Source organism: Balaenoptera acutorostrata, chromosome 9, assembly GCF_949987535.1.
Source record: "Balaenoptera acutorostrata chromosome 9, mBalAcu1.1, whole genome shotgun sequence".
Taxonomy (NCBI): Eukaryota; Metazoa; Chordata; class Mammalia; order Artiodactyla; family Balaenopteridae; genus Balaenoptera; species Balaenoptera acutorostrata.
In genome coordinates this window covers 103,331,972-103,476,150 of record NC_080072.1, presented here as the reverse complement: position 1 = coordinate 103,476,150, position 144,179 = coordinate 103,331,972, and the positions used below count along the sequence as shown (strand labels likewise).

Sequence of the window (144,179 nt, the reverse complement as noted above, 5' to 3'; positions counted from 1 at the left end):
GACTAAGGAGAGTGGCTGATAGGGAATGTTCACCCTTGTGGAGAGAGGCAGTGAGCCTGGGGGCACGGTGTCATGCCAGGACAGCCTGAGGTCAGAGAGAAGCAATATCTGATGCTAAATGGCCGCCTATGAATACTGGAGACTCTTAAGAAGTCTTTAAAATTTCATTTGGACTTGGACTTCCTAACTCAGAAGCATGTCCTCTTTCAGAAAGAATCCTCGCTTTTGTTGAGTTGAGCAGCATTTAAGCTGTTCTGCATATGCTTCCAGTCTCTTCTGCTAAAGCATCCCCCTCCCGAATGGCTTGGGGCAGTTCAAAGGGTACCACTGGGCTTTGGATCAGGGTCTCATAGCTGAAAAAGAGGGAAGTGCTTCTGTGACTTTTCCATTTTTCCTTCATCAACCTCCCCTGGTTTCTCTTTTCCCTAGGATTCCTCTCTCTCCTACAGCACAAGCAGTCCGTTGATAGCTCTGCCAGCCTGACCACTATGCCTAAATCTGCCAGAGAAAGTCAGGTTATGGAGCAATCTGGGGCTTCTATCAAAGTTATTTCATTACCAGCAAGCACTGCAATGCCTCACAGTATTGTCCGTGTGCACTCCGCACAAACAAAAGAAGATGCTCCAGAAAGACCACAAGTCCAAGCACGTCATGTAACCTGGGCTCTATGATCTGACAATTTATCTTTCAGTATATGTTCATCTTAATGGAAACAGTTTGTGCATATGTGGTGTGTCTATGTCCAACCGTATTGTCTGGTTTGGCATTATGTGAATGACTGTGACTGGTTTGGGGTCTATAAGAAGATCCAGAAGGCTTAAAAAAAACGTTTTTTACCCTGACCAGCTTCTATTTGTTCTCACCATTTAATAACATCTGTTATTAATATAATAAATATTATCTTATAGCTGATACTTGCTTTATTAACTCTATACATCACAAAGATTTAGAATAATGTATATTACCTTTTGTCTCATATATTTCATTGTAAAATATTTTAACAATTCAGAAAGAATACAAAACAATATGATAAGCGCCTGTGTACACATCACCCAGCTTTAAAATTAAATTACAGACATAACTGATGTTCCCCTAAATTTTTTTTCTAATCTCATTTCCCTCGTTTCTCACCACAAAACACCTTTAATGATTCACTGCTGATCATTTTACAGTCATGTCATTTTTACTACAACTTCGTTTATAAAAATTATATAGATTATCTTTCCAAGTGTTCAAAAATCATTAAATGTCATAATGTACAGACCATTTTTTGAAACTCACTTTGTTCACTCAACCCTATAGTTTTGTGATTTATTGATAAGTTTTGTTCTACAATTCATTCAAACTACTGTTACGCTTTCCACTGTAGAGATATAATAAGAAAGACTCATTTTCCAGTTGATGGAAATCTAGTTGTTTTCTTTTATTCTGTTACAAATAGTGCTGCTATGAATATTCTTACACACAGCTCCCTCTGTCCGTGAGCTAGAATTTCTCTTGGGTGTTTACCTAGGAATAGAATAGCTGCAGAGACTATATTCATATTGAAGTTAACTAAATATTGACAAATGAACTAAAAAAATTGTTGTGCTGGGGAGACCTTCAAGATGGTGGAAGAGTTAGACATGGAGATCGTCCTCCCCACAAATATATCAGAAATACATCTACATGTGGAACAACTCCTACAGAACACCTACTGAACGCTGGCAGAAGACCTCAGACTTCCCAAAAGCCGTGTGGCTGACAGGGTCTTGGTGCTCCAGCTGCATGTCAGGCCTATGCCTCTGAGGTGGGAAAGCTGAGTTCAGGACATTGGCCCACCACAGACCTCCCGGCTCCACATAATATCAAATGGTGAAAGCTCTCCCAGAGATCTCCATCTCAGCGCTAGAGACCCAGCTCCACTCAATGACCAGCAAGCTCCAGTGCTGGACACCCTATGCCAAACAACTAGCAAGACAGGAACACAACTCCACCCATTAGCAGAGAGGCTGCCTAAAATCATAAGGTCACAAACATCCCAAAACACACCACCAGACGTGGTCCTGTCCACCAGAAAGACAAGATGCAGCCTCATCCACCAGAACAAAGACACCAGTCCCCTCCACCAGAGAGCCTACACAACACACTGAACCAACCTTAGCCACTGGGGGCAGACACCAAAAACAACATGAACTACAAACCTGCAGCCTGCGAAAAGGAGACCCCAAACACAGTAAGTTAAGCAAAATGAAAAGACAGAGAAACACACAGCAGATGAAGGAGCAGGCACAAACCCACAAGACCAAAACAAATGAAGAGGAAATAGGCAGTCTACCTGAAAAAGAATTCAGAGTAATGATAGTAGACATGATCCAAAATCTTGGAAATAGAATGGAGAAAATACAAGAAAATACAAGAAACGTTTAACAAGGACCTAGAAGAACTAAAGAGGAAACAAACAATGCTGAACAACCCAATAAATGAAATTTAAAATTCTCCAGAAGGAATCAATAGCAGAATAAATGAGGCAGAAGGAAGGATAAGTGACCTAGAAGATAAAATAGTGGAAATAACTACCACAGAGCAGAATAAAGAAAAAAGAATGAAAGGAATTGAGGACAGTCTCAGAGACCTCTGGGACAACATTAAACACACCAACATTCAAATTATAGGGGCCCCAGAAGAAGAGGAGAAAAAGAAGGGGACTGAGAAAATATTTGAAGAGATTATAGTTCAAAACTTCCCTAAGATGGGAAAGGAAATAGTCAATCAAGTCCAGGAAGCACAGAGAGTCCCATACAGGATAAACCCAAGGAGAAACACTGAGACACACAGTAATCAAACTGGCAAAAATTAAAGACAAAGAAAAATTATTGAAAGCAGCAAAGGAAAAATGACAAATAACATACAAGGGAACCCCCAAAAGGTTAACAGCTGATTTCTCAGCAGAAACTTTACAAGCCAGAAGGGAGTGACATGATATACTTAAAGTGATGAAAGGGAAGAACCTACAACCAAGATTACTCTACCCGGCAAGGATCTCATTGAGATTCGATGGAGAAATCAAAAGCTTTACAGACAAGCAAAAGGTAAGAAAATTCAGCACCACCAAACCAGCTCTACAACAAACGGTAAAGGAACGTCTCTAAGTGGGAAACACAAAAGGAGAAAAGGACCTCCAAAAACAAACCCAAAACAATTAAGAAAATGGTAATAGGAACATACATATTGATAATTACCTCAAACGTGAATGCATTAAATGCTCCAACCAAAAGACAGAGCCTTGCTGAACGGATACAAAAACAAGACCCATATATATGCTGTCTACAAGAGACCCACTTCAGACCTAGGGACACATACAGACTGAAAGTGAGGGGATGGAAAACGATATTCCATGCAAATGGAAATCAAAAGAAACCTGGAGTAGCAATTCTCATATCAGACAAAATAGACTTTAAAATAAAGACAATCACAACACACAAAGAAGGACACTACATAATGACCAAGGGATCAATCTAAGAAGAAGATATAACAACTGTAAATATTTATGCACCAAACATAGGAGCATCTCAATACATAAGGCAAACGCGAACAGCCATAAAAAGGGAAATCGACAGTAACACAATCATAGTAAGGGACTTTAACACCCCACTTTCACCAAGGGAAAGATCATCCAAAATGAAAACAAATAAGGAAACACAAGCTTTAAATGATACATTAATCAAGATGGACTTAATTGATATTTATAGGACATTCCATCCAAAAACAACAGAATACACTTTCTTCTCAAGTGCTCATGGAACATTCTCCAGAATAGATCATATCTTCGGTCACAAATCAAGCCTTGGTAAAAATAAGAAAATTGAAATCATATCAAGTATCTTTTCTGACCACAACACTATGAGACTAGATATCAATTACAGCAAAAAATCTGTAAAAAATACAAACACGTGGATGCTAAATAATACACTACTTAATAACCAAGAGACCACTGAAGAAATCAAAGAAGATATCAAGAAATACTTAGAAACAAATGACAATAAAAACACGACAACCCAAAACCTATGGGATGCAGCAAAAGCAGTTCTAAGAGGGAAGTTTATAGCAATATAATCCTACCTCATGAAACAAGAAACATCTCAAATAAACAACCTAACCTTACAGCTAAAGCAATTAGAGAAAGAAGAACAAAAAAACCCCAAAGTTAGCAGAAGGAAAGAAATCATAAAGAGCAGATCAGAAATAAATGAAAAAGAAATGAAGGAAACAGGAGCAAAGATCAATAAAACTAAAACCTGGTTTTTGAGAAGATAAACAAAATTGATAAACCATTAGCCAGACTCATCAAGAAAAAAAGGGAAAAGACTCAAATCAATAGACTTAGAAATGAAAAAGGAGAAGTAACAACTGACACTGCAGAAATACAAAGGATCATGAGCGATTACTACAAGCAACTATATGCCAATAAAATGGACAACCTGGAAGACATGGACACATTCTTAGAAAAGCACAACCTTCTGAGACTGAACCAGGAACAAACAGAAAATATAAACAGACCAGTCACAAGCACTGAAATTGAGACTGTGATTAAAAATCTTCCAACAAACAAAAGCCCAGGACCAGATGGTTTCACAGGTTAATTCTATCAAACATTTAGAGAAGAGCTAACACCTATCCTTCTCAAACTCTTCCAAAATATAGCAGAGGAACACTCCCAAACTGATTCTACGAGACCACCATCACCCTGATACCAAAACCAGACAAAGATGTCACAAAGAAAGAAAACTACAGGCCAATATCACTGATGAACATAGATGCAAATATCCTCAACAAAATACTAGCAAACAGAATCCAACAGCACATTGAAAGGATCATACACCATGATCAAGTGCTGTTTATCCCAGGAATGCAAGGATTCTTCAATATACATAAATCAATCAATGTGATACACCATATTAACAAATTGAAGGAGAAAAGCCATATGATCATCTCAATAGATGCAGAAAAAGCTTTCAACAAAATTCAACACCCATTTATGATAAAAATTCTCCAGAAAGTGGGCATAGAGGGAACTTTCCTCAACATAATAAAGGCCATATATGACAAACCCACAGCCAACATCGTTCTCAATGGTGAAAAACTGAAACCATTTCCACTAAGATCAGGAACAAGACAAGGTTGCCCACTCTCACCACTATTACTCTACATAGTTTTGGAAGTTTTAGCCACAGTTACCAGGGAAGAAAAAGAAATAAAAGGAATCCAAATTGGAAAAGAAGATGTAAAGTGGTCACTGTTTGCAGATGACATAATACTATACACGGAGAATCCTAAAGATGCTACCAGAAAACTACTAAAGGTAATCAATGAACTTGGTAAAGTAGCAGGATACAAAAGTAATGCACAGAAATCTCTTGCATTCGTATACATTAACGCCGAAAAACCTGAAAGAGAAATTAAGGGAACACTCCCATTTACCACTGCAACAAAAAGAATAGAATACCTAGGAATAAACCTACCTAAGGAGACAAAACACCTGTATGCAGAAAATTATAAGACACTGATGAAAGAAATTAAAGATGATACAAACAGATGGACAGATATACCATGTTCTTAGATTGGAAGAATCAACATTGTGAAAATGACTATACGACCCAAAGCAATCTACAGATTCAATGCAATCCCTATCAAACTACCAATGGCATTTTTCACAGAACTAGAACAAAAAATTTCACAATTTGTATGGAAACACAAAAGACCCCGAATAGCCAAAGCAATCTTGAGAAAGAAAAACGGAACTGGAGGAATCAGGCTCCTGGACTTCAGACTATACTACAAAGCTTCAGTAATCAAGACAGTATGGTACTGCCACAAAAACAGAAATACAGATCAATGGAACAGGATAGAAAGCCCAAAGATAAACCCACGCACATATGGTCACCTTATCTTTGATAAAGTAGGTAAGAATATAAAATGGAAAAAAGACAGCCTCTTCAATAAGTGGTGCTGGGAAAATTGGACAGGTACATGTAAAAGAATGAAATTAGAACACTCCCTAACACCATACACAAAAATAAACTCAAAATGGATTAAAGACCTAAATGTAAGGCCAGACATGTAAAACTCTTAGAGGAAAACATGGCAGAACACTCTATGACATAAATCACAGCAAGATCCTTTTTGACCCACCTCCTAGAAGAAATGGAAATAAAAACAAAAATAAACAAATGGACCTAATGAAACTTAAAACCTTTTACACAGCAAAGGAAACCATAAGCAAGACGAAAAGACAACCCTCAGAATGGGAGAAAATATGTGCCAATGAAGCAACTGACAAAGGATTAATCTCCAAAATATACAAGCAGCTCATTCAGCTCAATATCAAAAAAAACCAAACAACCTGATCCAAAAATGGGCTGAAGACCTAAACAGACATTTCTCCAAAGAAGATATACAGATTGCCAACAAACACATGAAGGGATGCTCAGCATCACTAGTCATTAGAGAAATGCAAATCAAAACTACAATGAGATATCACCTCACACCAGTCAGAATGGCCTTTATGAAAAAATCTACAAACAATAAATGCTGGAGAGGGCGTGGAGAAAAGGGAACCCTCTTGCACTGTTGGTGGGAATGTAAATTGATACAGCCAGTATGGAGAACAGTAAGGAGGTTCCTTAAAAAACTAAAAATAGAACTACCATATGACCCAGCAATCTCACTACTGGGCATATACCCTGAGAAAACCATAATTCAAAAAGGGTCATGTACCATAATGTTCACTGCAGCTCTATTTACAATAGCCAGGACATGGAAGCAACCTAAATGCCCATCGACAGATGAATGGATAAAGAAGATGTGGCACATATATACAATGGAATATTACTCAGCCATAAAAAGAAACAAAATTGAGTTATTTGTAGTGAGGTGGATGGACCTAGACACTGTCATACAGAGGAAAGTAAGTCAGAGAGAAAAACAAATACTGTATGCTAACACATAGATATGGAATCTTAAAAAAAAAAAAAAAAAAGGTTATGAAGAACCTAAGGGCAGGATAGGAATAAAGACGCAGATGTAGAGAATGCACTTGAGGACACAGGGAGGGGGAAGGGTAAGCTGGGATGAAGTGAGAGAGTGGCATGGGCTTATATATACTACCAAATGTAAAACAGATAGCTAGTGGGAAGCTGCGCATAGCACAAGGAGATCAGCTCGGTGCTTTATGACCACCTAGAGGGGTGGGTTAAGGAGGGTGGGAGGGAGAGACAAGGGGGAGGAGATATGGGGATATATGTATACGTATAGCTGATTCACTTTGTTATAAAACAGAAACTAACACACCATTGTAAAGCAATTATACTCCAAAAAAGGTGTTTAAAAAAAAATGGTTCTGAAGAACCTAGCGACAGGACAGGAATAAAGATGCAAACGTAGAGAATGGACTTATGGACACAGGGAGGGGGAAGGGTAAGCTGGAACGAAGTAAGACAGTGGCATTGACATATATACACTACCAAATATAAAATAGATAGCTAGTAGGAAGCAGCTGTATCACATGGGGAGATCAGCTGGGTGCCTTCTGACCACCTAGAGGGGTGGGATAGGGAAGGTGCGAGGGAGACGCAAGAGGGAGGGGATACGGGGATATATGTATACGTATAGATGATTCACTTTGTTATACAGCAGAAACTAACAAAACATTGTAAAGCAATTATACTCCATAAAGACATCAAAAAAAAGAAGGTGATCATCTGCAATCCAGGATGAGAGCTCTTATCAGACACCAAATCTGCAGGTGCCTTGATCTTGGACTACCCAGCTTCCAGAACAGTGAGAAATAAATATCTGTCATTTTAGAAAAAAATATATATATAACTGATTTACTGATAAATTTCTTAATTCTCTTTTAATCCCTAAGTTTCTTCTCTGTCTCCCCACATTTTTCTGTCTGCAGTGTTTTTATTGAAAAAAGAAACTTGATCATCTGTCCTGTATAGTTTTTCCCATTCGGGATTTTGCTGATGAGTTTCATTACTACTTTACTCTTGTCTTCTGTATTTCCTGTGAAGTGATGGTTGGATCATATGAGGTTTTCTTGGAGCAACTGCTTCATAGGGGTTGTGGTGTTCTTCCAACAGAAAGTACACTATCTGCTTTTATGATGTAGGCAGAACTTGGTTGGTATTGACTTGATCCGTTAATGCATTAGGAGTTGCAAAATGATAAATTTCAATTCTGCTGTTCTATCTTAGTTTATTAGCTGGACTACTGCTATAAAGAAAAACTTCCCCTCATCAAGTTTTTGGTTACCCAACAATAGAGTTCATATAGGAAGATGAGATAAATGCTTGATTGATTCTCTTGTTTAAAATTAAGTTTCAAAATAATGAGTTCCTTAGCATCCTGCAGCAGTTACCAGTTAGAGCTGTTATTTATCTCAGTTTGTTAAAAAAAAAAAACAAAAAACTACCCCATTCCCCACCCCTACAAACTCAAAGGCTTAAAAGAATAAAGCGCTTCTGATTCTCGACAAGATGGAGGAAAACAAAACAAAACAAAAAAAACCTGGATCTGTCCTTGAAAGAGCTGGCACCTCCTCAGAAAATCTAAATTACTCAGTATCCTCAAAAGTGCAAACTAGCAAGTTAAACCGGATGTATGACTGATTGTGTAAGTATATCTGACAACCAAAGGCTCCTAGACTGTATTAACAATGACCAAAGAAACCTATTTGTTAGAAACAAGAGGATAAAAAAAGGAATATAATTATAAACTTAATTGGAAAACTACTTTAACTGACCTGTTTAACGAATAGAAGGGGCAGAGAACTCTACCAAAAGCACTGACTCTGAAGAAACCAAATTATGAAGGTCATCACTTGGACTGCAATCTTTCCTTCTACGTTCTCTGGATTAGGGGAAGGAAAGTAAGGGGAATGACTACCAATAGTAACAGCTGCAGTAAAGCAACACCAAAAGCCAGCTTAACATTTAGGGAGTGTTTCACCTCTTCCTCATGCTAAACAGTACAATATGTGGTTAGGAATGAATTATAAACATTATCCTTGAAAACATAGTCTTTACCACATTGCTACAACCTTCGCTGTGTTATAGAAACCGCCTACATTGCACTGACTGAGACATTTTTCTCAGGTTACTTGCCTTTAAAATACATTGCATAATATACAGAGTGTAATGAGTCTGTCAAAGGCCAATGTTCAAAAGACTACTTTTATTGATACTTATAAATTTTCCAGAAATTCTTCAAGGAATAGCTTGTGCAATTAACATACTGTTTCCTAATAGTCAATCATGTTGAAATTTCCTTTCAGCTGGTAAGGGAGGTTTCTTAATCATCTGAATATCTTCTAATCTCAAGGTAGACTGGAATACTCACTTCGCCTACGGTTAACTCTACCATGAACAATAAATCAAGATTTTTAAAAATTTTGTTATCGGTTTGATAACCTGCATTTTTAAAGGAATTTGCCCATGTCATCTAAATTGTGAAATCACTGACATAAAGTTGCACATAATACACTCTTATTTTTCTTTTAATGTCTGTAGCATTCTGCTTTTGAGCTAGAAATGTTACGAAAAAAGGAGCTGGTCCATCTGTTAGGGCTAATATTTCTCTTAGCTGATAAACAGAATGAGCTGATTTGGAGAGACAGGTTTCCCATTACTTCAATATTCATCCGTTTAAATAAAAATGGTGAACCCAAATGAAATTATTAATTGGCTAATTAATTACTTAATATGCTAGGAAAATATAAACCAAGCAAATGCTCTGAGAAGAAGCAATTGTTATAATATTAACAACGGATGAAATAAGATTAATAGCATATATTTTATCAATAGATATTAATAAAAAGTACAATCTGACAAGAAATTATAACAGTCCTGGAGATTTATACACCTAGAAACATAGTTTCAAAATATATTTTAAAAAACACATTAAAATTACAAGAAAAAAATGAATAATAATTCCAGAGGTTGGAAACTACTAAATCATGTAAACAAAAAATATGTAAGGCTGTAGGGAATTTGAATGACACTGTTAACCAGCTTAAATTAATTAATATAAACAACTGTGTACTCCCCAAAACAAAAAGTGATGTTCTTTTCAAATACCCATATGTTTTTCCCCAAAATTGTTCATGTACTATGTCAGAGAGAAAATTTCAATAAATTCTAAATGGCAGAATTTATGCTGTATCATTAGAAATTAGCAGTGAAAAAATAGGCAAAACACATCATCCACTGAGAAATTTAAACATTTCTTTTAACTAACTTTTTGGTTTAAGAAGGACTCAAATGTAAACTTTAAACATATTTAGAAAATAACACTTAGAGTAACTGTATGTCAAAAATTTGCAGAGAGTTGGCAAAGCAGCAAGAAGAAAATCATAACCATAAGTTTCTATATTTGAAAATAAAAAGAAGAAATATATATGAATTAAGAACCCAAAAAAAGACACAAAAAAAAGGAAAAATAGAATCAAAAGAGTAGATATCTCTCCCACTCCAGCACTTCCCCAAAAGGAAACTATGGGCATAATCAATTTTAAAAAGCTCTTTCTTTAAAAACAATAGCATAAAGACAAATATAAGGCAAGTTTAAACAGGATGAAAAAGGAAACACACATTCATACACAGCAACAGGAACTGTGAAAAAAAGCAAACTATAAAGAGATTACATTTTTAAGAAAATTATGTGAAATTTACTCAAGTAAATTTTAAAATCTAGGGAAATGGATAATGTTCTAAGAAAATATAAATAAACTAATCAATTTTAATGTGGAAAACATGATTATGAAAATAATAAAAGAAATTGTAAAGTTAGTCAGAGTCTCCCTTAAAAGCAAAAGATTTTATGGAGAAGATCTACCAAACCATCAAAATTATTCCTACACTGCACATAATAGACCAGGAACTTAAAAAGTATTTGCTGAATGAATAAAAGTTTTATGAAAAGATGACCACCATTCCTATTGTTTTGATAGCACTAACGTAATCCTACTATCAAAACTAAACAAAATTACCACATATCTAATAAGGAGGAAACTGTAAATTAATCTCAACCTGATCATAGGCTTAAATTCTAAATAAAATATTGGAAAATCAAATTAAGGAAAAGTATTAAAATAAGTATACATTATGTATATACAATAAGTATACAAGTCACCTTCCTATCTTCCAGAAAGTTTTAGAAAGCCTTAGAGCTTGGGACAGGGAAGCTCTTAAAATGTTTACACAGATTTCCGGTATTCGTATGCCACCCTACACACACACGGGGCTATTACTACAGAGAATAAACAAGTAAAACATGGCTTAAACATACTGAAGCTCTTAGAAGCAGTACAGCTTCCAAAAAAGACAGCAGTAGTTTATTGTAGGGGTCACCAAAAGGATGATGCAGAGGTAATAAAGGGAAACAACAAGGTGGATGCAACCGCCAAAAGGGCAGCCCCAGACCAGTAACTTGGCAGCCACCCATCATACCTCGAAGCCAGATCCATCCAATTATTCCCCAATCTACACAAAAGAAGAATTAGACAAAGCCCGAAAATGGAACTTCAGTAAATATCTAGGAGGCCGTGGGTGGCTAGTTAATAAACATGGATAATACCTCTTTCCCCAAACTGCAGCTTGTCAAGCCATCAGGGAGGCTCATGAAGGGCCTCAATATGGGAGGGAAGCCCTGCATAATTGGTTAGTTGAGTTGCAGTCATGGTAACTCCTGGCATGAAAAGTATAATCAGTCGGACAGTCGAGACCTGCCCCATCTGCACAGAGAACAGCCCCAGCACCAGAACCCCCAGGCCCCCAGATAAGGCCCATTCAGACCAGAGGAACATACCCTGGAGAAGACTGGCAGATTGATTTTACTGTCATGCCGAGAATACTGGGCAATTTCAGGTATCTCTTGGTGCTAGTGGACACATTTTCTGGGTGGAGAGAAGTATTCCCTGCTAGATCTGAAATGGCAGCTGAAGGGCTAAGGCATTACTAAAAGAAATAATCCCCAGGTTTGGGCTCCCAGGATCCCTACAAAGCAATAATGGTCCAGCATTTGTGTCTCAAGTAACAAATGGGATAACGAGTTCCCTGGGCATAAAGTGGACCTTGCACTTAACCTGGAGACCCCAATCATCAGGTAAAGAAGAGAGATCCAATCAGGCCTTGAAATGGGCCTTAGCAAAGCCATGTCAGGAAACTCAAAAATACTGTATTAACTTGCTTTCAATGGTCCTGCTTTGCCTGGGGTTAAGTGTGTTCAAACTCATGTATGATAGACCCATTCCACAAGTCCCAGAGAAGGGACACCTTAAAGTCCCTTGAAATGGAACAACTCAAGTGTGCCTCCAGGTAGGAGAAACCAGGAAAGCTCTGGCAGAATATGGTCACCAAGTGCTGCCCCTACCTGACCTGACTCTGCACCCCTTCCTGCCAGGAGACTGGGTGCACCTAACAACCTGGAAAACAGGAGCCTGCAAGACCAGCTCGCTCCTAAGTGGGACGGACCCCACTCAGTGATCCTAACCACCCATTCTGGCCTGAAGTTGCATGGGTCACTCCATGGGTACATCAACTCTATGGAAGAGGCCCCCAAGCCCCAACCTCCAGAGAGACAATCTGGGGCAACAGCCGCCCTTGACTACTTGTGTGACCCTCCCTCTAACCTGAAGCTTCTCTTCCGAAAAACAGCAATGTATGACCAGGGATATTGAGGCCAAGGCAGTGAGCCTCACCATCAGGGACCATTTTCACCTACAGGCCAAAGACCAAGACACCTTCATTTTTAGGAAAAATCTGATATAAGACCATTATTCTCTTGCTAATATTTGGGCCATGCATCCTAAATTGTCTGGTGTCCTTTGTCTCCAAAAGGATAAACAAGTGGTGGTCACTGAGGGAGACGAACAGTCAGGGCCGAGGCCTGGCGACCATCACACGCATCTAAAGGCAGCAGCTGGGGAGCAGCTCTGCTTCTCTCCCAGGGTCATGATGACACCCACACTCAGCGGGAGGCAGTCACAGGAGACGGACCTCCACGCTCAGCCCCCCTCAAGAACGAGGAGCGGGACAAAAGGCAGAGGAGGAGTTTGTCACCAACAAAGCCCATTAACAATTGCCAGGGAATAAAAATAGAATCTGGGTAATAAAATTAGGTCTAACCTTTTTTTCTTTTCCTCTGTGCTCAGTCTAGTTCCACTTGCTCATAGGGGGCCGCGTTCGGAGGCCTCGTCCCCTGCACTCCTGACCAGACTTTCTCACGGGAAACGCCGACGCCGACACCTCAGCACGAGAAGCTGTGCGCAAAAGCGCTGCCCACGACACCCAATTCAAGATGGCGGCGGTGGGCCGTGCGCAGAGACGCTGCGCCAGGCACGCTGCGTGAGCCGCAGAGCTGCGCCAGCCCCGCGAGAACTCCGTGCCCCCGACACTGTCCACACGCTATCAAGCAGCCCCGCCCCCGCCGTCCGCCTGTCCCGGAAGCCTGTGCTCCGGAGTGGGAGCGCGCACCTCTTCATTCCCTTATCAGAGGGTAAAACCATCCTTTGCTTCTGAACTGAACTCGGTCTTATTCTACTGGCGTGAGTGACACCAGGCAGGCGGACACTTCTTGGGGACAGACTCTGGAAGGTTAGTAGCACTATATCCAAAAATATTATCTTTTAAACATGTAATAACATAAAAACTCTATTAAGGCAATTTATGTTCTTTTTTTTGGTACAAATCTTTAAAATTCATAATGCATTTTATACTTACAGCACATCTCAAAATAAACTAGCCACATTTCAAATGCTCAGTGGCCACACGTGGCTTGTGGCTACAATATCAGCCAGCACAGGTCCAGAATTTTTTTTAAACTATGAATTATGTGTCAAATCTAGTTGCCCCGTTTTAAAGAAGGAAACCATTAACACAGAAGTGGAAGAAAAAGCACTGAATCACGAGTCAAAATATTTAGTTTCAACACTAGCCCTAAGACTTAGTGTAACATTTGACTCATCACAGTCTCTCTGAGCTTCATGTTTTATTCTGTAAAAAATAGTAAGTACTTCAAAGGATTGTCATGCAAATTAAATGATACTAAGTGTGACCACATTTTGTGAATTTTAAGGTCTGTAAAAATGTTTCTAGTATTATAATTCCTATTTTAGAGGCTGATGATCTCACAGATTAATGTACAGATCAGACACTAGGGTTCTTAAAAAATGTGAGTGGACAGTGCACATCTGAATCTAATACAGATGCCCATGGCCTCTTCCCTCCACTCCTGTGGCTCAGAGGCCTGCACACATCAGAACCTCTAGCTGGAGGGACAGTCAGGAGTTGACTTTACAACATGCTTGTTTTAATTTTTTTTTAAATTAATTAATTAATTTATTTTTGGCTGTGTTGGGTCATCGTTTCTGTGCGAGGGCTTTCTCCAGTTGTGGCAAGCGGGGGCCACTCTTCATCGCGGTGCGCGGGCCTCTCATTGCCGTGGCCTCTCCTGTTGCGGAGCACAGGCTCCAGACGTGCAGGCTCAGTAGTTGTGGCGCACGGGCCTAGTTGCTCCGCGGCATGTGGGATCTTCCCAGACCAGGGCTCAAACCCATGTCCTCTGCATTAGCAGGCAGATTCTCAACCACTGCGCCACCAGGGAAGCCCGACATGCTTGTTTTAATACCTATGCAATATGAGCATCGTAACTGTGTAACTCACCTTCCTCCTCAGAAACTCGAGCTGAGTGTCTCTTCTTCTATTCTCGTCTTGTTAGGAGTAAAGATGGGTTAATTGTATTTTTCATCCATAAGTGTCTAAACAACTACAACTAACAGGAAGCAGGTTTAAATGAATCTGGGATTTATATTCTCAGTTCACGTATTCTGTATGTGGAAATGTAAACTTGAGACCAGTAGTTCCCAAGGGTTCCTTATCTCTGAGGTTCAGCAGCCTGTGTATTTGTAAGACCTGTCCCTGAGCTGGCCTGTCATACTCTTTATACATAAGTAAACATAGCCATTCAGTGTGGTCATGTATCCAGAGTAATACGGTTTGTATAGCCCAATATTAGGAATATATTTTTTGTTTATTTGTTTTTTGATTTTTAGGTTTTTTTGTTTTTTTAACATCTTTATTGGAGTATAATTGCTTTACATTGTTGTGTTAGTTGCTTCTGTATAACAAAGTAAATAAGCTATACGTATACATATATCCCCATATCCCTCCCTCTTGGTCTCCCTCCCACCCTCCCTATCCCACCCCTCTAGGTGGTCACAAAACACCCAGCTGATCTCCCTGTGCGATGCAGCTGCTTCCCACTAGCTATAGTGTATATATGTAAATGCCACTCTCTCAGTTCCTCCCAGCTTACCGTTCCCCCTCCCCGTGTCCTCAAGTCCATTCTCTAAGTCCGCATCTTTATTCCTGTCCTGCCCCTAGATTTCTTCAGAACCATTTTCTCTCTTTAGATTCCACATATATGTGTTAGCATACGGTATTTGTTTTCTGTTTCTGACTTACTTCATTCTGTATGATAGACTCTGGGTCCATTCACCTCACTACAAATAGCTTAATTTAGGAATATATTTAGAACACAACTTTAAAGATATGCAACAGATGAGAAAAAGGATACAGTTTTCTCAAAGAAAGTATTTAAATTCTGGATGTAGATTTCCAGTTATATATTTTTAAGTGACAAATGATGGAACCTTATTTATGTATCTTAAAAGTATATTTAGACCATCTACCATAGATGAGCACACTGACAGAAGATTCACTGCTAGTCCCTTCACAACCTTGCAGTCTGGTAAGGCAGAGTATTGGCCAACTCATGCCTCATCCTGACTAACTGTTGAATGAATGAAGCACCATATACAGTGCTCTATGTAATAAGCAGTAGGGACTGCTTGAGCTCAGAGGTAGAACAGATTACTACTGTCTCTAATGATAAAGATAGTCTTCATGAAAAGTAGATTAAACTGTGGTTTCATAAGTAGGGGGAATTCACTTAAGCTAAGAGGATGCAAAGGGATGTTCAAAATGTTGATAAGGTCATAAGCAAAAACAAACAAACAAAACTAAGCAAGAAACATGAGGAATATGTGAACAGCTTTGGAAATGACTGAACATTTCTTAAATAAAAGGTGAGTCAATGTTTCTAGTTTCTCATTATGAAGCAAATAGCGTCAGGGAGGACTCTGAGTCCAGCCATCTGGTCCCTGGTGACGGCTCTCTAGGGTGTCAGGCAGAACGCACCTGGTAATCTTTGGATGAGCCACTTAGTGCCACTCTTAACCAACACGTGCTCTTGAAATCTCCAGATTTTCAGTGGCAAATGATTGGATTCATGTCTGGCTGTGGCGGAAATGGTGACATTATTTCAGACTATATTACAGTTGAGAAGTGTCTACTGTGTTTAACACAGTTTAGTTGGGGCATTCACATTTGGAAAGAACCAGAGGATTCATACACTGTTCCCACCCAACCCTGCTCTCACTATCATAAGTACTAGATACAACCCACCAGGGAGAGTACCTGCTCCGCACACAGGCCGGGCAGTGCCCACCAGGCACCTTGGCCTTGCTGCTGCTCCAGCAGACACTGCTGCTTTAGCCCTAAGGGAGGCAAGGTCGGTGGAGTGAAGACACGTTCTTACACTTCGTCTGCATGTTTGTTTAACTTCGCTAGATGTACAAATGCTAAGCGACTTCTACTAAACAGCAATTTCTACTAAAATCAAATTTGTGTTTTCAGATCCCTCAAATACGATGAAAATGCAAAGGGAGATGGCCCAGAGGCCAATCTCAGTGAGAGCTTCACACTGTCCTCAGGTTTGTACCTCTCTGAGAGTAGATGTGGCTTATTTGACTGAGTCAAACTTGTGAAATCAAGTTCCTGCTTTCTTCCCATTTGAATTCTTCAAGAATTCCTGGTCTTGATGAAAACAAAAATATGATGATTCCCCGCATTGTATCATCTGATATACTGTCCTGCCCACAGACACACCCACCAACACACACACACACAAGAGAGAGGAAAAGGTAAAAGGAATTGATATTTTTTGATACTAATCCAGATATTTTGTAAACATTATCCCATTTGCTAGCAGTAATTACCCAATGAGGTAAACATTTGACTCTATTTTACTGTTGAGACTACTGGAGTTCAGAGTGCTTGTGATATTTGCTCACAGCCACATAGCAGGGAAGTAGCAGAGCCAAGAAGTAAATCCAGGAATGCCTGACACCTATGCTTTGCTGCCTCAGGAAGAGAGTGAGCAGGAATATGGCTACTTATATTTAGAGAGAGATCAAGAGAATTTTTTGTGTCCTCCTAGGTAATTTAGCACACATCACTAAATTTGGAGAGCAAACACAGATTTGTGGCAAAGACTGTACTCAGTAATAAAGCCAGTGCACTTGGCTAGAAAAAACTCTGCTAATCTTTTTATCACTGACCTCTCCAAAAAATAATGCACAAGTCTCAAAATTTTGTATAGTTATTCAGGTGATTCATGTAATGAAGCCTCAGAAGTCAAAGGGTCCCTAGATTTAGGATTCCTGGACTAGTGGGGTTCTTGTACCTCATCTCAAAGAAACTAAGCACAGTGGAGAGGGAGTAAGAGGGTAAGGAACACATCCAAAGGCGAAGTATCACAGCACTCCCAGGCTGTCAGTTGCTCTCATGGGAAGAGATTCTTAACTATTAGTGTGCTTAGAGATCATTCAGGTCACCAGCTAAAAGTGGATCCCACCACCCCAAATTTCTGATTCTGTAAATCTGAGGTTGGGAAAAGGAAACTTTGATTTCAATAAGCATTCCAGAGAGGTACATAATCAAGAAATCCTGGGCTAGAATGTAGCAAAATGCCATCCTGCACATCAGAGACTCTGTCCTAAGTGTTACACACTCACCAGAGTGGCCTGGCAAAAGTGAAAAAGATAGACAACATTAAGTGCTAGCAAGGATGTGGGGCGATTATAACCTTCACATACGGCTGTTGGGTGTGTGAAATTGGTACAGCCACTATTAATAATCATTTGATGGTATCCCAAACTTCGATGTGAACATGGATAATCTATGACTAAAGAATTCCCTCCTAGGTGAAAGACCAACAAAATTGTTTATGTATATGACTTCTTTTCTATAAAATTTAAAATCAGACAAAATCAATCTATAGCTTTTGAAATCATATAGTTAAAGCCTCTGTGCATGAATGTCGTTGAGGGTGACTTCTAGTTAATATTACCTTCTGTTAATATTCTGTTTTTTATTTGAGTGCTGGTTACACAAGTGTATTCTTTTTGTGAACATTCAGAAAGCTATACACTTGCCATTTGTGAACTTCATTGTATGCACCTTATATTTCAAAACAGTTTACTCAAACTTTCTTCCAAAATAAAAATATATATATTTAAACAAAATAAAATGGACAAGGAGAGTGCGAGGAAGGAATTGTAGCCAAATTTTACTTATAAAAGCAGATTCAAAATAATTAATGATTATTAATTGATTATTAATAATGATTATTAATCAATTAATAATGATTTCTAAAATAATTAGACAATGCATTTCAGCAGTTTATTAAAACAAACACAGCATACTTAAATAGGAATTTTCCCAGGTATGCAAAGTGTTTAGCAATGAGATACAAGGGAGAAAAATAAGTTTGGGGAAATTGTACAAGAACATCAGATGTCAGCAAATTTAATTTAAAACAAATAGGACATAATGTTAAGATTTTATAAGATTAGACAATGAGTACACAGGTGGTTATCATTGTTTTGTATTTTTTTGTTTGAAATATTGTATAATACAAAAAAACTCACAAGTTATATATCAGAAACATCCTATTATTGGAATAGAGGGAAAATAATCAACTGATATTTCAATAGACGTATAAAAATACACAGTAAAATTAAACATTTATTTTGGTAAATATACTCTAGATTTTTTTTTTAACTTTTATTGGAGTATGGTTGCTTTACAGTGTTGTGTTAGTTTCTGCTGTACAGCAAAGTGAATCAGCTATACGTATACATATATCCCCTCTTTTTTGGATTTCCTTCCCATTTAGGTCACCACAGAGCACTGAGTAGAGTTCCCTGTGCTATACAGTAGGTTCTCATTAGTTCTCTATTTTATACATAGTATCAATTGGTAAATATACTCTATAAATTAGATATACAAGGAGAGGTCCTTGAATTTGATGAGCAAATATTCTGAACTTTACAGTGTATATAATATCATTTAGGTTGTTTCCATGCCTCCCTGTCCCCACGCAGGGATAGCCTTCCCTGTTATCAACATCCCCTACCAAAGTGGTACATTAGTTACAATTATGAACCTACCATGACATTATTATCATCCAAAGTCCATGGTTTACATTAGGGTTCACTCTTGGCTTATGTCTCATATATTTTCACATTAGACAGTTTTTAATGTTAGTTTTGACTTCACAATTGGTTCAGGGATTATCTGGGAGAGAGTCTCTTAATTACCAAGCAGCTATGGATTTTAAGTCACCATTTTTCTAATGTTTTTCTTGGTTAAAAATGAGTTATAGGGACTTCCCTGGTGGTCCAGTGGGTAAGACTCCGTGCTCCCAATGCAGGGGGCCCGGGTTCGTTCCCTGGTCAGGGAACTAGATCCCGCATGCATGCCGCAACTAAGAAGTCCACATGCTGCAACTAAAAGATCCCACGTGCTGCAATTAAGACCTAGTGCAGCCAAAATAAATAAATAAAATTTTTTTAATGAGTTATAATAGGGATATAGCCTGAAAAAAATTAATTTTTAAATTTGTTAAGGTTTTCTTTGTGCCCAAGCACATGATTAATTAAGAATCTTACATGAACAAATAAAAAAGTAAATTTCTTATACAAGGAATGGATTCATATATGACATAAAGTTATGTAAACCAGTTTGTTTATTGATTTGCTCAATTCAATGCTTTGATCTGCTAGAATATGTCTGATTTTAAAATAAATGTGTTGACACCTCTCTCTATGGCTGTAGTTTGTATAGATCATCTCTTTCACTTTATTTCTGTTTTGGTTATAATTTGTATATATAAAGTCTTCTGATTTTGGTATGTCAATTTTATGTCCAAGTCACCTCCTGAACTCTCTTTTATTTTGGCTTATTGTCCTAGGTTGTCAAGTTATGTTTCATAGGTTCTTATCATAGATATTGTCTTAGCTCTTTATTTATAATTATCATGCCTCTGCTTGTTTCTGCTTGGTTCTTTGATTTGGCAAAGACCTGTATTACATGGTTAAATAGTAGTAGCAATAGCAAGTTTCTTTGCCCTTTTCCCAACTTCATTGGAACAGTGTTCCTCCATCAAATATTATATACTTTATCTTGTAATGGAAGTGACTATTGATCCTTTTCTCACCGATTTTTAAAATCAGATTAGATGTTCAATTTTGTCAAATGTCTTTTTGATATCAATAGAGAAGATGTAATCTCTAGAGAAGAATGATGAGGAACCTCTTTAAAAGTCTGTGTGGATCAGTGCAAAGGGTGCTATAAAGCAGTAAAAAAAAAAAAAAGACCTGGATTCTAGTTCTCATTATGCCACTACCCAGTCATTTTTGTTAGTGGGTAGGTAACTTTATTGTTTTGAGCCTTATGTTAAAATGAGATGGATTTATTTGATTCCTCTCACTGTCACTAGCAGTAACTTTCGATGGTATTATGACTTGACATTGTGTGAGATACTAAATCTCTATAGAGAAGAAGAATGAGATGGTTTGTGTCTTAATTCAAGGTTTATGGTTTCCATGGCTGATCAGGCCAAAGAGTGGGTCAGTACCTTGTCTCTCACTGAGACAGGACAATGTCTGTGTTTTTCTAGAGTTGGAAAAAAATCTAAACATTCATTCATTCACATTCATGTTACATTTTTCATAGAGACAGATATCTCAGTAAATATATTACATAACAGTAAATGTCTAGTAGTCTGTTCTTCTTCTTTACCCTGTGCATATTTTCTAGAATTATTTGTCACATTATGTTAAAATATTTTGTTTGTATGTGTATTTTTCTAAGACCATAAGATTCTAGAAGGCATAGGGTTTTTTCCTCCAATGATTGTATCCTCAGTGCCTGAAATAATACCTGTTATATATTAGACAAGATTTGTTGAGTAGATGAATTTCAACTGTACTGACATTGACTAGACACCCTTTCCATCCATCTTTCTATCCATCTTTCTATCCATCTTTCTCGGCTTCAGAATGCAGTAGCAGGGTACACTTGTGAGTTAACTGAAGCAGTGCCTCAGAGATCTGACCTACGGTGTTAGAAAAGCAAAAAGGAGGGCTTAGCTGTTTAAGTATTTCATCTCCACTCCCAGATATATGATTTAACGTTTAGTCACCAAAGCAATGTGTGTTTTACCCACTTGATGGCCCCTCCCCTCAACTATTAATACAAATGTTTTCTTTAGTTCACTGCTTTTCTTCTGTCCCTCCTCTCAAACCCTTTAGTGTAGCTTCCTACCATGTCATTGGGTTCTCTTGAAGGTTGAGGAACTCTGGGCTTTCTTTCTCAAGTTATCGCTCCAGACAAAATATAGATGAGGACCCAAGGCTGATAAAGTTACCTCTAACCACAGACTTGTATCACAGTGAGTTTTGATTCCCTCCTCTCCCTTTCTAATTATAGGAGTTGAAGACAGACAGCTTAACAAAGCAAAATTTTTTAATCTCTGATGAATTAGACAAAGATTAGAAACTATCTCTATTGAAAAAGGCAAAGAGAGATCTACATTGTGAGAAACTGAAAGGGGTTGAAATTACTAGTAAAAAGAAAAGAAAAATCAAAATCAAATAAGAAGAAAAGAGAATAACAACACATATAAGAATATTTAGGAAAAAATCCATAAATCATAGTACCCTACCACAACAACTAATTTCCTTTTGCATGTAACTGCCTAGTTTCTGTTTACATTCATGCTCGTTCTGCATAGCTAATAGTATGAGCAGTAAAAATAGTCTTTAGGATGATTATTTTAATGAGTACACAACAGTCCATTGTGTTGATATACAAAAGTGTGTGATAGGGCTTCCCTGGTGGCGCAGTGGTTGAGAGTCTGCCTGCCAATGCAGGGGACACGGGTTCGAGCCCTGGTCTGGGAGGATCCCACATGCCGCGGAGCAACTGGGCCCGTGAGCCACAACTACTGAGCCTGCGCGTCTGGAGCCTGTGCTCCGCAACAAGAGAGGCCGCGATAGTGAGAGGCCCGCGCACCGCGATGAAGAGTGGCCCCCGCTTGCCGCAACTAGAGAAAAGCCCTCGCACAGAAACGAAGACCCAACACAGCCAAAAATAAAAAAAAAAAAAAAAAAAAAAAGAGTGTGTGATAAACTTCGTGTGTAACATTTAGGTTGTTTTCACTGGTTGTTCTGGCACCATCTTGAAAACTGAGGTGGAATCAGAGGAGCCAAGTGGTTCACACAGAACCCTCACCGTGTCTCTACCCCTTACTTTCTGCCCAAAGTACCCAAGTGTTACATTAATATGAAGCTCTTTACAGTCCAATTTTGTGTATATTTCTTATTTGATTTTCAAAAAACCCATAAAATTCAGATAGAACAACTGTTACAATTACAATTATATTGATCTTGTCCATAAGAAAACCTCGGACTAGAGAGGTGAGATACTTGGGCAAAGGCCACACAACAGCTAGTAAATAGCAGAAATGGATCTTCACACATTCCCTATGATAAATCTGCTCCATCCAGCTATTTAGCCATCGGATTAGTAGATTCTGCAAGAGAGATGTACAACATAAATCAGGAATTATGTCAATCTTAGGGTAGATAACTAACCATGAAAGGTCCAGGGATAATTTTAAACACTGAAATCCATTCAGGACTGTGTACACCTGTACAAATGTTTCCCACCTAAATGTATCTTGGAAAGTAGAAACTATAATATTGCAGCATTCATGATTGTAAGATCCACTAGTAAATAATTGAACATAGTCCCATCTGGGGCAATTAAAACTTTTCTTAAACACCAGGAACTCTGGAGACCAAAAAAGAAAACTGAATAATTATTCGTCTAAATCAGTGTCTGTGGCACTTATCAGCTTGATTAGGTACCTCTGTGAGCCAAACAATAATTTCAAGACAAGAATATCCTCTGAGCCTCTGTCTCCCTGGGCTGGTATTTCATGGGCAAGTCTGCAATTATATTTTTTCTGGGGCTGTCACCTGGCTACTTGCTTTCCTTTACTTTTAAAGTGAAAGGATGATGGCTATCTTCCTCAACTCCACCAGAAATACTCTTCAGCTTGGGACTGAGAGACCATAGTCTAACAGTCCTCACTATCTGAGACCTGGGTGGTCTGATTCCTGCCTGAGGGATATGTATTCTAGGGAATGTTTTATCATGATCCCTGTAGCTGAAACAGCTATTCCTGACATCTTCCTGAAGGGAAAGGCACAAAGCGTCAACCTAAAACCTGGTGCACGTATGTAAAAGCAGAAGATCCCCTTCTGCTTGTTGGAAGTTAGTGAAGGTGATGATTGCAGTGTTTATGGGTGGAGAGTATCTATACAGCATATGTCTATGGTCTTATGTCTAAACTTCCACTCAGAGACTTTTCATGTCACTTGCCTTCCCCATTCCCTTCTTCATCAGATGTCTTTCTGAGGTGTGGACCTGGACCTTCAGGACAGAGTCTCTGATGTGCAGAACTGGGTGATGGCATTTTGCTACATTCTAGCCCAGGATTTCTTGATTATGTACCTCTCTGGAATGCTTATTGAAATCAAAAACTTCATTTCCCAACCCCAGATTTGCATAATCAGAAATTTGGCCTTTGGGGTGGGAACCACCTTTAGCTTTATCTACCCACACACAGGCAGAAACCTGAGGACAGTGTGAAGCTCTCACTGAGCTGTGACTGTGGACCATTTCCCTTTGCATTTTCATAGTATTTGAGGTACCTAAAAACCCAGATTTGATTTTAGTAGAAATCTCTATAAGATGTTGCTGCATATTAGCATATGTTGGATAAACATTTAGCAAAGCACAACAAACACGCAGACCAAGTATAAGAATGTGTCTTCACTCCACCAACCTTGGTTCCTTTTGGGCTAAAGCAGCAGTGTCTGGTGGAGCAGCAACAAGGCCAAGGTGCCCAGTATGGGCTGCCAGGCCTGTGGGTGGTGGTGAAGCAGGGCCTCTCCCTGGTGGGTTTTATCTACTGCTCATGATAGAGCAGGATTAGGAGGGAGCAGTGGTTCTTTCCAAAACTGAATGTCCCAACTAAAAGCCTCAGAAAGCCATAGCTTAAAAAGTTTTAAAAATTAAAGAAAAAGCAACAACAACAACAACTAAAAAACCAAATTCACCTCTCTAGCTGGCTTTATACTACTTCACCTGACGTTATGATTTTCTCATTTTTTCTACCTTATGACCACACCTGAACCTTGGTGTCTGCATGTAGGAAAGTGAGATGAAGAAGGAGAGAAACTGCAGCCAAATCATTTTCTGTCTTTACTCTGAACACTTATATCTCTGTGGGACTTCTCGATATCTATGTTTTATTTATTTTTTTTTTAAAGGATTTTCTTATTTATTTATTTATTTATTTATTTATTTATTTTTGGCTGTGTTGGGTCTTCGGTTCGTGCGAGGGCTTTCTCCAGTTGCGGCAAGCGGGGGCCACTCTTCATCGCGGTGCGGGGACCCCTCTTCATCGCGGTGCGCGGGCCTTTCTCTATCGCGGCCCCTCCCATCACGGGGCACAGGCTCCAGACGCGCAGGCTCAGCAATTGTGGCTCACGGGCCCAGCTGCTCCGTGGCATGTGGGATCTTCCCAGACCAGGGCTCGAACCCGTGTCCCCTGCATTAGCAGGCAGATTCTCAACCACTGCGCCACCAGGGAAGCCCGATATCTATGTTTTATTCCATTATAGAAACTTTCCCGAAGCAAGGGAGAGTTACAGGGTATAGAGTCAGTAAAATCTTCTATAATTTTATCCCCAAAGCAGTATCTGAGTTGATTTTCACAGTTATTTAACTTGATCCTTATACCCCAAATCCTGTATTATTTTCTGTCTAAAGACTAAAGAAAAATATCTCCTAGAGCAACACGTACCCATTAGCATTTTTTCAGATGACTGTACTATGCCAGTGGTGGTAAATAAATTATGTAATTATGTGTATGAGAACAAGCCCTGTAGACAGGGCTCTGTGAGCAGCCCAACACCAAAAGAAAAGTGGTCTGATTTTTCAGAGATAAGGCCTTGGTTGACCCCAGGACAGGCAACTCCAAGCTGTGTGCCCTCTTTGCCCCCTCCTCGGAGGAATGTGGGTGGAAGAGAGGAAGCACTACATGAGAGCTTCCAGTGGAAACACAAATTCTGTTTGCACATCCCCAGGTGGCAGCACTAGCAGTAGTGCATGAGGTCTTGCTCAATAGCCTGGGTGAGGCTAGTAGGCTTAGCTCAGTGGATGGTCCGAGAAAGAGGTTTGAGAGGGCTGCTATTCTACTATTATCCAGCTTTACTGAAGTGTTAGAATGAGCTTCCCACCTGGACATCAGCTTCTGATTACATTACAATAGAACAACAGAAGTGAAAATACAGTTTCCTGAAACATTTTCTGAGCCGCACTAGAGCCATGCTTTAAAGTGGTAAGGGGAGTCTATCATCAAATTAGTTTGGGAAATATTGTTTGTTATATAGCCATCCAGAAGAATCTGAAATATCCTTCAGTTAAAAAACCTGTTTAACTCAAATGTCCCTTGATGGATGAATGAATAAAAAAAATGAGGTATATATAATATATGTATATCTATATCTATGTGTATATACATATACACACAGACATATATATGTATATATGGGCAAAATGGAATATTATTTAACCTTAATAAGCCAAGATATTAAGACACATGTTACATGATGGATAAACCCTGAAGATGTTATTCTAGGTAAAATGAATCAGTCACAAAAGGGCAAATGTATAATTCCACTTATATGAAACATGTAGAGCAGTGAAATTCATAGAGACAGATAGTGAATGGAGGGTGCCAGAAGCTGGAGGGAAGGAGAATGGGGAGTTAGTGTTTAACTGGTATGGAGTTTCAGTGTGGGGAGATGAATATTCTGGAGATGGCTGGTGGTGATGGTTGTGCACAATGTGAATGTACTTAACGTTACTGAACTGTACACATAAAAATAACTATTAAAATATATTTAATTTAATATAAATTTAATATATTTAATAAATTTAATTAAATTTAATATAAATATAAAATAGTAAATAGTAAATTTTATGTATATTTTTACTAAAATAAAAAATCATAATAAAGTTAAAAAAACCTGTTTAACTTTGTGTAACTCTGCATGTCTACAATCAATATGATCCTAAGATACTTATTTCATGTATAACTATTAACACATGCCTGGAATTAATATTCTGTAGAACACCCTTGAAAACTTTGACATGGAAATAATAATTGATTGTAACAATAAATACCTTCTCTGTAGGAAATCCTGGAGGCAGGTTCAGCCCTAGGCAACTGTGTCATTAGCAAAAATATTTTCTCAGCCCACAGCCTCTTCTTTATGCACCTCTTCAATTGATTTTCTTTAGAAAAATTCCCCAATGTTCTTTAGCATTACACTTATTTTTAATTCTGAAGTTAAAGGTTTTAAACTTTGCTAAAAGAATTTGAGACACTTGGGAGGATGTGAAAATTTATTTATGGTTCCTAAAATCTACAGGGGGATGATTACTTACTCTGTTTTATCTGAGACCTTACTTTTTGGTGGGTCAAAGTCTCTGCACATCAATGGAAGCACAGGATTAGTGCCAAATGGTAGGATAACCTGGGTTCAGTGTTTTCATAGGTAGAATATCTGGGTTGTGAAGAACTGGAGACAAGCTGGGGTTCTGCTCTTTCCTCTCATCTCCACAGATTTCTCAGAGGAGAATGGGTGTAAGAAATGAATCCACAGTGACTGAGTTTCTTCTTTCAGGATTAACTAACCAGCCAGAGCTTCAGCTGCCCCTCCTCTGCCTCTTCTTAGGGATTTATATACTTACGGTGATGGGAAACCTCGGCATGATCTCAATAATCGGATTGAGTTCTCAATTCCACACCCCCATGTACTATTTCCTCAGTAGTTTGTCTTTTTTTTTAGATTTCTGCTATTCTGTCATTACCCCCAAAATGCTGGCAGGGTTTTTATGCAGAGATAAAGTTATATCCTATTCTGGATGCATGACCCAGCTGTTTTCCTTCTGTATTTTTCTCATTTCTGAATGCCGGCAGCAATGGCCTATGACAGCTGTGTCACCACCTGCAGCCCCCTTCTCTACAATGTCATCATGTCCCCCAGGGTCTGTTCTCTGCTGGTGGCTGCTGTCTTCCCATTAGGTTTTACTGATGCTGTGATTCATGGTGGTTCTATGTTAAGGTTGACTTTCTGTGAATCAGACATCATTAAACATTATTTCTGTGACATTGTTCCTCTCATTAAACTCTCCTGTTCCAGAACTTATATTGATGAGCTTTTGATTTTTGTCATTGGAGGATTTAACATGGTAGCCACCAGCTTGACAATCATCATTTCATATGCTTTTATCCTCTCCAGCACCCTCCACATCCACTCTAAAGAGGGCCGGTCCAAAGCCTTCAGCACCTGCAGCTCTCACTTGACAGCTCTTCTTATATTTTATGGGTCTCTCATGTCCATGCATCTCACACCTGCTTCCAGCAGGTCACTAACCCAGGAGAAAGCATCCTCAGTATTTTACACCAGCGTGAGTCCCATGTTGAATCCCGTGATATATAGTTTGAGGAACAAGGAAATGAAAAATGCACTGATGAAACTCTTAAGAAGAAAAGTATCTTCACAATTAATAAGCTTTTTAAAAAATTTATTGGGGTATAGTTGCTTTACAATGTTGTGTTAGTTTCTGCTGTACAACAAAGTGAATCAGCTATATATATACATATATCCCCTACCTCTTGGATCTCCCTCCTACCCCCCAATCCCACCCATATTAAGATTTATTCATGTATTCATAATCATATGTGTGTTTGTTTGCATTTATGCCGAGTCTTTAAAAATAATTTGAAGTGAGGTAATATTATATATATGTATAATTCTGAATATATATATTATATACATTCAGATTACTAAATACATTCACACACAATAAGATTAATAAAATGTAAAACAACAAGTATAAAAGTGAGAAATAGCAAATATTTTCAACTTAAAGTTCAGTATCATTCTGGGGATTTAATATCAATTTTTAACCTTTATTTTCCTGAATCTAAGCAAAAAGAAAACAGAATCCTGAAATACTGTATAGTCATGTCAGAAATAAAAACACACTATATATTTTGATATGACAAAGTCTTTCCTCTTATTTATCTCACTCAAAAGAGACTTCTTTAATGGAAATCTGTATAGGAAACATTGAACAGTATGGTAGAAATCATTACAACAACTTTATAATAAATGTGGAAGAATTTTAATTTTAATAATTGGCTTATTAAAGGCCAATGTTTGATTTAACATTAAGTGCAATTTAATGAAGAAGATTCAGCAAAAGGCTAAGCTAATACAGTCCCAGTATTTGACCTCAGGTGATCAAAGGATAAGACTTAGAATATCTAGATTAGGAGATTATACTTTTACAGACTTATCTAAACACCTTGTTTTTTCCTGTGTGACCAGCACGTGTGCAGTATTTTACAACTTTATGTTTATTTCTTTTGAGTTGGTTTTTCACTCTGGGTTGTAAACTAGGTGCCTTTAATTTCTTCCTTATGAAATGTTTTGAATTAAACATAATGAAAAAGTTTATAGTTTTCAATAATAAACTCTTACACAATAAACCAAGATAATGCACTGTATGGGGAAGGCAATGTGTAGAATTTCTAATCTTTTAAATTTGTTAAGGTGTGTTTTATGGTGCAGAATGTAGTCTATCTTGAAGAATGTTCCATGTGAACCTCAGAAGAATGTGTATTTTTCTGTTTGGGGATGAAGTAATCTATAGATGTCAATTATATCCAGTTGATTAGTGGTGCTATTGAGTCCAACTATATACTTTTTCCCCACCTGCTGGATTTCTTCATTTCTGATAGAGGGCTGTTGAATTCTCCAACTATAATAGTGGATTCATCTATTTCTCCTTGCAGTTCTATCGGTTTCTGCCTCACATATTTTCACACTCTGCTGTTGTAGGTAGGCACATACACAATAGAAATTGATATGTCTTCTTTCAGATTGACCCCTTTATCATTATATAAAGCTCCTCTTTATCTTGTCCTGTTGGTTGCAATATCCTGTATATTAGTTGGATCAAATTGTTAATTGTATTATTCAAATCTTATTTATTCTTTTTTAAAATTTATTTATTTATTTTGGCTGTGTTGGGTCTTCGTTGCTGCACGCGGGCTTTCTCTAGTTACAGTGAGCGGGGGCTACTCTTCATTGTGGTGCACGAGCTTCTCATTGTGGTGGCTTCTTTTGTTGCGGAGCGCGGGCTCTAGGTGACGGGCTTCAGTAGTTGCAGCACACAGGCTCAATAGTTGTGGCTTGTGGGCTCTAGAGCGCAGGCTCAGTAATTGTGCCGCACGGGCTTAGTTGCTCCTCGGCACGTGGGACCTTCCCAGACCAGGGATCGAACCTGAGTCCCCTGCATTGGCAGGTGGATTCTTAACCACTGCACAACCAGGGAAGTCCCAAATCTTATTTTCTCTTACTAATTGTTTTGCCTGCTTTCTATTTCTTAAGATATCATTTACCTCTTAAGTATAATTAAACCTCCCATTACAAATATGAATTTGTCTCTTTCTCCTACTAGTACTGTCAAGATTTGCTTTATATATTCTGAAGTCATAGTTTTGGTAGGTACAGATTTAGAATTGTTGTATTTTAGACTATCCCAGTTTAGCTCTAGTAACTTCTTGTCATAAAGTCTACTTTGATATTAATATAGCTACACTTACTTTTTTTCCTTAGAGTTTGCATTATGTATCTTTTTCAATTCTTTCACATTCAACATGCCTGTGCCCTTATATTTAAGGTCTCTTGTAGCAGTGTATAGTTGGGATTTGTATCTAGTCTGAAAATTTAGATATTTTAATTAGAAAATTCAACATATTTACATGTAATATCAATACATATTGGCATATCTATGTCCTTAACTCCATTTCACATTATTATTATCCTGAGTTTTTATTATAAATATATTTAAAACTTTATGAAATCATTATTATTATTTTCTAAGTCTAAATTAATTCACATTGCCCACGTATTTAAATTCTATGTTGTTCTTAATTTCTTTCTATCAATACATATCTAAATTTCTCTTCTATGTTAATAACAATCTTTACTGTTTTTTTTTTTTTCATGTAGACGTGCTGACAATAAACACTTTCAGGTTATTTTTTACTTGAAAATACCTCTATTTCATCTTTTTTTGATGGATATTTTTTTTTCTGGACTTAGATTCTAGGTTGGCAGCTGATTTTTCCTCTTCCCCCAAGCATTAGCCTATTAGTCAATTTGGTTATGTTATGCCACATTAGCTAACAACCTCCCACATTTTAATGGCTAACAAAAAATAAGAAGATTTATTTCTCAACCACATTGTATGTTAATGGCTCCCTATCTGCTTCTCCGCCCCACACATGTTCTCATTCTGGATTCAGACTAAAGCAGCAGCCCCTACCAGGGACATGCCATTTTTGTGACAGAAGGAATAGAACAATATCTCAAACTTTAGCTCAAGCATTGAGCACTTCAGGTCCACTCATATGCCATTTTCTAAAGCATGTCACATGGCCAGTGTGACAATGGGAGGTATAAGTGCAGATACGTAAGCATCTTATAAAGAAAAGGAGTACATAATAAATGAGAAAATAACGCAATCTACCAAAGTTGATATGTGTTTCACTGTGTTTGCAGTTCTCTTTTCTTTGCCTTTATTTTTCAATCACTATTTCTGCTTCTATTTTACATGTGTCTCCAGGAATCAAAATATAACTGGATTTTTTTAAACTAATCCAACAGTTTTTGACTTTTAATAGGTAAAAATGTCAAAGTTTCTAGACTTTCAGAGGGAAACTGATGAGTCCCAGAAACTAAGTTTGTGATGTTGAGCTAAATGGAGCAGACTAGAGCCACAATACAAAAAAAAAAAAAAAAAAAAAAGAAAACGTGCAGGAGTCCACTGTCCGAGAGTAATGCCACCTGTACTCTCTATTCCATGTCTGGCCACTTTGGAGGGTCTTTACACCCTATCTTTTGGAGGTTACATTGGATCAATCTAGAAAATGTCTGTGTTCACTTAGTGGCACCTAACATCACTCCAACTCACAGCCTAAGGATTTTTAGGCTAATTTAAGGATTAGGTGTAAACTAAGAAAATAAATGAAGACAAAGTCACCTTTTACAGGTCGTGGCAAGAACTGAAGAATTCTTCTCCATTTTAACAGAGAAAGAAGGGAAAGATTATCATTTCCAGAGCATTAAGTCTGACATAATTTGGTCAGTTATTTGGGAAAATCAAAAGTTTTCCTTTTTTTGGCGGGGGGGCGGGGCCATGGGATTGAACCTGGGCCATGGTAGTGAAAGCCTGGAATCCTAACCACTAGGCCACCAGGAAACTCCCTCAAAAGTTTTCTATGTTTCAGTTTCTCTAAAAGTCTAAAGCAGACCACCAAGTTTTTATTAATTGAATAAAGCAAAACACATGGTGTAATTCCCCTAGAGTCCTAAACATGTCTATTTGGCATCTCCAACTAAATTTGTAATTGTGATTGTTTTTCAGGGTTAAAATTCTTTGATTACAATAATAGTAGTTAACCTCTCTACCTCATATTCCCAAGAGTCATTCTCAATTAAATCCTTAAGAGCAAGCAAGAGCTTCAAGTATCGCATTTTACTCATGGCCTATTTTCATAGCGAAAAGGACACGTCACATCCTAGATACAGAAATAAAGACGAAGTAGAAGTTCAAAGTTCCATTTATTTTATAAAGGATTTGGAGTTTCAGATTAAACACATGAAAACACCTGGTAAGCTGATTCCAAGTCAGTGTAATGGATTTTGTGACAGAGCTGAACAAAGATATAATAGGCCATCCACAGTAAGTCTCTCAGGCTAGAAAAATATTTGGGAAGAATGTTTATATTTAGCCCTTGATGAGCTACATGATCCTAAATATCCCTTCCAATGCTAAGATTTTTCTGAATCTAAAATGTTCCAGTTACTCAGTTATTCAAAGTAGTAAGAACAACATTTCCAAATGTGGAACATAGCAGTGAGAGTAACATTTTTGCATTGACTAAACTAGAGAACTGAGTCCTAGTTCAGTTTTATGTGACTTACCTACTCATTTAGACCATAACCAGAGCCTCTCTGACCTTTTTTCCCTCTCTGCAAAAGTGGGAATAAGAGTCCACATCGTGACTATCGCTAAAGAATGCAAATCTTTGGAGTCAGATAGACCTGGAATTTAATCTGGCTTTGCCACACACTAGTTATGTGACTTTAGGTAAATTATTTAAGTTCCATAAATTTCTAATTTTTCACAAGCAAAATGTAGATCACAATACCTACTCCCTACTTCAAAAGGTTATCGAACTTGTATGTATGAAATAGCAGAGGCTTGAAACGGCTTAAAACAACTACTGACAAAACTGCAAGGAAACTATGATAAATTCAAAATCATTTATAGGGATGCTTTAATATTCATCTATCAGAAACTAATAGATCAAAACAAAAGGTGGTATGGAAACAAACAGTACAAACCTAAAAATCAGCAAGGAAATTTGCATCTAAGAAATAGGTGATACACTTTCTTTTCTAATGCCATCCAGATTTTTAAAGCACTTAACAAAGTGCCTGACCAATAATGACCAAGAACTCAATGTATGTTAAGTACATAGTATCACAGCTATTAATTGAAACCTAAACATAGAAACCAAAGCCTTTTGAGAAGATGCGAAGAGTGACTTCATCTGTACAGGCTTGAGGCCAGTATTGGGACCAACCGGTGAAAGTTACTGGGAAAAAAGGTTTTACCTCAAGTTAATAAAGAATTTCTAAAGGTTGGAGATAATCAAATATGAAATAAGATACATGAATAAGCAGTCTGTTTTCCACAACTGAAAGATTCTAAATATAGATAGCTTGACTTTTTTGGACAGGAAGATGTGGTAGGTTTGGAAAGATGGCCCCTGGATTGTGAAATTTTCCAAGAAATCCAAGTCAGAGCAAGAAAATTGCTCATCACGCAGCATTTAGAAGGAATCAAACATACAATTCTGAAAAATTAATGTTCTTTTTATATTTAAGTATGCAGAATACATGCTGAGAATTGTGGGGTCAGTTTTGAATTGCCCACAAGGTATAGGAATATTTTCCATTTTATTATATGGTAAAAGCATATGCTGGAAACAGTGTGGCTTGCAAGGTCAAATAGCCTTAGGATCTTTACACTATCAAAGATTTTACTGTGGACAGAAGTCAAGCAGGTGCAGTACAGATCTGTGTTATCACATCTCCACTGCGTATTAATATTTTCACATTTTTATTACTCATGGAGATGGAGTTGACAATATTTTTTCCTCCATATTTTATCCTTACAGGTGCCACCTTCACTTCCATCCACCCTTCTCCCAGTCTTATTTATTTTGGTTTTTTTTTTAGCAAAATAGTTATTGAACAGCTACTTTGTGCCAAGTACTGTGTTAGTTGTTTGCTGATAAGAACTTGCCTCGTTTCAACCCTCACTATCATCCTGAGTGGAAGATATTTATGGCATTACCATTTATAAGTGAGAAAACTGAAGTCACATCTAGAACAGAAATAGAACTCATACTACAGCCCTCCAACTGCAAGCACGCTCACCACTATATCGTGTTGCTCGGCTTATCCATAAAACTAAAGTGAGAAATTATTTGGCTTTTTAAACATTCATCCACAATTTCAGATACTTAAGGTAGTATCTTGTGCGAGGGGTTCAGAGTAATTTATATCTATGAATTGATCCCTGGAAATAAAAGGAAATGGAAACCTCATATGCTACAATTCAGTAAGGATACTGAAACCTGGAATTTAAAAGAGATATTAAGAGAGAAAATATTTAATTATTTTCCAGTTTCACTCAGTTACCTGCTCCATCTACAGTCCAGTCAGCAGGGAACAAGTTTGATTAGCAAAAGGAGTAGTGACATATCAATATGAACCATTAAAATAACTTTGAAAGAGGTATACCTTCATAACTACTAAGAAAATCATATAAAATTAAGCTATATATGCCTTTAATGAATTGTCCAGTAAACAATGTCTTGTTCAGCTTGTTACACATACACATAAATGTTTTAGAAGTTTTAAAATTATAAAGTAAGTCATTTCTTTGCTTTTAAATCATTGCCAGCTGGAGGTTAGGATGTTTAAAACAAGCAAAACAAACAAACAAACAAAACTGTGTTCAGAGAATAAAGGGGAGATGAACATTTAATCTCATTTAATGATATAGGCATGTATTGACAATGGAACAAGAAGAAAGCAAGTGGAGTATTTTCCCAAGAAGAAAATGGCACAAGAAATGATATACAATAAATAGTTGAGAGGTTTGGTGGATATCAGGAAGCATTTGCATATAAGCCAGAATCCAAAAAATGGTTCCAACTAAAACAAACAGTTGAAGTCAGACAGAAAGGAACAATGAATCTGAATGTTGGATAATCAATAAACTGAATGGCCTGGTATTGCAGTTTTCTACATTTAATTAGATAATGTTGAATGCAATTAATAAACTACGCATTTCTAATTACCCATCCTTGTATAGATTGTGCTCCAAAATTTTTTCACAAAATAGTAAACCAGCTTTTTTCTCTAAATAATTTATGTGACACATGATGGACTAAAGGGGTGATGGGCTAATGGCTTAAAGTTCCAAGAGAAGACATTTCCTTCTAATTCTAATAAAGGGAAATCTTCCATTTCTGTATGTGGTATAATGTGAAAATTTTGAAGATTGCCCTGAATAATTTTTATAGAACCACAAACTCTCAGAAATTTAAAGGCCACTTAGTCCAATATTCCAGTATGGTTGTTAAACCATCACTAAATTATTAGTATTTACTTTGCTGCTGCTATTGTTACGTATTTTTAATCTCTTGTGCACAGGATTAGAACAATTATAACCTTTGATTCATAATAAATTTTGACCTTTGGTCCATTCATGACTTTCTTTTATTTTACTGTTTGTTTATTGTTTTTAATAATAAAATCTGTTATCCTACCACTAACCCAAGAACTAGAACATTTATTAATAAATTACAGCTACCTATATGCTCTTACTTCATCCCATCTCCTGTTTCTTTACATAACCACAATAAATTTTCTCATCTCCTGTTTATATACTGTTTTATCATAAATACAAATATTCTAAACAATAGATGGTTTCATTTTAATTATATTACGACTCTATATGGTCTTCTGGAACTTGCTTCCCCCCCATCCAGCTTAATTAAGTTATAAAATGTGATGGTTTTATATATGTATACATTGTGAAATGATTACCACAATCAAGTTAATTAACGTATTCATCATCTCACATTATTACCTTTGTGTATATGTGTGTGTGATGAGAACACTTGAGATTTACTCTCAGGAAATTTAAAGAATACAATACATTATTATTAACGATAGTCACCATGCTGTACATTAGGGGTCTTCAGAAATTATTCATCTTATAACAGAAAGTTTGTACCATTTGATCAGTATCTCCACTTACCTCCATCCCTCCTGGCCTCTGGTATTCACCATTCTATTCTCTGTTACTATGAGTTCAACTTTTTTTCCCCCCTGGTTTATTTCACTTAGCATAATGTCCTCCAGGTTCATCTACATTGTCACAAATGGCAGGATTCCCCTTTTTTTTTAAGGCTGAATAGTAAATTCCATTGCATATGTATATATATAGTTTTCTTTATCTATTCATCTATTGATGGACACATATCATGACACAAAGGTGTTTCTATATCTTGGCTACTGTGAATAATGCTACAATGAACATGGGAATGCAGGTATCTATTCTAAATAGTAATTTCATTTCCTTCGGATAAACATCCAGAAGTAGAATTGCTGGATTATATAATAATTCTACTTTCAGTTTTGGAGAAACATCCATACTGTTTTCCATAATGGCTGTACCAATTTACATTCCCACCAACAGTGTACAAGAGTTCCCTTCAGAAAGCCAAAAGATAACAAATGTTGGTGAGGATGTGGAGAAAATGGACTTGCTATTTTTACTCAAACTTAAGTTATTGGAAGTTATCCATTTTTTCACCTGTAGCTGTAACTCACTCATCTTTTTTCATTACAGTTATATTTCATTGTGAAAAGATTCTTATTTATTCTTTCTCTGTCAGAGGGCATTTAAGTTGTTTTCACTTTTTTGCTAACATAATCACTCATGCTCTGAATAATTGTGCATATGTTTCCTAGTGCAGATGCATGCACAAGTTTCTCTTGAGTGTATTGGTGGGTTCTAGAGTTGGTAGTTGTTCAACTTTACAAAATAATGGCAACCTTTTTCCCAAACTGACTGTTTCATTTTACACATGCATCAGCAATAACTAAGATTCTGTTGATACATATATTCTCTGACAAATCTCTGGTATTTTCAAAATTCCTGTTTTTAGACAATTGAATGGATGTGAATTGGTATCTCATGGTGGTATTGATATGTACCTGTTAACTAATAAGATGAGCATCTCTTCTTATGTTTACTGTTGTGTTTCTGTGAGTTTCTATTCATAATTTTTGCTGATTTTTCTATTGGGTTGTTTGTATTTCTGTTATTGATTTTTAAGGATCTGGAGTTTACTCTCTATTTTACACAAAGATATTGTGGCATTATTTTATTCTTTTTTATGGCTGAGTAGTATTCCATGGTATATATATACCATGTCTTTTTTTATTCATTTATTATCATACTAAGTGAAGTAAGTCAGACAAAAAAAGACAAATATCATATGATATCACATATATGTGGAATCTAAAATATGATAGAAATGAACTTATTTACAAAATGAAAACAGACTCACAGACATAGAAAACAAACTTATGGTTGCCAAAGGGGAAAGGGGAAAGGATAAATTAGGAGTTTGGGATTAGCAGATACAAACTACTATATATAAAAAATAAACAACAAGGTCCTACTGTATAGCACAGGTAACTATAGTCAATATCTTGTAATAACTTATAATGGAAAAGAACATGAAAAAGAATATATATATATGTATAACTGAATCACTCTGCTGTACACTCAAAACTAACACAACATTGTAAATCAACTACACTTCAATTAAAAAAACAAAAAAAAGATATTGTATCTTGCCCAACTGGATGTTTGTCTTTTTTGTTTTCCATCAGGTCCTTTTGAATAGTAAGAATTCTTAATTTTAAAATATCTGAATTTATTAATATTAGTTCTTATGGTTAAGACTTCTTTCATTTTAAAAGGAAACTATAGAATTTCAGAAATATGTCAGTTTATATGTCTTTCTGTTTAATTTTTGCTTTTATATTTAAATCTATAGTCCAGCTGAAATTGATATTTGTGTAGGTAATAACCCAATTTTATTGCATGTATTTTTCCACCTTCCCTGTTTTTCAATACTTATTTTTCCACTGGTTTGCTATGCATATCAATCACATATCAAAGTCCTCTATTTTCCATAGGTCTGTTTTATGAGCTTTCTATTCTCTGGTCAATTTGTCTATCACTGCACAAATACTACACATTCTTAATTATAATCACTTTATTATTATTAATATGTGATAGTGTAAATCTTCTTTCCTATACAGTGTAGATTAAAGTGGTGATAGTGGACATCCTTACCTAATCCTGAGTTTCAATACTTCTAATGTATCCTCATTTCAAATAGTATTTTTGACAGATACTTTACAGCAAGCCAAATATAATAAGTTCATTTCTATTTCTATCTTCTACTTGTGTTTATCATTAATGTGTATTGAAATTTATTAAATACTTTATCTGTCAGTTGAGATGATAATGTGGTTTGTCCTTGAATCTGTCAATGTGACAAAATATTTATAGAAATTTTAATGTTAAATTATCCTTGTATCCCTGGGATAAACAAACGCATACACACTGTTGATTTTGATTTGCTGTTTCTTTATAGAGAATATTTGCATGTAGTCATGAATAAACTAGGGCTGTAATTTCCCTTTTTTTCCCATATTTATCTGGTTTTAATCTTAATGTTATTACTGACTTCATAGAATAAGTTGAAGAATATCTCTTTTTTCAATTTTCTCAGTTTGTTATGACATTGCAATAATTTGTTCCATAAAAAGTTCAGTAGAATTCACTTGTGAAATCATGTGGACCTTGTGTTGTCTTTATGATAAGATTTTAATCACTTCTTTGATTCCTTCCATAGTCTTAAGACTATTCAGGCCTTTGAATTTCCTTCAGTCTATTGTGATAAGAATGTAATTTATCCATTTTTTCTCAACTTTCAAATGAGATGGCATATAGTTGGTAATATAGTCTCATTAACTGTTTAATGTTTTCCTTATTCTATTATTCATTCTCAATATAATGTAATTTTGCTTTCTCTCTCTTCTTTTTTGTCCCTTGATGAATCTCACTGGTAATTTGTCTTTTCAGAAAACCAATTTTGGCTGTACTAATCATTTCTTTTTTATCCTTGTTTCCCCATTTTAATTGATTTCTCCTTTAATCTATGTTTGCTTTCATCTACATTTTTTATTTTCCTAAACTTTTTTTTCTAAACTTTTTAAATTTTTTCTAAACTTTTTCTAAGCTTTTCTAATTGTCAACCTTTCTTTTATAAATGAACTTTCTAGGTCTATAAAGGTCACTCATAGAATCACTTTCCTATATCCCACAAATTTTGATATGTACCATTCAGTTCTGTTTTCCATTTCCTTTGTGATTTCCTTTTTGATCCATGAATTATCTGGGAGAGTATTTTTCATTTCCAAATATATGGATATTTTAATACATCATTTGATTATTAATTAATTAATTGTGTTGGGCTCTGAGAACACACTTTTTGCTACCTAGTCAAAGCTTCTTGAGGCATGTTGTATGGCAAAGTATGAAATGTTTTTAAATCTTTCATACATATTTAACAAGGGTATATATTCTCTACCATATAAGTGAAGAATTCCATAAAAGCCCAATATATTAAGTTTCTTTACTGTGCTACTCATATTATCTGTATGCTTTAAGAGTTTTTGAATGAGAGTTTTATTGAAATCTTGCACTATGATGATAGTGCTGAAGCTGTTTTCTAGGTAAATGCATGTTTAGAATTGTAATAAGTTGTGATGAATTAAAACTTTTTTTATCATAGAGTGGCTCTGTCAATCCCTGATGATGCTTTTTGTCTTAATTTCTATTTTGCCAGTAATTAGCATAGGCATGTTCACTTTCTTTGGGGTTAGTGTGTGTTCGGAGATATCTTTTTTTTTTAAATCCTTTCAATTTCAAAGTTTTCATGTTCTTACCTTCTATATGTGTCTCTTGCAAATACAATACAGCTGGAATTATTTTTTAATATATTACAGTATCTACCTTTAACTAAGGAATTTAGTCCCTTTATTGCAAAAATTGATATATTTGAACTGGTTTCTATGTCTTACTTTTTATTTTTATTTGTTTCAGTTTTCTGTGTTTCTTTCTCCATTTTTTAATTAATTGTGTTGACTTTTTTTTTTATAAATTTACTTTTTTATTTATTTGTTTTTGGCTGTGTTGGGTCTTCGTTCCTGTGCATGGGCTTTCTCTAGTTGCGGAGAGCGGGGGCTACTCTTCGTTGCAGTGCACGGGCTTCTCATTGTGGTGTCTTCTCTTGTTGCGGAGCATGGGCTGTAGGCGGGAGTGCTTCAGTAGTTGTGACACGCAAGCTCAGTACTTGTGGCTCGTGGGCTCTAGAGCGCAGGCTCAGTAGTTGTGGTGCACGGGCTTAGTTGCTCCGCGGCATGTGGGATCTTCCTGGACCAGGGCTCGAACCCGTGTCCGCTGCATTAGCAGGTGGATTCTTAACCACTGCACCACCAGGGAAGCCCTAATTGTGTTGACTGTTGGTATTTATTTATATTTTTGTTATAGTTGAGTTTTGTTTCTCTTATAACATTTTTTCCTGTCTACAAATTTGGAAATTATGCTCGATTTCTATTCTTTCAGTGAGTACCCTAAAAAATTTATCAAGTTTATTTAACTTAAAATCTAAAATGAAACAATATTTCATCCCCTCTTGTATCATTTGGTTTGGAAGCTCCAATTTTTCCTCTCCACTCTCACATTCTATTGTCATCCTAGCTTAACTTCACAAATTCAACACTATTATGACTTTTTACAAAGAATTTTCGTTTAGATTTATGTACATGTTCACCATTTTTTATTATTTCTTTCTACATATTAAATTATCTTAAAAGTATTTTCTTTGTTCTTGAATTGTATTTTTTAGAAATTACTTTGCAGCTGGTCCCTTGGTAATAAATTCCTGAAGTTTTTGTCTGTAATATATTTATTTTACAATGGAAGATAATCTTACTAGATACACAATTCTGAGATGGCAGTCATTTACTCACCACTCTTTAAAGATATTATTTAACTAATTTTTGGCTTCCTTTGCTGCTGTTGAGAAACCGACAGTCATTTTAACTGCTGTTCCTATATAAGTGATCTTCCCTTTCTGGTTGTTTTCCATATTCTCCCTTGGGTGTCCTGAATCTGTTTCCCTTTAAATACTGCCCCACCTTCACTGCCTCTGTTCTCTCTCCTGAAGGATACAAACTATGTATATAAATGTTCCCATGCCTTTCATTTCTTTGAACATTGTCTCATATTTTCAATGTCTATCTCTCTTTGCTTCATTAAAGATTATCCTGGATTACCCAGGTGGTTCTGTTGTATTTACAAGTGTCACATGAGAGAGGTAGAGGCAGATTTTACCACACAAAAGAAGGTAATGTGATCGTGGAAGCAGAAATTTGAAGATGCTATGCTGCTGGCTTTGAAGTTGGAGGAAGGGGCCATAAGCCAAGGACTGCACATCTCAAAGCTGGAAAAAGCGAAGAAATGGATTCTTTCTGCCCTAGAGCTCTTGGCATGGCCCAGCTGACACCCAGGTTTAGGCCCAGTAAAACTGACTTTGGATTTCTGTCTTCTAGAGCTATAATAGAATACATTAGTGTTATTTTAAGCCACCAAGCTTGTGGTAAGTTCCTGTAGCATCACAGCAAACTAGTACATACCTGATTCATGTTTCTCTGTCTGCAGACTCTTTCCACTTCTCTGTGCACATGGAAGGTAATGGTTGCTTCAGTCATTCACAGATATATGTATATTTCAATCATAGATATATATTCAATACATATACAAGTATATATATTGGATACATTTAAATATTTGAGATATACATTATTTATATCAACATTTATTTTAAATTATCAGAGTTCTAAATCCAAATTCCTGGAAGGAGGATCTGATTGGTCCGATTGGAGAGAGATGTCTTCCCTGATTCACTTATTTGTGAGAGGAAGGGTTTGGCAAGAGGTAAACTGCCCTCTGTCAACGCAGCCACTGAGCAGGTGCTATGGGGACAAGCATCTAAAAAGAGAGCTTAGGAACAGGGAGAAGACAAGAGGCATCTCAAAGATCAAAGTAGGTCATTACCAGTGTGGTCATTGACCGTCTAGCTATGTAGACAAAGATGAAGACCTTAAGAACTGGCAGGGAACCCATCATGGGAGAGCAGGTAGAGAAAGTACCGTCTTCAGAATGGATTCAGAATATTATAAAAGAACATTGTCCAAAAAAAAAAAAAAAAAGAATGTTGTCCGTCAAAAGATAGAGCAGTGGACAAATGTTTAAAGGTCAAAAAAACGTAGAACAGGGAATTCCCTGGCAGTTCAGTGGTTAGGACTCCATACATTCACTGCCAAGGGCCTGGGTTCAATCCTGCAGGCTGTGGCAAATGGCCAAAAAAAAGAAGAACAATATCACCAGAAATGAAGCATTCACATAATTTTCTGCTCTGTATTCATAATCAGACATTAATTAAGATGGGATTCTGAAAGTTTGTGTCCTATTGAGGCCATAACAAAATAAGCAGCTAAAAAAATACAGATTTATTATCTTACTGTTCTGTAGGTCAGGAGTCCAATACAGGTCTCACCAGGCTGCAGACTGCATTCATTTCGAGGGGCTCTAGGGGACAATCCATTGCCTTCTCATTTGGGTTGTTGACAGAATTCATTTCCTTGAAGTTTAGGACCAAGGCCCTGTTATGTTGCTGGCTATCAGCCAAGGGCCAGTCCCAGTTTCTAGAAGGTGCTGCAGTGCTTGGCTCATGGCCCGCCTTCCTCCACCTTCAAAGCCAACAACAGGGGGGCAAGTCTCTCATGTTTCACATGTCTCCTCCTCCTTCTGCCATCCCCTCTCTGACTCAGATGGAAAAAGTTCTGCCTTTTTAAGGACTCATTTGATTGGACTGAGCCCACCCAGAGAATCCACAATAATACCACCAACTCAAGGTCCACATCCTGAATTGCTTGTGTAAAGTGCCTTTTGCAAGTGAAGTAGCATACAGCTGACCCTCCGCATCCTCGTGTTCCACATCCGCTGATTCAACCAACTATCAATCAAAAACATTTGGAAAAATTAAATTCCAGAAATTTCCAAAAGGCAAAATATATTTGCCATGAGCTGGCAACTATTTACATAGCATTTACATTGTATTAGGTTTTATAAGTAACCTAGAGATGATATAAAGTTTCAAGAGGATGTGCACAGGTTTATAGGCAAATACTATGTCATTTTATATGAGGGACCTAGACCCAATTCCCCTTGAATACCAAGGGAGAAGTGTATTCACAGATTCAGGGGATTAGGACAAGGCTATCTTTAGGTGCCATTATTCTGTTTACCATGTTAAATTGCTAATGTTAAAGATGCAAGAATGTAAAAGTAAAGAACCAAACACAGTATGTTTTTTTAAAGCCAATACTAAATCCTAAACGCTGTCTTTCATCACTTGCAACCAGAAGAATTTACAAGACTCTTATGAAAGATTAGTGAAAAGCAGCAAAATATCTGGCAAATTCATATTTTAATAGTTATGTTTGTTTTTATTTAAATCATTGTTAGGTAAAATTTTATAAATTCATGTTGACCAATATTTGAGAGAAACTTTATCTGTAAATTTTTGATCACCTTCTAACTGATTCATCTTTAATGCTTTTGAAAAAAATTAATTTATATGGAAAATAGCAATTTCATATAATGCTATTTTAACTGAGACGTTAAATCAGAAAACCAAGAGTAAATACATGTAAGAGATACCTGTATGAAGCTTGGGAACCATTTCTTGTAATTCTGCTTGTATCCTAATTCACTGGTAAATCCATTATCGTGATTTAATCTGAATTGTTATTAAAACAGAATGATTTTGCAACAAAAAAATCATTGTTAGGTGAAGATAAATATAGTTAAAACTTTGTGCTGTTTTAACTTCTTAATGAATTCCCATGTTACTCAGAAGTCCCATTCTGAGATCATTAATGCAGGAAAGAAAGTCCTCAACAAATAAGGTAATTTAAACATGACTCAGGTATCCAAGTAGGGCTGGCCCCAGGTTGGACCAGCCTTGAAACTGAAAGTACAAAAAGACTTCATAAACTCTTAAAAATGGTATAAATATACTGCTGTTTGTTGATCACTATTATGATGATGACCAACATTGTTATAATAGCAGATAATGATGTTTGTTTAATCAGTGTAATGATAGATTAATTCTAATTAGTTCAGTTAATTGGAAAATGGGAGCTACTTGTCCCAAATTTGAGGACAGCTAGAGAATTCTTCACTCTTCCTATTCTCACCTATGACCAGATGTTTCAAACTATTGTTTTTCATATCAGAGATGGAAGGGGGAATATACCAAAATAACTTGTAGACATTTTAAACACTATCTACTTATTAGATAAATTATATCCTCCAAATATGGATGAAGGGCATCCAACCAGAGAGCCACTGTTGTACGTAATGAGTTCATTGACCCTTCTGCTTACCAGCTAATTCTCACATATTCCTTCCTCCCAACTCAGTTGTAACAGATTATTCGGTAAGCATAACCATGATCATACGTCCCATTACATGACAGGGATTCTAAGGACTACAGTAAAATGTGGCAAATAATTTATTTGGAGTTTGTCAAGAGCTTAACACAATTACTCTGTCAGTCTTCTCATGCCCTTGGAATGGGATTTACACTATTGGCTCCCAGATTCTCAGGCCTTGAGACTTGGGCTGGAATCACACCACCAAATTTCCTGGATCTCCGGCTTGCAGATGGCAGAATGTGAGACTTAACCTCCATAACCACATGAGCCAGTTCTTCATAACATATATATATATATGTGTGTGCATATATATATGAATTAGAAGATGGAACTTGAGGAAGGTCTTCTGAAAAAAACTAAAGGAATATTCTTCAATGGCCACATCCCTTCTCTTGCATGGCAGAAAATATGTGACAATTATTGTGTTGATACATATTTTAAATTTTTTAAAGTAATATAGGGCTGTCTTTCCAATAAGCAGCCTGCAAAAATATCACTTTGGGGATGAAGTTAACCTCACAAATGAAAGGCTCTAATTAGACATCCATCAAGAGAAGACTGCCTAGATCCTGGTTAATTAAAAACGGCATGAAAAGGGTGATGATAGATGGAATATCTACCAAAATTTTACATTAAGTGATCACAATGCTCTACCAACTCCTCAAACTTGTAAAAGGACCACAATGGATTCACTCAGTTTATGTTAGCTTTGGTAAGTTTCTAAATGGGGAAAAATAGATAATTCCTTCAGCACTAGTGCCGATTAAAATGGTGAAAGGCAAAAGAGGGGTTATGAATCTGAGTGACAGGAGGACCAAGGTCTCAAAAAGGCACAAAAGTCTCAAAAAGGCGCAAAGGCACAAGGTCTCAAAAAGGCACAAGGTCTCAAGGCACAAAACCCAGCAGAAGACTGGAGCCAGTTTGCATTGGCATAAGTGAAACAGCCTGGTGAAGAAGGTTTTCTGGGATTGTGGACACTGGTATACAATGTACTGCCATATATTAATGTAATAACGAAAAGTTAAAGGATAATGAAGTAGAGGGATGTGGTGATATGATTGTAAAAATCAGGATTTAAAGTAGGAATTTTTGCTGTAGTTTTCAATTAATCTTTATTATAAGACATGAAAGTAGTAAGAGGCACCCTGAGAGTCCTCAGCGTTCCAGTCCTAATCCTCTCTGTCTCCATTATGTCCTAGCAACCCAGTTTACTCTTGGGAATTGGGGTCAGTACTCCAGCCAGTAGTAAACCTTTATTTTACCCAAGTGCTCAGTTGCATAAGGAGTTCGGAATGGCCAGGTGGCAGTTCAGTCTTCCAATTCAGTGGAACCACTGCTGTGTCTCATGGTGGAAACATTCTCTCCTTGGGGTCTAAGACCTCCTAACCAGCAGAGCTCAGAGTCCAAGATGAGAAATAAAAATTCTGTGAGTGTGTTATTAGAAGTAAAGTGAGATCATCACTACCACTTCTACCCCTTGATTACCAGCCCCTTGTATTCTGGTTTTGGGGGAGACAGTATCACACAATAGTTGGTTCAAAGACTATGTTAAGTTTTTCAAGACAGAATCTTAAGCTTTCAGGTTGTTGTCTCCCAACAAGTGCTGTAACTGAGCTGTCAGTAACCTGTACACTCTTCAGCTGGACCAGCCATTTCTAGGTGATAGGATATGAGGTGATACCACTTAAGTACATGGCCATGAGTTTATTGCTGCACTTTTTTTTTTTTTGCTGTAAGTGAAGTGTTGTGCTCCCCAGTCTTGTTTGCTCTTGTTTCCTCTTCATCCCACTGGTGAAGTAGAGAGTCCTGCTCTAGAGTTCTGGGGATGGCTGAACACAAGACACTCGATACTGGATGGATAAGATGGACGATACTTTATTAATCACATATGTTCACAGCCCAGGGAGGAGAACACAGCATGCCCTGTAGGACCACACAGGGGTTGCATTCAGAAGCAGAGTCAACAGCTGCTCAGCTGGCAGAGAACTGAAGCTGGTTAGGTTGACGACTGGGTGGGATCCAGGTGGTCCGGCTGTTATGGGAACTAGCCAGGTGGGAGACTCTCCTGCGATGGGGGAGCATATCTGGCAAAAGCAGGGGAGCTCACAGTTAGGTCTTCGGGGCCCTGTGAGGCTCAAAGATGTTAAGACAGCACAAAATTTTAGGACTTACAGTACATCTCCCCAGTGGTACTTGAGGTATATTTTAAAATAATGCCCAGAGTCTCTTGTTTTTATTTCAGCTCCATTTTAGAGGTGTTCATTCCACTGCAACGACTTATTCTCAGTATCTCTCTCTCTGTCTCTTTGTCTCTCTCTCTCATGCTCTCTCTCTCCTTCTCCCTCTCCTTCTTGTTTCCTTTCTCTCTTCGTAGAAGTATATATACTTGTAGAAATACGTATTTTTTATATTTTCACGCAGAAAAAAATATTTTTTAATATTATTTATATTTTAGGCAGAAAGGTTGATAAGGAGAAAATGGGGTCATCCATCGGCTGGTGGGTTGGATGAGGCCATGGAGTAAATGTATAGAAACAAAGAACTGTAGAATTGGAAGATTATGGTCCGAGACTGGTATCTTGGAGTTTGGGATTTCAGAGATTGAGTAATTCAATGTAATGGCAAAATCCAGTTATAAAAATGGAGGAATGCAGGTGATACTCATTGATAGTAAGATTAAGACATTCAAAACTTAGCATCTTTTATAACTCTATTTATATAGATAATAAAGTTTCCCATAATGATTGAAATTCTTAGGATGAAGTAGGAGACCATGAACCACTGAAAAAGTCTTTACTAAATGTATCTCCAGTGATTTTCATGTTTTCAAATTCAATAAAAACTCCCCCAACATTGTCTTAATGTTATGCTCTATGGCAGTTGTTTATTTCTTTCTTGAAACTCAGCTGGGCACTAAATGACATAACCAAGGAAAACTTACACGACTGTGTAATATAAGCCTTGGAGAATTTTTATCCAAAACCAAAAGAGAGTGGAAATTGGGAACAAAATAACACCATCCTCAAGAGCAAATAAGAATGAGCCTGTCCCTCCAGCCATGCATCCCTCACCCTTGGGGACAGGGAAAGGAGGAGGCACATGCTCACTTGAAACAGACTCAGTGAAATCAGCGTCCTCAAGTGAAAGTCAGATTTATGTTAAGATGAAAGGTACAGCATTTTTAGTTCGGAGGAGAATTTTTTTTAAATTCTTATTTAAAAAATATGTACGTATTAGAGAATAAAGTTAAAGTTTATAGCAAGCTTGTGACTGTGAGAGATAAGTCAGGAGGATGGAATAACAGTTGAACTGGGCTGAGTTCAGTATAAGGGCTTATGTTTCTGAACAAGGACAGGACAGGCATGAGAAACAATGGAATTTACTATGGCTATATTTTCACCTGGAAGTTTTAAAAAAAATCTATGCTGGTACAGACAGAGGTACTACGTGTTATCTGAAACTCTAGAATATTCATTGTTGGAGAATATTTCCTATTGTATCAATAACTTAAGTGGGATGAAAAGTTTTCTGTTTTTAACTTCTTTGTTGATTTTTTTAAGTATTCTTTTTCCTTTAAATGGATAAAGCAAAATACCTGAGGAAATCCCCCAAGGAGCCCCTAACAGGTCTATTACACCTTCTAAAACTTTGTAATTGTGATCAGGTAGTTCAGAACCAACATTCTTTTATAACAATATTAATTAACTTCATTTGACCCATATTCCCAAGAGCTGTTCCCCTCTAAATCTCTAAGGCAAATAAGCCTGTGCAAAACATATAGTTCATCCACTGAGGAAAAAAATCATACAAAAAAAGGAAACTTTATTTTATAGAGAAATGGAAAGGGATAACTTTTTTCTTTTCTAATTCAAGTCATCTTTAATCTGGTGATGTAGAGCATTCAAGACCATTTGGTAAAAGCGCCAATGGAAAGATTAATATTCTAGTAACCATGAAGGTGGAATGAAATACCAAAAACTGTACTGAGCTCCCTTCACTGGCCATCCCTTGGTGAGGATGCTCGAAGGATTCTGCCTCAGACGCGTCTAGATGAGTTAATTGTATGAAATTCTATATCTAAAATAGCCGAGTTACTAAATACTTAATTAACCAAAGAGACAAAATATAGCCTTCTTGCGTGGGGAAAAATACTTGAGAATTGAGAATCAATGTTTTTTTCTCGGATGAATTTCTTAAGTGGAGTTCGAGATGATCTACTCTAATACAGCTTTGACTGATGTAGTCCTGCAACGTTGTCAAGCCACTTAACACAACTACCACATTCTCTATCTGCAGAAACAGACTGGAATTTGAGTTGTGCTGAAATCACTGGGATGTTGTGGGACAAAGAGGATTTCCAGATCGTAGAGGTGTTTGACGGCTGTTGGAGTGGAAAAGGTCAGTATTTGGTCCCTAAGGAAAGTGCATGAATGTGTATTTGGAAGTTACAAAGACAGAGTTTTCCACTCCAAATAAGAGCTTTTTATTTAGCCAGTGCGAAAGCAGGGTAGTCATTTCCCAATCACTGGAGTCATCCCAGCAATGGCTGGGTGGGTATGTGGCGAGAATGCTAATCAGAAGGACTTACGTTAGGGTGAGATGGTTCGGTGACCTAGTAAGGTTTATTTTATCTTTGAGAGATACTTCTATGAGCTAGAAATAGGAATAGAAATGGCCAAAAATTTTTATCAATGTACAATACTCAGAATTAATTCATGCACACAGAATAATCAAAGTTTGAGCCTCTTACTGTGTCTGCACGTTAAAAACATGTTAGGAGAATTTTAAATCATCTGTTCAACTGCCGAGATGTAAGTATACTTTTTCACATATGTTTTGTTTACTAATATATCACTTTCGTTAAATTTATTTCTCTGTGTATAGTCTCTCTGATCTGTCAGTATACTTAGTGGGGTCAGATGTCAACCTGGGGGGATTCGGATTAAGTACGCATTAAAAATATCCCTCAGTTACAAATTAAACTTTTCATAATTTATTGATATTTACTCAGATAAGAAACAAGTAGCTCTAAGTGTTCATCTCCTTTAAGTCCATCCCAGTCTTTTCTGAATGGAACCATATTTTTTTAACAAGAATCTGTTAAAATTTTTTTTTTAATCATAGCATATTAGGTAGATGTTATTGGTATCTTCATTTTATGTGTATTCTTTTTTTTTTTTTTGGATGGGCAGTTAATTGAACCCAGTGTTCATATTTTATGTATTTATTTATTTTTGGCTGTGTTGGGTCTTCGTTTCTGTGCGAGGGCTTTCTCTAGTTGTGGCAAGCGGGGGCCACTTTTCATCGCTGTGCGCGGGTCTCTCACCATCGCGGCCTCTCTTGTTGTGGAGCACAGGCTCCAGATGCGCAGGCTCAGTAATTGTGGCTCACGGGCCCAGTTGCTCCGTGGCATGTGGGATCTTCCCAGACCAGGGCTCGATCACGTGTCCCCTGCATTGGCAGGCAGACTCTCAACCACTGCGCCACCAGGGAAGCCCGAATCTGTTAAATATTCACACATATGATTTAATTTAAACCTCACAGCAGCTCATTTTGAATGTTATAATTACCCTCATTTCTCAGATGAAGAAACTATGACTCGGTTGAAGACTTTAATCTAATATAATGAAGATGAAAGTGATATAAACTGGGACTGGAACTCAGTTTTTCTAACTTCTCACATTAGTTAATACTTGAATCTTAACATGTGAAATATCATTTGCCAGTTGAATGACCTCGTGGAAATAGTAATATAAAATACACACAAAAATGGCATCAGAAAGCCTCTCACAGAAAGTTCATATGAGATTTCAAGTGCTATTACATTTGTATACGTAGCCATGAGCAGCCATTTCTGTGGAGTCATTTACAGAATCATTTGGGGGGCTGTTTACTAGAATAAAAGAAGTTAGAATATTTGAGGTGGGGAAGAATGTTGGAAAAGTAACTGGTAGCAGGACTCCAAGACAATGAATGGACCTTATAAAGGTGTAATCCAACATTCTAATTTTTCAGACAAGAAAATTGAAGTTCAGAACATAAAAGGAGGGCTTCCCTGGTGGCGCAGTGGTTGAGAATCTGCCTGCCAATGCAGGGGACATGGGTTCGAGCCCTGGTCTGGGCAGATCCCACATGCCGCGGAGCGACTAGGCCCGTGAGCCACAACTACTGAGCCTGCGCCTCTGGAGCCTGTGCTCCACAACAAGAGAGGCCGCGATAGAGAGAGGCCCGCGCACCGCGATGAAGAGTGGCCCCCGCTGGCCACACCTAGAGAAAGCCCTCGCACAGAAATGAAAACCCAACACAGCCATAAATAAATAAATAAATAGTTGAACTTCTTTGTCATTAACAAAAAAAAAAAAAGAAGAAGAACATAAAAGGAGACTTTAAGAAAAGCACATCAGTTTAATCTCATTAAACCCATCAGCTACCCAGCTTTAGGTATGATGTGGAACTATTTATTACCTCAGAAAAAGAACCCATGAAAGCAATCTGTAAGTGATTTTGCATTATCAGAGGCTCTGGTAGGGCAAAACCTTTCTTGTATTTTTATATTATGATAGAAATAGTGAGAACAAATATGCTATTGGAAATAAGAGAATTCTAAGGAATAGTAAGATAGCTGCACAAAGACATATGTGCAAGAATATTTATTTGAGCGTTATCTATATAAGCAAGAAATGTTGATCATCTAAATTACCAACACTAAGCAACTGGCTAAATACATCACAGTCGCATCCATAGAATTGAACTATATGACCCTTAATAATGATTGTGTAAAGGAAACTCTGGGAGGTGTTAGGTGTGTCTGTGAGCGTGATTGTGATGATGATCTCCTGGGTATTTGCATATGTCCAGACTCATCAAATGGTACACATTAAAGATGTGCAGTTCTTTATATATCAATTATACCTCGAAAAGTTGTTTTTAAGAAATGATTGTGTAGATTTCTAGTTATTGACATGGAAAGATGATTATTATAAAAAAGAAAAGAAAGAAAAAGCTGGTTACAAAATAATATGTTAGTAATTTATTCTAGATACATATGTATGTAATTAGTACTTTGAAACAGCCTGGAAATGTATACACCAAACTGTTGTCCTGTATCTCTAACTAGTTTAACTACAGATTATAAATTTTTTCCATTTGCATTTTCTGATTTTTTGCACTGAAAAATGTGTTTTTGTAATAGGAAAAACTTCAAATAAGAAACGAAATAAGAAGGCAAACTTTTTATCTTGAAGAAGGGGTCAGAGAGGAGGTGGGAGAAGGGAAATGAGGGGATTAGCTGTAATTTATTTATTAAGGAGCTAAGTAAAATCTAGACAGAGAAAGCACTGAGGTCAGAGTTCAAGAATGGGTAGTTTTAACCTGAAATGGGGAAATCTATGCAAAAGAACCACTTCTCAGATAGTAGGCGAAAGTACAACTTGGACGATGTTGATGTACAGTTTTATGATTTCAACTGATCAAGTAAATAAAGTAAGCTGAATTACCTCTACTTTACCTTTCTGTGTGTAATTTGTGAATTTTATTACATCGTATAATGTCCTCTTAAATAATCAGCCAGATATACAGTGTACATATTACATACTTCATGGAACATGCAGGAAGTAGGATTTGGACACAGGACCTAACCTGATAACAAAATACTCATGATTTCCTTTTGATGTATCATCTAAAGTGATTAATAGGAACCATGAACCATTGTTCCTTTTCGACATTCCTGGTCTATTTCCATAGGTCTTTGCCTGCAAGGAGAAGACTTTAAAAATTGGGAGACTCTGGTGATCAGCAAATATTGGAAAAAAGAAATCAACCTTTACCTCTTACTAATGGCAGGTCACCAATGTCAACCGCCACAGTGAAAGAAAACTTGTTATAGAAAAGGCTAGAAAGTATTTAAAAGGGTTTCCCTCTCAGTGACTGTAAACTTCAGAATGATAGAAAGAAGTTATAGATAAAGTATGAATCAGTACTTTAGCACATATTTAGCTAGGAAAATAAAGCTGGACAGGTTGAAAAGAGCAGAAATTGCATTTTATTTATTTATTTTTAAAAAATTTATTTATTTATTTATTTATTTATTTATTTATTTTTTTGTCTGTGTTGGGTCTTCATTGCTGTGCACAGGCTTTCTCTAGTTGTGGCGAGTGGCGGCTACTCTTCGTTGTGGTGCACGGGCTTCTCATTGCAGTGGCTTCTCTTGTTGCGGAGCAAAGGCTCTACGTGTGCGGACTTCAGTAGTTGTGGCATGCGGGCTCAGTAGTTGTGGCTCGTGGGTTCTAGAGCACAGGCTCAGTAGTTGTGGCGCAAGGGGTTAGTTGCTCCGCGGCATGTGGGATCTTCCCGGACCAGGGCTCAAACCCCTGTCCCCTGTGTTGGCAGGCAGATTCTCAACCACTGCGCCACCAGGGAAGTCCCAGAAATTGCATTTTAATGAGGAGAAATCTTAGAGTTTTTTTTTTAATCCAGTCTTATCTCTTAATTTTATAGAAAAATTTGTGTCTAAATAGTATTTTGACTTTCCCAACTTTGCACCATAATGACTTTCAGATCAAGGAATATATCCCTCGAGTCATTTCCCAATATAAGACACTCTCCACAATACATTTTCAACAGATATTTATACAACTACCTTCTAGGGAATTGCCTGGCGGTCCAGTGGTTAGGACTCCGTGCTTCCACTGCCAGGGGCCCAGGTTCAGTATCTGGTCTGGGAACTAAGATTCCACAAGCCACGTATCACGGCCAAAATCAAACAAACAAAAAACAAAACAAAACAACAACAACAAAAAAACTACCTTCGAGGCTGATTTCCTTTTTCTTGTTTCTTCAGGGAGACCTGTTGTTGACATGTAACAATGGCAGTGGGGAATTGCCGCACAGTGACTCAGTTCACCCTGACTACCTTCCCAGACCTCCTGGAGCTTTGACTATCCCTCTTTGTGGCTCTCTTGTTGGCTTACACACTAACAGCAATGGAAAACATTATCATCATCTCCCTAATATGGACTGATAATCGCCTACAAACCCCAATGTACTTTTTCCTCAGTAATTTGTCCTTTCTGGATATTTTATACACCACTGTCATTACCCCAAAGTTGCTAGCCTGCCTCCTAGGAGAGAAGAAAAACATGTCCTTTGCTGGCTGCATTACTCAAACATATTTCTACTTCTTTCTGGGAACCGTGGAGTTTATCCTCTTGGCAGTGATGTCCTTTGACTGCTACGTGGCCATCTGTAACCCACTGCGCTACACCATCATCATGAACATCAGGGCTTGCCTCCTGATGATTCTGGGCTGTTGATTGGGAGCCTTCCTACCCGTGTTGGTACCAACCATAGTTGTGACAAGGCTACTCTACTGTAGCAAAGAAATTAATCATTTTTCTGTGACATTGCCCCTCTTCTACAGGTGGCCTGTATAGATACTCGTCTCCCTGAGAAGATAAACTTTCTCCTATCTGCCCTTGTCACCCTGACCTCCCTGGCATTCACTACTGGGTCCTACATCTACATCATTTCTACCATCCTGCACATCCCCTCAGCCCAAGGCCGTCAAAAAGCTATTTCTGCCTGCGCTTCCCACATCACCATCATTTCCATTGCTTATGGGAGCAACATCTTTGTGTATGTGAGACTCAATCAGAACCACTCTCTGGATTTTGACAAGGTAGCCACTGTCCTCATTACCGTAGTGACCCCTCTTCTGAACCCTTTTATTTATAGCTTGAGGAATGAAAAAGTGGAAGAAGTGTTGAGAGAGGCAATGAACAGAATCATGTCCCTGGTACTAAGGAAAACCTGACATTAATACTGAGTGTATCATACAATGTTTATCTTCAGCACATTCATTCTGCATAAGTATAGTGCCATGCTGGCATGTCAGAAACCTGAGACTATGTCTGCAGGATGAGCAATGCCCACACTGAGCAGAAAGAAAATTCTGCTTGTATCTGGAAAAAATTTAATCCATGTACCTTCTGGTATATTCATAGCTTAAGATCATGAAAAGTTACCTGACTGGGATTGAGAGGTCTTCAAATCTAGTCTTGGCTAACTCAGTTTATTTTCCAGGTGACTTTGACCATGTCAGAACTGATCTGAGCCTCAATGTCTCTAATCTACCAATGAAATAATAAAGCATCACTACTTGTAGTAAGACATGTTAAGTTAGAGAATGTTAACTTCATGTTAGGCACTCTTGAATATTTCAGGAGACTCAGTTCTCACCTCTATTAACCAGATCAAAAAAATATGAAGTGAGGAGAGAGGGAAAAAGAGGTGAGACTCAGGATGATATCAAGTCTCTGGTTATAAACCTAAGTGAGAAGTGGAGATAGTCAATGAGATAAGGAACATAAGAAGGGAGGTGAGTGGTGGACCTATTGAATTGGAAGTTCCTGTAGGACATCCAGTTGTAAGTTGTCAGTTGGGTTATTATTTGAAGCTGAGGAAAGAGATATGACCTAGAACTATAGTTTAGGAAATCATCAAATATATTAATGATAATTAAAGCCATAGAAGTGGCTGAGATAACCAGGAGGATAAAAAATTAGATTAAGGATGGGTGACCAATGAGAAGAAAACTCAGGAGAGTATGAGATCATGAAATAGGATGAAAAACAAGGGGGAAAATAATACAAGTAGCGTGATAAAGAATTTAAAATATCTGTTGCATTTAGTAGCAGCAGATCATGAATAACTCTGGTATAAGTTCGATAGAATTTAGGGATAAAAGCCAAAATACGTTGTAGATATTAAGAAACAGATGCAGCATAGAGTGTAGATACAAAGTAATGGAGAATTTAAATACAGACAACACTTTCCAGAAGGCTGGCTGAGAAGCTAAACAGTATTATAATATGAAGGAAACGTGGGTTAGAAAAGGTTATTTTCTAACAGGAAGTGTGTTTCCTTTTTTAAAATATTGATTGGAGGAGGACAGTAGTGGAGGAGAGAGCAGGAAATGACCCATGTGATGGGTTACCTGAGATGGTCAAAGGTGATGACAGCAAGAACATTAGAGGAAAGATTGTTGTTGGCAGAAATTTGTAAAAATACTGATAAGTAGTAATGAATGAATCCAGAAGTGGAACCATGCCAGGTAACAACAAGGTGAAAATTGTCACAGTGCCTTTTGATGAACGGCCCAAAGTGAACCTAAAGAAGAGACTTAGCCCCTAACTTCAGGTAGAAAATGACCAAAGAAAAGTATAACTTTAATAATGTGTGCAGATTGAGTAAATGAACTAAGTCCATCAGTGAGTAATTTAATTTGTTAATGTACACAGGCCAAAGGAAATTATTCATTTATTCATCCATTCACCAAATATTGCTTGAGTGCCTACAATGTACCAGTAAACAGAACAGACAAAATCTCTGCCCCCAGTGGGTTTAGAATTATAGTAGGGAGAGACATGCAGTAAGTAAAATATAGACAGAAATCATATAAAAGGTTACATGGTGACAAATTTATGGAGCAATAGAAAGCAGAGAAAGGGAATAGGGAGTTTTGGGGATGGAGTTTCCGTTTTAAATGAGGTGGTTAAGAAAGCCGTCTCTGAGAAGTTGACTTTTGAATAAGGATTTGGAGATGAGAGTGTGAGCCATGTGGAGGATATCTGGGAAAAAATGATTACATCAAAGTAGAACAAAGACCCCAAGGTGTGGTAAGAGTGAGGGAAGCAAGCCCTCGTGCTGCAGCGATCAGCCATGGAGGGCAGAGGTCATCTGAGAACATCTGCTGCCAGATTCCAAGGACTGGTGTGAGCACCAAGATGGGGAACCTGATTGATCTGCACACTGCACTAGAACTGAGACAGGCTGGGACCTCAGACCTGAGACCCTTTGTTGCCATGCTTTCACCTGGACTAACATCTCCTCTTCTCCTAGAGCAACAAAATACAAAGAAGCTGTAAGGGACTAAAAATAACTGAGTGTACATGCAGTTGGGGCAGATATGGACAACAAGATACAAAAAAACCAAAAAAGAAAACCCAGCTGCCACTCTGAAGAGCCGGGAGCAGAAACAGGGTGTCCAGAGCAAAAGCAGGGTACTGCGCATGCCCCCTGCACTTAACACCACCTAAGGGGTGGGCAAAACACCTAAGCCACCCCTCTGGCCCGACCCCGGGACACACCCCTACCCTCACCCCATATAAGGAACCAGCTCACCTCCCCCCGCCCCCGGGAGCAAGCAAGGGAACTTGTTAATTGTTCTTGCTCCCCACTGCTGCAGCAGGGGCCCCCAGTAAAGCCTTGCGTGAATTTCTTGTCTGGCCTCTTATCAGTTTCTATTGATTGGGGAAGGCCAAGAACCCTTGTCGGTATCAGAACTAAAAACCAAAACATTGGACTATACCAAGCCCATATTGCTGAGGAATTGGTAATTAAACACAGCCACATATCAGCAATAAATATTGACTTCCTGTAAGAAATATACATGATTTACCCATAGTATTTTGATTTCTTTCAATGAATTCCTTTCCTTTATTTATTTATTTTATTTATTTTTTGGCTGTGTCGGGTCTTTTTTGCAGAACGCGAGCTTCTCTCTAGTTGTGGCGTGCGGGTTTTCTCCCTCTAGTTGTGGTGTGCGGGTGGGCTCCAGAACACATGGGCTCTGTAGTTTGAGGCACATGGGCTCTCTCGTTGAGGTGCGTGAGCACTGTAATTGTGGCACACGGGCTTCGTTGCCCTGTGGCACGTGGGATCTTAGTTCCCCGACCAGGGTTCAAACCCGCATCCCCAGCATGGGAAGGCAGATTCTTTACCACTGGACCACCAGGGAAGTCCCCAGTGAATTTCTTTTTTAAGTTTGAAGTTAAAGACTAATTTATGTTCATTGCAGCACTATCTACAATAGCCAGGACATGGAAGCAACCTAAATGTCCATTAACAGAGGAATGTATAAAGAAGAGGTGGTACATATATACAATGGAATATTACTTAGGCATAAAAAATAACAAAATAATGCCATTTGCAGCAACATGGATGGACCTAGAGATTGTCATCCTGAGTGAAGTAAGTCACACACAGAAAGACAGATATCATATGATATCACTTATATGTGGAATCTAAAAAAAGGGGGTACAAATGAACTAATTTACAAAACAGAAGTAGAGTCACAGATGTAGAAAACAAACTCATGGTTACCAGGGGATAAGGGGCGGGGAGGGATAAATTGGGAGATTGGGATTGACATATACACATTACTATATATGAAATAGATAACTAATAAGAACCTACCGTATAGCATAGGGAATTCTACTCAATGCCTTGTAATGGCCTATACGGGAAAAGAATCTAAAAAGAGAGTGGATATATGTATATGTGTAACTGATTCACTTTGCTGTACAGCAGAAACTAACACAACGTTGTAAATCAACTATACTCCAATAAAAATTTTTTTTAAAACTAATTTATATATTTTTTTGAAAAGAAACATCTGAAACAGGGACAAACCAAATAATTCAGTTGCTTAGTACACTGATTCTCATAATCTGGCTCCCAAACCAGCAGTATTAGCATCACCTGCGAACATGCCATAAATAAAATTCCTGGACACATCCCAGGCCTGCTGTATCTGAAACACCAGAGGTGAAGCCCACCAATCTGTGTTCTAACAAGGTTTCCAGATGCTATAAAAGCAAGCAAACACTAGAGAACCACGGGCTTATGGAGAGCCAGGCAGGTAATCAGTTACTGAGACACATCTATCATCTCTGTTGCTCACAAAAAGCCTTGATAAGTATCGCCAGGAAACTTGCCTTACATTGTACCTTTCTATCTGATTTTTTAAATCATATAACACACAGTATTATTAATATGATCATCATTATGAAAATGAACCTGATTCTTATCATAGGTACTTATTGTTTGTGATCTCTGGCTTTTTCCGGTTCTTGAAAATAAAGAGCTTTAGTTTATATGGTTTAATTACCACTGTGTACATGAAGATCATTTTTCCTCATAACTCATTATTCGGTCAGGTATTTATTCATAAAAAACGTGTTGAGTACGCTTACTGAATCGGTACGGCACAGGCTCTGAATTTATATCTTCATTCTGACGTTTACTGCCAGCATGATGGTGGGAAAGATACTTAATCTCTCCGTACCTCAGTTGCCTTATCTATAAAATGAATTCTCATAGCAATTTCTAAACTTTAGGGTTATTGTATGATAAACTTAAAAGCACTATATCAGTGTATCACTGAATAAGTATTAGCTATCCTTTTTAGGACCCTGTGTAAAATTCTATGGGAGGTTCTGAAGATACAAAGATAAACAGGGGGGCTTCCTTGGTGGCGCAGTGGTTGAGAGTCTGCCTGCCGATGCAGGGGACAGGGGTTCGGGCCCTGGTCTGGGAGGATCCCACATGCCGCGGAGCAGCTGGGCCCGTGAGCCACAACTACTGAGCCTGCGCGTCTGGAGCCTGTGCTCCGCGACGAGAAAGGCCGCGATGGTGAGAGGCCCGCGCACTGCGATGAAGAGTGGCCCCCGCTTGCCGCAACTAGAGAAAGCCCTCGCACAGAAACGAGGACCCAACACAGCCAAAAATAAGTAAATAATTAATTTAAAAGTTTAAAAAAAAAGTCTTCAAAAAAAATAAATAAACAGGACATGAACTCTACCCCTAAGTAATTCATATTTTAATTTGATTTTTAAAAAATGATATATAAGAAAATATTGTGAATGATACATTCTAAAACTAAAGGAATTAATACTTTTGATTTTGACCATGATGGGGTAGCAGAGATTTTATTTAACCTTTTGACTTAAGCTACTAGAAAATGACAAAAGTACATAAAGTAACAGTTTTCAGACATTGGACAGCAAGCAGTGCAGAATTGTAATCATTGAGAGAAGGGAGACAAAGTGAGCTTTACAGTTGCCCCAACTTGCAGGCTGTATGCTGTTTCTAGGCTGCAGCACAGGGAGGGAGCATTCAAACAGAGGCTGGCCGTGTCTCAGAATTGAGCAGAGATCAGAGTTCAGGGAGACCAGGTGACTTGCATTTCCAGGCAAGAGGACCAGAGATGGGAGAGTTGCATAGAAAGATAACTCTGGAGATATGCATAGGGGTCCTCTTAAGATTTTGTCTGAATATAGATCTAAGAACACATGAAAAAAATTTTTACCTGAAGGTATGAATGAATCCACAAGAAATCAGAAAGCCAAATAATTCTCAGTGATCTCATAGGGATGGAAACAGTTTTTGTTCCCACCAGCCAGACTGGAAAGACCTTTTAATAAATGTGGCATTATTAAGAGTAATATAAGAGTAAGGGGGATAAATTATCCTTATTGCAAAAGCAAGCTAGCTTTTTCTTAAAAACCATTTTAAAATAATACTTGAAAGCATCCACCTGGTCCGCAAGTAACTTAAGTGCCTCGGAGAACAAAGTCTGTCACACCCTAAAAGAATACAACCAAATCCATGACACTGTAAAATACACAACATCCAGCATCCAAACAAAATTTTCAAGGCATACAAAGAAGCAGGGCATTGTTATACATAACCAGGGGGGAATTCATGAAAGGAAATATCCAGGGCAGTGTGTAGATGCTTGTCCACACAAAGCATGAGACAAAGAAAAGTAAGGAATATTACAATTTTTGGAAATGGGATGTTCAAAAATGCCTTCAGAGTTTGAAAGTGGTTACCATGTATTAGAAATATTTTCTGGATACTGTCATATTTATAAATGTAACCCCTAATGTTTTAATATAATCAATTGTCAGGGAGGAAGAGATTTTCCTGTGCCCTTCTAGGTTCTTCTGGCTGGTCTAAGAAACAAATTGACATGAGACAGATTAATAGGAGAAAATCAAACAAAAGTTTAATAACATATATACATGGGAGACACCCAAGAAAACTGAGTAACTTGGCAAAAGGCCAAAGCCCTCACCTTAAAAACCATCTTCAGCTAAAGACAAAAGAGGATGTTGAGGGTAGTGGTTTGGGACTTAAAAGGAGAGGAAAGTAATTCACATAGGTGTGGAAAAACAAATGTTTGCTGAGCCTTGCAGAGATAATGGGACCCAGAGTAGACTCTGATCCCTGCCAAGTTTCCCATCACACCTAGCCTATACTGTTTGCAGATATCTCTGGTGGTAGCTCTATTCTGGGAACAGGCCCTTTGTCTAAATTCTTTAGGCAGCTAAGAGGGAGGTAAAAATAAAGACTTATTAAGTCTTCTATTTCTTAAGCATCATCAGCCTAAAATAATCCTCATGCCAAAGAGACACATTTTGGGGTGGCAAATTTTGCTCCCCTACACAGTATAGAGGAAAATAAAAAAGATTTGATTATAAATTCATCTTAGTGGCAAACTGAAAATCCATTCTCTTAATCTAGTAATTTACCGAGCTTAGCCTTACTGCTAGAAATTTTATGCTCTGCCTTTTAAATACCTAATCACTTTTTTTGTTTGTTTGCTTGTTTGTTTTCATAGTTAAATACGGTAAGGAAGTCCTTGATCCTCTTGGGTTAAATTTGAAAGTTAAGTTTTGTTAGTAACACACTCCAACCACAAGGGGGAGTGCAAGACACACACATGCCACCCTCCCTTTCACTTTTACCTTCCCCTCCAGTCACAGGAGGAGTAATTAACAAGTTCACTGTATTGCACAATATAGGGGTCACTGCTCACATTGTAGTCTATCATATTTCAAATTCAAGACCTATTAGGGCCCAGGTGTTTTGGTGCTTTGGATTTGATAAGTGAACGAGTTAAAATTTTTGAGTTTAAGAATCCTAGGATTCCTGTCTTCGTATATATATGGCTGGTGCAGTTAGGAGAAGCCTGTGGTCTCCTACCACTGAAGACAGTGCCCTTCCCCAACTATAATTCCCACATTAAGACATTACTGGTATAGGGAAAAGGGGCATGAAGTTCTTATTGCCAGCCTGGGGCTCTAGGTTTTAGGCACAAATGATCTTTCTTTCCATGGAGAGTTTCCCTTGGATTTTTTTCCACGTTTCTTCTTTTCTTTTCTTAATCTTTAAATGCTTTTTTTTTTAATTTAATTTTACTTATTTTTTTTATACAGCAGGTTCTTATTAGTCATCCATTTTATACACATCAGTGTATATATGCCAATCCCAATCTCCCAGTTCATCACACCCTCCCCCCACCCCCGCTGCCGCTTTCCCTCCTTGGTGTCCATACACTTTTTCTCTACTTCTGGGTCTCAATTTCTGCCCTGCAAACCAGTTCATCTGTACCATTTTCTAGATTCCACATATATGTGTTAATATATGATATTTGTTTTTCTCTATCTGACTTACTTCACTCTGTATGACAGTCTCTAGATTCATCCACGTCTCTGCAAATGACCTAATTTTGTTCCTTTTTATGGCTGAGTAATATTCCATTGTACATATGTACCACATCTTCTTTAACCATTCATCTGTCGATGGGCATTTAGGTTGCTTCCATAACCTGGCTATTGTAAACAGTGCTGCAATGAACATTGGGGTGCATGTGTCTGTTTGAATTATGGTTTTCTCAGGGTATATGCCCAGTAGTGGGATTGCTGGGTCATATGGTAATTCTATTTTTAGTTTTTTAAGGAACCTCCATATTGTTCTCCATAGTGGCTGTATCAATTTACATTCCCACCAACAGTGCAAGGGGGTTCCCTTTTCACCACACCCTCTCCAGCATTTGTCACTTGTAGATTTTCTGATGATACCCATTCTAACTGGTGTGAGGTGATACCTCACTGTAGTTTTGATTTGCATTTCTCCAACAATTAGTGATGTTGAGCAGCTTTTCATGTGCCTCTTGGCCATCTGTATGTCTTCTATGGAGAAATGTCTATTTAGGTCTTCTGCCCATTTTTGGATTGGGTTGTTAGTTTTTTTAATATTGAGCTGCATGAGCTGTTTATATATTTTAGAGATTAATCCTTTGTTGATTAGTTTGCAAATATTTTCTCCCATTCTGAGGGTTGTCTTTTTGTCTTGTTTATGGTTTCCTTTGCTGTGCAAAAGCTTTTAAGTTTCATTAGGTCCCATTTGTTTATTTTTGTTTTTATTTCCATTACTCTAGGAGATGGATCAACAAATATCTTGCTGTGATTTATGTCAAAGAGTGTTCTTCCTATGTTTTCCTCTAAGAGTTTTATAGTGCCCGGTTTTACATTTAGGTCTCTAATCCATTATGAGTTTATTTTTGTGTATGGTGTTAGGGAGTGTTCTAATTTCATTCTTTTACATGTAGATGTCCAATTTTCCCAGCACCACTTATTGAAGAGACTGTCTTTTCTCCATTGTATATCCTTGCCTCCTTTGTCATAGATTAGTTGACCATAGGTGCGTGGGTTTACCTCTGGGCTTTCTATCCTGTTCCATTGATCTATATTTCTGTTTTTGTGCCAGTACCATATTGTCTTGATTACTGTAGCTTTGTAGTATAGTCTGAAGTCAGGGAGTTTGATTCCTCCAGCTCCGTTTTTTTCCCTCAAGACTGCTTTGGCTATTCGGGCTGTTTTCTGTCTCCATACAAATTTTAAGATTTTCCGTTCTAGTTCTGTAAAAAATGCAGTTGGTAATTTGAAAGGGATTGCATTGAATCTGTAGATTGCTTTGGGTAGTATAATCATTTTCACAATATTGATTCTTCCAATCCAAGAACATGGTATATCTCTCCATCTGTTGGTATCACCTTTAATTTCTGTCATAAATGTCTTATAGTTTTCTGCATACAGGTCTTTTGTCTCCCTAGGTAGGTTTATTCCTAGGTATTTTATTATTTTTGTTGCAATGGTAAATGGGAGTGTTTCCTTAATTTCTCTTTCAGAAGTTTAATCATTAGTGTATAGGAATGCAAGAGATTTCTGTGCATTAATTTTGTATCCTGCTACTTTACCAAATTCATTGATTAGCTCTAGTAGTTTTCTGGTGGCATCATTAGGATTCTCTGTGTATAGTATCATATCATCTGCAAACAGTGACAGCTTTACTTCATCTTTTCCAATTTGTATTCCCTTTATTTCTTTTTCTTCTCTGATTGCCATGGCTAGGACTTCCAAAACTATTTTGAATAATAATGGTAAGAGTGGACATCCTTGTCTCGTTCCTGATCTTAGAGGAAATGCTTTCAGTTTTTCACCATTGAGAATGATGTTTGCTGTGGGTTTGTAATATATGGCCTTTATTATGCTGAGGTAGGTTCCCTCTATGCCCACTTTCTGGAGAGTTTTAATCATAAATGGGTGTTGAATTTTGTCAGAAGCTTTTTCTGCATCTATTGAGATGATCATATGGTTTTTATTCTTCAATTTGTTAATATGATGTATCACACTGATTGATTTGCGTATACTGAAGAATCCTTGCATCCCTGGGATAAATCCCAGTTGATCGTGGTGTATGATCCTTTTAATGTGTTGTTGGATTCTGTTTGCTAGTATTTTGTTGAGGATTTTTGCATCTATATTCATGAGTGATATTGGTCTGTAATTTTCTTTTTTTGTAGCAACTTTGTCTGGTTTTGGTATCAGGGTGATGGTGGCCTCAAAGAATGAGTTTGGGAGTTTCCCTTCCTCTGCAATTTCTGGGAAGAGTTTGAGAAGGATGGGTGTTAGCTCTTCTCTAAATGTTTGATAGAATTCACCTGTGAAGCCATCTGGTCCTGGACTTCTGTTTGTTGGAAGATTTCTAATCACAGTTTCACTTCCATTACTTGTGATTGGTCTGTTCATATTTTCTGTTTCTTCCTGGTTCAGTCTTGGAAGGTTATACCTTTCTAAGAATTTGTCCACCTCTTCCAGGTTGTACATTTTATTGACATAGAGTTGCTTGTAGTAGTCTCTTAGGATGCTTTGTATTTCTGCTGTGTCTGTTGCCACTTCTCCTTTTTCATTTCTAATTTTATTGATTTGAGTCCTCTCCCTCTTTTTCTTGATGAGTCTGGCTAATGGTTTATCAATTTTGTTTATCTTCTCAAAGAACCAGCTTTTAGTTTTATTGATCTTTGCTATTGTTTTCTTTGTTTCTATTTCATTTATTTCTGCTCTGATCTGTGTGATTTCTTTCCTTCTGCTAACTTTGGGTTTTGTTTGTTCTTCTTTCTCTAGTCCCTTTAGGTGTAAGGTTAGATTGTTTATTTGAGATTTTTGTTGTTTCTTGAGGTAGGCTTGTATAGCTATAAACTTCCCTCTTAGAACTGCTTTTGCTGCATCCCATACGTTTTGGATTGTCATGTTTTCATTGTCGTTTGTCTCTAGGTAGTTTTTGATTTCCTCTTTGATTTCTTCAGTGATCTCTTGGTTATTTAGTAACGTATTGTTTAGCCTCCATGTGTTTGGGCTTTTTACGTTTTTCTCCCTGTATTTGATTTCTAATCTCATAGCAATGTGGTCAGAAAAGATGCTTGATATGATTTCAATTTTCTTAAATTTACTGAGGCTTGATTTGTGACCCAAGATGTGATCTATCCTGGAGAATGTTCCGTGCTCACTTGAGAAGAAAGTGTAATCTGCTGTTTTTGGATGGAATGTCCTATTAATGTCAATTAAATCTGTCTGGTCTACTGTGTCATTTAAAGCTTGTGTTTCCTTGTTAATTTTCTGTTTGGATGATCTGTCCATTGGTGTAAGTGCAGTGTTAAGGTCCCCCACTATTATTGCATTACTGTCGATTTCCTCTTTTATAGCTGTTAGCAGTTGCCTTATGTATTGAGGTGCTCCTATGTTGGGTGCATATATATTTATAATTGTTATATCTTCTTTCTGGATTGATCCCTTGATCATTATGTAGTGTCCTTCCTTGTCTCTTGTAACATTTTTTATTTTAAAGTCTATTTTATCTGATATGAGTATTGCTACTCCAGCTTTCTTTTTTCTTTTTTTTTTTAAAGGGAACACTATTTATTTATTTATTTATATTGGCTGTGTTGGGTCTTCGTTTCTGTGCGAGGGCTTTCACTAGTTGCGGCCAGCGGGGGCCACTCTTCATTGCGGTGCATGGGCCTCTCACTGTCGCAGCCTCTCTTGTTGCGGAGCACAAGCTCCAGACGCGCAGGCTCAGTAGTTGTGGCTCACAGGCCTAGTTGCTCCGCGGCATGTGAGATCTTCCCAGACCAGGGCTCAAACCTGTGTCCCCTGCATTGGCAGGCAGACTCTCAACCACTGCGCCACCAGGGAAGCCCCCAGCTTTCTTTTGATTTCCTGTTGCATGGAATATCTTTTTCCATCCCCTCACTTTCAGTCTGTATGTGTCCTTATGTCTGAAGTGGGTCTCTTTTAGACAGCATATATATGGGTCTTGTTTTTGTATCCATTCAGCAAGCCTGTGTCTTTTGGTTGGAGCTTTTAATCCATTCATGTTTAAGGTAATTATCGATATGTATGTTCCTATTACCATTTTCTTAATTGTTTTGGGTTTGTTTTTAGAGGTCCTTTTCTTCTCTTGTGTTTCCCACTTAGAGAAGTTCCTTTAGCATTTGTTGTAGAGCTAGTTTGGTGGTGCTAAATTCCCTTAGCTTTTCCTTGTCTGTAAAGCTTTTGATTTCTCTGTCGAATCTGAATGAGATCCTTGCCGGATACAGTAATCTTGGTTGTAGGTTCTTCCCTTTCATCACTTTAAGTATATCATGCCACTCCCTTCTGGCTTGTAGAGTTTCTGCTGAGAAATCAGCTGTTAACCTTATGGGAGTTCCCTTGTATGTTATTTGTCGTTTTTCCCTTGCTGCTTTCAGTAATTTTTCTTTGTCTTTAATTTTTGCCAGTTTGATTATTATGTGTCTCGGCGTGTTTCCCCTTGGGTTTATCCTGTATGGGACTCTCTGTGCTTCCTGGACTTGGGTGGCTATTTCCTTTCCCATGTTAGGGAAGTTTTCGACTATAATCTCTTCTAATATTTTCTTGGGTTCTTTCTCTCTCTCTTCTCCTTCTGGGACCACTATAATGTGAATGTTGTTGCGGTTAATGTTGTCCCAGAGGTCTCTTAGGCTGTCTTCATTTCTTTTCATTCTTTTTTCTTTATTCTGTTCTGCAGCAGTGAACTCCACCATTCTGTCTTCCAGGTCACTTATCCGTTCTTCTGCCTTAGTTATTCTGTTATTGATTCCTTCTAGTGTATTTTCCATTTCAGTTATTGTATTGTTCATCTCTGTTTGTTTGTTCTTTAATTCTTCTAGATCTTTGTTAAACATTTCTTGCATCTTCTCAATCTTTGCCTCCATTCTTTTTCCGAGGTCCTGGATCATCTTCACTATCATTATTCTGAATTCTCTTTCTGGAAGATTGCCTATCTCCACTTCATTTAGTTGTTTTTCTGGGGTTTTATCTTGTTCCTTCATCTGGTACATAGCCCTCTGCCTTTTCATCTTGTCTATCTTTCTGTGAATGTGGTTTCTGTTCCACAGGCTGCAGGATTGTAGTTCTTCTTGCTTCTGTTGTCTGCCCTCTGATCTAAATGCTTTAATTAATTTATTCATTTATTTTTTAATTTTTAAATTTTATTTATTTTATTTTCTGGCTCCATTGGGTCTTCGTTGCTGTGCGCAGGTTTTCTCTAGTTGGGGTGAGCGGGGGCTACTCTTCATCATGGTGCGTGGGCTTCTCATTGTGGTGGCTTCTCTTGTTGCGGAGCACGGGCTCTAGATGCGCAGGCTTCAGTAGTTGTGGCACGTGGGCTCAGTAGCTGTGGCCCGCGGGCTCAGTAGCTGTGGCTCACAGGCTCTAGAGTGCAGGCTCATTAGTTGTGGCGTACGGGCTTAGGTGCTCCGCGGCATGTGGGATCTTCCTGGACCGGGCTGAAACCCATGTCTCCTGCATTGGCAGGCGGATTCTTAACCACTGCACCACCACGGAAGCCCAATATATTTATTTTTGCTTAAAAAACTTTAGACACAAAATGTTTCTATTTGAAAACTCACTTTCAAAAAGTAATTTTATAAAAATGTAAAATCATTTATGCCCATGTCCATTAAAATAAACTAATATCTAAAAATTGAAAATTAATTTAAATAGAATGAATATTTTCATATATGTGCATGTACGTTAATCAGTTTTGCCAAAGAATTCTTTTTTTTCCAGTTCAGTGTTACTTTTTAGACATTTAACAACAAAAAAATCTATTGTATTTTTTCAAGGCTGCATTTTTCTTAATTTTAAAACTTTGACATGCACACAGGGAGAGTGACTGAAATACAATTTTTTTTCATAGCTCATAGTGAATATACATTAAAAATAATTCAGTGGAATTACTATCCTTGTTCCTACCATCAATTTGATTTTACACTATTTGAAACCATTAAATTTTGGTTTCATTTTGCTCAAAATAAACTGGCACCATTCCACCAAACTAGGTAAGAAATTTGGAGTGCCAAGTACGTTCATGTTTTAAGGTATTAGGAGATGGCAATTATTGAAAATAGAGCTTGCAAATATTAAGACGTTGAAATTCATACATACGCAAGGGAGGAATTGAGAAAACTATAAAATGAGGACTCCAATGATGTACAAGAGTTAATTTTTAATTCTTTAAGCTTAGGGTAATTTTATGCATATATTAGTTTGATTTTTAGGGGACAGATTTCTAGAATTAAAACTTTTTAGTCTTGAAAAATATGTACATTTTTTACATTTAAATTGCCCTGCAGAAAGTTTATGTTAATTTTTACTAGCAAATAGTGTTTACAGAAACTGTCTCTGAGTTAAAACTACTCCTGAAAGAATATATTAGTCCTAACGAGATATAATCTCAAAAAACAAAGTTAGACCAATAGCTATTAATACTAATTAATTAGTGATTAATTAATACTAATCATGCAAGTGGAATTGTGACAGACTGCATTAATTTTTTTTGAGTAATTTTGTGTCTGTGTGTGACAAGAACACTTAACATGAGATCTAACCTCTTAACAAAGTTTTAAGTGTACCATACAATGTTGTTGAGTATAGGCCCAATGATGTACAGAAGATCTCCAGAAATATTCATCTCACATAACTGAGACTTTAGACCTGTGGTACAGCAACTCCCCATTCCTCTCTCCCACTGCCCACCCCCGGGGCCCTGGCAATCACCATTCTACTCTCTGTTTCTATGTTTGACTATCTTAGATACTTCATGTAAGTGGAATCAATCAGTATTTGTCCTACTGTAACTGACTTATTTCACTTAGCATAATGTCCTCCAAGTCCATCCATGTTGTCACATATGGCAAAGTTTTCTTTTCTTTTAAGACTGCATAATATACCATTGTATGTCTACAGCATAATATTCTTTATCCTTTCACCTGTCAGTGAACATTTATGTTGTTTCCATATCTTGGCTATTGTGAATAGTGCCACAATGAACATGAGAGTACAGCAATCTCTTCAAGATCCAGATTTCAATTATTTTGGATATATACCCAGAAGTGGAATTATTGTATCATATTGTAGGTCTATTTTTAGTTTTTTGAGGGACTTCCTTACATTTTTCATAGTGGCTACACTATTTTTGATTCCCAACAATAGTGCATAGGAGTCCCAATTTCTCCACATTCTTGTCAACACTTGTTGTCTTTTGGTTTTTTGATAACAGTCATTCTAACAGGTGTGAAGTTATATCTCATTAAGGTTCTGATTTGCATTTCCCTGATAATTAGTAATTTGAGTATCTTTTTATATGCTTTTGGCCATTTTTATTTCTTCTTTGGAGAAATATCTATTCATTTCCTCTGCCCATTTTTTAGTTGGTTATTTGGGGGGATTTGCTATTGAGTTGCAGGAGTTCCTTATGTTTTGGATACAGTGTCTTACCAAATATATGATTTGCAAATTTTTCTCTCATTCTGTTCATTGTCTTTTCACTCCGTTGATTATTTCTTTTGCTGTGTGGAAGCTTTTTTAGTTTGATATAGTTCCACTTGATCTTTTTTGATTTTTGTTGCCTATGCTTTTGGTGTCATATTCAAGAAATCATTGCCAAACCCATGTCATAAATCTTTTCTGCTATGCTTTCTTCTGGGAGTTTTACAGTTTCAGTCTTATGTTTAAATCTTTAATTCATTTTGAGTTGATTTTTATGTATGGTATAAGAGTTTAATTTCATTCTTTTGCATGTGGATATCCAGTTTTCCCAACACCATTTGCTGAAAAGACTGCCCTTTCCCCGTTGTGTATTCTTGGCTCCCTTGTCAAATATCAGTTGAGTGTATATGTTTGAGCCTATTTCTGGGCTTTCTATTTTGTTCTGTTGGTCTATATGTCTGTCTTTATGACAGTACCATACTGTTTTGATTACTGTGGCTTTGTAATATATTTCAAAATGAGGAAATGTGATACCTTCAGCTTTGTTCTTCTTTCTAAAGATTGCTTTGTCTATTTGGGGGTCTTTTGTGGTTTCATAGAAATTTTTGGATTTTTTTTCTGATTCTGTAAAACAAAATGCCATTAGGATTTAATAGGGATTGTAAATAATCCGTAGAACACTTCGAGTAGAATGGACATTTTAACAATATTAAGTCTTCTAGTCCATGAACATGGATGTCTTTCCATTTATTTGTGTTTTCTTTAATTTCTTTCATGAGTGATTTATAGTTTTCAGTGTACAAGTCTTTCACCACCTTGGTTAAGTTTATTTCTAAGTATTTTATTCTTTTTCATGCTGTTGTAAATGGGATTTTTTTACTTAATTTCTTTGGGGATAGTTCATTGTTAATGAATAGAAATGCATCAGATTTTTGTTTGTTGGTTCCCTTCTATGCTTCTTTATGCCATCAGAGTGGTAAGATATCAAGGATCACTATTAGAGTGTGAACTTAAGGTGTGAACTGAAGCTACTTTTAGTCAGGAATCTTCCTCCTCTAACAGGCAAGAGGAGCCTTGGCATGCCTCACATCATCCAACTCAGCCCATCAAAGAAATACAATGAGATTGGCCTCCAGAGCCAGTAACAAAGAGCTTTCCTTTTCTTGCCCATATCCTCTAGAGACTTATGGGAGAGGCTGCAGCTGCTGAAGACAGCTGGTCACAAAACTGAGAATTCAGAATTACGGGTCCCAGCCATCTCTCTTTCTATTGATTTCCAACTTAGACACAAATATTAAAATTCTGACAGAAGTGCATTGAGCAAACATGAGTAATTACTGTTTTTATTGTTTACAGATTGTGTCCTGAACAAAAAGAATTTAGTGAGGGAGACTTTAGACTTTAGTTTAAAATAGGTGGCATTTGAAAAATTTAATAACTCACATAGCAATTTATTCCCAACTTCCAATCTAGAAGTGTCCTGGTTTTGGAACAGAATCAGAGTCACAGAATGGAAGACTGAAATTTCATATAACAAAGCATGATTTTTAAGAAATTGAAAAAAAAAAAAAAAGAAATTGAAAAACAGACGTCTTGGGACTTCCCTGGTTGTCAGGGAAGACCAGGGGTTAAGACTCCAAGCTCCCAATGCCAGGGGCCCAGGTTCGATCCCTGGTCAGGGAACTAGACCCCATATGCTGCAACTAAAAAAAGAAAAAAAAAAAAAAAAGCCCACATGCCACTACAAAGATCCCACACACGGCAACAAGGATCCCACGTGCTGCAACTAAGACCCGGTGCAGCCAAATAAATAAATAAATATTAAAAAAAAAAAAAAAGAAGAAGTCTTCTATATCAGATGTGACAAGGAGGTCATGCTTGAGCCAATCCTATAATCTCCTAGAAGTATTCTCATTTCCATGAATATCATTAAGGTGTAGGTTACATAAACTTGTAATTTGGTCCTGGGTCATAAGGCATGTTGATAGAAAGTCTAACTGTGCTCTCTGTTCTTCATGCATGAGAACATACTGCAACTAAACAATGCCAAAAAAGGCGCTGGCAGGAGAAACACACAGCTGTCTCCTACATATGAACCAAAACTGGGATTGACAGAAATAAGAGCAGCTGACAGGAACAGCTGAGGCTGGTGACAAACTGATGCAGATTAAAGAAGTAAAAACCTGACCAGAGATTAACTCTGGGAAACTTGAAAATGACAAACTACATTGTGGTTTAGAAATAATCCTTGAATAAAAGTCAGTTATCCTGGGTTCCAGCCATGGTTCAGCCACAAAGTAGATCAGTAGCTTCATGCAAGTCATTAAATTTCCATTTTTCTCAGTTGCCTCAATTATAAAATAAGTTGGTTGTGTTTTCTATGCTATCAGTCTTTGTCCAAATGTACAATGGTGCTTCTCAATGTCAGGGAGGGGAAAATTTCCCCCTCCACCCCTGTCGAGTTCTTATGGCTGCACTAATAATAAAATTGGCACAAGACAGAGTAACAGGAGAAAAAGAAACAAGTTTAATCCATGTACACAGAGGTCTCATAAATATAGGACCTAAGAAATGGCCAAAGGAGGCAATTTTATACTTTTTTAGACAAAGAAAAAATAAATTTGAAAGAAATTGCCAGGACAAAGAAACTTAGGTTTCAATGCTTAATTAGTAAGAAATTTAAGCAAAATTTGGGCTTGGGTAATAAATTAGCAAAAAAGTAACCAGATTTGCTTATACAGGTTTCTTGGCCCCAAATTATCTATCTCTGGTGATAAGAATGTCTTTCTACCTCCCAGTACAGGGAGGGCACCTTTCTATGGGACATTTATTTCCTGATTTCAGAGATACAGAAGGCCAAATTGTTCCTCTTGTATTGGCCATTTCTCAAGTAACTTAATTTCAAAATAATAAATATGCCATTGAGTCATATTTTGGGATGGCCTGCCCTAGGCCCCAATGTCAAACTAAAATATGCATACAAATTGTCTAAAGAACTTGTTAAAAATGCAGGTTCTAATTCACTGGTTTTGAGGGGGGCCCAATGTTTTGTATTTCCAATCAGCTCCCATCAGATTTGATGTTATTTATTTGCATATCACACTTTGTATAGTAAGGTTCTTGAATTTGTTGGTTCGGTTTTCCTGGTAGGATCAACCAAAAAGGAAACATCGAGTTGTCTGATTGGACCTTTTAAACTATAGGATGGCCCTTTTAAACTATAAAGAGTCAAGTGAGTAGAACAGAGATTGGGCCAGGAAATCTGAAAAGGACCCAAGCACTACTGAAAATTATAAACAACTGAAATCAGGGTTTACCATGCAAATTGTGTCAAATATCTAAAGATATGAGGATTGCTAAAAACTTTCCAGTCAGAAAAGAACAACAGCCCTAGGGAAAATTCATTTGTAAGTGAATTATGCTGCTAATGATAAAGAAATTAGCAAACCTAAAGACAACATCATGCTAAACAGGGAAAGCTGAAGGCATTTCCTCTAAGATCAAAGACAAGACAAGGATGCCCACTCTCACTCCTTTTATTCAACTTAGTATTGGAGATCTTAGCCACAACAGTCAAACAAGAAAATAAAATTCTACTTCAAAAAACAAAGAAACAGGGGCTTCCCTGGTGGTGCAGTGGTTGAGAATCTGCCTGCCAATGCAGGGGACACAGGTTCAAGCCCTGGTCTGGGAGGATCCCACATGCCGCAGAGCAACTGGGCCCGTGAGCCACAACTACTGACCCTGCGTGTCTGGAGCCTGTGCTCCGCAACAAGAGAGGCCGCGATAGTGAGAGGCCTGTGCACCGCGATGAAGAGTGGCCCCCGCTCACCGCAACTAGAGAAAGCCCTCACACAGAAAGGAAGACCCAACACAGCCAAAAATAAATAAATAAATAAATAAATTTATTTTAAAAAAAAATAGAAGAAATGTAATAACTGTTAGTTTAAAAAAAAAAACAAAAAAAAAACAAAGAAACAGAGCCTGCGCGTCTGGAGCCTGTGCTCCACAACAAGAGAGGCCGCGATGGTGAGAGGCCCGCACACCGCGATGAGGAGTGGCCCCCACTTGCCACAACTGGAGAAAGCCCTCACACAGAAACGAAGACCCAACACAGCCATAAATAAATAAATAAATAAATTTTTTTTTAAAAAAAAAAGAAGAATGATCTGCCCACTGTGCTCCCTCCCTTCACTAAAACCCCACTGAATTTTAAAAAAAAGAAACAAACAAATTCATAGAAAAAGAGATCAGATTAGTGGCTGGGGGGACAGGGGAACTGGATGAAGATTGTCAAAAGGTACAAACTTCCAGTCATAAGATAAATAAGCATTAGGGATACAATGTACAACATGACTGATATAATTAACACTGCTGTATGGTATATATGAAAGCTGTTAATAGAGTAAATCCTAAGAGTTCTCATCACAAGGAAAAATAAATCTTTCATTTTTGCCGCACTGCACAGCATGCAGGATCTTAGTTCCCTGACCAGGGATCAAACCCACACTCCCTGCAGTGGAAGTGCAGAGCCTTAAGCACCGGACGGCCAGGGAAGTCCCTACTTAGTGGTAATCATTTCATGATGTATGTAAGTCAAATCATTATACTGTGCACCTTGAACTCATACAGTGCTGTATGTTAATTATATCTCATTAAAACTAGAAGGGAAAAAAAAAAGAAATTAGAAAACCAGTTTATCATGATAGCCCTGAGCATAACAGATAATCTGATTAACAGGGTATCCTTGAAAACACCCAGGTTGATCAGGAAGCTCTGTTTCTTTTTTCTTTTTCATTTTCCCCCTCTTTCTTCCTTCCTTTCCTTCCTTTCCTTTTTCTGGCTCTCAGGTGGAGAGAATTAATGAACTATACACCTCAGCCCATGACACACTATCAGGATTGATCTAGGCAAGGCCCTCATCTCTCTTAGTCCCTTTGATTCCTATTCCCCACCACCATTTCTTGCCTCTCCCTACAAACAACAATTATTTGTGTAAGTTTCTGTGTAATGTGTATTGCTGTTTGGTGTTGACCAAGATGGCCTTAATGTTCTCAGCTTGACCAAACTTTACACTGGGACTTGGGGCGTTTTCCTAACTCTTGACCCCTGACTTTTCTTAGAGCATTTACTTAAGAAAACTTGTAACTGTACTTTCTTTATCTGCCCCTTTGAAAAATGCAAATCTTTTTTTCTTTTATTATTATTTCTGTTCTTTTCATCTTTTTTTAAAAATTGAAGTACAGTTGATTTACAAAGTTGTGTTAGTTTCAGGTATACAGCAAAGTGATTCAGTTATACATATATATGTATATGTATATTTTTCAGATTCTTTTCCATTATAGGTTATTACAAGATATTGAATATAGTTCCCTATTCTTGTTGTTTGTCTATTTTATATACAATAGTGTGTATCTGTTAATCCCAAACTCCTAATTTATCTCTCCACCCACTACTTTCCCCTTGGTAACCATAAGTTTGTTTTCTATGTCTGTGAGTCTATTTCTGTTTTGTATATAAGTTCATCTGTACCACTTTTTTAGATTCCACATATGTGACATCATATGATATTTGTCTTTCTCTGTCTGACTTACTTCATTTAATAGATAATCTCTAGGCCCATCCATGTTGCTGCAAATGGCATTACTTCATTCTCTCTTTTTTTTTTTTCCATTCTCTTTTATGGCTGATATATATATATATATACACACATATATATATATACACGTATATACACGTATATATATGTATATATATGTATATATATATATACCACATTTTCTTTATCCATGCATCTGTCGATGGACATTTAGGTTGCTTCCATGGCTTGGCTACTGTAAATAGGAGACACAAATCTTTATAAAAGCCTCCTGCCAATTTTACAACCCAGGAGAGTCTTTCTCAAGGACATGGGAGCCATCCCTTTGAAGTGTAATCATCAAAGAACATAGCTTCCCTTTCTCCCAGTCTCTGTGGAAGGGTAGGAGTCTAATTCAGTGAGGGCCAATTAGCAAACACAGATGGCATAATCACAGAAGGGACATTTGCAAACTCAGAAGTAACGCCATATGCTTGACATAACCCACTGACCAACCTCCCCCAAAACACTTCCTATTATTTGTCCACTAGCTCACCCTAGTGCTTAAAACGCTTCCACCCTTTGTTTCAGCAGAGTTGAGTTCAGACAGGGTACTGGCCTCTCTCTCCTATGGCAATAGCCTTGAATAAATTCTTCCTTGCCTGTTTAACTTTGTCCAGTATAATTTTTTTCTTTGACAGTGTGCATATTTTTAATTTACTTAAAGGGAATTATTTTATATATCATATTGCACTTCTCACTTTTTTTTTTAACTGAGAACTATATTTCATGGATATAAGCATGTTTTTATAAGTATATCTAGTCTAGTCCTCCTAACTGTGGCTTCATAATCTGCAGTCTGCTTTACCACCACTTTCCTATCTACACTTACTTGTTTTACTTTGCATTTCTCTAAATACTAATTTGACAATATCTTTAAGTGCACATTGTTCTCTGGGTTTCCTGTAAATTACCTGTGCCTATTTTCCACTCATTTTTCTATCAGGATCTCTGTCATATTCTTGTTGATTTATAGTAGTTCCATAATTATGCTGGATATTGATACTTTCTTGTTTATAAAAACTACAGGTGTCTTCTCCCAATTGGTCATTTGTTTAGTCAACTTGTCCATAGTGTACATTGTTTAGAAGAAATGCTTAACTTTGAGGTAACTCAAATTTATCAATTCTTTGCCTTGTGGTTTATGATTTTGAACTTTAGTTTAACATCAAAACAGAAGCACCGGGCTTCCCTGGTGGCGCAGTGGTTGAGAATCTGCCTGCTAATGCAGGGGACACGGGTTCGAGCCCTGGTCTGGGAAGATCCCACATGCCACGGAGCAGCTGGGCCCGTGAGCCACAGCTACTGAGCCTGCGCGTCTGGAGCCTGTGCCCCGCAACGGGAGGGGCCGCGATAGTGAAAGGCCCGCGCACCGCGATGAAGAGCGGTCCCCGCACCGCGATGAAGAGTGGCCCCCACTTGCCGTAACCAGAGAAAGCCCTCGCACGAACTGAAGACCCAACACAGCCAAAAATAAATAAATAAATAAATAAAGTAGCTATAAAATTAAAAAAAAAAAAAAAAAAAAAAAAAAACAGAAGCACCCACTCCAGACTACAAAGTCGTTCTCCTATATTTTCTTCTATTAGAGTTACAGTTTTATATTTTATTTTTCACATTGAGGACCTTAATCTCTCTGGAGTCTTCCTTTATATGAAATGTTTCATATGGATACAGTCTCAGTGTTCTCTTCTGTTTGGTACTCTATAACCCCATTCAATTTGAGATTTTTTTTCCTAATTCTAGGAAATGTTTCCATTATTTCCTCAAATACAACCACTTTCCATTTTTTTTTCTCTCCTACTGGGACTCCTCCATATCTCTGGGCTTCTTCTTTTCAATATGTTCTATCTTATCCTTTCCTCTTGCCTTCTGGAGGATCCTCAGCATGGTCTTTCAACTCACTAGTGGTTTTTCAGTTACATCCATCCTACAATTTACTGTGTTTTTATTTTAATTACTATATTTTACATACTAACATTTCCTGTTTGGTTCTTATTTGTGATTTCCCCTGAATTTTTTATTTTTCTAGTATCTTCCCTTATCTCTTTGAGTATTCTTATTTTGCATATTTTAAATTCTCACTATTAGTAATTCTACTTCAAGTGATATATGGTGTTCAGTTTGTCTTTTTTTTTTTAAATAGGAAGTTTAGTCCTCATCTGTTACTTACTTGTGAACTCATGTACCCCTAGAAACATCAGCTGCTCTTCTGGTAATTCGTGATGGTGAAGAGCCAAATGTCAGGTACTAGTCTATACCAATCGGGTTAAGGTAAGGAAGTGGTCTGCAAACTATGGCCCATGGGCCAAATCAAACCCACTGACTATTTTTGTAAATAAAGTTTATTGGAGCACAGAAACCCCCATTTGTTTACATACTGCCTATGGCTGTTAGCACAACAAGGGCAGAGTTGAGTAGTTTCAGGGGAGACCAAAAGGCTCACAAAGCCTAAAATATTTACTACCTGACACTTTACAGAAAAAAGTAGTTGACTCCTGATTTAAGAAGTAGAGAGGGTTTAGACCAAGTGTGGAAAGGGCCAAACTACCATGAATCCCTGTCATCACTTCTAATTGCTGCTGCCCCATCAGGCAACACCTCTGATCTGGATTTCATCTTTGAGGTGGCTCTCCTAGGCTGTAATACACAAGCCTTGATGGTTTGCCAGGAACAGTGAAGGCAGGAAGGCCTGTGTTTTGCTGGTCAGCTCATCACTTAGTCCAGGTTTTTGCACTGCCCTGGTATTTCATAGTTGAACTGCCGCTACTTATTTCTGTCATGATAGAGCAGGCAATGATTGTTGAAAGGCACGGCAGGTGAAAAGCGAAGGGAATTTACAAATGTTCCTCCAATCTAGGCTCACAGTGCCTCCTCTTCCTGACCCAGGAATGAAGTTGCACCTATCCACCTCCTCGCAAGAAAAAAAAAAGACAACCTTCTATTTCCCTGGAGGTTTTCATGCATGATTTTTGTTGTTCCATGGTAATTGTTGTTCGATTCTGGAAGCCATGCTTTCCCTCTTGCTTCTTTGGTTTCTCCCAGATGGTTTTTCTGTGAGGGAGCCAACAACCCATGTTTACAGAAACCAGAAGTCTCCAACATTTATACAGATTAAGCTGATCTCCATGGCAACATCTTTTCTAAATCATTCTCCACTTATTCCTAGTCCTGCCCACCATACAAAAACCATTAATCTAGAAGAAGGAGTGGAGCCAAGAGATAAGGAAGAGTAAAACTTTCAGTGATTTTTCTTGAGGAGATTCGTCTGGTGATCCTTCCTTCTCATGGGCCCCCGACAGCTTATGAAATATGTCACCTGCTTTTATGGACTGAATTGTGTCCCCCCGCACCCAGAATTGGTACGTTGAGGTCCTCAATCTGACTATTTGGAGATAGAGCCTTTAAGGAGGCAATTAAGGTTAAACGAGGTCATCAGGGAGAGACCTAATCCAATGGGACCCGTGTCCATAAAAGAGGAAGAGACTCCCAGAGCATATGGACAGAGAGGTTATGTAAGAAAGGCACAGGAAGAAATGGCCGTCTACAAGCCGGGAAAGAAGGCCTCACCAGAAACCAACCCTGCCAGCACTTTGACCTTGGACTTTCAGCCTCCAGAACTATGAGAAAATAAATTTCTGCCATTTAAGCCACCCATTCTGTGGTCTTCTGTTATGGCAGCCTGAGCAGACTAAAATACCTGCCAGTTAGCACTAAAACGTGCCCAGAGGAATCTGGGAGCTTATAACATCCTGATGGCAAGGATGCTGCTTATAAAACATGTCTTCCCCAATATCTGGCATATACTTATCATACCAAATTTCATACATCTTACATCACAAATGCAGAGAAGGGGGGAATTCCCTGGCAGTCCAGTGGTGAGGACTTGGCGCTTTCACTGCTGAGGCCCGGGTTCAGTCCCTGGTTGGGGAACTAAGATACTGCAAGCCCCGTGGCACAGCCAAAACAGACAACAACAACAAAATGCAGAGAAGGAAAAGAACTCCATAAAAATATTCTAGGCAAAAAAAGAAAAAACAACTTCTCTGTTAGAGAAACGGATGCTAAATGCTTACCTCCACATACCATGACCCCACCTTGCCAGATAAGGAATGTCTTAAACATAGATAAAGAAGGCAAGTTAATGGAAAAAGAATTATTCACCCTTCAAGCACAGTTTGGGAGTACCATTAGAACTTGTGAGACATTTGGGGGAATCCATCCTGTGCTTTATCACAGATAAAGAAAGGCAAGACAGGGCTTCCCTGGTGGCACAGTGGTTGAGAATCTGCCTGCCAATGCAGGGGACACGGGTTCGAGCCCTGGTCTGGGAAGATCCCACATGCTGCGGAGCAACTGGGCCCGTGAGCCACAACTACTGAGCCTGAGCGTCTGGAGCCTCTGCTCCACAACAAGAGAGGCCGCGATAGTGAGAGGCCCGCGCACCGCGCTGAAGAGTGGCCCCCGCTTGCCGCAACTGGAGAAAGCCCTCGCACAGAAACGAAGACCCAACACAGCCAAAAATAAAAATAATAAATAAATTAAAAAAAAAAAAAAAAAGAAAGGCAAGACATTAAAAAGCTTGGAAAGAAGAAAGAGACAATGAGCACAGTGAAGAGAGGCTTACATAACCATTTACATGTGGGTGTCTCCTGTCCAGTCCTCTCAATATATTGCACGTAAAAAGATAATATCCATGAATCATCTTGAATTTTCTCACATCCTTTAAATGAAGAGAATATTAACTAATGTGGGCTCCCTAAATACATGACTTGATTGCAACATAAGAGAAAAAACTAGAAATCAAGCCAGATGAAATTTTCTTACCTGGAAAATAAAAGTCAGCATACAAATTGCCTATATTGCACCATACTACACCCATTCTCCTTATAGGTTCCAGTTTACATGACTGTTGCACTCAGAAATTCTCCTCTGATAAAGAAAGTGGGGTGCTGAATGGCTACCTCCACCTGCAATGCAAAGCAAATGCCAGGGAAAGGAGTGTCCCTTGCCTAAATACATCCCTCCCCCATACACAAAACAATTCCCTACCCATAATTTGTGGATCATAAGTACTAGTCAAATGAGAAAAATAAATAAAACTAACTATGGCATAAGACACGAGAGACAGATGAAAGTGGAAATGTCTCCTTTACTGCTGATCGAGTTGATAGGAGAACATGGCTTTGACTTGCCTATACTTCATCCAAGAATTAGAGGTCAGGGACTTCTCTGGTGGCACAATGGTTAAGAATCCGCCTGCCAATGCAGGGGACACGGGTTCGAGCCCTAGTCCCAGAAGATCCCACATGCTGCTGAGCAACTAAGCCCGTATGCCACAACTACTGAGTCCGCATGCCACAACTACAGAAGGCCACGTGCCTACAGCCCATGCTCTGCAACAAGAGAAGCCACCCAATGAGAAGCCCGTGCACCACAACGAAGAGTAGCCCCTGCTCGCTGCAACTAGAGAAAGACCGCATGCAGCAACGAAGACCCAACGCAGCCAAAAATAAATAAATAAATAAATTTATTTTAAAAAAAAAGAATTAGAGGTCACATGCTCTGGTTATGAGCAGTGCTGCAAACAGAGATGGGTACCTCATCAGACATAGAACTTGTTCGACTAAGCTTACACATGATGAGAACACAGCCTGAGATCCAGTGCACCCTCTCCAGAGAGGCTGGAGACTCTCCAGAAAGGCTGGGTCAAACATGTTCAATCTTTTCTCCCAAACATGTCAATCAGATAAGTCAATTCTAATCCTTCTGTTGAGCGTGGGTGATAGTCTCTTCACAAGATAACATGCCTCCAGGAATTCTTTGTTCCTTTTTGCCCCTTAACTTATTAAAGTGGATGCTTGCCACATTAATTTTCAGTCTTTCTGCTTTTCTAGGGAGCAATTCTAGGCATTTTCTAGGGAGCAATTCTAGGCATTTAAAAAAAATCCTTTGATTATACTACTTTAGCTATATTGCATATATTTTCATATATAGTGTCTCTTTGTCATGAAGATTAATTTAGGCTGGTTATTTTTAAGAAATAGAAGATTCGGGAAGTGTTTCATGTTACCTCCCCCTTAACTACCTAGAAGAATTTAGATAAAGGGCCTGTTATCACCAGAGATATCTGCAAAGAATATAGGCTAGGTGTGGTGGGAAACCTGGCAAGGGCCTAGAGATGAGAGTCCACTCTGGGTCCCACTGTCACTTCATGGTCCAGCAAACATTTGTTTACCAAACATTTGTTTTTCCTTCTCCATGTGAATTACCTTCCTCCGCTTCTGGGTCACAAAACACTACCCCCAATGTCCTTTTTTTTTTTTTAATATTTATTTATTTATTTATTTATTTTGGCTGCACCGGGTCCTAGTTGCAGCATGTGGCATCTAGTTCCCCAACCAGGGATCAAACCCAGAACCCCTGCATTGGGAGCACGGAGTCTTACCCACTGGACCACCAGGGAAGTCCCCCAGTGTCCTCTTTTGTTTTTAGATGAAGATGGGTATTTGAGGTGAGGGCTTCAGCTATTTTGGCAAGTTATTCAGTTTTCCTGGGTCTCTCCCATGTATATGTGTTAGACTTTGTGTCCGGGAGAGGAAAATATCCCCCCTTTACTTCTACTGAGTTCTTGTGGCTGGACTAATAATAAAATTGACACACGACAGATTAAGAGGGGAAAAAGAAACAAGTTTAATTCATGTCTGTGGAAGTCTCATAGATATGGGACCTAAAAAGTGGCCAGAGTAGGCAACTTTTATAATTCTCAGACAAAGAAAAAATAAATCTGAGAGAAATTGACAGGACAAAGAAACTTATGTTTAACACTGGTAAATTAGTAAAGAAGTAACAAGTTTTGTTTATATAGGTGTCTCAGCCCTGAATTCCCTATCTCTGGTGACAAGGATGTCTTTCCACTTCCCTGTACAGGGAGGGCACCTTTCACATGGGAGACTTATTTCCTGCTTTCAGGGAGACAGAGAGGAGGGTAAAAGTGTCCCTCTTGCATTGGCCATTTCTTAAGTAACTTTACTTCAAAATAATCAATATGCCGTTGAAGCATAGGGTGTCCTGTCCTGAGCCCCAACATTTGTTTTTCTCCTATTAATCTGTTTCATGTCAATTTAATTCTTAGATCAGCCAGAAGCACCCAGAAGTGGGGGGGGGGGGGGGGGTTGTCCTCTTCCAGAGATGCATAGTATTTTCATTATCATTCAGTTCCAAGCATTTTCTTTTTTGGGGGGAGCTGTGCCGCGTGGCATGTGGCATCTTAGTTCCTCCAGCCAGGGATTGAACCCACGCCCCCTGCAGTGGAAGCACAGAGTCTTAACCACTGGACTGCCAGGGAAGTCCCAATTTGTATTCTTTTTAGATTCCACATATAAGTGAGATCATATGCTATTTGTCTTACTACATCTCACATTTCACTTAGCGTAATACCCTCTAGGACCATCCATGTTGTCACAAATGGCAAGATTTCATTACTTTTTATGACTGAATATTCCATTTTATGTATATGCCACATCTTTTTTATCCATTCACCTATTGATGGGCACTTAGGTTGCTTCCAAATCTTGGCTATTGTAAACAATGCTGCAATGACCATAGGAGTGCATATATTGTTTCACATTAGTGTTTTTGTTTTCTTTGGAACATTACCCATAAGAAGAACTGCTGGACCATATAATGGTTCTATTTTTAAGTTTTTGAGAAACCTCCCTACTATTTTCTATAGTGGCTGCGCCAATTTACATTCCCGCCAACAGTGCGTGAGGGTTCTCTTTCCTCTACATCCTCACCAACACTTGACATTTATTGTATTTTTGATAATAGTCACTGACAGGTGTGAGGTGAGATCTCATTGTGGTTTTGATTTGCATTTCCCTGAGGATTAGTGATGTTGTTCATCTTTTCATGAGTCTGTTGGCCATTTGTATGTCTTTTTTGGAAAAATGTCTGTTCAGGTACTCTGTCTAATTTTTTTTTTTTTGGCCGCGCCACACAGCTTGTGGGATCTTATTTCCCCAACCAGGGATTGAGCCTGTGCCCCCTGCAGTGGAAGCATGGAGTTCTAACCACTGGACTACCAGGGAATTCCCTGTCCATTTTTTAATCAGGTTGTTTGTTTTTTGATACTAAGTTGTATGAATTGTTTATATATTTTGGATATGAACCCCTTATTGGATATATTGTTTGCAAATATCTTCTCCCAGTCAGTAGACAGACATTTCATTTTGTTGATAGTTTCCTTCACTGCGTAAAACCTTCTAGTTTGATGCAGTATCATTTGTTTATTTTTGCTTTTGTTTCCCTTGCCTAAGAAGACAGATCCAAAAAAATTGATGACCAATGTCAAAGAGCATACTGTCTATGTTTTCTTCTAGGAGTTTTATGGTTTCAGGTCTTACATTTAAGTCTTTACTCCATTTTGAGTTTATTTTTGTTTATGGTATGAGAAAGTAGTCCAGTTCAATTCTTTTGCATGTAGCTGTCCAGTTTTCCAACATCATTATTGAAGAGGCTGCCTTTTCTTCCTTGTATATTCTTGCCAATTTTGTCAAAGATTAATTGACCATATAAGTGTGGGTTCATTTCTGGGCTCTCTATTCTGTTCCATTGACCTATATGTCTCTTTTTCTGCCAGTACCATACTGTCTTGGTAACTGTAGCTTTGTAGTATAGTTTCAAATCTGGGAGCATGAGACTTCCAGCTTTGTTCCTCTTTCTCCAGATTGTTTTGGCTATTTGAGGTCTTTTACATTTCCATACAAATTTTAGAATTATTGTGAAAATAGTTTTAGTTTTGTGAAAAATGCCATTGGTGTTTTGATAGGGCGCATTGAATCTGTAGATTTTCCTTGGGGACTGTGGTCATTTTAACAATATTAATTCTTCCAATTCTTGAACACAGTGTACCTTCAAATTCTTTCATCAATGTCTTATAGTTTTCCAAGCTCAGTTCTTTGACCTCCTTGTTTGGATTTATTCCTAGATATTTTATTCTTCTTAATACAATTATAAATCATATCACTTTCTTAATTTCTCTTTCTGATAGTTCATTGTTAGTGTACAGATTTCTGTATATTAATTTTGTATCCTGCAAGTTTACTGAATTCATTTATTAGTTCTAATGGTATTTTGGTAGCATCTTTAGGATTTTCTACATATACTATCATGTCATCTACAAACAGTGACAATTTTACTTCTTCTTTTCCAATTTATATTCCTTTTATTTCTTCTTTTTGTTTGATTGCTGTGCTAGGACTTCCAGTACTATGTTGAATATAAATGTCTTGTTCCTGGTCTTAGAAAAAGTGCTTTCAGCTTTTCACCATTGACTATGGCTGTGGGCTGTCATATATAGTCTTTATTATGCTTAAGTATGTTCTCCTCATATCCAGTTTGTTGAGAGTTCTTACTATACATTGATGTTGAATTTTGTCAAAATTCTGCCTCTATTAAGATGATCATATGATTTATATTTTTCAATTTGTATTCTGCTGCTTTTTGATGGAGTGTTCTGTATACATCTATTAAGTCCATCTGGTCTAATGTGTCCTTTAATGCCATCATTACCTTCTTGATTTTCTGTCTTTGAGCAAACAGAGATGGTACCCACAATAGAGCTCATTGTTGCTCACTGCTTCCTTACCAACGCTGGAGTTTGAAAGTGCATCTTTCTTCTGGATCTGAGCTCTCCAGGCTTTATTCAGAAGCTATTTAATGATTTCATCTTTCTGGTTAAGGCTTTGTTCTGTAATAAATACTCATTTGGCACTTCAATCTGATTTTGATATCAGACTATTTCAACCAAAGCTGGCTGAAAATGCTTTCAGCCCAGTTCCTTCAGGAAGGGGCTGCTTCAAATAAAATTGTGCCAGTTTTCAGCCTTTGGTCTCTTCCTTTGGAAGGGCTGTCCTCTGGAGATTGGCTTTAAAAAGACTTCAGCCTGGCTCCTCTAGAACCAAGCTGTCTTCTTAGGACTGGCTGGGATTGGTGTGCAAGCTTTTTAAATTGAGCCTTTCTGCTGCAAGCTGCTTAAGCCATTTGAAAATTGTTCTTTACTCTAGAGGGAAAACCTCTAGGAAATGGGATCCCAGTTATCTAAGTATGTTGAAGGTGCCTCCCCTACAGGGACTCCACCTGATTTTATGTTTAAAACCGTGGTCATTCCTCATGTGCATTTCTGATTAAATGGACCATCCTGGCCAAAGGCAATTTAGAACATCAATGGCCTTTATGGGGAACTTTTGCAATCCCTAAATTTAATTTCCTTAAAATCAAATTGGACTACAGTAGCTCAAAAATTTCCAGAACTGAGTGGAATCCTTATTTCAGTTGGTATTTTGGGGCTTCCCAATGCTATCAGGAGTCTAAAATTGCCTCTCTGAAAAAATAAGATTTTAAGATTAACTGAGGCAAACAAATGATTAAAGAAAGATAAAATGGCTCCCAAAGCCTCAGACTCTTCTTTCTTGGCTTCTTTGTCTGAGGCTCTGCCTCCTTCCCTTCTACTGCCTTTGCCTCCACTACATCTTCAACTCCCCCATACAAATTCTCTCACCAAATTTCCCCGTTTCTTTGAAAACTCTCTCCACTCCCTTTTCCTCTAAACTTGTCAGAACCTATCCTTTTAAAATTAAGCCTTCTGAGGATCCAGAGGCTAAACACTCTTAGACTTCCTGGACTAAGGCTGAACTGTGAGCCATAATCAAACACTTTCCCAAAGTAACCAAAGATCCTCAGATGTGCTGAGAAATTTAACACAGTCATTCAAACTTATCAACTTGGTTTCTCTGACTTACATCAGCTAGTTCATATGCTTGTTGGTGAAGGCCAGGCCAGCACCGGATGAAAACTGAAACTGGGAATGTTCTGGAATGTCTCTAGAATTACAACCAGGAGACTAACCCACTAACTTACATTGATTGCACCCTAGCAGAAGGTAAAACTGCAAATGTCTATACAGATAGCGGCTATGCATTTGAGATAGTTTATGACTTTGGCATGTTTTGGAAACAGAGGATTCTTGACCTTAGGGGAAGTGGGGGTTGGGGGGAGAACCAGATAAAGAATGAAAATTAGGTCAACAAGTTGTTGGAATCATTCAACTTCCATCTGTCCTAACCATCATTAAGGTGAGTAGACATTCAAAATTAAATTCAGATGAAATCAAAGGAAATAATTTGGCTAATAAGACCACAAGGAGAGCTGCCTTATGACCTATCCAATCTGAAACTGTTAGAGCAAATTTGGACTACATTCCAGAAGAGGATCTAGTGAAAGTTATCAAATATGCCCAATCTGGGGCACCACATAAAGAAAGGCTTTATTGGGTTGTATTTTTAGCCTGTTAACTAATTTACAGTATGACCCAAATAGAAGATCTGTTTTGCCAGAGTCCATTCAAAGACTGCTGATGGAAATGACTCATTGGATGACCCACTGGGCAGCAGATAAACTTGTAAGTTTTATGAAACAATACTGGTGAGGAAATATTTCTAAGGCCACCAATGAAGCACAGTTAACTTGTGCCATATGTCCTAAATACAACCCAGGGAAAACTATCCAAACTGCCACTGGACACTTTAACTTGCCTAAAGGGCTTTCTAAAGGATGGTGAAGGGATTTTATCCAGTTGTCTCCTTCCCAAAGCTATAAATTTCTTCTTGTTATGACTTGCATGTTTGCTCATTGGATTGAAGCATTCCCTTGCTGACAGCCTACCACTTCAGCAGTTGCAAAAATATTGTTAGAAAAAAATTATACTCACCTGGAGCACACCCTCAGCACTGCATAGTGCATGACGCAAACACTGAAGTTAGCAACAGCTTTAAAACAGATACTATAAATATAATACTTAACTTTTAAAATATGGCCATAATGAATGAACAGATGGGGAAATTTCTGCAGAAAAATGGAAATATTCAAAAGAACAGAATGTAAACTCTAGAACTGAAAAGCAAAATGTCTGGAATAAAAAAGCCATTGGGTGGACTTAACAATAGAATGCAATGATAGAATAAAGGATCAGTGACCTTAAAGACAGAACAATAGAGCTTGTTCTTGTTAATGAAACAGATTTGTTTTTTTTTTTTTTTTTTTAAAGGATTTTCTTATTTATTTATTTATTTATTTATTTATTTATTTTTGGCTGTGTTGGGTCTTCGGTTCGTGCGAGGGCTTTCTCCAGTTGCGGCAAGCGGGGGCCACTCTTCATCGCTGTGCGGGGACCGCTCTTCATCGCGGTGCGCGGGCCTTTCTCTATCGCGGCCCCTCCCGTCGCGGGGCACAGGCTCCAGACGCGCAGGCTCAGCAATTGTGGCTCACGGGCCTAGTTGCTCCGTGGCATGTGGGATCTTCCCAGACCAGGGCTCGAACCCGTGTCCCCTGCATTAGCAGGCAGACTCTCAACCACTGCGCCACCAGGGAAGCCCTTCAGATTTGTTTTTAATTTTTTAAAAAAGTACAGAACCTCAGCGACCTCTGGAACAATATCAGGCATACATGTGTATTAATTATCCCAATTCCATTTAAATTCCAACATAAATGGACATTCATTATAAAAATGCCATACAAACTATTTTTAGTCATGAAATTTTGTTTAGGGACTTCGCTGGTGGCACAGTGGTTAAGGATCCACTTGCCAATGCAGGGGACACAGGTTCAATCCCTGGTCCAGGAAGATCCCACATGCCACGGAGCAGCTAAGCCCGTGCACCACAACTACTGAGCCTGCATTCTAGAGCCCGTGAGCCACAGCTGCTGAACTCACGTGCTGCAACTACTGAAGCCTGCACACCTAGAGCCCATGCTCTGCAACAAGAGAAGCCACAGCAATGAGAAGCCCTCGCACCACAAAGAAGAGTAGCCTTTGCTCACTGCAACTAGAGAAAGCCCATATGCAGCAACAAAGACCCAAAGCAGCCAAAAATAAAATAAATAAAATTTTTTTAAAAATTTTGTTTAAATAACTGCATTGATAAATATGACATTCTTATTCCACAGAATCTGAGGGATCAGAAATATTTCCGAAGAGAATTTCAGGTTCTCTATAAATAATGAGAAAGTAAAAAGAAATGCTTCAAAGAAATGAGACACCTGCCTGCAGTCCCAGCCTCTCTTTCCCAGTTCCTCCTTTTTCTTTATTTTTTGGCCGTTACACCATCGCATGACTTGTTTGTAATTATAAAAGTTAATGTGAGATTTGTACAGCTCAGAATGATAAAGTGTTTCTTGTCTGGGGGGGTGGGTGGAGGGAGGGGTAGAAGATAGAAGAGTTTAAGGTAATTGCTACCTAAAAACCAATCAACATCTTTGATGGCACCCTGCCATTGAGGGTCTGTCCCTCCATTCCAGTCCCCTCCATTTTCTTGTCCTCCTCCCATGTATTTTCTCTGCACTTCACTACAGCCTAAAGTACTTCTGTGCAGAAACACGCAGTTGAAGATAATATAAGCGATAACTTGGTAAAACTATGTGGTCTTTAAAATATTTATTCTGCCCACAGTCTCATGTTTTACCTTCCACAATATTCTTGGTTTCATCACCTTCTTCATAAGAGCCCTAGCGCCCTCTCCTTCTCCTAATAGTTGCCTATCATGCACTCTAGAAGAAATATTTATGTTCTAAGTTTAAAAATGTTCTTCCAAAGCTACTGAAAGCTATTTGCTTATTCAACTTTATTTCCTGGGAAATCCAACCCAGTCACATCTTATATGGTCTCTTAAAGCAAGACCTGAAGATGGAGATTTGAAAAAAATGGGCTTCCAGAACCTGATCACCCTGTTAAGTCTGCAGCTTCAGGGTAAGCTAGGACAAGCTTGGCTAAGGCAGGCCTGCCTGCAGCTGTTGGGGAACTATTCCCAGGAGTTTCTAGAGCTGAAGGTTCTTCTTGCCAAGTTCTCAGTATGTGATTCCTCTCCTGCCAGAACAGAAATCCACCCAAAACATCCTCTCACAACAGTTTTCACTCCTCTCCACTTTCCTCAAGGCCCTCTTTACCTCCCTGAAATTTCGTGATTCCTTTCTTTCAGTGTTTTTGCCAATTTTCATAATAAGGCATACTGTTTTATCCCTTTTACAACTTTTTTTTCTAAGTATAAATTAATGCATGGTCATCACAAAAATAATTGTAAAATTGAAAAGACATATGAAAGCACTTAACTTCTCTCACCCAGAGACAAATTACTTTAATTTTTTACTGAGTGGTTCCTTTTAGGTTCAAATCCATTAGAGAATGTAGTCCCAATAAGTGTCTGAGTGAATTAGACGGCCAACAGTGACTTTGCATCTTGCACGTAGAGCCTTATAGGGAGGCACTGTAATTAAAGGTATGAGGAATATTTGTTTTTGTTTTTTTGTTTTGTTTTGTTTTTGGCCACGCTGCACAGCTTTCAGGATCTTAGTTCCCCAACAAGGGATCGAACCCATGCCCTCTGCAATGGAAGCACGGAGTCCTAACACTGGACCACCAGGGAATTCCTCAAGTTCGTTCTTCTGTAGTAAGAATTTTTCCTTATGATTCCATATATTTCCACCTCCATACATCCCCAGTGATCTGGACTTTTCTTAATCTTATTTTATTTTTTGAGATGACTCTGAATGCTTAACTTGAACTAACTTCATGTGTCCTCTTAGAATTCAGGCTTGTTCTGTCATATCTTGAGACCTGGAAGGGATGGTGAAGTCAGGGATTTATTTGCCTGAAAACTATTTGGAAGAAATGTGAGGGGGGCTTAAGTTCTTGTAGAGCAGATATTTATTAAACCAAAGAGATGTTGCTTTTAGTGACTATTACTTTGGTCCTGTTTATCCAGGATTGTAGTCACATGGAATTCTTGGCTTAGATCTTTATGCCTTTTTCCTAAGTCATGAAGACTAAAGAACAAATAGTGTATTTGGGGGAATTTGTGAAGGAAATGATTATTGAATAGAATCTTCCTGTTTGTAGACTCTTCACTTCGGGGTGAGATAGGGCTTGGTAAAGAGGAAGGAGGACATTTCAATCGGGGTGAATATCATGTACCAAAGCTAAGTGATGATGTAAAAATAAACTTTACATCTCTAAGAAAATTGATATTGTCAACTGAAAAACATTGCACAACCTAAAAGTTAAGAGGTATGTTTTATTCAGCGGACATTCTGAGGACTTCAAGCCTGGGACACAGCATCTCAGATAACGCTGAGAAACTGCTCTGAAGAGGCAAGGGGGGAGACAGGATGTATAGGAGTTTTTGTAACAAAAGACCAGGTAGTCAGACCATCAAAAGGTTACTGTTAATTAAAGAAAACCAGCCATCTCAATTTCAGGAATTTAGCACTTTTCTATGTATGGGAAGATGCAAGAGTCTGGGCTCACTGACATCATTCCTTTGATACGCAGCTCAGCTATCTGAGGCTAGCATCCTATTCTTTCTCATCCTGAGTCTCCTCAGGGTGCACTGCCGGGTTGGCTGCAGCAGTTGACTGCTAGATGGTGGGCACCCTGTTTCTTTTCTTTTTTTTTTAATATAAATTTATTATTTTATTTATTTCTTTTTGGCTGTGTTGGGTCTTCTTTGCTGCCCACAGGCTTCCTCTAGCTGCAGAGATCGGGGGTTACTCTTCGTTGCGGTGCACGGGCTTCTCACTGCGGTGGCTTCTCTTGTTGCAGAGCACAGGCTCTAGGCGCGCGGGCTTCAGTAGCTGTGGTGCACGGACTTAGCTGCTCCATGGCATGTGGGATCTTCCCGGACCAGGAATCAAACCCTTGTCCCCTGCATTCGCAGGCGGACTCCTAAACACTGTGCCACCAGGGAAGTCCCTGGGCATCCTGTTTCTATCCTGAGTTTCCTCAGGGCTCACCAACTGGGGCGGCTGTAACGTGGTGGTTTGATGGCTGCAACATCCTTTGTTTACTGATATGGCAGGCAGGATTTTAGTTCACAATATTATAATGGTTAAACATTGGTTTTGAGGCTAATAAAAGGAAAGAAGTTTACCTGCTTGGACCTTGGTTTTCTAGGAAGTTAGGGCTGAAGCCCAATTTACTTACTTATGTAGTAGCAATATAGCATCAGTGTTTCTATCGCTTTTGAATCCCTCTCACTGCTCCTGGCTCACCCTCTACTGTCATCAACTCCACCTGTCTAGTTTCCTTAGCTAACTGATAACGTGCTCCTTGATGTATCTGCAGGAATAACTTTAAGTGTTACCCTACTAATCTGGATGTTTGAATTGAAAGGAGAATTATAGGAGACAGAATAATCTAAGGTCAAAAATAATTACTCTGCAATGGTAGATTTTCAGGTAGATAACAGAGGTAGATGATTTTGGACAGGTGACTACCTTGCTACTGCTAAACTTCTGATCAGAACATTTCATTGCCTGACTTCATGCAAGGCAATTCCTGGGTGTCTTTCTATAGTAGAAAACAGTGGTATCCTCAACCATTATAGGCTTATGGATGCTGATTCCTACCATTTACCCTGAATTTGGTCACCTGTGCCTGACTTAGAGCACAAGACATTCAAAACCACAACAAGTGATGATTCAGCGCAAAAAATGCAAAGAGCTCATTTGTTCCTAATGTTTACATATCCTAGAATTACATTAGATTTCTGTCTTATAGAAATATGCACTTAGGACCTTGTTTCCCTCACAAAGTTGTTGTGCAATTAACTAGAGCTATGCCACTTGGGAAATTAAAAGCACTATACAAGTGTTATGAATGTTTTGTCTGTTTTATATAGCTTATTGTGATTCCAAGCTATTTTACTACATATGTGCTAGCTCACATTTATCTTACTTACCTTTTCTGCCAGACTCCAAGAAATAGTAGTGATTTGTGGTTATTTACAGCAGAAAAGATAGCTGGGGAGAATCTGAAGTTGGCAATTAACACAGCCATTGGAAGAATAACAGATGGAATAAGATAAAATTTCAGAGGACTCCAAGAGGTGAGAATAGACCATAACAGAGAATCTGGGGCAGATGATACTCAGGAGCCAAGCAGGTAGGTGCTCAGCATCCAAACTGATAATCAACCAGCAGTAAAGATTCCAGCTACCAGGATGGTGTTGGAACAAGACTCCAACCCTGAGAGGGGATCCTGGAGAAGCCCAGTTACTACAGATTCAAGGTGGGGTTGGGGGGAGGCTGAGGAATGAAGAAAAAATGTGTTGCTAAAAACTCAGCAACGTCAGCTAATGAGAGGAGCATCAGTTCATAAAATATTGTATTATTTTTCTGAATTGTGTGATATTTATAGTAATTTGTTGCTTTTTAAAATTGCATTTTTTGGAATATTACTCAGCCATAAAAAGAAAGGAAATTGAGTTATTTGCAGTGAGGTGGATGGACCTAGAGTCTGTCATACAGAGTGAAGTAAGTCAGAAAGAGAAAAACAAATACAGTATGCTAACACATATATATGGAATCTAAAAAAAAAAAATAGAAAAATGGTTCTGGAGAACCTAGGGGCAGGACAGGAATAAAGATGCAGACATAGAGAATGGACTTGAGGACACGGGGAGGGGGAAGGGTAAGCTGGGACGAAGTGAGAGAGTGGCATGGACATATATACACTACCAAATGTAAAATAGCTAGTGGGAAGCAGCGGCATAGCACAGGGAGATCAGCTCGGTGCTTTGTGACCACCTAGAGGGGTGGGATAGGGAGGATGGGAGGGAGATGCAAGAGGGAGGGGATATGGGGATATATGTATACATATAGCTGATTCACTTTGTTATACAGCAGAAACTAACACACCATTGTAAAGCAATTATACTCCAATAAAGATGTTTAAATAAATAAATAAATAAAATTGCATTTTTTGTGATTATTTTCCCCTTCATTTAAAATGCATATTAATTTTTGTACCTAATCAGTATTTGTAATTTAGTATTCTTTTTCTTAAAGATGGCCTCCCTCTATGTGCTTTAGCTACCACAAGTGTGGGTCCATCATGTAAACACTGAAAAGATTAAACCATCATCTCCCAGGAAGATGACTCATGTTAGAGTTTCCTCTGAATGGGCAACCATCACTAAGAAAAAAATCTTGGTTTTTCCTAGCTCTCAAAACATGAAATGCCATCTTTTGTTTCAGAACTCAAGTGCCTCAGAATGGCTGGTGAAATTTCTGGGCTTTGAAAATAATTACTAGGTACAAAAATGAGAAGTGGTGTACAGAATCAGAAAGGAGTTAGAAAATTTCCCAGTGCCCTTTTAAAAGTCAGATCAAGTCTTCACTACATTTACAGATTCAGAGTGTTATTCTGATGCGTCAATTTTCTGCTCTGCAATGGTTTCAGCTGAGATTACAAATTTAAGCACCAAATTTGTAGAGGACCCAAATCTGACGGAAGTATGCATTTCTCAAAGTTAAAAATAAAGATTTTTAAAAATTGTACATTTTTTTAAATAAAATAAAAAATAAAGGTAATGATAATCAAAGTGAAGCAACCTAAGAGTCCAAAGACAGATGAATGAATAAAGATGTGGTATATATATATATATATATATATATATATATATATATATATACACACACACACACACACACACACAATGGAATATTACTCAGCCATAAAAAAATGTAATTTGCAGCAACACAGATGGACCAAGAGACTTTCATACTAAGTGAACTAAGTCAGACAGAGAAAGACAAATATCATGTGATATCACTTACATGTGGAATCTAAAAATATGATACAAATGAACTTATTTACAAAACAGAAACAGACTCATGGACATAGAAAACAAACTTATGGTTACCAAAGAAGGAAGTGAGGGAGGGATAAATTAGGGGTTTGGGTTTAAAATACACACATTACTATATATAAAATAGATAATCAACAAGGACCTACTGTATAGCACAGGGAACTGTACTCAATATCTTGTAATGGCCTGTAATGGAAAAGAATCTGAAAAAAGAATAGATATATATGAGTATGTATAGCTGAATCACTTTGCTGTGCACCTGAAACTAACACAACATTGTAAATCAACTATATTTCAGTAAAAATTTAAAAAAATGATAATCAAAGCAAACATTTGCATAGTGCTTACTGTGTGCCAGGTACTATTCTAAGTGCTCTTTATAAGCATTAAGTCTTTGTAATCTTTACAACAAGCCTGTGTGTTAATGTTACTATTATTATTTCATTTTATATTGTATGAAGAAAGTGAGACACAGAACAGTGAAGTCACTTGGTCCTACAACTAGTAAATGACAGATTTCAACCCAGAAAACATAGTTTCAGCATTTGGGTTTGAGAAAGTAGCATTTCTGGAAGAAGAGGAGGCATTTCTAGAATAAGAGGTACAAAAGGAACTGCAAAATGGTGTTATGAAATAGAAGGAAATGTTAGGTTCAAATATATTCCTGGCTTCCACATGCCCCTTTGCCAGAGCTAGATGATCCTCTTTAGATGCCATTCTTCATCTCATTCCCATGATCAAACCTGACCTGCAGCAGGAGAGTGGTAAGCTCCTAACATTTAAGTGGTTCAGTTCCTAGTTTCAGTGAGTTCCGAAGACTGAGCTTTTGCCTGCATCCTGAGGCCCACATTTTTTCTTCATTCCTCAGCCTCCCCCCAACCCCACCTTGAATCTGTAGTAACTGGGCTTCTCCAGGATCCCCTCTCAGGGTTGGAGTCTTGTTCCAACACCATCCTGGTAGCTGGAATCTTTACTGCTGGTTGATTATCAGTTTGGATGCTGAGCACCTACCTGCTTGGCTCCTGAGTATCATCTGCCCCAGATTCTCTGTTATGGTCTATTCTCACCTCTTGGAGTCCTCTGAAATTTTATCTTATTCCATCTGTTATTCTTCCAATGGCTGTGTTAATTGCCAACTTCAGATTCTCCCCAGCTATCTTTTCTGCTGTAAATAACCACAAATCACTACTATTTCTTGGAGTCTGGCAGAAAAGGTAAGTAAGATAAATGTGAGCTAGCACATATGTAGTAAAATAGCTTGGAATCACAATAAGCTATATAAAACAGACAAAACATTCATAACACTTGTATAGTGCTTTTAATTTCCCAAGTGGCATAGCTCTAGTTAATTGCACAACAACTTTGTGAGGGAAACAAGGTCCTAAGTGCATATTTCTATAAGACAGAAATCTAATGTAATTCTAGGATATGTAAACATTAGGAACAAATGAGCTCTTTGCATTTTTTGCGCTGAATCATCACTTGTTGTGGTTTTGAATGTCTTGTGCTCTAAGTCAGGCACAGGTGACCAAATTCAGGGTAAATGGTAGGAATCAGCATCCATAAGCCTATAATGGTTGAGGATACCACTGTTTTCTACTATAGAAAGACACCCAGGAATTGCCTTGCATGAAGTCAGGCAATGAAATGTTCTGATCAGAAGTTTAGCAGTAGCAAGGTAGTCACCTGTCCAAAATCATCTACCTCTGTTATCTACCTGAAAATCTACCATTGCAGAGTAATTATTTTTGACCTTAGATTATTCTGTCTCCTATAATTCTCCTTTCAATTCAAACATCCAGATTAGTAGGGTAACACTTAAAGTTATTCCTGCAGATACATCAAGGAGCACGTTATCAGTTAGCTAAGGAAACTAGACAGGTGGAGTTGATGACAGTAGAGGGTGAGCCAGGAGCAGTGAGAGGGATTCAAAAGCGATAGAAACACTGATGCTATATTGCTACTACATAAGTAAGTAAATTGGGCTTCAGCCCTAACTTCCTAGAAAACCAAGGTCCAAGCAGGTAAACTTCTTTCCTTTTATTAGCCTCAAAACCAATGTTTAACCATTATAATATTGTGAACTAAAATCCTGCCTGCCATATCAGTAAACAAAGGATGTTGCAGCCATCAAACCACCACGTTACAGCCGCCCCAGTTGGTGAGCCCTGAGGAAACTCAGGATAGAAACAGGATGCCCAGGGACTTCCCTGGTGGCACAGTGTTTAGAAGTCCGCCTGCGAATGCAGGGGACACGGGAAAATGTTCCTCCTGCCCTTCTAGGTTCTTTGACTGGTCTAATAATCAAATTGACATAAGAGAGATTAACAGGAAAAAAACAACCAGAAGTTTAATAACATATATACCTTTAGATTTCCTCTAACATGGTTAACTGAAATGTATTTTTAATTTATTTACGTTTTAAAGAAGTCACTTTTAGCTTCGCAACATATTATTTGTAACGCATAAATGTATATGATTCTGTCAAATTTAAGATAAACTGCTACAGTGCTTTTGTGATAGTATATGCTGCATTGCAGAGAATACGCCTGATGGTAGAGAATTTCTGCCTTGAGTAGACATCAATGATACTGTCTGCTTACAGTCTCATGTGACCAATGTTGGGAAGAATTTTTCACAGACTCACTCTTGCTCTTGCTTCTGGCTCTGAACATTTTAAATGTTGCTTCTCCTCCATTATCCATTGTTGGGGAAATATAATTAAAAACAAAATCTCCCAGCCCAGAAAACCTCTCCACAAAGGCAGTAGAGAAAGAAAATACTTTTATTATTAAATAAGCATTAAACCAGAATATGATGCGTATCATAGGCAACCCGCTAAGAGTTTGCAAAAACAGAAAGAAACCTCAACCTTTCATATAACCAAGCAAACACAATCCATTACATACATATTTTCAAGATAAACAGTAACTAGTCTCCAAGTAAGAAGATTTGACAGCACAATTTGTAAGACATAGTTCATCCTAGATTCATCTGGTAATTCGAGTGACCATCTGTGTTCGCTAATTGGATTTATCCAGAGGAAAAACAAACTTCTCATATCTTTATGACAGGAGAGAGTTTTGCAACTTGGAGGAAAACACCCAAGTCAGTTAGGCTTCTACCCTCCCACAGAAACTGTGAGAGAGAGCTCTATCTCCCTTGCAGTTTACATTTCAAAGAGATGGCTCCCAGGTCCTTGAGAAAGACAGTTCTGGGTCAGAAAGCTGGCAAGAGGCTTACTTAGCTTCTAAAAAATTTATATACATTTCAACGAGACAAAGAAAGACCTTACAGTTAGAAGTTTTCTAAAGTATGTGCTCCAAGAAAAGGGAGAAGAAAGAAGTCTCTTCCCTTATTTTCAACAGGGAGAATTAGCCTCTTATATTTGTATTTGTCCTCACATCACATATTCCAGTGCTTGCTAGAAAAACCTCTAGTCCTGTTCTCTCTGATCATGGCACCCAGGTGAGTCAGCCTGGAGAGTATTCTGTAGGGGAGCAGAATTTATCGCCCCAAAATATAGTAAGTCCCTGACATACAAACGAATTCTGTTCCAAGAGCATCTTCATAAGTCCAATTTGTTTGTAAGTCCAACAAAGTTAGCCTAGGTACCCAACTAACACAATCGGCTACATAGTACTGTACTGTAATAGGTTTAAAACACTTTTCACACAAATAATACATAACAAACAAAACATAAACATTTTTAATCTTACAGTACCTTGAAAAGTACAGAAGTACAGTACAAGAGCTGGCACACAGGGGCTGGCATCGAGTGAACAGGCAAGAAGAGTTACTGACTGGAGGAGGGAGAGGAGGTGGGAGATGGTAGAGCTGAAGGATCGTCAGCAATAGGAAACGGAGGACAAACTGCAATTTCACTCACACCTGACGTTGATGGCACAGGTTCTGGTTCCTTGCTGGATTCAATTCTATCTACCCTCTTGAAAAAACGATCCAGTGATGTCTGGGTAGTAGCTCTTTTTTTCTCATCATAGATGACACGGTAGCACTGGATTGCATTCTGAACGGCTGCTGCAACCTTCGTGTACCGTTCTATGTTCAAGTCCTGTGCCTCAAAAACTAACAGTGCCTCCTCAAATAAAGAAAATCCCCTTGCCATTTCCTGCATCATGAATCTCTTCGGTTTGAGACAGGAGATAGGCGGGCTCCAGGTCAGGCATTTACAACTGGCCTCCCATTCACATTTCATGGGGCAGGAAAAAGGTGGGCTTCAGGCCGGACACTTAGAGCTAGCCTCCTGTTTGCATTTCCTGAGACAGGAGATAGGTGGGCTCCAGGTTAGGCATTTACAATCAGCCTCCTGTTTGCTCTCTGAAATAGAAATAACAACAGAAACAGGGTAAATAGCCAGGCTTTGTCTCCTGTGGACACCTTAAGATAACAGTCATGGCAGGAACAGAGAGGGGCTAAACCCTGTAGGAGTAAAGGATCAAGAGATCACATATTCCCCCTCCTTGGGGCAAGGGAGACACTGCACATGCGCAGGAGGGCTACTTGGGGGTCAAAAGGCAGGGGACGCCAGACCACAATAAGTCTTGCTACTTTCCTCCCAGACGCCCTTGCACTAAAATCCATCTTGGCTGAGGGGTGTGTGCACACTTAGGGGAGGGTCCTGAGACAAATTAGCAAGGGAGGCAAAACAAGATGATTGGCCAGAGGGAAGACATAGACCCAGAAAACTGTCCCCTTATAAATGATTTAAGCTTTCCAAAGGCACGACTCTCACAACTCCCTCGCAGAGTTTGCCCATGCGTCTTTCTGCACGTACTCTGCTTTTCCAATAAATGCTTTACTTTCCTCTTTACCTTCCACCTCCTTGTCAGAATTTTCTTGTCAAGGCAGGCAAGGACTGTGATGTAGGCTCTAGCCTCTGGCCTTCATGGTCTAGCGGTTAGGACTCCTGGTTTACACCCAGGTGACCAGGGTTTGATTCCCTGTCAGGGAACTAAGGTCTTGCTTCCAGCTACTGCTCACTGCTGTTGTTTACTGCAAGCTACTGCTCACTGCTGTGTGTGTCCAAAATCAGATTCTTCAGTTACTTCTTCCTCTTGTCTCTCTTCATCCTTTCTCTGGGCCTCCAATTCCACCTTTTCGCCTTGCTCCACTTTCTCAATTATTTTCACTTTTGTTTCCATCGTTACCCCTTGGCACTTCTTAACAGTACCAGCTACATCACCGCTGCTTTTACGCTTGCTTCCGGACACCCTGGGCTTGAAATAAAGATACTGTACTCTACACAGTACTGTACAGTAAAGTACACAAAAGCACAACCACTTGTGTAGAGGGTGCACGCATGTGACAATGTACGCCAGACACGTGAACTAACTTACATGATTGGACATGCGAGTGCATGTTTGCATCTTTGAAAGTTCGAAACTTGAAGGTTCATATGTAGGGACTTACTGTATGTCTCTTTGGCATAAGGATTATTTTAGGCTGATTATTTTAAAGAAAGTGCAGACATGGGAGAAGCTCTGAAAACTAAGTAGAAGTTACCGTTTTGTAAGAGACATTTACATGTGTAGGGGAAATGTTCATTTGGAAGGGTCTCCATCCCTGTACCAGGAAGAGGGAGGATGACCTTGTCCCTAGAAACTCTTATCAATGCAGAAGGCAAGAACTTAAATTTGTATAACAACTTTACCCTCGTTTAATCTGCTTTTCCTGGTAACCTCCCTTAACTGGCTCCACCCAATCCCAACATCTTTTGTCTTTAGCTGAAGATGGTGTTTTAGGTGGTGGTGAAACAGGAGGGAAAGGGGCAGGGCACAACCTTTAAAGGAATGACATAGCCGTAGGACATGACAAAAACTGATTAAAACCAACTAGGTCTGGGGCTTCCCTGGTGGCGCAGTGGTTGAGAATCTGCCTGCTAATGCAGGGGACGCGGGTTCGAGCCCTGGTCTGGGAAGATCCCACATGCCGCGGAGCAACTAGGCCCGTGCGCCACAACTACTGAGCCTGTGCGTCTGGAGCCTGTGCTCCGCAACAAGAGAGGCCACGATAGTGAGAGGCCCACGCACCGCGATTAAGAGTGGCCCCCGCTTGCCGCAACTAGAGAAAGCCCTCACACAGAAAGACCCAACATAGCAATCAATCAATCAATCAATCTTTAAAAAAAAAAAAACCAACTAGGTCCAATATGGTGGACGATTGGACTTCCAGTAGACCTTGAACCTCATTATACACACATTGTAATACATCAGCATGCTAAATGACATATCCATAGGTGCCATGACAGTTCTGAAGCCAACCATAAAAGGTTGGCCCAATTCCTGGAAATCCCTGCCCCTTCCCTGAAATAGATGGAATAATCCTCCCACTCATTAGCCTATGAAATTACCCAGCCCATAAAAACTAACCACTCCATATTTCGGGACCTCTCACCTTCTGAGATGGCCCACACTCTGTCTCTGGAGTGTGTTTCTCTCTAAATAAATCCACTTGTTACCTATCACTGTGTCTCTCACTGAATTCTTTCTGCAGTGAGACATCAAGAACCTGAGCTTCATTAAGTCCTGAGACCAGGTGTGTGATCTCAATTAAAAGACCTTGGGTTCAAGTCCCAATCTGGGTTTTGGCTTGGTTTGAGTCCCAATGTGTGGGTTCAAGTCCCAGTCTGAGTTGCACAGTTTCAGCAGCTTTGGCCGTTTTGGTGAGTTACTCAGCGTCCTGGGTCTCTCCCATGTATACGGAAGGTATACATGTTATTAAACTTCTGGTTGTTTTTTTCCTGTTAATCTCTCTTATGTCAATTTGATTATTAGACCAGTCAAAGAACCTAGAAGGGTAGGAGGAACATTTTCCTTCCCCAACAATTCCTAGTAACAGTTCCTATGGCTATTTGGTTCCCTCATAATAAAGTTCTCCATTTAGTCCTGGTCCTCTCATTCCCCAAGCACACAAGCATACCAGAAGAGAACATGAGGGGGGCAAGGGAAAGATGGCTGGGTCAGGACAGTGGACAAGCATCACTTCATCCTGTACTTGGAACATCACTGTATCTGTCCTGCTAATAAGCCAACCCTACCTTACCGGATTTCTTACACGTGGTGATTTTTCTCTCAGAGTTTACAGAGTGATTTCCTATAATTCACTTCATTCAAGGACCACCTCAGCGTCCAAATATATTTATAAATATTCCCATAAAATATTTATAAATATTTATAATATTTTAATATTTTAAAATATATAATATTTTATATATTACAGATATAATATACATAATATTTTAATAAAATATATAATATTTTAATATTTATAATAAATATTTATAAATATTCCCAAAAATTCCCATTATGAATGGGCTTTGTTTCCCATTGCAGCTCTCAGACCTAAATTACATCATGATATATGATCTAGCAGTCTGATTTAAATATCCAAATACTACAAGATAGATAAGAAGGTTGCTGAATACTATATAAAAGGATGGGCTGATCAAAACATATAGATGAGTTCAGTAGGGTTTTATTATTTTATTCCACACATGGATCAAAAGAATTCTTGTTTAAACAGGATATCTAATTGAATATATTCTGGTCAGTATTGGGACTGACTAGCTTTACACAAAAGAAAGAATAAGTTAAGAAAAACTGAGGTTCTCCCCTTAAGAATAAAAGACAAGGTGAAGGAGGAAGAGACAGAGAAGACAAGAGTGTGTAATGTCATAAAAGGCAGGAGAGAAGAGAGTTCCAAAAAGGAGGTAGTCAGTGGTATTGACAACTACAGATTGATTTTTTTAATGAGCACTAAGAAAATCCCTTTGTATTTGAAAGATAATAAGAAAATTAAAGAATTGTCTTAAGTATATAAATTCAGTAAAATTATGAAGTGGAAAACAAATCTCAGGACACTAAAATACATATTACTTAAGATATTTTGCAATAAAATAAATCCAGGACAGTTAGGTGATCAAAGTTTTGTTTTGTTTTTAAGATAGAGAATTGTGCCTTCTTAAGGAAGAGGAAAATGAGTCAATTTGGCAGAGGGAAGGGAGGTGCAGTTGCCAAAGAAAGCAGAGTATTTGATCAAGGATGCTCTGTGAAATGACAAGAAAAGAATATCAATAATACTAACAATAAAATTAACACTAATAACTGAATACATAAATAGGATATGTAATTCTTTTTTTAACTTCTGCTACATAACATCCTTCTCTAAGATCACCATCTTCTCCCTCCTCATGCTGCCTTCCTTGCTTTTGATTTTTTTTTTTTTTTTTTGGCCATACTGTACAGCTTGTGGGATCCTAGCTCCCCAACCAGGGATCAAACCCGTTCCCTCAGCAGGGAAAGCACAGAATCTTAATCAATGGACTGCCAGGGAATTCCCTCTCCTTGCTTTTGAACTCTCTCAAGTCTCTCTAATTCTGAATAAATCCTCTCTTGGGACGACTGCACTTTCAAATTGGCATTCAATAAATTTTGTAAGAATTCAATAAATTTTGTAAGAATTCAATAAATAGCCATAACAAAATAACCCTACTAGACTAACCATCCCACCATAAACATTTAAGGAGGGCTTCCTTGGTGGTGCAGTGGTTGGGAATCCACCTGCCTATGCAGGGGACATGGGTTCAAGCCCTGGTCCAGGAAGATCCCACATGCCGCAGAGCAACTAGGCCTGTGCGCTGCAGCTGCTGAGCCTGCGCTCTGGAGCCCACGAGCCACAACTACTGAAGCCCGCATGCCTAGAGCCTGTGCTCCGCAACAAGAGAAGCCACCACAATGGGAGGCCCGCACACCACAACGAAGAGAAGCCCCTGCTCTCTGCAACTAGAGAAAGCCCGCGTGCAGCAACAAAGACCCAACTCAGCCAAACATTTAAAAAAAAAAAAAAAACTCTTAAGGAAAATTAGACAAAATACATGAAACAACTATTTTCAGACATTGGACAATAAGAAATCAAGGGTGTTGATCTATGAGAGAAGGGAGAAAAATTAGTTGAGCCATAAAATAGCCGGGGCTGTCCACCTGGAGGTGTCTGTTAGATACCAGTGTATAGACGGCAAACCCACGCAGGACACAGCAGTCTCACTGAGGTAAAGAGACAAAGTTCAGAGTTAAAGAAGGCTGAAGCAGCTGAGGAACAGAGTACATAAAAGGAGGTATCTATGTAAAGAAAAATCTTCAGAAATCTGCAACAGTGTTTCCTAGTTTATAGCTAAAAATAATGAGCTGTATATGCATGAACAGGTTGAGACTCCACAAATCCAGGCAAAGAACAACTATAAGAGAAATAACAAGTACTGGGGAGTCGAAAGCTAAACAACTACAGAACTTACAGAGTATTAGATGTTTGAGATTCAAGCAACAGGGTGGAAGGACCTCATTGAACACCCAGTGCCTTAGAGACCCCATGCCTTATCAGTAGAGAGAAGTTGGCCCTAAAATAAAGTCTACCCTAATGTGCCCTAAGAAGGCTTTAAAAGAAATTCTTGAAATAATCAAGTAAATCCACAAATAAACTGACAGCCTGTCAATACAAACTAAAATACTTCTTTTTATTGGAGTATTGATTTACAATGTTGTGTTAGTTTTAGGTGTACAGCAGAGTGATTCATATATATATATATATATATATATATATATATATATATATATATATATATATTCTTTTTCAAATTCTTTTCCCATATAGGTTATTTCAGAGTATCAGGTTGAGTTCCCTGTGCTATACAGTAGGTTCTTGTTGATTATCTATATTACATATAGTAGTTTGTATATGTTAATCCCAACCTCTTAATTTAGACTTCCCCCGCACTTTTCCCCTTGGGTAACCATAAGCTTGTTTTCTAAGTCTGTGAGTCTGTGTCTGTTTTGTAAATAAGTTCATTTGTATCATTTTTTTAGATTCCACATATAAATGGTATCATGTGATATTTGTCTTTCTCTGTCTGACTTAGTTCACTTAGTATGATAATCTCTAGGTCCATCGATTTTGCTGCAAATGGCATTATTTCACAAACTACAATACTTTTTAAAGAAAGTAATACTTTCTTTAAAGAAAGAAAAGACACAGACATTCAACAACATTTAAATGTTCAACATCCAATCAAAACTTCCTAGACAAAAATAATAGCAACACAACCAGAAATAATAGAGTTGATAGAATTATAAGACAAGGAATTTGAAATAGCTTTGGTAAATATGTTCTAAGATTTTTTAAAATATGAACATGAGGGAGGAAATGAAAAATATAAAAAAAGCAAATGTAATTGAAGAACACAGAGCTGAAGCAAAATTTTACTGGATTAGTTTAATAGCTGATTCAGCACTTCATAATAAAAGAATTTGAAGACTAAGTGTAAAAAGTATCCAAGCCACATGTCAGAGGAGGGATAAAAGCTAAAAACAAAGTGAATATAGCCTCAGTGGCCTGTGGGACAATATCCAGCAACCTAATGCATGTATAATTGGAGGACAAAAAAGATATAGTGACAAAAAAATTTCAAAATTGGATGAGAAGTATAAATTCACTTGTTCACGAAGCTCAACAAATACTGAGCAAGACAAACAAAAGGAAATTCTCCTATACATATCATAATTAAATTGCCAAAAATCAACAATAAAAATATTTAAAGCAATCAGAGGTTAAAACACACATATACATGTTACAACACACATACATAATACTGCTGATGCCTCACTCAAAACCATGCAAGCAAAAAGAAAATGGAAAAATATCTTTAAATTACTTGGGAGGTGGAATAAAGTGTGTATCTAGAATGCTCTACACAGCAAAAATATTTTTCAAAATGAGGGGCATGTAAATACATTTCAAACAAACAAAAACCTGAGAAAAAACTTTGCCATCAGACTTTCACCACAAGTAATGTTAAAAATTAACTCAAAATACATAGACCTTAACATCTAAAAGAAAACATAGAAGGAAATCTTTGCAATCTTGGGGTAGGCAAAATTTTTTTGGCAAGATGCCAAAAAAAAAATACAAACCATAAGAAGAAAAAAAGTGATAAATTAGATCTCAAAAATTAAAAACTTCTGTATATCAAAATATATTATAAAGAAAATCAACAGTAAGCTACAGACTGGCAAAAAATATTCTCAAGTTTTCATCTGACAAAGGACTCATATCTAGAATTGAAAACTTTTATGACAATAATAAAGGGAAAATCAATCTAATTTTTACATAGAAGATTTAAACTAATTCTCCATAAGAGTTGTATATGAACAGTCATATGAAATGTGCATATGAAAATGTGCTCAAACATCACCAGTCATCACAGAAACACAAATTAAATTAATAAAGAGAAAACTTTACTCCTATGATATGTCTTTTAAAAAATAATAATAATAAATATTGATGAAATATGGAGCACTAGGACTCTCATACATTTGTTGATGGAACTGTAAAATGGTGCAACCTCACTGGAGAACAGTTGGCTCTTTCTTAAAAAATTAAACATACTCTTACCTCATCCTTAGGAAATTCTGTCTTAATCATTAATCTCAAGTAAATAAAAGCATATACTCACAAAAAAATGCCTACATGAGTGTTCAGCACAGCTTTATATATAATAATCAAAACTGAAACAACTCAAAAACTCATCAACTAGTAAATGAATTTAAAAGGTGTGATATAGGGAATTCTCTGATGGTCCAGTGGTTAGGACTCTGCGCTTTCACTGCTGAGGGCCTGGGTTCGATCCCTGGTCAGGGAACTAACATCCCAAGAGCCGTGTGGTGCGGGAAAAAAAGGTGATATATTCATGCAATGGAACATACTACTTAACAGTTAAAGGAATGAACTTTTTATACTCAACAATATGGATGAATCTCAAAGATAGTTTGCTAAGTGAAAGCATCCAGACACAAAAGAGTATATATATTGTATGGTTTAATATAAAACCATATGGCAGTCAAGAAATCTATAGACATAGAAATCAGATCAGATTGTGGTGGTGGTTGCAGTGGGACAGAGGGCTTGAGTTAGACCAACTGAAAATGGACACAAAGGAACTTTCTGGAGTGCTGAGGACATTCTGAACCTTAATAGAAGTGGTGGTTACACAGGTGTATGCATCTGTCAGAATTCGTTAAATAATGAACTTAAAATGACTGCATTTTATTCTGCGTAAGTTATACCTCATTAAAGTTTATTTTTTTAGGTTACAATTCCAACTGTATCTTCCTCTTTTACAAAGAGTCTCCCCCAACAGTTAGCAACATACATGCTATATCCATCCACTCTCTGTATGACCCTCAACACTTTAGGGTCTTGTCTTTTCACTTATCACCATAAGATAGTTCATAAGAAAATCAAACACAGTTCTGTTACTCTTGCATTCCTTAATACCTGGCCATTTTTCATATTATTAATCAAATTTCCTAGCCTTGATTCAGTTCAGTTCATTAGCGGATCCCATTTAATTATTGAGACCACTGATTTCTCTTCTTGGAGAAATAGAGAAATTCAAGATCTAAAACTCATAACATCCTTGCTTCTCAGACTTTATCTCAGGAGTGCAGGGATGATTGGTACCAATTAGAATTTAGAAAACTGCAAATTCCTCAACTTGACTTATGAATAAACATTTAGTGAGTTCTCCCTTTTCTCCTGGGAGTCTCTGAAGCACATCTATAGAGACCAATGTCCCAGAGGAATCAATGACAATGCCCCACTAACAAATCGTTATTGTGAGAGAGGAAATCTTGACCTAGACCAGTGTGAACTGATCTACTAATCACTTTCAGTACAATTCTCCTAAATGCTACAGAAGTCTTGCCATTTCTTGAAAGCTTTATGAATAGAATTCAGTGATGCAGAACGGCATTTGCCTTAAATTCTAGAAAGATTCATTTCCCTTGTGCAAAAGGAGAAGGAAATTTTTCTGTTTCAATTAGACTGCCTTTATAACCAGTCTCTCCTTTTCTTTCAGTCCACCCGTGGACAGGACACACCTCAGGACCGAAGTGTTTCCCTGGGAATCGTTAGTGCTGTGAGTATCGTGATGCCACAGAGAGAGAAAGAGTACCATTTGGAGAAAAGTTCTGCTTTTCTCTGGAATGAATAGATACAGTAGCCTTGATGCCTTGAAGCCTTGATATAATTTCCAATAAATGAATTTCAGTCTCATGCAGAAAGTCATAACAATGACTTGGACCTTCCTAAATAAAAATGGTCTTAATTTACTGCATCTTACCCAAAACCATCAATCCCTGGGATGAGTTTCAAACCGGTTGTCTCTGTTCTCATCCCAGCTTAGTACAGTTCGCCAAGTAATGATCCTTGATGCACTTCTGAGTGCCCCTGCTTTAAGACTGTAACCATTGAACAGCTTCAGTTTGACTATATGATCAAAGTCTTTAAAAAACTGATGTTGGTCTTTATCAACAATTAAAAAACAAAATGAATAAGCAAACAAAACAAAAAACAAAGCTTGGGACATTTGCTCTTAGCCCAAATCCAGAAAAGAAATATATTAATACTTTTCTACTTTTATTCTTCTTTTGAGACCATGAAAAGATTAAGAAACAGGAAGGATGCTTGATTGCAACAACATAGCTCAGAAAAAAATGATTCAACTTCATCTCAAGCCATGGAGCATTAAGTGGGTTAAGAAAGATATCTGTACTCAGGGCAGTCTGGAGAGCTGGGAGAATAACCAGAACACAGTAGGAAACGCATATCCCTGATTAGGGAAAAACGGAGCAGAAAGGTTTGCATGTGGCGAAACTTACAAAAGAAAAGCTGGGAGTAGCAGCAGACTCGGAGACAAATGATTTAGCAAACAGTCCCTGTTATAACGTCTCCAGCATCTGAAATATATAGATGGTAGCATTTTGTAAGCATAGGCATATATCGGTTTACATAAACTTATAGGTAACTGGGGACAACAAAGTTTCCACTTATATAATCATTCAGAAAACATCTTTTGAGGGCTTATTTTGTGCCAAGTTCTATGCTTAGGTCCTACAGATACTATTGCTGCCCTCAAGGGCCTTAGAGTTTACGGAGGAAGCCAAGGAAACAGTAAGTACAATTTTCTAAGTGTTCGGATATAGATAAGCCCTGGGCATTATGGAAGCACATAAGAGTAGCACCTTTACTAGACTGGAGTTGGGAAGTCAGAGAAGGCTTCCCAGGAGGTGCCTCCTCAGCTGACATCTGAAGTCAGACAGGACTTAGTCAAATAATGAAGAGATTGGGGAAGGGTATTCTAGGCAAAAAACAATGATTCTACAAATTCTAACAATGATTAGGAGACAAAAGCAAGTCTGGCACTTTCAGGGAACTAGAGCAGGGGTCAGCAAACTGTTTCTGTAAAGGGCCTGATAGTGAATATTTTTGCTTTGGGGGCCATCTGGCCTCGTTGCGACTACTCAGCTCTGCCATCCTAGCACAGAAGCAGCCAAAAGTAATATGTAAACGAATTAGTGTGGTTCCTGTAAAACTTTATTTACAAAAACAGGGCCATAGTTTGCCAAACTCTGAACCTGGGTAATTCAATAAGTATGGAGCATAGAATGGGGAAGGGAAAAGAAAAAATATGGTAGAAGATCAGGCTGGAAGATCAGGTAAGTTAAGACCAGATCATCAGTGTCCTTGAATGTCATGCTAAGGAGTTTGGATGCAACCCTCAAGGTCCTGACCGTGTCACTCCAGAATCTTGAAAGAGCTCATTCAGTCGCCACCTGCAGCCCCTTCCTCCATAAAGTGTAAATGAGCACATGTGCTGGAGAAGAGGGCTGACACCATATTTTACACACACACACACACACACACACACACATTTGTCTCATGTTGGCAAACTCCCTGACTCAAGGTTCTCCCCCCGCCAAAAAAAAACCTCGTGAATCCATTCTGGAAACTGACTTCCAGGAGGCTTGTCCCACCTGTTAGCTTATCAGAAGTGCCTGGACAAGCCTGACTCCAGCTTCAGCTCACGTTGGATTCTCTGCTCCAGTTCAGTTTCACAGAAGTTAATTAGATTCTTGTCTGGAATGCATTTCCCCTCCATACCCCACTCTCTTTTCCTGTTGAACTCCTCCAGGACTCAGCTTCGGCACCTCCCTGTCTAGAAAACCTTCGTTAACCTCCACCCAGGCTGGGTAAGGGGTCTCTTCTGGCTGTTCCCAAGCCAATCTGTGCACAGCTCTACATTTTCACTCACTGGCTTATGTTGTAATCATTGTATGTGGGCTCTCTCCCTCTCTAAACGTCAGGTTCCCTAATGCCCTATCAGGACTCGGAACATAGTAAGCTCTCAACAAATGCCTGTGGAATAAATAGGTCTAATTCCCCAAATTGTGAAATGTTTAGCCCTTAGAAATTTTGTATTGGCCCAGAGAGAATGCCACTGTCCTCTGTATGGGGAATGAAGATACACCTATATCTACTCTGTTTAGAGGGACCAGGTTCATGGCCAGCTATACTGGCCATTAGTACAAATTCAAATACATCTCTGAGTCTTATCGTTTCATGGGAAGAACTGGAGCTTGTGACATTACAGACAAAAAAAATAACTTTTCCTGGTCTAGAAAAGAGATGGGAGGGAAAGGAAGTATTTTCCTACCCTAAGTTCTCAGAGAACTGGTGCTCTCTCATATGGGGACAGAATTAAGCAAACTATCAATCAACTGTGACCTGCCTCGTTATACTAAATTTCCTATATACTTTGAAAATTGGGCAATTCATTTCATAGTAATTTATCTTACCCATTGCAAAAAGAACCATATGAAAGAATATCCTCAATAAGACAGGAAATAATTTTACTATTTTCTAGTGAATTTTAGTGAAACAGAAAGTGCTCAGCCTATGAATTTGCGTATACAAACAGGAATGCTTTACGTGGTATAGAAATGTACTTAGTTACAAAGGAAGATTTTGATAAGATATACTTTTCAGGATTTCCAGTTTGTTACCCTTAGCATTTGCTAGCCTTTTCACTTTGTTAGGTTTGTGTCTACAGATCTTTATCCAATATACATTTATTAGGTTTTTCTCTATATTAGGCCCTGATTCAGTTGGTCTTGGAATTTTGAATTAAAGTTTAGTACATTTCCCTACTTGCTAAGCTATTCTATTCATTGAATTTTGAAGATTTTTTAGTTGACTTTTAAAACATGAGTCTGAATTAGAATTTGGAAGGGGGTTCTTTAGAAAAACATCTGTTCTGTTATCTAAGCTGTATCTCACTGCTAATATATAATAGTAATGATTTTTAGTTATATAAAAATAATATTTTATATATATGTATCTGTATAAAATCAGCTTTCTTAAATTTATTTGTGATATAAGTTAAGAATTTTCTTTCAGAACATAATATGAGAGTGTGATTTACTTCTTATGGGCCTACAGCTGGGGATATGTAGACATACCATTATATACACTGCTCATTTAAAATAATCGTGTAGATTACAGACAGATAAGTCATCACATTACAATGATTATTCTCATAGCTGTATAGGGGTGAAAAAGTACTTTTCCACTCATTGAGTGTACTTTTCAAAGTCCATTAACAGCTGGTTTAGCTGGCAAGTAAGGAAGGAGAGCTTAGTGTGTATGTGCATGGGGGCGGTGTCATGAAGGACCTTAAACAGAATCAGAATCCTCCTTTTTTTGGTCTGAACTGTATTTGAGTGTAAGATTCTAAGGAGCTACTTTCCTGCCTGTCTTTCTAGAGTATCAGGGGACGTGAGAAATGGCACTGCAATCACAGAGTTCATCCTCCTAGGCTTTCCTGGTATCCAAGGACTACAAATCCCTTTCTTTACAGTGATATTTTTCATCTACATGTTAACCCTTGCAGGCAATGGGCTCATTATCGCCATTGTCTGGGCTGAGCCCAGGCTACAAATTCCAGTGTACTTCTTCCTTTGCAACCTGTCCTTCCTGGAGATCTGGTACACCACCACAGTCATCCCCAAACTGCTAGAAACCTTTGTGGTGGCAAGAACAGCTATCTGCACCCCCTGCTGCCTGTTGCAGGCCTTCTTCCACTTCTTCCTCGGCACCACTGAGTTCTTCATCCTCACCGTCATGTCTTTTGACCATTACCTGGCTATCTGCAAGCCCCTTTGCTACCCCACCATCATGACCAGCAAACTCTGCCTGCAACTGGCCCTCAGATCCTGGGTGGCAGGCTTCACCCTTGTCTTTTGTCACGTGGTGCTGCTCATCCAGTTGCCATTCTGTGGCAACAATGTCATCAATCACTTCTGCTGTGATGCTGGTCCCATCCTTAGAGCAACCTATGCAGACACAAACATTTTGGAGCTCCTGGGTCTCTTGGCAACCATCCTGGTGATCCCAGGGTCACTCGTCTTCACTATGATTTCTTACATCTATATCCTGTCCACCATCCTACAGATTCCTTCAGCCGCTGGCTGCCAGAAGGCTTTCTCTACCTGTGCTTCTCACCTGACCGTTGTCCCTCTGCTCTACGGAGCTGTTTTTGTTCATGTATCTGAGACCCACAGCACACTCCTTTAAGACGAATAAGGTGGTGTCAGTGCTGAATACTATCCTCACACCCCTTCTGAATCCGTTTATTTATACAATTAGAAACAAGGAGGTGGGGCTTCCCTGGTGGCGCAGTGGCAGAGAATCTGCCTGCCAATGCAGGGGACACAGGTTCGAGCCCTGGTCCGGGAAGATCCCACATGCCGCGGAGCAACTGGGCCCGTGAGCCACAACTACTGAGCCTGCGCGTCTGGAGCCTGTGCTCCGCAACAAGAGAGGCCGCTACAGTGAGAGGCCCGCGCACTGCGATGAAGAGTGGCCCCCGCTCGTTGCAACTAGAGAAAGCCCTCGCACAGAAACGAAGACCCACCACAGCCAAAAATAAATAAATTAATTAATTTTTTAAAAAAAAGAATGAAATGGGCTACAAGAAGACTACTAGGTTGCCCTGCCTTAGACCTGAGTTTCCTTTACCAACATGGGAGCCCCCAAAGCCACCAAGGAGAGTGTTGTCTGCCTCCAGTGCCTGCAGGAGCTGGAGCACTGTCTTGAGGGAAAAAAAGGAGCCCTGGCCACAGAGACAACACGCCAGAGCTTGAGACTTCACATTTCACCCTACTGTTTCTTAGGGCTCCAGAGCCTAAATGTCATCCCCAAATGTATATACCGCAGCTTTCTCCAAGAGAGTAAGAAATTACTTAAGGACCCATCCACACAATATCATAAACAACCTCCTACTCAGATCCCTGGATATTAATTATTTTTCTGTCTGTAGCTCTAATGATGAGGTTCAGCTCGTGGAACTATCTGAGCCAAATCCTTGTCAATGAGCTTTTGAGTTGATTTGTTCCTGAAAATGTACACTTAAATATGAACAAGTGTTTCCATGATGTGTTCCACAATATATTAGTTATTCAATGCAGGGCTCAGTATTCAAATTGGGGGAGATGCAGAGTTAGAGGTTAAACAGGTTCCTTCACTACTCAAAAACCTCAGAATCTTTAATTATCAATACTATGTTGAAAAAATTCTTTTCTAACTCCCAGGCTTATGCATATGAAAGGGCCTGCTATATCATCGTGGCTTTATTAAGAACTGTATCCAGGGCTTCCCAGGTGGTGCAGTGGTTAAGAATCTGCCTGCCAATGCAGGGGACACAGGTTCGAGCCCTGGTCTGGGAAGATCCCACATGCCGCGGAGCAACTAGGCCCGTGTGCCACAACTACTGAGCCTGTGTTCTAGACCCCGCGAGCCACAACTACTGAAGCCCGTGTGCCACAACAAGAGAAGCTACCGCAATGAGAGGCCCACGCACCACAACGAAGAGTAGCCCCTGCTCACGATAACTAGAGAAAGCCGGTGCGCAGCAACAAAGACCCAACGCAGCCAAAAAAATAGATAAAAATAAAATAAAATAAATTTAAAAAGTAAAGAGAATTGTAACATATGGAGAGAAATGCCAGTCTTCTCACTAAATTAAAAAACAAAAAAGGAACTGTATCCATAATTACTGATGTAAATCAGAGCTACAAACATTCCAAAAGGAGACTTTGCAATCCTTTTCTTAACCAATTAAATGATGGCTTCATTACCATGCATTATTTGTGCAAAACTTCTTCTCCTTATCCTAGATCTAGCCTGTCCCTTTTTAACTCTGTGTTGGGTTGCACCCCGCAGGCCTACAAGGCCTGCACTTGCCTAGCTTTAAGAACAACCAAAGAGCCCAGAGTCAGCAACAGAGACATCAATGGTTTAATGGATGGGAGAATCTTACACATCTGAAGCAAGGTCCTAGAGGGTCACCCCACAGTGTGCAGAGAGGCGGGCAGGACATGGTGGCAGTTTTCATTCCCGGAGGAGAAGGGGAGATTACCAGTTACAGAGAAAGTGATGTCAGGTGGACTCATTAGTTACCAGGGAAACCAGCAGAGGGGCACACCCCTCACCGCCACTTTGATAAGAACAAGAACTATCGGGGTGGGGGGGGGCCTGGGGCAAGTACGTGGGAAGGTCAGTCTTGTGCGTAAGATATAGGTGAAGCAGGCACTGGTCGGGCAGGGAATGCACAGAGAGCAAGAGAACAGCCATCTTGAGTGGCCTGACCATACACTCAGAAAGACAGAAGTCACATTTGAGTGATACAGCTCTCCCTTACTTGTCAAGTAATAAATTCAACTTGACTTTTTCAGTTCTAAAGATCCTCATATGCACTACAAAACCCCAAGAGGAGGACAGAGTATATGCCTTTCCCAAGCTTATCTGGCCACAGACCACTTTTCTCAATGTGCCTTAGACTAAAGATTCCCTGCTCTCTTCCTTAAGGTGTTTCTCTAAATTCATCTGTTTTTATCAGGTATTCACAATACCCAACTAAGTTAGAAATAAAATTTTAAAAATCTAAGACAAGAAAATCTGAAGTACACTACAGAAAAATTTGGAGATGATTATATATTTACCAAAGTATCTAGTGCCTGAAAAATTGGTTCACCATGCTGTGAATTAAAATTTCTCCTTGCAAGTTTAAATGACTCCAATTATATACATAGCTCTTTCAGAGCCATCCACTTTGTGTACTTGGTATTCAGCTAGTATTGGACTGAACAACTAAGTAAGTAGAACTCCTACACACACTTTCAGCTGAACTCATTCCACTAATTACCCCAGCTATTTCTTTGATTTTTTGGAAGATAATCTCTCTCTATCCTAAGTGCAGAAGCAGCTGTTTTCCTAAAAATTAGTTTTTTGCTCTCCATCAAATATTGTTAAAGAAATAACCTCCTTGTCTCCACACTGAGGCTTTAGTCCAAGCACTTGACCTTGTTGGGGAGGAAGAGATTTTCTTCTGCCCTTCTAGGTTCTTCTGGCTTGTCTAAGAAACAAATTGACATGAGACAGATTAAAAGGAGAAAATCAAACAAAAGTTTAATAACATGTACACATGGGAGAGACCCAGGAAAACCCAGTAACTTGCCAAAAAGGCCAAAGCCCTTACCTTAAAAATCATCTTCAGCTAAAGACAAAAGAGGTTGGGGGTAGTGGTTTGGGACTTCAAAGGGGAAGAAGGCAATTCACAAGGAGATGGAAAAGCAAATGTTTAGTAAACAAATGTTTGTGGGCCAAGCAGAGACAATGGAACCCAGAGTGGGCTCCGATCTCTAGGCCCTGCCAGCTTTCCCCACCATACCTATACCATAATCTTTGCAGACATTTCTGGTGATAGCTCTATTCTGGAAATGATGCCAAAAGCTTGGCTTCTCTGTACTGGTGCTGGATCGAATCTCGGAGACAGAGTTTTGGGTGAAGTAGAAAAGGATAGCTTCATTGCCAGGCAAAGGGGGCACAGCGGGCTCCTGCCCTGAAAAACTATGTGTCCCAACCCAGGAGGATCTGATGAGGGTTTTATAACAACAGTTCAAGGGTGGGGTTGCCGATAAGATCAGGTGTGCACAGGGCCTGCCCTCCCTTAATCTCATCTCAGGTGGTCAGGTCTCCTAACCTTGATGTTTCTCTGGTCCCTTTAATCTGGCCTCGGTGGTTTCTTGGCGGCTCCTCCCTTCATTAGCAGCTGTTCAAATCTGACCTTTGGAACTCAGGGAAGGTCATGGAGGCTGGAGTCTGGCCTACAAGAAACAGGGGACAAAAAAAGTCCTCTGTGCCCGGGAACCCCACAGGCCCTTTATCTAAATTCTTTAGGCAGCTAAGGGGGAGATAAAGAGAAAGACTTCTTGAGTTCTCTGTTTCTTAAAAATCATCAGCCTGAAGTACTCCTCATGCCAGAAAGTCACATTTTGGGGGTGGCAAATTTTGCTCCTCAATACAACCTGCAGTAATACAGCTTCCTAAATTACCTCTCCACATCCGCTCTTGGACCCCTTCGTTCTCCTCAGTGGCCAGAAGAATCTTATGAAAATATGTCAGTTAATTAATTATAACCCTTCTATGACTGCCCATCACCTTTAGCAGTTAATTTTGGTCTGTAAGACCATTGGTCTATCAGAGCTGACCCCTGTCCACAATATGAGGCCCACCTCACACATTTCTCTATTACTCTTTGGCCCCAGACATGCTATTCTTCTTTCAGTTTCTCCAATACCCCGAACTCCTTCCTTCCTGCCTCAGGACCCTTGCACACGCGCTATTCCCTATCACTTCAAGTATTCTCTCTTACTCACCCTACCTCCCACCCCACCCCCAATCTCAGCCTGCCTGGTCATTCTTCAGAGCTCTGCTCGAAGGTCACTACTCAAGGAAGCTTCCCCAACCCTCTCTACCAGCACTACCACCAGGACTAGGACTGTTGCCCGAAAACTGGGTTTGTCTCTTGGTGGGTGTCGCGTCAAAAGACAGAGCGAAACCAAAGATTAGGAGCAGGAAGGATTGATTGCTCGCAGCAAACAAGAAGAACACTGGGGATCTTTCCCAAAGCAGTATCTCCCTGAACAGCAAAATTGGGGGAGTTTTAAGCTAAGGATTCATGCATATTCATGAAGAGGCTTGGACGGTGAATGCATATTTATGAAGGGGCTTGGACAGTGTATGCATATTCATGAAGGGGCTTGAGCAGAGGAGAATTCAGCATAGAGTTGGGGCAAAGGTTGACAAGAGTCCAGGCTCTAGGTGATGGAAGTCAGAAAAGGTCAGCAAAGGTCAGTGCCATTCCTTAGGTTCCAGTTAATCTGGTGGTTGAGTGCTCCAGGGGGTTTGAATTATGCAAAACAGCTCAAGAATGTGCTTCAGGCTAATCTTTACCTTTGAAAGGGAACTGGGAGTCTTTACAACTGATACATTGTCTCTGATATGCTTAAGTTATCTCCCTGGCCTGGTAATAGCTGTTTGTTTTTACCTTCTTTTGTTCCCTTAAAATCATTGTTACTGAGATCTGTTCTTTTGCAAAGGCAGGCATTGTGGTCAGGTTTAGATCACGAAGTGGCTTAGGCCTAAAATGACTTCTCGGGAATTCCCTGGCGGTCCAGTGGTTAGGATTCCACTCTCACTGCCGAGGACCCAAGTTCAGTCCCTGGTCAGGGAACTAAGATCCGGCAAGCTGCGCGGCACAGCCAAAATAATAATAATAAAATAAAATGACTTCTCTTATGTCTGGTTCTCTTCCTCCAGGGACCCCCTACCCTATCTGCTTTACAGGACCTCTAGTTATAAGCTCTCATAGCACACTGTACTCCTTTGCAGAAACTAAATCATGATTTATAATGTAAATTATTTAAAATTCTATTTCTTTCCTTCCAAACTCCTTCATATCATACACACACACCACATGAAAGTTAGCTCCAGGGGAAAGTTAGTTAACTGGGGTTAGCATTATTAATCGTCTTATTCCAGTAGGTCTGGGGGCTATGTGCTCATGGTCATCAAGTAGCTAACTTCTTCCATTTAATGGGGGTTTTAGCATCTGTAAAACAACTCAGTAAATGTAACAATATCAATGCATCAGATATTGTTATCCAGGTACTTCAGAGTGGAGCTAAAGCAGAGGACCTGGGGGAAGGGTTCTGTCCCGGCCAAGGCTCCATAAGGTCCTGCGCCGTTACAATATGAGGGACCAGATAACTGGACTGACAGAACACATTACATCATGCGTGGATAATATCCTCTGTAGTTCTATTCTGTAACTATCCCATACTCCACTCCACGTCTTGAAAGAGGAATTTAATTACCATAGATAATATTAGATTAGAATCCCCAATTTATACCATACACAAAAATACTGTAAAAAGAACAAAAAAAAAAAAAAAAAGGAGGAAGCCCTGATGACTTTCGTGTAGAAAAGATGTTCTTAAATAAGACACAAAATTCAAAGCCACTAAGAGAAAGTGTGTATTGAGAAATGGAATATTTCTTGCCATATCAGTAAACAAAGGATGTCACAGTCATCAGTGATTGCAGCCACCTCCTATGGTGAGCTGGTGAGCCCTGAGGGAACTCAGGAAGGAAACAATGAATACCTGCCATCCAGCAGCCGTCAGACCGCAGCCACTCCCCACAGTGAGCCCTGAGGAAACTCAGGATATGAAAACACGGGATACTGGCCCCAGATAGCTGAGGTACCTATCAAAGGAATGATTTCAGTGAGCCCAGATTCTTGCCTCTTCCCATACAGAGAAAAGCGCTAAATTCCTTAACTTGAGCTATGTGGTTTTCTTTAATTAACAATAATCTTTTGAAGTTCAGACTACCTGCCCTTGGCTGCAAAATTCCTATATACCCTGGCTTCCCACCTCGCCTCCTCGGAGCAGTTCTCTCAGGGTTTCTTGAGATGCTGCCTCCTGGGCCTGAAGTCCTAAATATTTCCGCCAAATAAAACATAACTTTCAACTTTTAGGTTGTGAATATTTTTTTTGGTCGACAGTATCAAATTTAAAATTTTAATACTGGGAATTCCCTGACAGTCCAGTGGTTGTGTTGCAGGAAGGGGGACCCCTGCCAGGGCCCAAGAGTGGGCTCTTGTCCAATACTCGGAAATGAATTGTCCGAGGAGACACAAGTGCTGACAAAGCAAGAGACTTCATGGGGAAGGGGCGCCTGGGTGGAGAGCAGCAGGGTAAGGGAACCCAGGAGAACTGCTCTGCCATGTGGCTCGCAGTCTCAGGTTTTATGGGAATGGGCTACTTTCCGGGTTGTCTCTAGCCAATCATTCAGACTCAGGGTCCTTCTTGGTGGCGAGCGCATTGCTCAGCCAAGATGGATTCCAGTGAGAAGAATTCTGGGAGGCTGGTAGGACATATGGACTGGCATCTCCTCTCTCCTTTTAACCTTTCCCAAATTCTTCCGGTTGGTGATAGCTTGTCAGTTCTGTTTGTTACCAGGACCTCCTGTGGTAAGATAACTCATGCAAGTTGCTACTATCTTGCCTGGCCAGGTCGGGCGGTTTTGGTCAGTGTTTCCCTTAACAGTTGGGATTCCACGCTTTCACTGCCAACGGCCTGGGGTTCGGTCTGTGGTTGGGGAATTAGGATCCCGTAAGCCACCTGGCACTGCCAAAAAAAATTTTTTTTTAATACTATAAACAAAGATAGAAAATAAGCTATAGAGTTGAAGAAAATATTTTCAACATATATACCAAATGATTAGTATCTAGAATACATAAAGAACATCTAACAATAAGAAAAAGAGCAGGACTTCCCTGGCGGTGCAGTGGTTAAGAATCCACCTGCCAATGCAGGGGACACAGGTTTGAGCCCTGGTCCGGGAGGATCCCACATGCCACAGAGCAACTAAGCCCGTGCGCCACAACTACTGAGCCTGCACTCTAGAGCCCGCAAGCCATAACTACTGAGCCCACGAGCCACAACTACTGAAGCCCAGGCGCCTAGAGCCCATGCTCCGCAACAAGAGAAGCCACCGCAATGAGAAGCCCGCGTACCACGACGAAGAGTAGCCCCACTCGCTACAAGTAGAGAAAGCCCGCGCACAGCAGTGAAGACCCAATGCAGCCAAAAATAAATAAGTAAATTTTTTAAAAAAGAAAAAGAGCAAAAAACCCAATAGAAAAATGGGCAAACTCATAGGAAAACTACAAGTTACCAATAAACATACAAAGGATGTTCAGTGTCACTATTGTTAAAAAACAAAATTCAACCAAGTAAATTTGAAGATCTAATTGACTTTATTCTATGATTCATGAATCAGGCAGCATCTCATCCAGTAAATAGAAGGGCAGTCCGAGGGGCTGTACAAAACGGAAGGGTTTTTTTTGTTTTTTTCTTAATAAATTTATTTATTTTATTTTTGGCCGCATTGGGTCTTCATTGCTGCACGCTGGCTTTTCTCTGGTTGCAGAGAGTGGGGCCACTCCTCGTTGCAGTGCGCAGGCTTCTCACTGCGGTGGCTTCTCTTGTTGCAGAGCACGGGCTCTAGGCACGCGGGCTTCAGTCGTTGTGGCACACAGGCTCAGTAGTTGTGGCTCGCGGGCTCTAGAGTGCAGGCTCAGTAGTTGTGGCACACATGCTTAGTTGCTCCACGGCATGTGGGATCTTCCTGGACCTGGGATCAAATCTGTGTCCCCTGCATTGCCAGGCAGATTCTTAACCACTGTGCCACCAGGGAAGCCCAAAGTGGAAGGTTTTTATAGGCAGAAGGAGGGTGCAGTTGGCCCTCCATATCTGTGGTTTTTGTATCCATGGATTCAACCAACGCAGATCGAAAATATTCAGAAAAAAAATTCCATAAAGTTCCAAAAAGCAAAACGTGAATTTGCTGTGCCCTAGCATCTATTTACATAGCATTTACATTGTATTTACAACTATTTACATAGCATTTACATTCTATTATATGTTATAAATAATCTAGAGATGATTTGAAGTATACAGGAAGATATGCATAGATTTTATGTAAATACTACACCATTTTATATAAGGGAATTGAGCTTCCATGGATTTTGGTATTTACTGAGGTTCTGGAACCAATCCCCTCCCCAGATACATGGACAGCCGTATTAGCAAAAGAAAAAAAAAAGGGTTCTTTCGGGCCAAGCTATCTTCTTTGGGGGTAAGGGAACTGCAGGGGTCTTTATCATACAGATCACCTCACTAGTGTTGATGAAGTAATTTCAGATTGACTACTGTAAAGATCACATTTCCGGGAAGAGTTGAAACTTCGATTAAGTCTTAGTTTGCTGTACTGGGGGCAAATGACTCTACATTGGGCTTATTTCTTTTTAACAATATTAATTATGGAAAAGTAAAGTAAAACAATAAGACATCACTTTTACCCAACAGATTGACCAAGATATACAAATTTGGCAACATGAAATAATGGCACGGATATGGGGGGAAATAGTCTCATACACAGCTATTATGTGTATACATTTCTCAGCATTTGTCTCCTAGTGACATTTGCATGTATGCATGCAGAGTATGTTTATTATAGCATTGTCCATAATAACAATTGTAAACAACATATATTATCACTAAGCAAATGGCTATTCAGACTGTGGAATGTTACGCAGAAAAGTAGAAGGAATAAGGGAGAACTGTACGTACTGTGGACAGATCTCCAAGGCCCTTTGCTAGGAGAAAACAGCAAATTGAGGACTCCAACAGGAACACATACATACACGTATGCACACACAAAATACTATATATTTTCTATTAATACATATATGTATTGTATGTAAAAGTACAGAAAAATGTCTGGAAGATAAATACAGGTTCATAAGAAACTTTTGGTGCGAGAGATGAGGAAGCCAGAATTAGTAAAAAGTCATTAGCTTTATCTGTAATGTTTTAAACGTTTAGAAGAACAAATTTATGTATTACTTATGAACTTAATACTTAAAAATATTAAATGAGGTACAAAGAGAAAACATATAGTGCACGGCAGGCTCTCATGAACTGTAAATTCGTCTCCCTCCACCAAAAGTGATTAATACCTTGTGTTCAAACACAATAACCAGATCCCACCTATGTGTCCCATGAAAATAAAATGTGTAAGGCATAGTTCAGGAAGAGAAGGCCCTGACATGGCACGTGGAGAGTGGTGACTTAGGGAGTGGAACAGAAGGAAAATTGCAGGTACAGGCAGAAACGTCACTGCCCACACAAAAATGAACAAATGAGATCAGGGAAGATAGTCTCAAAGTAAAGAAACACAAAGAAATGCCCAAGGAAAATACAGGAGAACCATGATGCCATAACTATTCTCTTACTAAGCTTCTACTAAGCTCCAATCAGTTCACATGCAAAGTACCATTTAGCCTGCAGAGTAACGGTATTACTATGCCCATTTCAGAAGATGGACACTGAGGTTCAGGTGTGAATTTGTTGGAACCCCTACAACTGACGGCGACTACAAGAGCCGGTATTCAAACACACAACTGCTCTTTTCTACCATGCTTCGCCGACAATGCAAAGGAAAAAAAAAAAAAGAATCAAGAAAAACAAGTCAAGATATAGGCATCAAAATTAAAACAAAGACCCAAAACAGAAAGGAACCCCCCTGCAGCAGGTACGTGTGTTAATCGAGGGCCCCCCCACCCCCCATGCAGAGAGGGGCGGGCGAGCGGGCGGAAGCGGTCTGAGGCACCCGACCCGCTTCCCCAGGGAATACGACGCCTCCATGAGCTAGGGGGCACAGAGAGACAAGCAAACCTCCCAAGAGCCTAGAAAGGCCCCAGCGCGGCGAGGAGGCGGGGCGAAGGGCAACTTCCGGTTCCGGGCGCAAAGGCCCCACGTGTTCCGACCCGCCAGGCCCAGCGCGGCTCGGATCCGGCGGCGCTACTAGGGCCGGGAGTGGGTTGGGGAGAAGCCGGGGCAGGGGAGGAGCCGCCGGAGCTGTTGGAGCTGTGAGTGCTGGGGGCTGGGCCGGGCCGGGCCGGGCCGGAGCGGGCTGAGCGGGGCTGAGCGGGGAGGAGGGGGAGGGGTCGGAGACCCCGCCCCCTTAGAACCTGGGGAAATCATACTGTCCTGGGGAAGGGGGTGGCGGCAGTATGTTGAGGGGGCTGAGGCGTAGTGGTCCCCGTGTTTCCTGGCGGCCGAAGCTAGAACCTTCGGGTACGTGGAACTCGCTCCAGGCTTCTTTCTTTGCAGCCACCGCCCTCCGCCCCCTCTTGAGGCCTGCAGAAACGCAGTTAGTTCGTACCTCCCTCCCATTGCTTCCGCGCCAACTGGCCCCCCGGCACCGTGGGAGGAGTGGTCGAGGCCCCTTCATTTCCCGCAGCTTTTTCTTACCCCGCCTCTCAGCTGGCTCGAGAATGCCCCCGAAGGCTCCCTGCCCAGGCGAGCCCCATCGCTTGCCACCACTAACTACGCCGCAACACACGCAGATACCCTCACCCGTGATTTTATCTCCCATGATTTTATCACGCGTGATTTTATCGCCCGTGATCGTGCTAGGCCTTGAAGACCACCTGGCCTGTGGCTTTTCAGCTGCACCGTGACGGACCCGAGCTTCCTCTCAAGCCAATGACTGAAGTCTCCACTTGCAACTTCCCTCCCCCACCCCTAACAGCCAGTTTTGGCACTTTTCTCGACACCACAGCTACCCTCAGCGGGAGTATATGGGGCCTGCTTCTTACCTGGTTTCGCGAAAAGTTTGTTAGTTTGTATGCCAGGGATTTGCTACCTTTTCTCAGAAAGGTGCCAGCCCGATTTTTATTTTTCTGGGCCTTGATGTTCTTATCTTCTAGGCGCCTTGATAACCCTGTCTGCCTTGGTCCTGGGGAGCAGGGCCACATCCAGGCTCTACTTAGAGGCTAGGCTTAGAACTGTTGCTTTTTCTCTCTGTCCGCATTCTGCAGGTGACACCCAGGGCAGCCTCACTCAGAAGCCACAAGGAAAGCTAGTGGAGTCCCTCATCCCTCCAACTTCTCTTCCAAGCTGCCCCATGGCCCTTGATCCAGAAAGCCACTTCACAAAGGTTGTGGGACAGCCATGGGAGGCTTGTTGCTGGGAAATGTATGACAGCGGAACAGTTAGGGTTTGTAGCCATTTGTCTCGGGTAGCTTTCTGCTATTACTATCTAGCATAAGAGGGTGGGCAGGCTTGGAGGGAGGAAGGAAATTTTTTTCTCCTAGGACTAAGCACCTGGGATTCATAATCTTGTCCCCTTTCTCCTCCAGCTGTACCCGTTTTGCACTCTTTCTGTATACCATATTGCAGTAGACAGTCATTTCAAGGGCACAGCAAGGTTTACTACGAAGTGAGGGACTCTTGGGCATTATAAACTATGCAGATGAGGTAAGTTACAGGTTTACAACATTTTTTTCCCAGCTAATTTGGCACAGACGTAAAACACACATATACTAGTCCTAGACTCCTTTCCTCCTTTAAATTTGGCCAGCACTGGAAAAGTTGGATCCCTTCTGCTCGAACCTCAGATTTATCTCCTCTGCCTTAGGTACTGGTCCTCAGACTTACCAAGCATCTTAAACCCCTGAAGGGCTTGTTAAATACAGATTACTGGGGCCACCCCCAGAGTTACTGATTATAGGTCAGGGCTGGGGCTTGATCATTTGCATTTCTAACACGTTCTCCGGTGCTGGTGCTGCTGGTCTGGGTTTCTCACATTGAGAACCACTGCCTTTGGCCAAACTTCTTCACACAAACATTGCAGTGGTTTGGACATCAGAAGACCTATGTGTGAGTACTTCTGTGCTTGAAACTAGTATGATGATCTTGTGTGGGTAATTTAACCACTTAGGTCTGAGTTCTTTGATTTGTAAAATTAAGAAAGTGTACTTCAAAAAAACTCCAAGTGCTACATTATCTTAAGCTGAATTGAAGGTGAAATACTGGTGAGTTTTTTCCCTTGATTTTCTTAATTCTCTTGATAGGAGCTTCTATTTTTATCATATAGCTTATACCCATATTCTAGGTTTTTGCTGTGAGTTCCTAGTATGCCAAAGTCCCTGCTATTTTTTAACTACATGTTAAATTCTTTAAGGTCAGGACCTGTGCTTTTTCATCTTTCTTTGCCCAGCACCTTGACTTGTGTGGGACACACAATTGATGCTCAGTAGACACTTCTGGGATGAATGAACTCCATCCCCTACCTTCTTCTCCTCTTGAAGAAGTTTTTCTTCACTAATCCTGTGTAACATAGTAAAGTAGTATATGGCTGTGCCACCTGATTCCCACAGGGGATTGGAATAAATGCTAATGCCAAATTCCTGTAACTGTCCCCAGAAGCCCTGGCACCCACTGATTCTGAATTTCAGTGTCTATATTCAAGTTGGGGGAAGAGAAGTCAACAGCTTAATTAAATGCAACACACATTTATTGAGCATCTTTTTAACCAGGTGTTTGAGGAAGTGTTTGACGAAGTGTTAGGAGCAGGGAATATAAAAATATATAAGGAGGTCCTTGCTTTCAGGGACAGGGCATACAGCGGGAGACAAAAGACACTAAACAGTGGCCCAGAGCAAGAATGGCATCTACTTTAGACCATGATTTAGTCTGCAGTGGAAACCTGATACTCCTCAGATTCCTGTGGTCCAGCAGGCATGGATCCCATCCTTCATCTCACCATACGCAAGGGAGCCTTGGGCAAAGCCAGAAGGAAGTCATCTAGATCCAGAGCAGAGAGTATCTTGACAGAGAATATTAATTAAAAACTAAAAACATAGTGAATGACTTTTGAATTAACTGTTCTGAATTATCCATATTTATACCTCAGGTCAAGCTATATTTATAAAATATCCTTTTTTTTTTTTCTTTCATTAAATAATGTTTCCTCTGTGTGATTGGCATTGACCGTGTTCATTGTAGTGAATTAAGTGTATTTGGCTAGTTTAACTCTGGCTTCCAGATTAAAGCTGCTGCCCTCATTAGGGTGGGTGTCAGGTTTGGTGATCACCCTTTTCCTACTTCAGATTAGTTTGTGACGTTCTGTTTTAAACTGAGGCATGTAGATTGGCCTGCTTTATTCAGGCCATTAACCACCCCTGGGTAAAAACCTGTGAGGTTAAAAAGCCTAGTTTCATGTTGGAGGTTAACCAGTATGGTCATGATGGCAGGATATTTAATTCTGGTCTCAGAACCTGTATTTGGCCTCTAGCCCTTCTCAGCTTTTGAGTAAATTCCTCTCACCATCTTCAGGCTAATACATTATGGCCCAAGTACTCAATAAAGAGGCCACATATCCTTGTACCCCTCAAAGCCCCTCTATTACCATCAAAAAGCTGGATAGTTTCTCAAAAAATGATCCAGCTCTCTGCCTTTAGGTAGAAAAGCATCCCCATTTTCAAGATGATTTGATGTGACTTGTCCCAGACGACACATTCTAGGAGGTAGAACACAGCTCCTCCACCTCTGAAGGCAGCACTGTCAACAGCGATCCAACATTGCCTCCTGGGCCTGTGTACATGCCTGTAGGGAACATTTTAATTGAAAATAAAGTGAATTGTTATGATTTTTATAGCTTTATTTAAATTTTTCATGTTTCTATTTACTTTCAATTACATTTTTATACCTTGATCCTAACTGCAAAGTCTGCAAAATTTAGTGGCAGAAGATATTTATGTCTTAGCCTCCTCTGACTTCCCTGTACCACCCACTACTTATTTGGCCTCTTTTTATTTCTTCCCGTCTTCCTCTTTTTTACACCTTATAGTAATCTTTGAGCTACTTCTCCCGTTGCTACTCAAATCTAGTGAAGAATCACTGAATAGAATCTGAACTAAATCCATGTTGACTCTAACAAAGGAAGAAAAAATTTAAATGGCAAGAATATCTTAAATAGTTTTTAAACATGGTTTGAAGCACACTGATCATGATGTGTTAGAAGGCAAAAAGTCAGTGAAGGTATTCCCTTTCATTTCTTTTGCCTTTTGGGTTAGGTTTTCAGAGGACCTCTTGGGTATACAGGCAGACCTCGGAGATATTGTGGATTCAGCTCCAGACCGCTGCAATAAAGGGAATATCGCAATAAAAACAGGAATTTTTTGGTTTTCCAAAAAACTGTTTACACTGTACTGTAGAGTTCTCTTTACACTGTACTGGAGTCGATTGATTAAGTGTGCAATAGCATTGTGTCTAAAAAAAAAAATGTATATAATTTAAAAATACTTGTTGCTAAAAAATGCTAGCCCTCATCTGAGTCTTTAGTGAATCATTATCTTTTAGCTGGTGGAGGGTCTAGCCTAGATGTTGATAGCTACTGACTGAAGGGTGGTGGTTGCTAAAGGTTGGGGTGACTGTGGAAATTTCTTAAAATAAGACAACAATGAAGTTTGCGGTATTAATTGACTCTTCCTTTCATTGAAGAGTTCCTCTGTGGCATGCAGTGCTGTTTAATAGTGTTTTACCCACAGTAGAACTTCTTTCAAAACTGAGTCAGTTCTGTCCAACCCTGCTGCTGATTGATCAACTAAGTTTATGTCATATTCTAAATCCTTAGTTGTCATTTCAGCAATCTTCACAGCATCTTCACCAGTAGATTCCGTCTCAAGAAACCACTTTCTTTGCTCATCCATAAGAAGCAGCTCCTTATCCATGAAGTTTTTATCATGAGATTGTAGCATCTCAGTCACATCTTCAGGCTCTACATCTTATTCTAGTTCTCTTGCTGTTTCTACCACATCTGCAGTTTCTTCCTTCACTGAAGTCTTGAACCCCTCAAAGTCATCCGTGAAGGTTGGAATCAGCTTCTTCCATACTCCTGTTAATGTTGATGTTTTGACTTATTCCCATGAATCACTAATATTCTTCATGGCATCTAGAATGGTGAATCCTTCCCAGAAGGTTTTCAATTTACCTTGCCCAGATCCATCAGAGGAATCACTGTCTATGGCAGCTATAGCCTTACAAAATGTATTTCTTAAATAATAAGACTTGAAAGTTAAAATTACTCTTTGATCCATGGGCTACAGAATGGTTGTTGTGTGAACAGGCATGAAAACATTAATCTCATTGTACATCTCCATTGGAGCTCTTGGGTGACAAGGTGCATTGTCAACGAACAGTAATATTTTGGAAGAAATTTTTTTTTCCGAGCAGTAGGTCTCATCAGTGGGCTTAAAGTATTCAGCAAACCATGTTGTAACAGATGTGCTGTCATCCAGGTTTTGTTGTTCCATTTATAGAGCATAGGCAGAGTAGATTTAGCATAATTCTTAAGGGCCCTAGGATTTTCAGAATAGTAAATAGCATTGGCTTCAACTTAAAGTCACCAGCTGCATTAGCTTCTAACAAGAGAATCAACCTGTCCTTTGAAGCTTTGAAGCCAATCATTGACTTCTCTCTAGCTATGAAAGTTCTAGATGGCATCTTCTTCTAGGAGAAGACTGTTTTGTCTGCACTGAACATCTGTTGTTTATTTTAGCCGCCTTCAGTAATTAGCTAGATCTGGATAACTTGCTGCAGTTTCCGCATCAGCACTGGCTGCTTCATCTTGCACTTTATGTTACAGAGACGGCTTCTTTCTTTAAACCTCATGAACCAACCTCTGTTAGCTTCAGACTTTTCTTCTACAGCTTCTTCACCTCTCTCAGCCTGCATAGAATTAAAGAGAGTTAGGGCCTTGCTGTGGATTAGGCTTTGGCTCAAAGGATTGTTGTGGCTGGTTTGAGCTTCTATCTAAACCACTAAAACTTTCTCCACTTTCTTATCATTTGTGTATTCACTGGAGTAGCACTTTCAGTTTCCTTCAAGAAACTTACCTTTGCATTCCAACTTGGCTAACTGGGGCAAGAGGCCTAGCTTTCAGCCTGTCTCATCTTTTGACATGCCCTCCTCACCAAGCTTAATCATTTCTAGTTTTTTATTTACAGCAAGATACATGCGATTCTTCCTTTCACTTGAATACTTACGGCCCTTGTAGGGTTTTTAATTGGCTTAATTTCAACATTGTTATGTCTCAGGGACTAGGGAGGCCCAAGAAGAGGCAGAGAGGCGGAGGAACAGCTGGTCAGTGGAGCAGTCAGAAAGCACACATTTATTGATTAAGTTTGCCATCTGATATGGGCACAGTTTGTGGCACCCCAAAACAATTAGAATAGTAACATCAAAGATCACTAATCACAGATCACCATAAGAAATATAATAATAATTAAGCTGGAAATACTGTGAGAATTATCAAAATGTGATTACATCAAGTGAGCAAATGCTGTTGAAAAAATGGCACTGATAGACTTGCTTGTTGCAGGGTTGCCACAAACCTTTAAACTGTAAAAGAAAACAAAACAGAAAACACATCTGTGAAGCGTGATGAAGGTGAAACGCAGTAAAATGGGGTATGCCTGTACTAACTGGGTTTGCCTCAGGTTGCCTCTTCCCGGTTAGAGGAAGGGGACAGGTCTGTGATACTGGTAAGCAGAAGTATCGCTACTCTGGTCTTAGGCAGGAAAACTTATCTAAGTTTTCATCCCATCTGGTTCCAAGGATCTTGTTTAATCTGAGTTTATAAGTGCTTTCAAAGCAAGAATTCTCTCTTGGTTTAACACTTTACTTTTTTTAGGGGGTCGGCACCACACAGCTTGCAGGATCCCAGTTCCCCGACCAGGGATTGAACCCGGGCCACAGTAGTGAAAGCGCCGAATCGTAACCACTGGACCACCAGGGAACTCCCTTAACACTTTACTTTTGATGTAACAGTAAACAGACCAAGATTTTACCTGTGCATTAAAAAAAATTTTTTTTGAATTATGATGAAATAAAAGACTGTTTGATTATCATTTAAATCTTCTTCCCAAAAGGATTTAAAGCAATTTGAAGGAAAGAACAAAATATATAGAACACCTACCATATACCAAACCTGTGCTGAGCGATTCTATGCGTTACTTCGTTGATCCTTAACACCACCATATGAGGTAGGAAGTATTTGCCACATGTTGAAGATTGGACTGAGGCTTAGGGACTGTCACCTGGCTAATAGGTGAGGAGAGGGATCCAAACTAAGGCTCCAGAGCCCCTAACCATTACGTGGAAAGTATGGGTAAACGTTTGTATAAGGATAAGTAACAGTAAAATGAAAGAATCTTTCCAGTAGGAGGATCATAGTGGATAGTCTTTAGTTTTAAAGAACAGTACAGGAGTAGAAAAGGGCAGTTAACAATTTTTATTAGCTGATTTTGTTTTCTAGAGCAATGAGAGGAGCAGTTGCAAGCATCTGGTTAGTCCCAGCGATCATTGATTCAAATCTCCAGGCTCTGGGCCTGCGTTAGAGTCAAAGAGGAGAAGGGAGACTGGAGAGAATTTAAATGTCTGCTGAATATCATCATTCGAACCTCTGTGATCAGTTTTCTTCTGAAGATTAATTATTTGCCAGTAAATAGATCCCACCTCTCCTTTAGGAAGATGCTATAAGACTACAGACCTTGTCGTTTAGGGTCCAGAAAGATCACTCCAAGTAGGAATAACATTTTAAGATAAGAGACGCAGGTATCTTTTCACTGCCTGCAGTTTTCTTTTCTGGTCTTCAGGGTTGAGTTAGGGCCTTAACTGGCATGGGACCCTCTCAGATATGGACAGACACAGCTGGACCACAGACTGGAGAAAGGTCTTGCCTTTCCCACATCTCCTCTGCAGTCCTGCCCCAGACGTCCTAGAAACACTGAAGAGGCTAGGTGGTGGGGCCAGCCCAGGCCGAGGCTTGTGAAGCGTCTCTGCAGACATTATTTTAGAGCCTTCTGGAAGCAGGTCGTTCACTCTTCCTGGCCTAGCCTCACGGTCTCTCTGTAGTATCCTGTTGTTGGGTTTTTATCTGTCACTGTGGAACTCCTTCCAAGGACAGACACTGAGGGAAGGTGTTAGAAGGCAACAAATTGCAAGGCAGACTTGCAGGGTAACCCATCCCATAAATGGAATAAAATGCAAAGCCCGTTTTCTGTCTCTAGTACTGACACCTGACATTTGCACAGCACACTCCAGTTCATAAGCTCTCGTAGATCTCAACTAGTCCTGAGAGTTGTTGTCTGAAGAGGGCTTCACCCTTTACAAGGGCTCTCGTGTACCTTGTCTCAGGAAACCCTTAGAGCGGTTCCGGGTTTGTGGGGATGTGGGCTGGAACGTACATCTTTGGATACCTAATCCGGTGCTCTTTTCACAGCACTGCCCGCCTTCTCTTCCTTCCCATCTCTTGCCCCAGCAAGGACAACTCTGCCTCCCCTCATTCCGCTGTTGCTGATTTTTTGTCGCCATCTCATCTTCCTAGGCTGCCAAAGTAAATACAAAACAAGCAAAGGAAATCTCAATCCATGATTTCTGAAGAGCATTTTAAATCAGCAGGTTTTATGTGATGCTGTTATATTCTTTTTTCTTTGGAGAGCAAAGCCCTGTAAGAGCAGGAACCCTCTGTCAGCGCATACTTTATAGAATCTGTAGTAGGGCATCTCGTGGACTGTGCTACGTGAAAACAGTGAGAGTTCCTAGCCTGCTTCGCTGGGCAAGTTCTCAGATTTTTTTTTTTAAAGGATATTTATTTTACTTTTTTTTTTTTTTAAAGGAATTCCTTTATTTTTATTATTTATTTATTTATTTATTTACTTTTGGCTGTGTTGGGTCTTCGTTTCTGTGCGAGGGCTTTCTCTAGTTGCGGCAAGTGGGGGCCACTCTTCATCGTGGTGCACGGGCCTCTCATTATCGCGGCCTCTCTTGTTGCAGAGCACAGGCTCCAGACGCGCAGGCTCAGTAGTTGTGGCTCACGGGCCTAGTTGCTCCGCGGCATGTGGGATCTTCCCAGACCAGGGCTTGAACCCGTGTCCCCTGCATTGGCAGGCAGATTCTCTGCCACTGCGCCACCAGGGAAGCCCAAGTTCTCGGATTTTTAAGTTAATAGAAATCCCCTCATTAAGCCAGAGACCCTGAGTATCAATTCCATCTTCTTTTCCTGCCTTGCAGATGTTGGGGGGATTGTCTGGATAAATAATCAGTGTTGTAGTGTTAAATTACTTGATGTCCGGTTTTGTGCTTACTAAGGTTGATTCATATCGTCAAAGGAAAATGATTTTTTTTTTCAAATGCACAGCTTTGTGTGACTTGTATGCGGATTCTCCAAGGCAGCCTGAAGATTCCTTGTGATGAGTTGTGGTTTCCTCACTTCAGGAACCACTAAGAGTGTTCTGTTTTACTCGCAATCCAAATAATAACTGTTTTTTCCCTTATTTATTCATTTGTCTGGCACACAGTTTGCTGGACAAATGAGTGAATAAGAATTAATAAGATATTGGATCTGTCTTTCCAGAGAAAGACTTAAAAAGACTTACCGTGGTCTCTGCCTGAGTACCTGTTGTGTGACAGGCCTTGAGCTGGGTGCTGTGTGGCCCTGCCCTCGGAGCTTTACGGTCTAGTGAACTAAACAGGAGGATGAACGATTCTTACCACACAAAAAGTAGATATATGTGTGTGCTGCGATACAGGGTCCAAGTTCCTGTGGACGCAATCTGGGAGAACCAGGGAAGGCGTCTGGGGAAAGCAGGTCTGAAGGATGAGTAGAGTTAACCAAGTAAAAGGGGTAGAAAGGGTATTTCAGGCAGAGTCGACAGCGTCAGGAACACCTAGTGAGGGCATAGAAAAGAGATACAGCAGTGTATTCGAGCAGCAACTTTCAATGCAGTAGCAGTCGTGGGAGAAGAGAGGTGGGCAGGGGCCAGGTCTTGCAGGGCCTTGGGAATCAAATTGTAAGGGGTTTAGATTTTACCCTGTGGACAATGTGAAGCCATTGGCCGATGTGGTATGTTAGAAGGGTCACCACTCAGACCTTACCGCAGCACTGCAGGTGGTATTGATGTGGATATGGCTCTTGCCCATTTTTAAATGCTTGCACTCACCTGCCTCCCTGCCCCCAAACTAAAGGTAAATGTCTAGGTTCCAGAAATAAAAGCTGGAGGAGTGAGCACAATCTAACTCCACCACAGCCCGAGGAGATTTCAAACCAAAATAAAGACTTCTAAAGTTTGGGGTTCTAATACCTATACTCCAACAAGGAGATATGAAAATGGGGCAGTGGTGGGGATGGGGGAGGGATATAGAGTTGAACATCTGCCAGCCTGGAGCCTTGAAGAGCTACTCCTTCCATGAAAATCTGTCTACTGATCAAGCAAAAGGGCAAGGAAGTGTAGGCCTCCATAGCCTTGGGTGGGACAGAAATCGCTCACAGGCTTAGGCCTAAATGAGACACTGTCAGCATAATTCAGGAAGACTCTGAGAAATTAAGATACTGAAACCACTAGTACTTGGATGGAAGCAAATGAAATTTCATTCAAAGGGCTCACTTTTATAACCTAGGGCTCTCCCAAAGAAAATGGGCATAAAATGTAAAAAAATTACAAACCACCTGCAAAAACAAACCACCATGAGATAGAGCAGATTTAATAAGTAGGTAAATTAGCACAGGAAGATCTGTAAATTACGGAACTACAGACCATGAGATTATGTAGTGAATGTTTGCGGGTAATGGAAAAATGAAATAAGCTTGAATGGAAAGTGATTTGAGATACAGATTTAAATAATGAATAATTTGGTGGTTGATGGGCAGCAGCACATTAGACAGCACGTTACAGCTGTTAAGAGTGGATCACTGACCTTGAAGGTGGACCTGAGGCAGTTGTAGTGAAGCATAAAAAGATTGGAAAATGAAGAACCCTCAGGTTGCATGTGGAGGGGGTGGCACCTGGAAGTCCACTGGTAAAATTTGAACCAAGTGGTTCATTCCACATGTAAGTGCCGCTGCAGTCGTAGGGGCCGAGGATATCGTCATTTTTTAAGAGGTCCTATCAATGCCTTTTAGTGGGTCATAACGGCTTGACTCGGGGAATGGCAGTGGAGATGAGATGCATGAATTTGAAAGATTTAGAAGGTAGGATTAACAAGATTCGGTGAATAAAAAAGTAGAAACTTATGGAGGAAAAGATTGATTCTTACTGTTAATGTAGGAAGAAAACTTCAAAGTGGAGGCTTATTCATTTAGATGCATTTATTGTGTGCTTTGTTATAGGTATTGGAAATTGATTGAAGCACAGTCCCCTACTTCAAGGGGTTTCAGGGGAAAGATGAACGATGGCTGTGTGATATGGCAGATTTTGAGATACAGATATGTCCAAATAGCTAGGGAAGCAAAGTGATTTCTAACAGGTCTAAGGGCAGGGAGAATGGGATCAAGGAAAGCATCTCAGGAGACATGAAGCCTTACCTATCTATGTCTTGAAAGATAAATAAGTTTAACCTAATGAAGGGTAAAGAGTTGGAAGGAACGGCATGTTCAAAAGCCAAAGAGCATAGACCTTTTGTGTGCTTTACATGCACAATGTGCATGTGTGTGTGTGTTTGAAAGGATTGGAGAGGAAGGCAAAGGAATAACAAGATGAAGGGACTTCCCTGGTGGTCCACTGGTTAAGACTCCACGCTCCCAATGCAGGGGGCCCGGGTTGGATCCCTGGTCAGAGAACTAGATCCCACATGCTGCAACTGAAAGATCCTGTGTGCTGCAACTAAGACCTGGTGCAGCCAGATAAATAAAATAAATATTAAAAGAAAAAAAGAAACCCAAGATCAAGGTCAACCTAATACATAGTACTTAGAAGTTTGTATTTCACTTCCAAGACAGGAGTGATTGAGGATCTTAAATAAGGAAGGGACAGGACCAGATTTGCCAAGAGCAGTCACTCTTGTGATATGATGAATGGTCACTCTTGTGATATGATGAATGGTAACAAAGGTAACAAACCTGGAGACAGATAGCTCATATTTAGAGGCAGTTGCAGTAATCCAGAGGAGAACTGATTAAGACCGAAACTGTAAATCCTGGGAATGAAGAAGAGGGGACCTGTTGAGAAGAAATAGGAACACACGTGAAGCATTGGTGGTGGGAGTTTTCCGTTCAAAAGGAACAGACTTTTACAGACTTGGAGGCCTGGAAAGACACCCTATTGTAGGGAGGTCAGCAGTGCATTCATTATAGCAGGTGATACAGAGAAGAGGGGAGGATATGAGGCTTGAAAAATAAATTGAGGGCTGGTTGTGAAGGGCTTCATGTACCATGCCAAGGATTTTGGAACTGATCTTCCTAACAGTATGAAGTTATTATTTTTAAATGTTGAGTGATGCAGTTGGAACTATTATTCAGAAAGATAATGGTTAACATTGGGGCACCATCACTCTTTTAGGCACTTCACAGATATTCCTCATAGTAACCCTCTTAGGTGGATTCCATCCTTACCTCCATTCTGTAAAGGGGAAACAGGCATAAGGAGAATAAGAACTTGACCATGACCCCACATCTAGTAAACAATAGAGCCAGGATTCAAACCCTGGCAATCTGACTCCAGGAGGACTCTCTCTTAACCGTACACGCCCTAAGTGTTTCTCAGCTAGGATGCACATCAGAACCACATGTAGCATTTCTAAAGATACAGTTCCCTGGATTGACTTGAATCAGAATATCCGGAAGAATGATGTGTGTGATACTGTGTTTTGCAAAAGCTCCACAGCTGAATCTGTTGCGTTTTGCTCATAGCTGAGTACTGTGGGGATCCCAGTTAGGAAGTTATGGCCGTAGTCCAGGCAAGAGATGGGGGCCCAAACTAAATCAGGACGAAACAGATTTAGAGGCTTAAGAGGTACAATTGGTTTAATGAGCTGTAAGCAATGGGGAAGATTCAAAGTTGAATCCAAAGATGATAAGGTTGAGTGTTGATTTAACAAGTGATGATATCAGCCAAGAGGATTACACGAAGAGGGGTGGATTTGGGAGCAGGGATCGTGAATTTAGTTTTGAGCACTCAGTTTTGAGGGTCTGTAGGTCTTCCAGTTAAAGATGTCTTAAGAGGAGGATCGCTTTTGGGGGTGCTTATGTGCCAGCCACTGTGTGTAAGTGGCTTTCTTCGCTGTTACCGCATACAATCCTCTCAAATCTCTGAGAGTCCCCACTTTACAGAATAAATTAATATGGAGTGTGATTCAGTTCACAGTGAACCTCCACAAAGCCTTCTCTGTCTAATTCAGCCCTGTCAGTGTGTCTTTTCTCAGAATATATATCCTAATATATATGTCACCGTGTGTGTGTGTGCGTGTGTGTGTGTAAAACAGATTGTGGTCAGTACCACATTTTTAGCAGGCAGTTATGAGTGTCCTTTCTCCTAGCCATTTTCCTTTTAGGTTCCCATGTTTCATGAAGTAGAAATGCAGTGTTTTTCTGTTTTTCTATGGGGTGTGAACCTTGCCTAGGAAAAGGAGTGGGAGAACATACCTTCAGGCATAGCTTATCCTATTCCAACTAGATCTATTTACAACATATGGAGATTAGGGGAAAGGGGATTTAAGTTTGGGAGTGTTATGTGTACAGGATTATGATTGAGCTCAGAACTGTTATTCCTGTGTATACTTTCATGCTTATAGTGTTGTCTGTCTTTACTTCTCTACCCAGGTCCCTTGGGAGAAACTCCTTGAGGCGCCCAGGCTGAGACGGGGGGAATGACAGTGTGAGCTCTCGATGGTGTGAGACCACCCCAGAGCCAGAGCCAGACAATGGCTACAGCCTTGGAACCGGAGGACCAGGATCTTTGGGAAGAAGAGGGGATTCTCATGGTGAAATTGGAAGATGATTTCACCTGTAGGCCAGAGTCTGTCTTACAGAGGGATGACCCTGTGCTTGAGACATCGCACCAGAACTTCCGGCGCTTTCGCTACCAGGAAGCAGCAAGCCCTCGGGAAGCTCTCATCCGACTCCGAGAACTGTGTCATCAGTGGCTGAGGCCAGAGAGGAGGACGAAGGAGCAGATCCTAGAGCTGCTTGTGTTGGAACAATTCCTTACTGTCCTGCCCGGAGAACTGCAGAGCTGGGTGCGGGGCCAGCGGCCAGAGAGTGGCGAGGAGGCCGTGACGCTGGTGGAGGGTTTGCAGAAACAACCCAGGAGACCAAGGCGGTGGGTGAGGAGGGGGAGTCCTGATCTGTGTGATGTGGAGGGGGTCTATTTGCTGGAAGGATGGATTTAGGGGTAGGGCTCACATAAATTACCCCATAAATTGAATTGGCTCCGCCCTTGGGTTGTACCTAGATCCGTGAGCTCCATGGGACACAGGAGTGTGTGTTTGTGTGTGTATGAGTGTGACTTCCTGGTTCTTGAAACACCTGCCTAGGGACCATCTTTGTGGCCTCAGCACGCAAGGGTGATATGGCTTTGGTTTTCCCTTTGGATGTTGAACCTCCATTCCCTGGGGAGGAGAATTCCGTGACTTCCTCAGAGGTTCTCAGCCCCTCAGTGACAGATCCCCCTTTCAGGACAACAGACAGGGGAGCACACAGCAAGGCAAGCCACAGGTGGGGTAGGCGAAGATGGGAAGGATGGGCCCTCAGAGCCCTGGTGACAGGCAGGGTTGAGGGAAATGAGAAAGCAGGGCAGTATCTGAATGTCCCCCCCTTGTCCTGGCGAGGATCAACTCAGCTCCTCCTCGCACGCCCCGGTGGGACTGGACTTTCCCCTCCTCGTCTGGGTCCCTCTGGGAGTTTTCCTGTTGGCAGCTTCTCCTAACATAAGCCCTGATGACAGCCAAGACTTTCCTCCTGACTCCATGGTGACTGGAAGTTGGAATTATTCCCAGGTGACTGTCCATGTTCACGGCCAGGAAGTCCTGTCCGAGGAGACAGTGCATCCAGGAGCAGAGCCCGGGTCACCTAGTGAGCTTCAGGATCCTGCACACACCTTGACCCCCGAGGAGTCCCGTGAGGAGACCACACAGAGCCCAGATCTGGGGGCACCAGAAGAGCAGAGCCTGTGCCAGGAGTTGGAGTTGCAGCCCCTGCAGGAGAGCGGTGGGAGCCTCAGCAGGAAGGGGGGATCGTGGCAGAGTGAGGGGAGGGGGATATTGCTCCCATACCGAGGAGACTGGCTAGATCATAAGGGGAGGAAACCACAGAGCACAGGGTGTTGAGAGGAGACAGTACTAGCTAGAGTACCCGTAAGCAGGGCTGCCTTGGATAGCACCTTTGTTGGTTATTCTCCTGGCATTCCCGTAGTGTTATAGGTGGTGGCGTTGGGATGACTCAAGCTGCCCTTAGGCCTGTGTCTTGACTCCCACCTTCCCACCAGAGACCATGGGGGATGCTCAGCTCTTTGCCAGTTATAGGGCCGCCCTGCACACTGCTGATCTCTGCCTTCTTTTCTTCTTAGAGGTTCCAGTGCCCCAGGACCCAGCCCTTCCTGAAGAGAGGAACCCTGGAAACCCAGAGATGGTTGCCCTTCTTACTGCTCTGTCACAGGTGCACCCTAGTTTCTGTCTATACCATGGAGAATTTGAGGAACCGTTGGGCATATACACTGAACAGGTCAGACGGGACACAAGTTTCCACTCTCCTTTGCCAGTTTAAGTTCTCAGTTCTGCATGTGTCTGGAAGGGGAGGAACTGCAGCTAATGAGATCAGTTATAACATCTCAGTCGGATCTACAGGCTCCAGAGCCTTTTGATTTGCCACCAACCAGAGGGACTAACAAAGTGGGATTATTTGGTAACACCCCAGTACAACTTTGAAGTTGTCAAGTGAGGGTTTGTTTTTGGTTTTAAGGAATAAACTTGATCATCATTTGTAAGGATAACTGACTGTCCTGCAAAAACGATTTCTGATTTTGGGTGCTATCCTCTTCCAGGGACTGCATTCAGGCAGACCATGGCATTCATGAAGACTTCACCATGGTCAAGAGCCCCACAACTAAGCTATGTGGCTGGAGAAAAAAGGAATAGAATTCATCCTTATTTTTATTTTATTTATTTATTTATTTATTTTGGCCGCGCTGCGTGGCATGCGGGACCTTAGTTCCCTGACCAGGGATCGAACCCGTGCCCCCTACATTGGGAGTGTGGAGTCTTAACCACTGGACCGCCAGGGAAGTCCCCATCCTTATTTATTTATTTTTTTAAATAAATTAATTTATTTCTTTTTGTCTGCGTTGGGTCTTCGTTGCTGCATGTGGGCTTTCTCTAGTTGCGGCGAGCGGGGGCTACTCTTCCATTGCTGTGTGGGGGCTTCTCATTGTGGTGGCTTCTCTTGTTGCGGAGCACGGGCTCTAGGAGTGCAGGCTTCAGTAGTTGTGGCGCGTGGGCTTCAGTAGTTGTGGCTCGCGGGCTCTAGAGCGCAGGCTTAGTAATTATGGCGCACGGGCTTTGTTGCTCTGTGGCAGGTGGGATCTTCCTGGACCAGGGCTCAAACCCGTGTCCCCTGCATTGGCAGGCGGACTCTTAACCACTGCGCCACCAGGGAAGCCCCCCATCCTTATTTTTAGATTGTAGTCTAGCTGAAGAAGAAAGTCCTATTTATGCTATATAGACTATGTAAGTGATGTGTGATTAGGTAAGGTCAGTTAGGGAAAGCTTCCTGGAAAAGATGAATTTTTGCAGAAATGTAGGTAGCATTAAAGTGTAAAATAGGGAGTTGAATGATGACTTCTAAGACCTTTCTTGTATTTTAAACAATATCCCCAGAAAGAAGAACATAGTCTGGTGCTGAGGGAAAGTAGTGGGATTGGAGGGAGCAGGAAGAGGGCCAGTTGCAAAAGCAGAAACTTGGGAAGCAGCGACAGAGGATGAGACACAGATGTCCTGAAAGGGAACCACGTGTCCCATTTGAGTTTCTTTGTCTCCTGGATGGATTCTGCCTGTTCCAGTGACCTTTATTCCAGGAACAAAATATGAGGCTCCATAAAGCATGACATTTTAATAGAATCTTTGTGTTGTTTCAGGGATTGGTAACTTTCAAGGATGTGGCTGTCTGCTTCTCCCAGGACCAGTGGAGTGATCTGGATCCAACACAGAAAGAGTTCTATGGGGAATATGTCTTGGAAGAAGACTGCGGAATTGTGGTCTCCTTGTGTAAGCAATTTCAAGTGTTTCTAGAGTGTCTTGAGCACAGAGATTGTTTTCTTGTTGGAAATTGAGGGTGTCTTAGACCTTAGATTGTACATACTACACTTCTCTTATGCCGACCCCACCAGTGACACTGAAGGACAGCCGAGGAAGATGGTGTCCTTCGAAGTTAGAGGGAAGAGAAAATGCCTAGGAAGTAGTTGGAAACCTCTAACAAGAAAACAGCTGTAATACTATAGTTTTAGTGTGAGTTTAAGTTTAGTGTGAGTAGGTAAGCATATCGGTTTTGAAACAAGCAATAAAAGTTGGAGACAATCTACTTACTTGAATATGGGAAAAGAGGGTAACATTGACAGCTGTGTGATTATTGAGTTGCTGGTGAAAGGCAAGAGATATGCAGTACTCGTCAGAGGGGCTCAAGCTAAAGAGACTGAAGGTTTGATGGACTGACCTGCCTATGTGATTGTTCTGCAGTCTGCCAAACAGAAAAGATCTGCTCTTGACACGGGGAACAGTTGAACCAATCGTGATGTCCTGTTTTCCCTCTCTTGAGCAGCATTTCCAATCCCCAGACTAGACGAGATCTCCCACATGGGAGAAGAAGAGCCTTTGATCCCAGAGATCCCAGAGGCGCAGGAGCCTCGAGAGCCAGAAATCCTGAGTTTCACCTACACAGGTGAGGAGTGACAAAGGGGATCTGTCCCCGAGCTGGCAGCTCCTCTGGTCAGTGTTTCTCTCGCCCTCTGGGGAACCCCTCTCACTGGTTCTTCTAACATGTCAGCCGACAGCAAGTGTCTCCCTCTGAAGCCAAATTCTTCTATCCTTTTCCCCTCTTCACGCCTATCATTGGTTTGAGGGATCTGTAATGCAAAATGGTGACAGACGAAAAAGGGGAACTTTTGGAATTGCAGCTATACCATTTTTTAAGCATTCACGTAAACCCTTGATCCCCAACCTCCACATTTGTGAAAGGAGGATAATAATGTTTGTCCACCAAAGGCTGTTGACAGCGTGAGATGGCACATAAGAAAGTGCCTGGCATATGACAGGCATTCAGTTGACTGGTTATTTCCTTCTTCCCAGCCTCTACACTTAAGAAACATGGGTGTCTCTCTATACGGTCTTGCCCTCCCAAAACTGTTTAAAAATCTCTCCATTGTGCACAAGGCATCATTACCTCTATAATTTCCTCTTTTCTCCTCTCTCCCTTTCTACAGGAGATAGGAGTGAAGATGAGGAGGAGTGTCCTGAGCCAGAAGATCTGAGTTTGGAGGATCTACACAGGTCTATCTTGGGAGATGCAGAAGTTCACCAGACTCCAGATTGGGAAATAGTCTTTGAGGATGATCCAGGTAGACTTAACGAAAGAAGATTTGGCACAAATATTTCTCAAGTTAATAGTTTAACGAATCTTCAGGAAACCATGCCTGTCCACCCCCTGTTAGGGAGACATCATGACTGTCCTGTATGTGGTAAAAGTTTCACTTGTAACTCCCACCTTGTTAGACACCTGAGAACTCACACAGGAGAGAAACCCTATAAATGTATGGAGTGTGGGAAAAGTTACACACGGAGCTCACATCTCGCCAGGCACCAAAAGGTCCACAAAATGAGCGCTCCTTATAAATATCCCCTAAACCGGAAGAATCTGCATGAGACCTCCTCTCTGGTCCAGGTTGAGAGAACTCCACCTGTTGAGAAACCCTATAGGTGTGACGATTGTGGAAAACACTTCCGCTGGACTTCAGACCTTGTCAGGCACCAGAGGACACATACGGGAGAGAAACCCTTCTTCTGTACTATTTGTGGCAAAAGCTTCAGCCAGAAATCCGTGCTCACAACACACCAAAGAATCCACCTTGGAGGCAAACCCTACTTGTGCGGAGAGTGTGGAGAGGACTTCAGTGACCACAGGCGATACCTGGCCCACCGGAAGACACACGCGGCCGAGGAGCTCTATCTGTGCAGCGAGTGTGGGCGCTGCTTCAACCACAGCGCTGCCTTTGCCAAGCACCTGAGGGGACACGCCTCAGTGAGGCCCTGCCACTGCACCGAGTGTGGGAAGAGCTTCAGTCGGAGAGACCACCTTGTCAGGCATCAGAGAACACACACTGGTGAGAAACCATTCACATGCCCTACCTGCGGAAAGAGCTTCAGCAGAGGCTACCACTTAATCAGGCACCAGAGGACCCACTCAGGAAAGACCTCCTAGCCCGGTCCCCACGTGCGGACACCTGCCTTCGACTCTTTCCCAGGGATGGTCTGGGAGAAGCCGTCTTGTCGGCCTGGGAAGACCTTTTCTAGGGAGTCCCCTGACCTGCCCAGATGTGCGTTAGTAACCTCTTCCCACAACTAGATCACCCCACCCCACCCCCCCACCCCCCTGGGCAGAACCTCTCAACCTTCTTCTACACCTTGAGGAGATATTCTTCCCAAAGTTCGCCTGAATTGAGGCCTCTCCGTGACAGGAGTGCGCCTGCCTCGACCTCACAGGTGTGAAGTAGGAGAATTAGAAGACTTAAGAGGTTGTGTTTACTATATTTGCCCCCAAATAAGCTGTTAACTATCCTAAAGACACCTAACACCCTCAAGTTTAAAGTGGCCCAGGACAAGTCCTTAGGTTTGATAAGGGACCATCCTTTAGGATTCTGTCCTTCCTGGGCTCAAATCTTAAAGCACACAGCCCTGAACTCAAGGCAGGAGACCTGCATCCTGATGGCTCTGCCACACTTTCACAGGTTAACTGTACAACTCTCACTGATACACTTCTTCACCATGCACTTTCCTTTGATTCTCGGGAGAGATGCGAGTAGTGGTTGATGGGCAAAAACATCAAGGCGGCTTCATGTGGACCTTGTCAGGCTGCTCCCTTCCCCATTGTCAAAATGACACCAGGTGCCAGATACAGCTTGAAAGGGGGGCCTGGTCAGAAGCCTCTTTCCTTGTGGGGTTTTTTCCTGTTAGAATGCTCCTGCCTAGCCCTCCTACTGTTCTGCCGGTCTCTTGGTTTTGTCCCTAGTGCTTATTCTGCCACAAGTGAGATGTAGCATTTGGGTGCTGAGGGCTTCAGTAACGCCTAATTAAAACCATGTTGAAGTCATTTACATTTCCACATATATACAAGCCCACCCAGCTGACCCTCTTCACATGAGTTTGTGAGGGGATTTTGAAGTGGTGTCAGCTTACAAAGGCACTGTCATGATTGTAGAATCCTGATTGATGGGGTCACTTCACTTACGTGAAGAAAGCTGGAGAAGATCTGAGCTCCAATTATGGAAACTTTAAGCGAAAGCTGTTGCTGCTGGCCAAGGCCATCCAGACTGTTCTCCTGACACCCCACCCCATCCGCCCTGCCTCATTGTCTGATGTCAGGGAAACCTGGGACCCTGAAGAATTTACCAGGAGTAAAGGCTTTCATGTATTTGCGTTGTTTGCTTTTTCTTACGTGATTTCATTTTCATGTAATTAAGAACTAAGGAGTAGAATCTCATGGCCCAAGGATCTCTGTTGCCTGGTAAAGGTTCCATGGAGATGAGGCTGAATAATGATGAACCTCACCTGCTCTGATTGTGGGAGTGGCAAGGACTGGGGAGACCATCCTCCAAAAATGGAGCACAGGGTATGGGATTAAAGCATGAAAAGGGAGACTGCCTTCTGTGCTGGTTTCTTCTGCTCTGTTTCTCGACATATTGCATGCCAGCATTCACCAGAGGAACGTGGGTGGGATGACAAAGCCTAAGCTTAACAGCTCAACAAGGGGATTCTCATTCTGGTCAGTAATGATGTTCCAGTTGACTGGTTTGGTTTTAACTCCAGTCATCCATTGTCCTTCTGGAAGTATGCACACATGAAATTTTAGAAAGTAACATGGGCAGCCAAGTTCCCTGGTTTCTAGGGCTTTCCATTTCATCCATTCACTCACCAGAGCCTCAGGTTCCTGAGACTTTTAAAGATCATCTATACTCAGAAAAATCTGAGAGGACATGGTAGTTTTCCATGAGGATAGAGAAGGCTTGGCATGGTTAGCAGAGCCATAGGTGGAATTGAGGTAGGAGCTGAGTCTGGAGTTTGCCAAAGAGATTATCCTAACATGCAGACACTTCTGAGCCATTGATCTAATAAGGTTTAAGCACAGTTTGTCCTGGGTGAAATGGCACAGCATCAAAAAAAAAATTTCCCCTAGATTATAACATTTATGGAAGTTGATAAAATTCTGGAGGTAACAGAAAAAATTACTTTTAATTCACTGATTTGCATTATTGCAGTAGGTGAAAATCTGTCGAGAATTATACATAAAGGAAAGTTTGAGAGACAGTGCAGTGTGTTGAAAAATCAAATAGTTCTTTTATTGCTCATGCTCCTGCAAAGTTTCATATGCTGACACTAAATCTCTGGTCTCTTGTAAATGACCGTATTTTCTGAGGTTCCTGAAGGAATATGCTGTCTCCTGAATCTAAACACGAGCAGAACCATGGTTTGTAGCAGCAGGGCCAGTACAAGAGCCTGGCACGAGCAAGAAGCAGTATAGCTGAACACAGGATGCTGGAGCCCTGGATGCCCTACCATTCCTGAGGGGTCCTTCAGAATTCTGTGAACAGTTCAATCCTGGCGTTCTCGAACACCTTACTAAAAAAAAGTTTCAGAGGAAAGAAAAGGCAAGATTTTAAAAGATTATTTGGAGGAAGATATGAAGTAGTCTAATTGACAACTTAAAAAATTACTAGATTGTTGGAAATGATGATTTGCTAACAAAGTTAAGAAATTAAAATGATAATATTAAGACCATTTGGCCACTAGTTTAGGAATAACCAAGTAATATTCAGCCTCTTCTCCACTGCAGAGTCCCAAGAGAAATAAATGGAAGGAAATAAAGGCAAAATATATTTTTATTATCTGGAACTTAGGGCTCAAACTCTAGAGCAGAATCTAGTGAATTCAGGATACAAATGTACACAACATAATTTAATAACTTGTGGGCAATAAAGGTTCATGCTTCACAGTTATAGAATACATATTCTGAAATGGCTGTAAAACAATTAATTGCTAGTGTATACTGTAATAAAGTTTTAAATACCAAGTGACTATTATATAGATTAAGTTCTCTGACCACAATATTTTTTATTGGAAATTCCACAACAATAAGTTATATGTTTGGAGACTTTAAAAAATGTCCATATAAATAACTTTTTTAAAAATTAATTTATTTTTGGCTACATTGGGTCTTCGTTGACGCGCATGGGCTTCTCATTGTGGTGGCTTCTCTTGTTGTGGAGCACAGGCTCTAGGTGCATCAGGTTCAGTAGTTATGGCTCACGGGCTGTAGAGCACAAGCTCAGTAGTTGTGGTGCACAGGATTAGTTGCTCCACAGCATGTGGGATCTTCCTGGACCAGGGCTTGAACCCATGTCCCCTGCATTGACAGGCAGATTCTTAACCATTGCACCACCAGGGAAGCCCAGTGTAAAGAACTCTTGCATCAAAGGAGAGATCACGGGCTTCCCTGGTGGCGCAGTGGTTGAGAATCTGCCTGCCAATGCAGGGGACACGGGTTCGAGCCCTGGTCTGGGAAGATCCCACATGCCGCGGAGCGACTGGGCCCATGAGCCACAACTACTGAGCCTGCGCATCTGGAGCCTGTGCTCCACAACAAGAGAGGCCGCGATGGTGAGAGGCCTGCGCACCGTGATGAAGAGTGGCCCCCGCTTGCCGCAACTAGAGAAAGCCCTAGTGCAGAAACGAAGACCCAACACAGCCATAAATAAATTAATTAAAAAAAAATAAAAAGGAGAGATCATGTGGAAATTTACTAATGCTCAGAACTAGAACAAAATGTAAATGCTGCATATCGATACTTATAGGATGCACTGAAAATGGTACTGAGCAGATAACAAAAAAGGAGAAGCTAAAAAAAATGAGCTAAATTATCAGCTTAGGAATTTTTTAAATAACAAAATATAGAAAGGAGCTACTGCAGAAAGTAATGACAAAAAATTACATTAACAAAGGAAAAAGGCTGGTTCTTTGAAAAGACTGCTAAAACCTTTGGCAATATTGATTAAGAGATAGAAATATGGAAATACAGTAAATAATAAGCTACAGAAAGGTAACTGTAGAAAAATATAAATCAGTAGTGGTGGTATAAAACAAAGATAATGCCTTTTGAAAATTAAAATACAGAGATGGCCTCATCCACCA

At 39.7% G+C, this 144,179-nt stretch overlaps 5 protein-coding genes across 13 annotated transcripts in view; all 5 read left to right on the top strand.

The window, feature by feature from the left end:
• Nucleotides 1–671, top strand: part of TMEM225 (transmembrane protein 225) — a 3,004-nt gene extending 2,333 nt beyond the window's left edge. Inside the window, exon 4 of the mRNA XM_007183442.2 lies at nucleotides 430–671. Within this exon, the coding sequence (XP_007183504.1) occupies nucleotides 430–671 (242 nt within the window). The remainder of the gene's footprint in view (nucleotides 1–429) is intronic.
• Nucleotides 672–26,949: 26,278 nt separating this feature from the next.
• On the top strand, nucleotides 26,950–48,618 carry LOC103002213 (olfactory receptor 8D4). Its single transcript, XM_057553313.1, is given in 3 exon segments — nucleotides 26,950–27,280; nucleotides 27,283–27,885; nucleotides 48,485–48,618. Coding segments are annotated over 3 exon segments (1,068 nt in total).
• Nucleotides 48,619–53,052: 4,434 nt separating this feature from the next.
• Nucleotides 53,053–53,999, top strand: LOC114235410 (olfactory receptor 6M1). The gene is given in 2 exon segments (XM_028166798.2): nucleotides 53,053–53,575; nucleotides 53,578–53,999. Coding segments are annotated over 2 exon segments (945 nt in total).
• A 34,346-nt stretch (nucleotides 54,000–88,345) lies between these two features.
• Nucleotides 88,346–121,043, top strand: LOC103017516 (olfactory receptor 6X1). The gene is given in 5 exon segments (XM_028162462.2): nucleotides 88,346–88,492; nucleotides 106,217–106,276; nucleotides 109,927–110,733; nucleotides 110,735–110,854; nucleotides 120,945–121,043. Coding segments are annotated over 5 exon segments (1,233 nt in total).
• Nucleotides 120,914–141,743, top strand: ZNF202 (zinc finger protein 202). Of its 9 annotated transcripts, none has more exons than XM_057553446.1 (10): nucleotides 120,914–121,039; nucleotides 121,994–122,112; nucleotides 122,315–122,432; nucleotides 127,651–128,002; nucleotides 134,554–135,056; nucleotides 135,729–135,939; nucleotides 136,298–136,452; nucleotides 137,861–137,990; nucleotides 138,541–138,660; nucleotides 139,202–141,743. In XM_057553446.1, exons 5-10 carry the CDS (start codon nucleotides 134,655–134,657, stop codon nucleotides 140,194–140,196), a joined length of 2,013 nt encoding a protein of 670 aa, XP_057409429.1. In that variant the 5' UTR covers nucleotides 120,914–121,039; nucleotides 121,994–122,112; nucleotides 122,315–122,432; nucleotides 127,651–128,002; nucleotides 134,554–134,654; the 3' UTR covers nucleotides 140,197–141,743. The 9 variants fall into 9 exon arrangements, with proteins under 9 accessions (XP_057409429.1, XP_057409428.1, XP_057409434.1 ...); XM_057553445.1 differs by having other exon boundaries at nucleotides 121,994–122,172; XM_057553451.1 differs by having other exon boundaries at nucleotides 121,994–122,172; nucleotides 136,298–136,386; nucleotides 139,202–141,739.
• The last annotated feature ends 2,436 nt before the right edge of the window (nucleotides 141,744–144,179 follow it).

Bases quoted from the DNA above. Each gene is read 5' to 3' on its own strand.
- ZNF202 (XM_007196713.2), top strand. From the start codon at position 134,655: ATGGCTACAGCCTTGGAACCGGAGGACCAGGATCTTTGGGAAGAAGAG. The intron at 135,057-135,728 runs GTGAGGAGGGGG...AATTATTCCCAG, and splicing joins CCAGGAGACCAAGGCGGTGG to GTGACTGTCCATGTTCACGG. The intron at 138,661-139,201 runs GTGAGGAGTGAC...CCCTTTCTACAG, and splicing joins CCTGAGTTTCACCTACACAG to GAGATAGGAGTGAAGATGAG.